Consider the following 144,179-nt stretch of genomic DNA (forward strand, 5'->3'; position numbering starts at 1 on the left):
TCTCTCTGTGTTCCTGAGATGACAAACTGACCCGTTCCAGCCCAGGTGTTACTGCTCCAGGGACCTGCTGGGGACAGACATTTTTAACATTCATTCTTGTAGCCCAGTAAGGGTCCCTGCTAACCACAGTCACTGCCCAGGATTTAGACACCCCATACCGAATCTTTTCTATAATCTCTACTCAAGACTGTTTCTTGAGTTCTTCTTGTCTGACTCAACCTCCCCTCTTCTACACTTCCTGCTGCAACCTCTAAGCCACCTTTCATGATTTACCAATTACCCTACTTCTCAAGCCTTCATCGAAGTTTTCTTTACCTCCTACTTTAACTGACCTCTGAGGACTTGATTTCATCTGGAGCCATTTTGAGAGGAAGTTTCCCATTCTCAGAGTTGAGAGATGGGAGTTTGTGTCCTCTTTACTCATGGCCATTACTCTGTGTCACAAAGCTCTTGTGTCTCCAAGCCTCAAGTCTAGCTGTCCTGTCCTCACTACTCTGCTGCCATTCCCCACTTCTGGTCACTCCCTTCAATCACAGCATCTTTTTTTTTTCCTTACCCTTCCCATGTTCTCCCATTTTCCTGAGAAACTTCAATGTCTATGTGGATGGTTTGTGTCCTACCTCAGCAGCAACAGAACCTTGTCTCTAGAGGCTTCATGGACACCCCCATGGACACCTTCATGGACACCCCCAGCACTTGAAGTCACCTAATAGTATCTGAAATTGTGGACTGAAACATCCCAGTCTGAGGAGGAAGCCTGTCTAAAACTATGATAGAAAACCAAGAAGCCATAGAAGAAAAAAAAAAAAAAAAGGAAAAATAACAAGCTGGGAAAATATTTGCAAATCAATTCACAGTTTTTTTTTCCAATTAGAAGCTCATATAAATCAATTAAAAAGTTCTTATAACCCAGTAAAAAATGAAGAGTTCACTGAAAAGTCAGTACAAATGTATTTTAAAGAAATGCACCCAACCTCACACATAACACGAGAAACATAAATTTAAAGCCAAAATGAGGGGCACCTGGGTGGCTCGGTTAGGCGTCTGACTTCAGCTCAGATCATGATCTCATGGTTCGTGAGTTCAAGCCCTGCGTTGGGCTCTGCGCTGACAGCTCAGAGGCTGGAGCTCCTTTGGATTCTGTGTCTCCCTCTGTCTCTGTCCCTCCCCTGCTCACGCTCTGTCTCTCTCAAAAATAAATAAACATTAAAATAATTTTTTTAAACCAAATGAGACACTTTTCTCACCTACCAAATTAGGAATGATCAAAGGATTTAAGAAAATGTGTGGTAAGGGGACATAGGAGGAAACAGTTTCAAAACTATTGAGAGTTTAAATTGCCCTCTATGCAGGGCAATATGGCAATATATATCATAATTAAATGCATGGCTCCTTTGACCCAGAAATTCCACTTCTAGAAATATAAACGTATGCAGAAGTGTGTGTGTATGTGCATGTATAACCACTATATTCTGTGCAACTATAGAAAAAAAGAATCAGGAAGCTTAGAAGTTCCATATTTAAGATAAAAAGGAAAAGAAAGTAATGTGCAGGAGAGGCAGTTAATGATACAAATTTGTGTAAAAATAATTTAAAACAATATATGCATATATATAGGTACATGTATGTATAGAAAATGCTTTTGTAATGCATGGAATATCTCTAGGAATAAACACAGAAGGTGATGGCTATATTTGTGTCTGGGGAGGGGAACTGGGTAACAAGAACAAAGTTAGGAGGGCGACTGTGTGTCTTAGAATCCCAGCAAGAGGGGCCCCTGAGTGGCTCAGTTGATTAAGCGTCTGACTTCAGCTCATGATCTCTCAGTTCCATCATCTCTCAGTTCAAGCCCCAGCACACTTCGGGATCCTCTGTCTCCCTCTCTCTCTGCCCTTGCTCTGCCTCACACACTCTCTTTCTCTCTCAAAAATAAATAAACATTAAAAAAAAGAAAAGAATCCTAGCAAACAACTGAAAGCACACTTAAAGTGGGTATTTTGAAGAGGGGCAAAAAAAGGACTATTTACAAAACTGCACCCCAGGGAAGGCAGCAGCAGAAGTCATTACCATGGCTCCTGCTGAAGGTGTGTGGACTTTCCTGAAACCCACAGAAGGTGGCAGTGTAGAGGGACCTGCGTGATAGGAGCCATGGCCCTATGGTGACTACAGGAGAAGACACTATGGCTTACTCACAGCTTCCCTACTCTCCTCCTGCCTTCCAACCTCTGTCATGGGGCAAACCGTATGAGGGACGTTTCTGTGCATACAACCAAAAGCCACAGTGCAAGGAAATCATTGATGTCCTTCATGAAGTCCAGCCTCTGGGGCGAGGAGCAGGGTGGAGAAGAGAGCACATCTGGAGGCAAGGGGAGAGTCCTGGCAGAGAGATCTACCTTTCATTGCATTCTTCTTTGTAGCTGTTGAATTTTGCACTGTTTGTGTATTTATATTAAAAATAAATTACATAATCTCTTAAAGAATGGAGAAATATTTATTTCCCCCTCCAACGATCACCTTTGCTTTCCACTTTCACGGCCAAATTCATGACGGGTGTTATCTACACTTACCTGCGTCCCTTCATTTTTCTTTTTTTTTTCTTTTTAATTTTTTTAACATTTATTCATTTTTGAGAGACAGAGGGAGAACCGAGTGTGAGTGGGGGAGGGGCACAGAGAGAGAGGGAGACACAGCATCTGAAGCAGGCTCCAGGCTCTGAGGTGTCAGCACCAAGCCCAGTGCAGGGCTCAAACCCATGAACCGTGAGATCATGACCTGAACCAAAGTTGGATGCTTAACTGACTGAGCCACCCAGGCGCCCCATCATTCCTTCATTTTTCAAACATAGCTTCTATTCCCTTGACACTTGAATGTGCTTGGCCACCAAGGTCAGTAATGTCTGTGCTGCTGGCTAAATTTATTTTACTCTACTTTTTGGGAACATGTAACACTATTGATCCCAGTTCATACTTTCTTGAGACACCTTGGTTTTTGCAGCCCCAACACCCATCTGGCTTCCTTCCTGGCCCTTTCTCCTTCTCAATGTCCTGGATGGGTCTCTCTTCCTTAGGCCATCACTAGATGTGTTGTTTTCAGGGTTCTATCCTTGGCCCTCTCTCCTCTCACACAGCATTGAACTTCACATTCTCATATCTACTCTTTTTGCCTTTAATGACCCCCAGACATTTCGATCTTGGGCCCAAATCTCTTTTCTAAACCTCACAGTTGGAGACATCTCCATTTGAGCATTCTATGGGCTGTTATGGGCTGAATTGTGTTCCCATAAAATCCATATGTTGAGGTACCTCAAAATGCGGCTGTATTTGGAGATAGATCTTCAAAGAGGTAATTAAAGTAACATGAGGTCGTTAGGGTAGACCTAATCCAATATGCCTAGTGTTTTTATAAGAAGAGGAAATTAGGACACAAACATACAGAGGAAAGACCATATAAAGACACAGGGAGAATATGGCCATCAGAAGAAATCAACCCCACCAACACCATGATCATGGACTTCTAGCCTTTAGAACTATGAGGAAATAAATTTCTGTTGTTTAAGCCACCCAGGGTATGGTACTTTGTAATGACAGACCTAGCAAACTAGTGCACTGCCCCAGCTCAAAATCTCTAAACTCTTTCCTTCTTTCTTTCCTTGTTTCCTCCTTTGTTTCTTTTCTTTTCTTTTTTCTTTTCTTTCTTTTTTTCTTCTTTCTTTCATCTTTTTTGAGAGAGAGAGAGAAAGTGCTGGAAGTGAGTAAAGGGCAGGGAGAGGGAGAGAGAGATAGAATCCCACAAGAGGCAGAGAGAGAGAGAGAGGGAGAGAGAGAGAGAGAGAGGGAAGTGGGGCTCATCTGAAGTGGGGCTTGTGTTTGCCTGAAACAGGGCTCAAGCTTAGCTGATGGGGGACTTGAACTAATGAACTGTGAGATCATGACCTGAGCCAAAGTCAGATGCTTAACCAACTGAGCCACCCAGGGGCCCTCCAAACCCTTCTTGTGACCCACCTTCTCAATTGCCCATCACTCATCTGAGCCTAGTTATTATTTGCATATCTTTTCTCAGCATCAACTCCATTTTGCAGAAAATGTTTTCTAATAGTTACATAAAGATTTAGAAGATGCTCACATCCAGCCAATCAGAAAGTAGACAGGCAAAGTCATCTTATGGTGATATACTGGCTTTCAGCTTTAATGTTGGTGAAGATTCAGGGTATCTGGGTAGGGTGGTATTAGATCTCTTCTCCACAAGTCAAGCCAAGAAAGCAGAAGCTTTACAATAAAATCTAGGGTAACATTATCAATTCAATTGTTTATTTTTTGAATAACATTTTAATTTTTAATATTTTAGAGATATTTTAATAAAGTGGCATCTTAAACTTTATTATGTAAGACCAGCAATAGTACCAACATCACATCCACTTATTACCCCAGCAGCAAGGCCTTAAATCTTTTAAACTATATTTTGAAACATAAAGTATCATACTTAAATGAAAATTTTTTCAAGTGTCAATGAAATTTATAAAAACAATGTATTCATTTGTTTGTGCTCTTTGTGTTGGCACCTGAAAAAGGTGCTCTGCTAATGCTAATCTCCTAGGATCCTGTCTTCTCCCCCTTTTCTCCCCTACCACTCCCCCTCACCCCCAACTCTCCTGCCCCGTGACTTCTTCTGTCACCTCATAGCACTTAGGCTAGGACCTCTCACAAGGAATATGTATTACTTTCTCTTCTAATTGCTCTTCTTGAGTCTTGATTCATTTTCTCTCCATGTCTGATTCTGCTGCATACACCCTTTTATATGTATGTCTGGTGTCCAAACTCATCATGAACTGTGACTTGATTGAGTTGGTTAAGAACATGGGTCATCCCAACAGGTGCCCTCCTCAATACCCATCACCCACCCTCCACTCCCTCCCACCCTCCATCAACCCTCAGTTTGTTCTCAGTTTTTAACCAATTTGACAATAAATTACATATTAAAAAAAAAAAAGAAACCCTGTCACATGCTACAACATGGATGAACCTTGACATTATGCAAAGTGAAATAAAGCCAATCACAGAAAAAAAAAAAAAAAAAGATCATGTAAAAGATATGAAATCCAAAGGAATGATATAAAATTCAATATTTTTGCTTTGGAAGTCCTATTAAACTGCTTTGGAAGTCCTATTAAACTAATATTAAAACCAAATATAAACACTTGCCAATTGAAAAAAAAAAAAAAAGAACATGGGTTGGGGTGGTCCCTTTTGGGCAGACTCTTGGATCCTCCTCATAAGCCAGTGGTCTAGACCACTGTTGTTTTTTTTTTAACATTTATTCATTTTTGAGAGTGAGAGAGACAAAGCATGAGTGGGGGAGGGGCAGAGAGAGAGAGAGGGAGACACAGAATCCGAAGCAGGCCCCAGGCTCTGAGCTGTCAGCACCAAGCCGGACACGGGACTTGAACTCACAGAGCCCAAGATCATGACCTGAGCTGAAGTCTGACGCTGAAGTCTGACGCTTAACCCACTGAGCCACCCAGGCACCCCTGGTCTAGACCACTGTTAATCAAAGTATGGTTTAGTCTTACCAGGAAGATTGTTAAAAATACAGAATTTCAGACCTCACACCAGAACTACTGAGTTAGAATTTGTATGTTAAGGGACACCTGGGTGGCTTAGTTGGTTAAGTGGCAGATGCTTGATTTCAGCTCAGGTCATGATTTCATGGTTCATAAGATTGAGACCCCGTTGGGCTCTTTGATGAAGTGTGGAGCCTGCTTGGGAGTCTCTCTCTTTATCTGCCCCTCCCCTGCTTTCTCTCTCTCTCTCTCAAAATAAATAAACATTAAAAAAATAATTTGTATGTTAAAAAGATGCCATGTATTTTGTATGCAAGCTAATGTTTGCACACTAATGTTGGAGAAGAACCGATCAATTGTTTCTTATTTGATCATAATGGCAGAGCTCCAGCTGATACATATACAAGTTCGGGAAGCACTGATTTACTTGTCCCTTGTCATACTGTCGTGGCGAAGCATAACATAGACATAGCAATATTGGCATAAGGAACTGTCTGAATCCACCTTTCTCAAAAGGTGACAGTATAACTGGTAGGTATTGAGGCTTTAGAACCATCAGATTTAGACATAGTTCAGAACAGAATGGTATAAAGAAGGATTGCCATGGACAGGGCACCAGCCCTGGCACTTGAGAAATACCCCAAGTGGTAGGAAGCTCAAAGAGCTCCTGGTGTGAGACACTGGGTTTGAACCTTGGCTGTATCATTACCTACCTGTGGGAATTGAACTTGTTAATTTATGTCTCTTTGCCTCACTTTTCTCATTTGTAAATGGAGATGGCAATACTTATCTAATACAGGTTGTTTTGAAAAGTTACTGAAAAAAATATCGACAGATGGGTGTTCAATAAATATTAGTCCCTTCCCTTTTCCTGTCTTGTAAAACCTCAATTAGAGTTAGTGAAACAAAGTCCTTGAGAAAGAAAAATAATAATACCCCTCTAGCGTGGAGCTTATATCCATGGTCATGACACCAAGGCAGTCAGAATTGATGGCGGTTGCGGAAGGGGTGGAGTGAAGATGTCCATCTGGCTCCCACGGTCTTCATACCATTTCTGTAGCTGAAGGAGTCCTAGGAGGGGAGCTGGAAGGCAGAATTATTTAGTTCCCTCTACCTTCACCCTGTAGGGCACGGTTCCTACACAGCCCCTGGGGATTCAGCCTGGGATCTGGCTCTACACAGGGGGTTCTGAGGGGCCATTCTTTGAAGAGTTCATCTCCTCAGCTCCTCTGTTAACCCAGTTCTGTTCAGTTCCCCTCTGGCTGTTAGTTACACCACCAACACTGCTCTGGGGCTGAGTCCCTGCCTCTGGGCCATAGTCTTCCTTCTCTTTGTGGCTGGATTGCACCCCTTTGTGGAGCAGCTTTTCCATGTAGGACTCAGTCTGATCTTGCACAAAGTTTGGCTAAGGCTTGCATGGCTGCTGTGCCTTCACAGCTATAGATGCTTTCCTTTTCCTCAGAGCCTTGTTCTCATGTTCTCATACCAAACTTTTGTCCACCTCTTGTATCTATTGACTCCTCAGAGATTCCTGCCTCCTTTCACCTTAGAGAATTAAAAACAAAATTTTTTAGGGGTGCCTGGGTGGCTCAGTCGTTTTAGTGTCCAACTTCGGCTCAGGTCATATCTCACAGTTCAAGTTCGAGCCCCGTGTCAAGCCCCGAGTCGGGCTCCGTGCTGACAGCTTGGAGCCTGGAGCCTGCTTCGGATTGTGTCTCCCTCTGTCTCTGCCTCTTCCCCCGTTTATGCTCTGTCTCTATCTCTCAAATATAAATAAACGTTAAAAAAATTTTTTTAACGTTTATTCATTCTTGAGAGACAAAGAGGGGCAGAGCATGAGTAGGGGAGGGTCAGAGAGAGTGGAGACACAGAATCCGAAGCAGGCTCCAGGCTCCGAGTTGTCAGCACAGAGCCCGATGCAGGGCTTAAAGCCTTGAAATCATGACCTGAGCCGAAGTCGGACGCTTAACTGACGGAGCCACCCAGGAGCCCCTTAAAATTTTTTTAAAGTTTATTTATTTTGAGACAGAAAGAGAGAGCATGTGCGTGTGTATGTGTGTGTGCTTGCACACACCCCCACACACAAACAGACACGCACACGTGGGGCAGGAGCAGAGAGAAGGAGAGATAGAATCCAAGGCAAGCTCTGAGTCGCCATCATGGGAGAGCCTGATTCAGGGCTCGAACTCAAGAACTGTGATATCACGACCTGAGCCAAGATCAAGAGCCCACCACTTTGTGCCACCCAGGCGCCCCTGCCTCCTTTCACTTTTATACAAGCTGAGTTTTAATAATCTTTCTTCTCTGTCACAGGTCTAAAAGCTAACTTTTAATCTGCATCAGATTAAGATTATATTCTAGTTTTTCTCACAGAATTTATTTACACATGCATCTAAAAATAGTTCACCTCATGGTGTCTCTGAAAATGTAAACCACACTTGAACCAAAGGCCACATAATGTTCAAAGAGGATCTGACAAGTCCAGGAATGTCCACAGGCCCCCAAGAGTGAGTGGGGTAGGTTGGCCTACCAGAAGAGCTGTGACAGTAAAATGCAGTAAGTGGCTCTTGGGATGAGACCATTCAACTTCGTCTGGTTTCTAACTTGTTTCCCAGACACAGATTTTGCCAGTATTGATTCTCTCTTTTGCCTTCCATGAAGGCTTCACTGAAGGTAATTTATGCTCATCCCCGTGACTGAACCTAGACACTCAGTCACAGAGCTCAGTACCGAAAAACAAACGGTTACTTTTTAAATATTGGCTCAACATTTAATGAGAGCAAAGGCTGAGTGCTCTGTTGAAGGTCACAGAAGAAGAATGAAGAATGGCTGGTGTCAGCTCCTTGTCTCATCTGGGCACAGAGCATTTCTGCTCTGATCCTGAACCTGCCCACTCTGCTTCTTGTGAACGAGGCCCTGAAGCCTTCTGGTCCTTCTCCCTGGAGGAATCTGGTGACCACCCGTGTCACTCCAGCAGGCCCTTGGGTTTCACTCCCACAACCTGCTCAAAGGAGTTCCACTTCTGAGTACACACACTCCTTCTTCCGGAGAGGTCAGGGGTACCTACACACTGCTGCATGGGACCCCTCCCCAATCCTGGTTAGTACCTCCCATATCTCCTTCAGGCTGGCAAAAAGTCCATATTTTAGGAATATGACAGCATTCCCTGCTCTTCTAAAGGGCTGATGTGGCAGCGGAAGTAGAAGGGAAGGGGGAGCTTTCCTTCACTCCAGTGTCCGCCCTCTCAGGAAAAAGCTTGGAGGGTTCCCACATCCATCCTTTCACCTTGGGAGTGATAGATAAATCGCCGACTTGAATTTCTTTTTCAGTGCCTCCAAACAATTTTAAGCTATCCATGCTCTTGCTAAAATTCATGTGTATATCATAAAACCATGAAACATGACCCTATTGTTTGGGCTTATGATCTTTTTAACTTTATTTATTTATTTTGAGAGAGAGAGAGAGAGAGAGAGAGAGACAGAGGAAGGGCACAGAGACAGGGAGAGAGAGAATCTCAAGCAGGCTCCACGCTGTCAACTCAGAGCCTGATGCAGGGCTCAAACCCGCAAACTGTGAGATCTTGACCTGAGCCCAACAGTCCCACGCTGCATTGACTGAGCCACCCAGGTGCCCCTAGACTTACGAACTTTAAAAAATGAAATTAACCATGAAGTTAATGGAATAAAATTGAAAATACACACACACACACACACACACACACACACACACACACACACACACACACACAGAGTTTGTGAGATTTTCTGAACCGAAAAGAAAAGGAAAACAAACCAAAACACCTCACATCTGCGGGTTCTCCCCATAATGACTTCAAAGGGGGAAAGACTTGAGCTGGGTCTGCCAGAGGGGAAATCTCTCTAGGGTGCATTGTTGCTGTTACTTGTCAAACCAGACAAGCTCTCCTCTCCGTGAGCACATGGCCAAAGCCTAGGTAACTGTGCCCTGTAATAAGAGTGTTTTTTATAAATTATGCAAATACACAGCGCCTTCCTGATGGCCAGAACAATCTTAATTCCCGACCTTAATCCGGGAGCTCGTTCCCAGCCCCCACCTGGTGGCGTCTCCTGCCTGCCACTCGGCGCGGCCTCAGGTGAGTCCCGCGCGCTCCCCGCTCTCCGGCCTGCGGGAGGGGCTGGAGCGACGGCGGAGGGCGGGCCGGGGCTTGGGGGGGACCGAGATCCGGGCCCTGACTGCAGCTTCCTCCCGGCGGAGCCGCATTTCCAGGCACCTCCGCAGCCTTAGCCCTCGCGCGCCGAGCCGTTCCCGGCCGTGCCGCCTGGAGGCGCGGAGCCCGCCGGGCGCGCCCAGCCCTGCAGCTCCGGCCGGGGCGGAGGCCGCCGGACCGCGGAGATGCGGGGCGGGGGCAGGGCGCGGGGTAGGTGACTTTATCCCGCCTCTGTTTCCCTGCCCCGGGGAGCAATGACATCACGCGGCCTTCTCCAGGCGCCGACACAAAGAGTGGCGCGGAGAGGCCGCTGCGGGGGGAGCCGGCGGCCGCCGCTGCCGCCCAGGGCCCCGGGGCCCCGCCGGCCAGGCCCGCCGCCCGCGGCCCTCGTCCTTCCTGCTACTTCGCCGCCGCCGCCACCGCCGCCGCCGCCTCGGTCGCCGCCGCCCGCGCCGCCCGCGCCCCCAGCGCGCCGCTGAGCCCGCGCCGGGCCGCACCGGCCTCTTCCCATGCGGGCGGCGCGGGCCCTGGGAGGGGCGCCCGCAGCCAGCCGCGCAGCATGCACTGGGGGGTTGGCTTTGCCTCGTCCAGGCCGTGCGTGGTGGATCTGAGCTGGAACCAGAGCGTCTCCTTCTTCGGCTGGTGGGCCGGGTCCGAGGAGCCCTTCTCCTTTTATGGGGACATCATCGCTTTCCCTTTGCAGGATTACGGTGGGATCATGGCAGGGCTGGGCTCCGATCCCTGGTGGAAGAAAACACTTTACTTGACCGGGGGAGCTTTGCTGGCCGCAGCTGCGTATCTGCTCCACGAACTCCTGGTCATTAGGTGAGCCGGAGAGAGGGCCCCGCGCAGGGGCGCCGAGAGGGGCACTTGGCCAGGGCAGGGCTGACGCGAGGGGGGACCGTGCCAGCCTCTCGGTCACGCCACCCAAAATGCCCAAGAATCCTGCCCTTACCTTTCCCTAGAGGCAGTCCGTGGTCACCTGCCCTGAGGGGCAGTTCGGAGTTAACGGGAGAATTAACCCGGTACTGGGAGGGAAAAACATTGGTCTCCCAATCCTTTGGCGCTAAAAGCAAAAATTCTCTGGGTTGTTGTGGAGCAAAATAGTCTGTTATGAAATGCCCTTAGTAAGATCCTAAGTGCAATGTTTGCAACAATAGAACTAGGCCTTGTAGAAATATTAATTTACACTTTTATGAAATGCCTTATTTGTTTATAGGTAATAATGCTGGAATGTTAACCACTAACCTTATCTTTTACTAGTTCTCCACTATCCTTCCCCATATGTCAACATCATCAAAAGGCTGAAATTGCAAAAGCTTCCAGAGACCTCCAGGTCCCTGTTAAAGAGGCATGGTCAGTTGTAGTGGTGTGCAGGTTTGATGCAGCCTTAACCGGGTTATCTGCTGATCAGGTATTTAACGCTAAGCACCATATTCCAGTTTCAGTGCCATTGTTGTGTGAACAGTAGAAGATCCGAGGACAGCACTAGCACATGGGCGTGTTTGACAGGAACACGGGAGTCACCCAGTGCCGTAAACAGTTTCATCCCCTGCCGCAGAATGTTTACAGGACTGACTCGGAAATACCAGGAAATGGAGGCCCCTACTGTTGGTACATCCAGAACGACATGAGATCTTTGAGTAGGGTAATACCATAGGCTCCTGGGATGGTCCTTTGGCTTGTGGATACATCGATTTATGGTTAAAATTTCCATGCATTTGAGCCCTCTGTCCCTGGGAGAAGGCCAGAAGCAAGCGGTTCTCAGTAGCTGAGAAAATCCTTCGGCCAGTATTTTTTAAATAGCGAGAAATGTGTTCACACTGCCCTTTTCCAGCGGGGGAATCCTACACAATAGGCTATAAACAAAGACAGTGACAGGTGACCTTTAACAGGCCTGCGGGGATTCCTGGTCATGGTGACAGGCTAACGTAGGTATTTTGAATATTTCTAGTCTTTGAGAGGGTGGGAAATCATTTAGGTCTGAGGGAAGTACTGGCTTTCACTATTATTTAGCTATAATTGAGAAGTTTTATCTTGAACGTATTATATACATTGAATTCTCTCAGCACAGTGCCTTGAATCATCTAGTTGAACCAAGGAAAAAAAATTGTAAGTGGATTATTTCTCTAGATCATTTCCTACTTTTGCTAGTTTTAGAACTCTATTCCAAGTTAGGAGGCAAGCTGTATGAACAACTAAAACATTTGTGCAGTGCTTTAAACAGTAACCCAGTTGTTTCTCAGTTATCTTCCAGCCCAAAGCCTTTTCAGGATCCAGAACTGTGTGACTTCTCACCGGTTTAACACTTTGTGGAGGGGGTGAAGGCACAGCTTCATAGGACCAGCTCTAAACCTTGCTTTAATGACCTTGCAGAAATAGGGAGTAGCCCAGAGCTCATCCTGGGAGCAGGCCACGCCCTGGCAGGTGTGGTTGCTGGACAAGGAAGACTTTCTGCCCACAGAAGTGTCCTTCCCCACTTAGTGGACTACTTGGATACTTACTTCGATCGAGGCGTTTTTAATCCTTGGTTGATTCACTTTTGTTTCTTGACAAATGTTTAAACCCTGGGTAGGAAATGTGTTATAATGGGGGAGACAACCCTGTTATTATGCACATAATAAAAATGGCTGCCTGTTTTTGATCCCTTAGTAGGGACTCTTCATAGAAGTGCTTTCCTTGCACTTATTTATCCCTCACAGCTCTCGTTGGATGTGTGATTCCCATTTCATAGATAAGGAGAGTACAGCTGAGGGAGGTTAAAACACTTGCCCAAGATCACACGGTAAGAGTAGTAGAATCCAGACCTGGGAATGTGTGTCTGTACTTTTTTACCACTGGCTCCTAGAAAGTACTGATGTGAAATAAACTTGGATGGGGGAAGAGGAGGAGAAATGTAGAGAACTGGGGCATTGCTCGGGCAAGCGAGGCCTGTGGCGGGGACCAGAGTTTTTGACAGCCTCTCGTGGCACAAAAAGATAGGGGGGAAAGACGGAGCAAGGTCTGGAACTGACCATCGGAGGTCACAAGACAGAAACTTCCATTTAGGATGAACTTTAAGTTTCAGTTGTCTCAGTTTAAGCAAAACCAAACAATCCGGAATATGCAGGATGGAAAATACACCTGGAAAAGATCACAATGTCTGAGGTCATGGGCAACGGTAAAGTCGTGACCACTTGAATTGTCTGCTGCATGGACTTAACCCCAGTGTATGGCCAGGTCTCCAGTGTCTGAAGGAAAGCTGACCAGTGAGAATTATTTAGGGAGTTAAATTCATGAGTATAAAACCAAAGGAGTAGTTTGGATTTTGTGCATGCTTTTCCCGCTGCAGTATTTTTAAACAAATATTGCCTCAACCCTCTACTTCATTTCCTTGAGTGGAGATAGCTTAGCAGTTATCTTAAATTCAATCCATTTGGAAATGTGTTGTGTGTAAAGTGAATGACTAAGTGATGATTTCGTTGTTGGTAGCTCATTTGCACGTTGGGCACTTGGGCTCAGCCTGCCCTAGAGGACTTAGGGAAAGACAGCAGCCCACAGGTCCACCAACACCTGACCTCCATACACAAACCGCTCATCAGCTGTACACAGAGGCATTGTCATCTGTGACAGCCTTCATGTTGGGAGGAGGGGCTAGTTTTGCTGCTCTGTGGGTATTCTTTCTTTTTTAAGATATTGTATTTTATTTATTTTTTAAAGCTTGTTTGTTTGTTTATTAATTTGTGAGCGCAAGCAGTGGAGAGGAGCGGAGAGAGAGAGAGAGAGAAACTCCCCACACAGGGCTCTAACTCATGAAACTGTGAGATCATGACCTGAGCCGCAGTCAAGAGTCGGATGCTTAACCGACTGAGCCACCCGGCTCCTGTAGATGACCTCTTATACAGCTCTCATTATAAGGCCACTTTAGAAAATACAGCTATGTAGGTGTTTTATGAAATACCTGCTCCTCTGATCCTAAGTTAGAGAGTAGTTCCTGCTGTGTGGAAGAAGGGCTCTGGAGCCAGAGTGGGTTCAAACTAACTTTGCTTTTAACCATGTAACCTTGAATATGAGAGTAAGCTTCTGGGCTACATGGTTTTCTCATCTGTAAAATGGGGATAATAACAGTAGCCTTCCTTATAGAGTTAATTGAGTTGAATGTGAAATGCTTAGAACAGAGTTTGACATGTAAGAAAGCATTCTGTAAAAGTTGGCCATCATTAGCTATTATAACTTTTATTAGAAAGTTCCAGGCTTGAGCGACCTGAGTCAAACTGGCTGTTTTGGTCAAATTAACTAAGAAATTGCCCATTTCAGTGTACTGCTTAAGACCTTGGGATCTGGAGGGGTGCCTGGGTGGCTCAGTCGGTTCGGCTTCCGCTTTCAGCCCAGGTCATGATCTTGTGGTTTGTGAGTTCGAACCCCATGTTGGGCTCTGTGCTGACAGCTCAGAGCCTGGAGCCTGCTTGAGATTCTGTGTCCCCCTTTCTCTGTCCTTCCCTTGCTCATGCTCTATGTCTCTCTCTCAAAAATAAACATTAAAAAAAAAAAATTAAGACCTTGGGATCTGGAGCTATTAATGACCTGATCTTAAAATGATATTCCTTGGACAAGTTATTTAACCTCTGTTAAGCTTCAGTTTCTTTATCTACTGTATGATACACTAAATTTAAACCCTAACAATATCCACTCGGTGGTGTTACTGTCAACATGAAATAAAATAATATGCATGATATATACAAAGTCATCGCCATATGCTTGTCACATCCATCCTTATTATGAGATGGCCCAAGTTAACCATTAGAATTAGATGTTTCTGGCCAGTGGAGCAGAAGATTTTATATTTATCTCCCCTCTTAACAATTCTTAAATTTTGCCTGGCTAATTTACATGAAAATACCACTCTGTGACTTGAATTATTCGCCTGGACAAAATCAGCTAATTGTCAAATCTAGTTCACGCTCTCTAGGAATAGTCTAAGTGGCTCCTTGATTTTAGTATCTGACCTCCCCTGCCTTTCATCTAGACGAAAATCTTTGTTTTATACAGCAAATATTGCCAGAAAACAGCAAATATTTTTATTCTTTTGACCTGACCAGTATTTTCAAAATGAGTCATTCTCAACTCTTTAAGTGGAATGGACGCTTTGCCAGTAAACTTCTCCAAAAGAGTTTGTTTCGCTGAACGCAGATACTATAGTACGTGAGCATCCATGGATGATGATACAAAGAGCTTGTCTCTTGCTTGGGTGCAAGTGGGTGTGGGATTAGACTGGGAGTGATGTGAGGGAAGCAGAGGCCCAGGGAAGGCCAAGGGGAAGGAACAGGCTTATCTGACTGGGAAGTGCTTGGGTGGAGGGAAAGAAGGGAGGGAATTGCAAAAGGTTCCTGAGGGTGGTGTAAGAGGGAAGCTGTGTGGAAGATGTTGTAGTTTAAGGAGATATTGTAGTTTAAGGGGATTAAAACTCTGTGAATGAGAATAGATTCTATGACTCCTCTACAGTGTTTGAGAGCTTGACCAATGTTTACAGATTTTTAAAATTTAATCCTCATGATAATTGGTGCAGAACTGATACTGTGTGCACTTTCCATGTGTGAGAGGGAGAGAGGCCTAGGGTAACATGGCCAATAGGAAGCAGGGCTTGGATTTGTACCCAGGTGTTCACCCTTGGAATCTAACGTTTTCTCTAATATACTGTGTCTGTTGAAAAGCTGTACCAGGGAAATCCTCCCACTGAAAAAAGTAGCCAAGGAAAAGATAGACATGTGGCTGAGGCTGGAGGAAGGGAAGAGGCAGGGGTATTAAGATCTATGCCTGTGGTGAGAGTGGGGACCCTGGGAAACTGGAGAAGGTGAAAGAGAGCTCAGAGGCCGGGTTCCTTGGTATCACACAGGTGAGAGGCCAGGTGAGGGCACACAGAGTTTGGAAGAGGGACCAGAATATTCAAGGTCTCAGATTCCCTACAGACTGGTTCATAGCAGAGTAAATCTGCGCTGTTATTCTTGGGTTCTATGGACAGTTTCATGATATAGTCTAGGGGTCAAGAACATAGACTCTGATTGCCTGGTTCAGTCCAGGTTCTGGCATCTAGCAATGTGACCTTGGGCAAGTTAATCCTTTGTGCCTCAGTTTCCTCATCTATAAAACACGGATAATAGTAGTACCTCCCTCATAAAGTTATTGTGAAAATTAAGTGAAATAATACCTGTGAACCCCTTAGAACAATGTTTGACACCTAGTAAGCACACAGAATCATTTTTATCCATCCAACTTGTTTGTCCCTGGCAGGTAAACATAGCCAGCTGGAGAAGAGGTGGGCCTGTTATAGAAAGCACTCTTCCCGCTCATAGGGTATAGTTATCATCAGAAGGAGGTTGATATATAGTTACTAACTAAGTCCTTGGGATCATGGTGATAGTGTGTAAGGTTCTCCCGTGTTTTGGCTAAGCTTCTACTCTAAATGCTTCTGGGTGAGGTAAGCCCCTATGACAAACAGATCTGCTTGTTCATTGAGGAGCTACAACCCACCAGGGACCTCTGAGGAACTAAGGGAATTGTATGTATAACATGTGGATTGTTTTTTATTTCTGTTTTGGTTTTGGCAGGAAACAGCAAGAGATTGACTCCAAAGATGCTATTATTTTGCATCAGTTTGCAAGACCTAACAATGGTGTCCCCAGTTTGTCTCCTTTCTGTTTGAAAATGGAAACTTACTTAAGGATGGCTGACTTACCCTATCAGGTACTTGTGAACAAATGTATCTTTTTTTTTTTTTTAATTTTTTAAGTTTAATTTAATTTTTTTTTTTTTTTTTTTGAGAGAGAGAGAGAGAGAGCGAGCAAGAATGAGCGGGGGGAGGGGCAGAGAGAGAGAGGGAGACGCAGAATCCAAAGCAGGCTCCAGGCTCCGAGCTGTCAACACAGAGCCCAAGGCAGGGCTCGAACCCACGAACCGTGAGATCATGACCTGAGCAGAAGTCGGGCACTCCGCCGACTGAGCCACCCAGCAGCCCCTAAACATGTTTTATTTTCATGACAATCATGTCAGAGGGGGAGTTCCTAGTCTCACACCGTGGGAAGGACTTGCTCTTGGTGCTGAAGGGGTGGGTGTGAAATTAGCAGGGCCCAGTCCTTACTAGATACTTAGGAGAGACTTGATTCTAGCGTCTGTTGATTTTTACATTCAATTTAATGAGGGATCCAAAGAGTATGGACTTTTGTAGGGTTCAGGGTCATGGTATCGCTTTTCTGACATAGAGTAGGCTTTGGTTAAGCTTGGATAGGCCTCCCGGGCAGCTACTAATAAAGGTGGGTGTACCATTGCCCCACGTGGTTTTTTCCTTTAGATTTCTGTTTGACGGCATTATATTTTGTCTCTCATGAATTCTGGGGGGCAGAGCACCCAGCAGGCCACCAGGGAGATAGGTGTGGATTTTGTGAGAGCTCTTCCATGGGGCTCCATGTTGTGTTCAGATGACTTTCAGCGAAACATTTGCTCATTTCAGCGTTAAAGAATGAACAGAGGAACGCAGTTAAAGGTATACATTTTTCTGTGAGTTGTGTCTCACAAATTTGACAGGTTGTATTTTTGTTGTCATTCAATTCTATGTATTTTAAGAAAAATTTTCCCTTTTTCTTTTTCAGCTAAGATCTAGCCACATACAATATTTTAATGCTTTGGTTTTTGTTATTGTTTTTTAACTTTATGATCAGAGCAGATAGTCTCTGTGATAGTGATTCTTTGGAATTTGCTGAGGCTTTAGCCTAATGTGTGGCTGGTTTTTATAAATGTTGAAAATAATTACATATTCTCTGTTTGGGTGAAGAGCTCCCTAGATTTACTTGCTTGAGTGTGTTGAGTGTATTTTTTAGATCTTGTATATCTCTGCTTAATTTTTTAGCCTGTTCTAGCAGTTTCCAAAAGGAGTGGGTTAAAATATCCAACAGTATTTGTTGATTTATCTTTTCTTCCTGCCATTCTCTTGCTTCTTGCTTTATGCAAGAGGTTATATGTTTAGGTACACATCATATGAAAGAACACATTTGTACTCTCTTGTTTCTTTTCCCAGTATATAGCACTCAGCTGAGTCCCCCCTTTAAAAAAATTTTTTTTAATGTTTTTATTTATTTTTGAGACAGAGAGAGACAGAGCATGAGCAGGGGAGGGGCAGAGAGAGAGTGAGACACAGAATCTGAAGCAGGCTCTAGGCTCTGAGCTGTCAGCACAGAGCCTGACGTGGGGCTCAAACTCACGAACCGTGAGATCATAACCTGAGCTGAAGTCGGTCACTTAACCGACTGAGCCACCCAGGCACCCCTCCCCTCTTTTTGTAATCTTGAATTTTATATTATCAGATATTGAGATTGATTCTCTAGCTTTCTTTTTGTTCATAATTGCTTGGGATATCCTTGTCCATCCTCTTTATTTTTTGTGTAATGTCTTTCATGGGCAATGTATTACTTATAGCCAATCTAAGACTCCTTAACCGGTGAGTTTTTCCATTTATGCTTGTAATTATTCTCTTACTATGACTTATTTCTAACATCTTACTTAAAGTTTATTTATTTATTTTGAGAGAGAGAGGGAGAGAGAGAAAGAGAGGCAGAGAGAGAGGGAGAGAGAGAGAATCCTAAGCAGGTTCTGTGCTGTTAGAGCAGAGCCCAACGCAGGGTTCAAACTCATGAGCCATAGGGTCGTGACTTGAGCCAAAATCAGGAGTTGGACATGTAACCAATTGAGCCACCCAGGTACCCCTCTAACATATTATTTAGTATTTTTCTCCTTATCATACTTTTTTTTTTTTTTCTCATTTCCTGCTTTGTAATGGATAGATAAAAGAAAAACTTTGTCATTTAAAGCAAATTCTATTTATGTCGTTCTGGTGGTTTCTCTGAAGATCCAAATTTGAGTTTACTTATCTCTCCCCATTTCTCAAATGCTGTGTTGTTGGTCCTCTGATGATACGAGTGTGTTACAGGTTCACATGACTCTTGGGTCTCTCTTTTCCCAGCCCTGATCCCAAGTGTGTTGTTGTCTAATGTTTTAATTCTGGGATTTTGGAAATCCTGGTCCTTTTTTACTAAGTTTACTGGCTTACTTAGTTTCTGGCCAGCCTTATTTCCCATATATCTTCTCTGCCAGGATTATTTCTTTTTATTAGAGCAAGTCCTTGATATTTTCCGATTGAGCCTCCAGTGAGGCTTATTATGCGGTGAACTTCTAGTGGCTCTGTGTGCCTGACGACGTCTTCATTATGCCCTCACATTTGACACAGATACGTTCAAAGTTCTTTTCCTTCAGGGCTGTAGAAGTATTCTTCCTTTGTCTTTCTGCATTGATATTGCTATTGAAAAATATGATGTCAGTCTGATTCTTTTTCTCTTTCTCTCTGGAAGCTTTCAGAATTTGCATTTAATCTTGACATACTTAAATTTCACTATGATGTGCCTTGGTATGGGTCTTTATGCATCTTGTTTGGTCCTTTCTAAACTCTTTTAGTCTGAAGTCCTTAATCTTTTTTTTTAATTCTGGGGAATTACTAATTTTCTTCAAATTCTTCTTCCTTTTTTTATTTGTTTTACCCTTCTTTTTTGTAAGTTTTTTTCTTTTAAGTTTATTTGAGAGAGAGAAAGTGAGAGTGTGAGAGAGAGCAAGGGAGGGGCAGAGAGAGAAGGAGAGAGAATCCCAAGCAGGTTCCATGCTGTCTGCACAGAGCGTAACACGAGGCTCGATCTCACGAATGGTGAGATCATGACCTGAGCCGATCAGGAGTCAGATGCTTCACCGAATGAGCCACCCAGGCACCTCTTCCCTTCTTTCTTGTGCCTTATTATCCAGATACTGAAATCTCTGCCTTTATTTTCTGTATTTTTGAACATACTCCTTCATTCTTCTTCCTTCTGGGTGAATTCACCTTTCTGAGCCATTGTACCACTCTGTTCTCTTCTTGTATCTGTCATACTATTTATCTATTGAGGTCCACTTTTATTTTTCTTCGTAATACTTCTCCTGTGTTTGTATTACAACTTCTTCTCTTATACCTTAGATGACATTTATTATGCTAATTAAAACTCTTTGGTCTGTCCCCATAATCCTGCATCATGTTGTATTTATTCAGTCTGTTGTTCTTCTGTTATAGTGGTTGTATGCAGGTGTCTATTTTTGTTTGCGATTTCCTTTTACCAGAGATGTCAGCTTTCCTGCCTGGGAATTTGTAGGGGGCAAGGGCGAAAGCTTAGCCTCTGAGGGGATGTAGGAAAAGTAAGGAGGTGAGCCCCAGGCATCCCCAAACCACTCCTCCAAATGCCTCCTACTGGTCTTACAAAGTAGCAGCATTGGGAGGAGGTGGTCTCCTTAGCCGGTAACAGCGGGAGCCAAGCTTTTGGCTTCCCTGATAGTGACTTACCCCTCAAACTGCTGACGCCTCCAGGCCTCTGCTTTCTGAGCCAGTTTCTCTACAGAAGAGAAGGGGTGGGGTGGTAGTCATTCTCCTAAGGCGGGGCTGGGATGAGAGGCGTGGCATCCTGTCGGCCCCACTGGGGGTGTGTCGGAGTGGCACCTGACCTGGGCTTCGGGTGAGGGGCCCTGGGAGGGCATGTGTTATTTGGGGGACAGAAGGAGGTTCTTTATGACTGGGAACTGGAATGCAAGGGCTGAGTCTGGAGAGAGGAACAGAGAGATCATTCAGGACTTTCAAAGCAGGAATAGAGGATAAAATAGCACTGAAGACAGACAAATCTTGAACCATCTAAAGGCGGTGGATCAGAGTTCAAAGATCACTGTTCAGCTTGGTGTTGGCAGTCGGCACTGGAAAGCATATGTCACTGAGGGGCTCACACTGAAGGAAGGAACTGCTACCCAGCAGCTGCCTGTCTCTGTCCCATCATCACTCTTGACTAAATCATATCCATCAGCCTTGGCAGCTTTGGGGCAGTCAGGGTGCCAATACCAAACGCTGTGTTCGGTAGCCTTTCGTGGCTCCTGGGTCTCTTGCGCCCCCCCCCCCCCCCCCCCCCCCCCCCCGCCGTTGATGAAGCGGTTCTGCTGTTTGCGGGGCTGTGGCAGCTGCCAGGGCGTGCTCCCCTTTCCCTTCCTGTCTTCACGCCTGCAGGTACTGACTGCTGTGGCCCTGTCCTTACTAGTAGCCTAACTACCTTTGTTCATGTTGCAGCTGCTTTTAGTTAGTGTGTCTGGAGCAGCAGGCACACATCTCACCATGAAGCCTGAAGCTGTTACAGAGGCCTTCGAGGAGGTGACCGCTTACCCCCTTGCAAAATTATTATTTCCTGTATGTGTGTGTGTGTGTGTAGAATTTTTTTTTTCTTTTAAAGAAAGGTGTAGGTGTGCTTTTTCTTCTGTGAGGTCTCTATGGAAAATAAATGGAGGGGATGGTCAGTTCGGGCGGAGATTTAGGTAACAGAAAAATGGTTCTGTGGTTTAGAAAGGGATGCTATGTGCCTGTCCCAGGCGCCTGGGGACCTGTGTGCCATCAGTGAGGGTTTGTGCTCATGTAAGTGGTGCCTGGGAGGTGCTGGAGGGCTCAGCGCCTGGACTCGTCTGTGCAGAGGCATTTTGTCAGAGATCCAGAGAACTCTACTCTCTGCCCCTTCTTTGCGCTGTGCCTTAAAAAAAAAGAAAAAAAAGGTTAAGATGCCATATTCCTAAGAGCACGTCTTTATAGTTGAAGCTTCTTTATTTTGTAACCTAAGAAGGACTGGAATAAATATTTGATGACCATTAGTAGGAACTCACAAGGCCCTTTTTTTTTTTTTTTAAGCCTGATCTATTGGCCACAGTTATCATCTTTTAAAAATCAGGCTATAAATATTGGTAGGTCAATTTCAAAAACTTTTCATTTTGTAATAATTACAGATTCATATCGGGGTCCTGCAGATACGGTTAGTTTTTTTTTTCCAAAATGAAAATAGCTTTACCGGTGTTGTTCTGATTACACGTAGATGCCATAGAGTCCTGATAAGAATTTCAAACAATACTTACGCAAAAGTGTAAGTGGAAAATGAAAGTCACCTGCCATCCTATTAGCTGGAGGTTACCATCACTGATACTTTGGTCTCCCTTCCATACATTTCTCTGGACATGGATAAGGACACCTACATCATTTGCCATAACTGGTTGTAGAGGAAGCATGTATTTCGCACAATGATTCTTTTTAAATAGGAGAAAGAAAAAGAAAGAAAATGGCTCCTTAGGAACTCTCTGCTTTGGCTTTCAGCCCTAACTTTTGATGGTTCTGTTTACTTGCTGATCCTGTCTGTTTTCCCCCACCATCTTTTTGTTTTGAAATTTTCTAAAGACAAGCTAAAAGAATAGTGCTATAATACCCATATGACCTTCACCTAGATTCACCAGTTATTGCCTATTTTTGCTTTATTTCTCTTTATGTATACCTTTGTGAACAATTTTTCATGAACCATTTGAAAGTAAGCTGCAGGCGTCGTGACACTTCACTCTTCAGTGCTTCAGTAGGCATCTCCAAAAAATAAGGACATTGGGGCACCTGGGTGGCTCAGTTGGTTAAGCATCTGACCTCAATTTCAGCTCAGGTCATGCCCGCATCAGGCTCTGTGCAACAGCGTCGAGCCTGCTTGGGATTCTCTTCCTCCCTCTCTCTCTGCCCCTCCCCTGCTTGCATGCTCTCTCAAAATAAATAAATAAAAACATAAAAAAATGGATATTTTGTTTACAAAGCTACAATACATAGTTGTAAGGAGAAGTACTCAAGTTTTTTCCTTCTTACACAGGGGAAAACCCAGTTTTTCCCTATTGTGTGTTTCTTGTGAGTCTCCTTTACTACTAACATAAAACCCTTCATTTCTGACACTTCTGACAGATGTGAGGAGGTTCTTCCCCCACACCAGGCAACTCTCTGTGACACCCTCTGGGTGTCCCACAATCTAATTCAATTCTGATACTCTACCTGGATGCACTGTCAGATCCCACACTTTAAAGGCTCAGTCTCACAGACTGTATCCCTCCCCCTCTACAGAACTCAGGGAAACACTTCTGTTTATCAGTTTATTAAAGACTACAGTAAAAGATACAAATGAATTGAGGTGCTTGAGTGGCTGAGTCTGTTTAGTGTCTGACTCTTGATTTCGTCTTGGATCATGATCCCGGGTTTTGTGAGATCAAGCCCCACGTTGGGCTCTGTGCCAGCAGCATGGGATTCTCTGTCTCCCTCTCTCAGAAATAAATAAATAAACAAATATTAAAAACAACAGCAACAACAACAAATGAACAGCCAGATGAAGTCATACTTAGGGTGAGGTCTGGGAGGGCCCCAGTGTAGAAGCTTCTGTCCTTGTGGAGTTGGGGTGGGTCACCCTCCCTCTATGGGTGTTTTTGCCCACTGGAAGCTCTCTGAACCCCATGCTTTTGGGATTTTATGGCTTCCTCACATAGACGTGATCAATTATTAACTCTATTTCCAGTCCCAGAGAGGATGGAGGAGGGGGTGGGGCTGAAAATTCCTGGCTTCTAATCAAAAGGTTTGGTCTTTGTGGTGACCTGCCACCATCTAAAAGCCATCCAAGGAGCCCACCCAGAGTCACCTCATTAACACGAAAGATGCTTCTAGGAGCTCTTGTCCTAGTGCTTTTATCATTTATGAATTTTTATAAGGCTTTTAGGAGCTCAGTTCTGAGAACTGGGAGCAGAGACCAACGTATATATTTCTTATTATTTCGTAACAGTGGATGCATGGACTTTTTTTTCCAATGTGGTATAATCCACAGAATTTCTCAAATATCTGAAATTTAGCCAGTGGGAGACCTTTCAAGATGGCTCCAGGGGTGCAGTGAATGTAATGGATATATATTTAGCTGAAAAGTTGGGGTACCATGGCTAATGTAGCAAGTCAGTGTCCCAAGACTTTGGGATTTCTTTTAAGGTTTCACATTCTGCATTTCCAAATGGTGATGGTGATGTTAATACTTCTGATGAAGGCACTTGTCAAACACTTCATTGTGCATTTTCTCATTTACTCCTATGATTCTTGATATCCCCATTGTGTGGTTGAGGAAGTTGAGGCCCAGGGAAGATTAAGGGAGACTCAGAGAGGGACCAGGGTCACACTGAATAAATGATGGAACCAGACTTTTAAACCCAAAGCCTATGGTTTTCACTGCTTTGCTAATAATGTAGTGTAAGTATAGATTAATCTCACCCAGGGCAGACTTACAGGGGGAAACTTCAGCTCAGAAATAATACAGAGGTTTTACCTCTTCATTTTTCTTCTCAAAATTACTTTCAGAAACTCCCCTCAATGGGCCAGTCAGACTCCAATTGCTTAAATAAAACAGACCAGGAGTTCTTTAATATATTTAAGGAAGTTAAAGAAAATTAAGTATTCTTTTTAAAATAAACACTTTTATTTTAAAAGTAACAAAACCACATTCTGAAGAATTGAAATTCATGGAAAGATCATCTGCATCTCATAGTCTTGCCAGTTACTTTAGACATTTTTGTGTTTCTCTTTTAAATGTTTTTTGAAAAAATAGAATTCATCTAATTTTTAATTAGATATGATCATAGTGTCTCTAAAGTATTATTTTCTGCTTTTCTATCTAGTAAGCAAAATACATTCCTTCTTAGTTGATATTTTGTTATTTTTATTTTTATTGGAGTATAGTTGACATACAACATTACGTTAGTTTCAGGTGTACAGCCTAGTGATTGACAATTCTACACATCATAAAATCCCACGGTAGGTGTAGTTACCATCTGTTACCATACAAAGTTACTACGATACTATTGACTATATTCCCCATGCTGTACTTTTCATCACTATGATTTATTTATTTTATAACTGGAAGTTTGTACTTCTTAATCCCCTTTACCTACTTTGCCTGACCCTTACATCCCTTCCCCCTGGCAATCACCAGTTTGTTTTCTGTTTTTATGAGTCTGTTTCTGGTTTGTTTGTTTGGGTTAGTTTTTTAGATTCCACTGATAAGTGAAATGATACGGTATTTGTCTTTTCTGTCTGATTTATTTCACTTGGCATAATACCCTGTAGGTCCATCAATATTGTTCAGATGGCAAATTTCATTCTTATTTATGGCTGAGTAATATTCCACTGTCTCTCAGTCTGTCTATCTATGTATCTATCTATATATCTATGTATCTATCTATCTATCGGTGTATCTATCCCACATCTTCTTTATCCATTTACCTATTGATGGACCCTTAGGTTGCTTCCATACCTTGGCTATTGTAAATAATGCTGCAGTAAACCTAGAGGAGCATATGTCTTTTCAAATTAGTGTTTTTGTTTTCTACGGGTAAATACCTAGTAGTGGAATCACTGGAGTGTATGTTCTGTCTTTAATTTGGAGGAACCTCCAAACTGTTTGGCATAGTGGTTGCACAAATTGACATTCCTGCCAACAGTGCATGAGGGTTTCCTTTTTCCTATGTTCTCGCTGACATCTGTTGTTTCTTGACTTTTTGATACTAGCCATTCTGACTGGTAATATCTCATTGTGGTTTTGATTCGTATTTTCCTGATGATTAGTGATGTTGTGCATCTTTTCATGCATCTGTTGGCCATGTAAGCGTCTTCTTTGGGAAAATGCCTGTACAGGTCCTCTGACCTTTTTAAAATCAGTTTTTTAAAAATTTTTTAGCGTCGAATTGTAGGAGTTCTTTATATATTTATATATGACTCCTTATTGGATATATCATTTGCAAATATTTTTTCCCGTTCGGTAGGTTGCCCTTTTGTTTTGTTGATGGTTTCCTTTGCTGTGCAAAAGCTTCTTAGTTTGATGTACTCTCAGTTGCTTATTTTTGCCTTTGTTTCCCTTGCCTGAGGAAACAGATCCAGAAAAATATTGCTAAGGCTGACGTCCAAGAGATTACTGTCTGTGTTTTCTTTTAGAAGTCTTATGGTCTCAGGTCTTACATTTAGATATTTAATCTATTTTGAGTTTGTTTTTGTGTATCATGTAAGAAAGCTGTCCAGTTTCATTCTTTTGCATGTAGGTCTCTAGGTTTCCAGTGCCATTTATTGAAGAGACTGTCTTTTTTCCTTCATATATTCTTGCCTCCTTTCTCATGTAATTAACGGTATAAGCATGGGTTTTATTTCCGGGCTCTCTATTCTGTTCTGTTGATCTTGATCTATGTGTCTGTTTTTGTGCCAGTACCCATAGTGTTTTGATTACTGTAGCTTTGTAGTATAGTTTGAAATCAGGGAGTGTGATGCCTTTGTTCTTCTTTCTCAAGATTGCTTTGGTATTCAGGGTCTTCTGTGGTTCTACACAAATTTTAGGATTATTCATTCTAGTTCTTTGATAAATATTAATGGTATTTTGATAGGAATTGCATTGAATCTGTAGATTGCTATGGGTAGAGTGGACATTTTAACAGTATTAATTCTTCTAATCAATGAGCAAGATGATATCTTTCTATTCATTTGTGTTGCCTTTCAGTTTCTTTCCTCAGTGTCTTCTAGTTTTCAGAGTATTGGTCTTTTACCTCCTTGGTTAAATTTATTCCTAGGTATTTTTTTCTTTTTGATGCAATTGTAAATGGGATTGTTTTCTTAATTTCTCTTTCTGCTAGTTCATTGTTAATGTATAGAGATGCAACAGATTTCTGTATATTAATTTTGTATTCTGCAACTTTACTGAATTTATTTGAATAGATTTTTGGTGGAGTCTTTAGGGTTTTCTATATTTAGTATCATGTCATCCACAAATAGTGACAGTTTATTTCTTAACAATTTGGATGCCTTTGATTTATTTTCCTTGGTTGATTGCTACAGCTGGGATTTCCAGTACTATGTTGGATAAAAGTGACAAGAGTGGGCATCCTTGCCTTGTTCCTGATCTAAGAGGAAAAGCTTTCAGCTTTTCACCATTGACTATGATGTTAGCTGTGTGTTTTTCATATACGGTCTTTATTCTGTTGAGGTGTGTTCCCTCTATACCCACTTTGTTGAGACTTTTTACCATGAATCGATGTTAAATTTTGTCAAATGCTTTTTCTGTTTCTAAAAATAAAATTTTTGATGATAATGACCTACTGGAACTTTCATTTCCGTAAGAGTCAGCCACTAATTTTTGCTAATCCAGTTTTTAAAAGCGATCTAGATAAAAATGTACCAAATACTCAGGGAGGGGCTGGTTCAGAAGGAAAGGCAGAGGTACAAACAGTAATATTATAAGAAGAGGGGAACGTACGCTGCATGACAGAAGCATGGAGGAAAGGAGATGATGGTTGCACCTGGGAGAAATAGTTCACCAACAAGGTGAAATTTGAACTAAGTATTTTAGGATAGATACGACTTGGCAGAGGTTGGGGAAAAGGATTCCTGTAAAAGGTAAAGAATGTGCAAAGTCAGAGGGGTGGCAAAGACCTTGACACGGGTGTGGGCAGTTTGAAATTCAGGAAATCGGAGGGGTTGATAGCAAGGGGGCTGGGCAGGTGGGCAGCAGCTAGAGGGCATAGGCCTAGACTGCTATGTGGAAAGGGTTAGAATAGCCCCATGTAAAACCACTGGATAATTTTGAGCAGCACAGAAATTTCTCTCTCTGCTGTTTGCATTGCAGTTTCCTCTGGTGTCAGTGTGCAGGATAGAATCCATCTGCAAATGACAAGAATCCTGAAGGGGCTGTGTTAGGAGGATATGGGTGCTATCAAGGGTGATCTGAAAGAGATGCTATGTTATATGGTAAATCTAGATCTTTAGTGTACACATGAGAATGTCTGATGTAATAGCAACTTTTAGAGGTATGTGACATTTCTCCTGGTCAACATCAAGGGAAATGTCTAGGGTTGCCATGTATTGTTGTGCAGGTTGTTCGCTGCACAACAGAGCCTGGCTAGGGAGTAGGGGCGACATCTGGACCCACTTCTGCTTGCCAAGCTGTGAACCCTGGCATAGACTCTGTTTACCCAGAGGATGTTCTGTTTTCCAAATCGCAACAAAAACATATGGCTAACAGCAGCCCCAATAACTCCCTTTTCTAGGCTAGGCACAGAATGAATTTCTTTAGAATAAGCAATGAGATACAGCATACCAAGAGACAGGGACCAGTTAAAGTCCCCACTGTTCTCTACCAAAGACAGGAGTGGCAACATTTAACTAGTACCTGCTCAACTCTGCAGAAAAGTGATATTACCTCAAAGGTTTGAGAAGCCCAGGACCTTCAAGCATAGTCTAAGCTCAGTTCTGTGGGCTTAAATAGATAATTGCCTTTAAGGGCCATGATATCCAGCTATAACCCTGTTATCTTGCTGGAGGCCAACATAGTCTTCAGGTATGCTTAGTATATACCACGTGCAATTGGCAAGCAAAATTTCTAGACACAGAGAGACTTGACTTAGAAAACTGGCAACATTCTATGTTTTTATCCCTTGTGGTGAGATATATGGTTTGGTTTTGGGGGAAATTCATGCGCAAACCTTGCTGTGATTTGGGTGAGGACTAGAATGATAGTTACCATTGTTAAACCCAATGGTTTCCCACAAAAAAACAGTTTTTTCATTTCTCCATAAATTTTGGTTTTGAGCCCAAAAGGAGGATTTGACCAGGTGTCTTCTTGAGTGGGGCCCTGGCAGAGTTTTCTGTCATCTTTGCAAGGAGGTATCTACTTGTCCAGGGCTTGATGCAAATGGTAATTTAAGATTATTTTGTTTCTCGAGGATGCGATGAGGGTTACTGGATACCCCTTGAGCAGAGGTCAGCAGGCTATAGGTTTGTGGATCAAATCGGGCCTGTGAGCTAGGAAGGACTTTTATATTTTTAAGTAGTTGAGAAAAGTCAAAAGGGAAATGAAAACTTCATTGCCCCCAAACAACCCTTTACTGCCACACTCGTTCGTTTCTATATTGTTTGTGGCTGCTTTTATGCTACAACTGTGAAGTTGAGTTGTGACAGAGGCCCCCATGGTCTGCCTGAAATGTACTGGCTGGTCTTTCACAGAAAACGTTTGCTGACCTCTATTTCAGAGAAAAGTTTAAAGATGTAGAGGGTTGATACATTTAAAATTTATCTCATGCTATCTTTTTAAAGAAAAAAAGTAGCTTTATTGAGATATAATGGACATATAATAAGTTGCCCATATTTAAAATGTATAACTTGGTAAATCTTGACATGTAAATACTCAAGTGAACATCCCTATAGTCAGGATAGCAAGTATCCCTTACCCACCAGATTTCTGTGCTCCTTTGTAATCCTGTCCCTGCCTGTCTCCCATCATCCCTAGCAAATATGGGTTGGCTTTCTGTCACTATAGATGAGTTTGTTTTATTTGGGGTTTGTTTTATATGAGTGGAATCCTACAGCAAGTACTCTTTCTTTGTCTGGCTTATCTCACGTAGCAACATTGTTTTGAGATTCATCCGTGGTTATGGAGTGTATCAATAGTTCATTCCTCTTCATTGCTGAGTGATGTTCCATTGTAAGAATATACCAGAATTTGTTTATTTTTGTACTTCTCAAGGGCATTTCTGGTTTTTGTTTTTGTTTTGAAGTACAAATCAACCTTCTATGAACATTTACGTACACCCATTTGCATGGGTATATGCTTTCTTTTCTTTTGGGTAACTACCTAGGAGTGACATGGCTAGATCATATGGCCGGTGTATATTTAACTTCTAAAGAAATTGTCAAATGGTTTCAAAGTGGTTATAGCACTTTACTTTCCCACGCACAGTGTTTTGAGAGTTCTGTTCCTCTGCAGGAGCTGACATTGCTATTAGCCAATAGTATCTGAACTATCGACTTGCATGAAGTATGAGGAAGAGTTTGTAATAATCTGATTAATTTAGGCTGTGTAGACAACCAAAAAATTGATTCAGATTTAAAAATTAACTTTGAGGTCTTAAATGACCCAGATTTACTGACAAAACTGATAGAATAAATGCAATCATTACCACAGAATCCTCTCCACCAGCATGGTTAAGATCTTGACTTTTTATATGGTGGGCAGCAAATGTCACTGTAATTCCCAGTGTTCATATAGGGTATGACTACCCCCCCCCCCCCACCCACTCCGCCCCTATCTGGGACTACATCCTGCCAGATGCTGTAAGATTCTAGCATGGGTGTGAATCAAAGGGGAGCTTATCACACAGATTTCTGGGCCCCATTCCCAGGATTCTGCTGCAGAGGTCTGGGCTGGGACCCAGGAATCTACATTTTAACCCGCACAGGAGTTGAGGAGTAAATTGGATACACATTGTTATACCCAAGTGTTATAATTTCTGGGACCACTTGTTTGCAGTGTAGTGGTATTAAGCATTACTCAGGCCTGAGCTGCTGGGTTTCAGATGAGGTCTTTGGTTACCAGCCTGGTCAGTGCCAGCCTCATTATGGTTTATTTACTTGTTTTGGCATTTGTGGATTGTTCATGCATTGTAACTGGACAACTGTTACCAGGATCATTTCAACACTACCTCTGCTCTCTGGTCTTTTTTGTAACAATATACCAGAGCCCTGGATAAAATCTGTGGGAGTAAAGTAGTATCTTCATGTGAGGTAAATCCTTTTTTTTTTTTTTTTCCTCCAAGAGTAACTATTTATTGCCTTAAAGATTTTATGTGCTGAGTTCATTTACTTAAACGGTCTAATCACTAGACCAATATATATTCCAACCAATATAGGGTTGGAATGTTTGTTTCTGTTAATCATACAGTGAAATTTAAACAAAACATTGCTTTTCTCTTTTTCAAATTTACTCTGCCCAGAATTATTTTGGTGGAAAACTCTCTGCTCAAGGGAAAATGCCTTGGATTGAATATAATCATGAGAAAGTTTCTGGCACAGAATTCATAATTGACTTTCTGGAAGAGAAACTGGGAGTGAATTTAAACAAAAACCTTGGCCCTCATGAAAGAGCCATCTCCAGAGCAGTGACCAAGATGGTGGAGGAACACTTCTACTGGTGAGTCCCCCAGGCGTGCTGGGTGAGAGCCCAGGGCCTGTCCCCAGCCTTTGGAGGAAGCCCAGGTTCTGTCGCACTTCTCAGATACTCCCCAGCCTTTTCAAAGTTCTCTACATTCTGACTGACTTGGGGTCAAAGCTGTGACCATTAAGTGTCTAGGTCTCTAGACCAGGGGTAGACATTTTCTGTAGAGGCCCAGCTAGCACCTCTTTTAGGCTGAGCAGGCCGTGGCTCTATTGCAGCTGCTTAAACTCTGTCACTGTGATGCAAGTCATGGACGACGTGGAGATGACGAACGTGACTCTGTTTCGCTAAAGCAGTGAAAACACTGACATTTGAAATTTCATTTAATACAAAATGTTATTCTTTTGGAACCCCCCCCCACCCCCCACTATTTAAAAACGTAATATCTTCCTAGCTGTGGTTTGCTGACCCCTGATCTCATTGAGGTGAGGAAGGGATTTCAATGGATTCTGCCCTTTACTACCACAAACTGCCGAATTAAAACAAAGTTACATCAGATACCCAGAGGAGGGAACAGAAGACTAAGTCAGGATAGAAGTCTCAGGTGAAGTAAATTATTCAAGCTTTGTAAAATTATTGCCAGTTTTCCTGAGACGACAAGAGCTTCTCTCGTGTTCCAGAAATAAACTGCAGTACTGCTTTCTGGGTGTCTTTGCCCCGACTGGCTGGCTCCTAGGTTGTCTTCCTTGTCTGTGTTGATGAGTTGTCTGTGTTCTGCATGTGGCATTGTGCTGGCTATGACACGTGAGTTAAATAGATGCGGTTCCTCTTGGTTTACAAAGTCATGGTCATGCGGGTTTTTTTTTCTTTTCCCTTCATCCGTTTTCTGGAGTTTTTGTACCTTTCTGTACACTCCAGTGGATAAGAGAAGTTTTCTCTCTGATTTCTGTGAACTTACCTTGTTCCAAAGGTTTAATTAAGAATCATGAAGCCCACTTTTTTTTTTGGCATTAATTGTTACTCCTGGGTCACTTGCTCACGCAGTTTTTACGTCCTCCACTGAGAGATACACTCAGCGTGAAGATGATTAGAGAAGTTCTTCCCCATTACCTTCCTATTTCATCAATTCAGCTCTCCTTCTAAATGGAAACTTGCTGTCCCCTGTCTTGGATTTGAAGTGACTCTCGACTTCTCTTTTCCTCTTTCTGCTTGCAGTTCCTGCCCGGTTGATTCCAGGGCAGACCCAAAACAACCACTTCTCTTCCCCCTCTCCTGCGGAGGTGAAAGGGGTGGGAGCAAGGGGGAACCAGGCAGAGAGTGGAGGCAGGGGTGCCGATTAGCATGGAAGTCATCATAGACTCCTCTCCCAGAATGAACCCAGGTGTTTTCCTTTTGAAACCTGTGAAGAACCGTTGGACTTCCCCTCTTAAAGAGTGCAGGGGTTGCAGGATGGGCCAAATGGATGACTGCATGCGATGTGCTTAGCCTCAGGGAAAAGCCTGTGGCACAGAGCCCGTGTCACTTGCTTGCCAGGTTCTGGTCCCCACTTTGCAGCAGTTGAGGGAAATGAAGAAATAGCACAGGGCCACCCTGACCCTCTGTGCCCTCTTTTGATGCAGCCCCCAGAGCATCTCATTTGATTGACGTCCCATTAATGCGGAGAGCTGTCGCTTTGTGAGCTGCCTGAAAAGAGGCTGAAAGTCACCTTACATTTTTATTGGTACTTTTGCTACAACCGTTTGATTTTTGTAGTGGTTCATAAAGTGTATATTCCAGTTAGAAAGGCTTTGATCCAGCGAGATTCCCAAGTACCACCTGTCACTGCTTTTTGCTCTGAGTGTGCAGATGTTTTATATGTTTGCTCCCCGGTAGAAGTTCACCTTCTGCTCTTCCCTCCCCTTCTCTCCCTGCACAGGCGCCAGCTAATACTTGACGGGAGGCAGCTCTCGGTAGGGGAGGGTTGGGTGTGGGCTGGGAGGTGGTACCCTGGTGGGAACGAATCTGAATTTTATGGACCATAAACACCCAAGTGCTTGGGGAGTTGCTTAGGTCATACGTAGACTCTTCTAAGGATACTTTTGCTTTTCTAATCCACTCTTTAATTATAGTGTATGTTTTTTTTTTGGGTGGGGGGAGGAGGTTAGCTACTATTTCTCATGTGTGCCTCCTCAAAGGTTAATTTGAGGAAGAAATAGTGAAGGTGGAAGGTCAGGTCTTGACTGAGATACAAATATCCAGTGAACTTGCAAAGACAAATGCCTAATTCCTTCAATCCCCTTTGGTCCCTACCAGCAGAAGGAAAAACAAGCCTTCCTCTGTTTCATAAGGTCTCTTAACCTTTAGCCATGTTCTCGCCTTGAGGAGACCTCAAACGGGCTTTCCTGTGAGCTCTAAATCCCAATGGAGAAGAGACCCCTGTCGCTCCGGTAAGAACATGCCTGAGGCAGAGAGTCTGTGGACAGTCTTCCTCAGGCTCCTCTCCTTCCCCTGTCTTGTCTGAGGGCCACACACAAGATGTGCACCCGTAGAAACCAGGGCCGGCCTAAGGAATGGCCCATAGTATGTAGGACAATACTACAAGTATGAGCTTTTCATGAGAACTTGATAAATCCTGACACTCAGCAAGCTCCAAGGCTGTGTCTGTATTTACAGCGGTGGAGGGGAGGAAATCAAATGACCCAATTTGATTCAAACTATCTGAAGTTTTCAGATGCGTTTATTTTGGTCTGAAACTATAAAAGTACTCCAGGTATGATGTTCTGAAAAGCAAAGACAATGGCAAGCTGGCATTGTTATGTAAATACCATCACATAATTCTGAGGCTCTGCTTCAGCGTTGCTCAAGTAAGCACACTCTGCTATAAAAGTGGGCTTTCTTGCACTTGAAATCCATACAAGCATGTCCAACTTGCATTATAAAACTATTACTGGACATGAAGAAGACAGGTTTTTATCCTCTTCGTTCCACTGGATGCTTACGTTAGATCCAACGCAAGGAAGTTGGTATAAAGGGAAGTATGAGAGACACGTGGTCAAGTCAGTGGAATGGCACTGAGTTTTGGTAACAGACACTGCAGCTGCTTTTGTATGAGACACTAGTGTGTTAAGAGTCTTCCAGACCCACAGGGAAGTGTGCAGGGCACTGTGGTCAAGCCATCTAGTCATCCCACTTTGACCCATTAAAATAGAGGCATTAGAACAGGGATTTCAGTTTTTCTTCTAGGTTGGCCATGATTTTTAAATTCTGAGTTTGGCTTTTGGTATAGTTTCACTGATTGGGGGAGGTAGGATCCTTACGAAAATGACTTACCCAAGATCTTGTCTAAAAGCCAGGAGTCTCTCTCTCTGATTACAACTGGGTTGATGTGTCCCCCTCTTTCCTGTTCCCCTTACCCCCATTTTAGATGTAGCGAGAGGTCCTGTTTGGAGGGGCTTAGAGTCTAGTGCCTATGCAACTCGGTGAAGCCACAGAAGCTGGTCGTATGCTCCTGCACCCTCATGCATGCAGAAGACAAGCAAAAGATGACAGGGATGTAGCAGGACATGGAGAAAGGCATCCTCTTGGTCAGGAAGGGCACATGTAAAGACTCACTCATCAAACGGTAGTTTGCTATGGTGTGTAGTTTCCCACAGGTTAATATCGTTTCTGCTATGGGCAAGGCCTCATGTTAGGTTATAACGAGAGATATCTTCATGGAAACAGCAGGGTCAGTTCTTCTTTCCTGGCCTCTTGAGCTCCTTTAAAAGTGTTGAACAGTGTTTATTCTTCTGTTCCGACTAAGCTAATCAATCTTCAAAAGAAACCTTGACCCCATTTTGCAGAAGAGATCAGATACATCAGTTGCGATAAAGAAAATGAGTATCAACTTCCTGAAAGAGGTTCTCAGAATGATGAATTATTTTAATTGTTCAGCCTAGTCTAGTTTCCACATTGGCCCTCCCTACCCTCTCCAGTTAATGATTCATGAATCCTTGTGCAGTGGGCTTCTTCCCAGTGGAGAGTGACGCAGACCTCAGAAGGGAACATGTCAGCCCCTTCTTCATTCTTGAAAGGCATTTCTCTTTTTCCATCTTTCTGTTTAAATATTGTCACCCCATAGAAACACTACTTGGCAGTAGCTGGCTCAGAAGTGAAGCTTTTTTACATTTCAATCAATAGTTCATTCTTTCAGTAAACTTAATGAATGACTACTTGTGCCCAGGCTCCATGCTGGAGGGGGTGGTGGGGAAGCAAGGTGATCAGATGCTATCTCTGTCCTCAGGTGACTCTTAGGCTGGGGGAGACATTGAGCCATCCTAATGGTTGGTGCTGGGGTAGAATTTGAAGAACTGAGGAAAGGCAGCCAGCACCTGCTGGAGTGATGAGGGGAAGGCTTCCCAGAGGACATGGTGTCACAACAGAAGCTAGGGACAGTCAGAGTGGTGGGTGAAGGGGCTGGGTGGCAGGGGAAGATTAGGATATCCAGGCAGAGTAGCAGCATACACAACAGGATGAGGCCAGAGAGTGGCCAGACCAGGCCTGGGTCAGACTGTGGGAGCAGGGCTGGTGTGCAAGCTCAGGAATGGGGAGTTCATGAAGAACTCTGAAAAGCAGTCTGATATGACTAGATTTGTCTTTTAGGAGCTCATTGTGGCTGCCTTGGGGCAATTGGGTTTCTGAAGGGCCTTGAAGGGATGTCAGGAGACCTGTGGTGGATGATGTGCTAATTGAGTTGGAGAAAAGGGCAAATTCACAGGGGGGACTGGCTGTCAGGAGTGAGGGACAGAGAGCAGTGAGGAACAACACCTGGGATTCTTTCAGGTTTGGGCGAGGAGAAGCAGATTTGAAGGGAAGGAAGCTGATGAGTCTGATTTTGGAAATGTGGGTTTGCAGCTCCTGAGGACGCCTCACATGGATCCCTGGGTGTCAGGACAAAGGTCTGGGCTGGGTATGGGTTTGGGAGTCATCAGTTTGAAATCGGGGTGTGAATTAGATCACCCCACAAGTGTGGAGTAAGAGGTAGGAGGAATAGCGATGAAAATCTCAGGAATATGCACGAGGGGGCAGGAAAAGCAGTAGAAACCGACGTAAGCTGAAGGAGGGCTCTTCTATGAAAGACACCGATAGTGCCAGATGTTGCAGAAAGCTCAAGAAAGATAAATATAGAAAGAGTCTTTATTTGGATTTTGCAAGAAGGAGGTATCGTTGATTTGGAGGAGAGTGGTTTCCGTCAAGTGTCAATAGTTTGCCAGAAGCTTGGTTATGGGAGGAGGTGGATTCTTGGTTGTAATGACATGGAAGCATGTGTAAATGAGGTCTGTTGCCTGCAATGATTGATTCAGGAATCCGTGAGTTACCCATTTTCTTCGGTATTCAAAGTTTGTACCCACTTCACAGGGGTTGACCCTTATAGAGCCTGCCTGGCCCTCTGCTTCTCTTCCCTGACACTGGCCTACAGTATTGGGCACAGGGAGTGAATGAGGAAAGAAACCAAGAGCAGGGTGGGAAAGAGAACAGAGGAAGACCAGACAGTTTCTCGGGTTACCTCTAGCTATAGACTTCCAGATCAACCCATTGTTCCTTTTACTGTGCCCTGCATTCAACACGCTAAGGCAGGAAGAGAACCTTACACCATTGCATTGGTAGGGTTTCCTACCAGCTTAGCTGTGTGACCTAGAACAGCTGCCTCTTCCAACCCCATCTGCTACTCGAACCCAGTAGTCATCCAAAGCTCTCTCTCCATCGCTGCATCCTCATCCTGTGCCCATGCCCCCATTTCCTGCTCTATGGAGGAAAGTGAAGTCACTAGGCAGGAACTCTGAACCTCTCTGCAGCCCCTCACGTCTTGCGACACTTCCCTTCTCTCCATCTCCAAGAAAGCAGTGTCTCTACTTCTCACCAAGCTGGCATTTTTCCAGTCTGGCGTTTTCACCTTCTATCTTGGTCCTTGAACTGTGGATGCCCTATTACCACTCCTTACCCTAGAAACTTCCTTAGGTGACCCCTTTTCCTCTGACGGCTTTAGAACTCTCATTGATATGCCCTCACCCACAAATTCTCTATCTTGAATCCAAACCTGTCTCCTGAGTTCTCAACCTCTGGATATTCTCACTTGGGGGTTCCATGGGACCTTCAAATGCAACAGCTTAATGCATCTTTCATCACCTAAATCTGTACCTGATGTGTGCCCGCCTATAAAGGTTAATGGCATTATCATCCTCTCAAACCATCAGCCTGAAAGAAAATACCTAATCTCTCCTTTTACCTAATCCATTGGTCAACAGTCTCTTTTTCTCATATCTCGGGGTTTCTCCTCTGCATTCCCTGTACACCCCCCACACCCGCCCACCACCCCTGCCATTGGTCTAGTTCTTGGGTCTTGCCATAGTCTTCTAAGCAGCCTTCCTACCGGTGGTTTCTCCACTTCCATCGACACATCGATTACGTTTCTTATCTGCTTAAAATTTTCGGTGGATAAACTTTGCTTCCAAAATAAAGTTCAGCACCCTTTGTCTCAGGCCTGTCCGTATCTGGTCCTGGCCCACCCTTCCAGCCTCTACTCTTACAGGCTTCCCCAGGCCTCCTGTATCCCCTGGCCAGTGCTCTTCACACACACTCCTTCTCTCCCTCTCCCTCTGCTCTGCCTGGTGAGCTTCTGTTCATCCTTCAGGACCAATTATGCTTATCATAAAACCTGTGTAATTTGTCTACAAAGAAGGTACTTTTTTTTTTTTTTCCAGATCAACCTGTCAGTGTAGAGCCACCATATTCCTCATTTTTACTCTTTAGATGCTTCCTGGATGCTATTACCTGGTCACACTTATTGGGATAATTTAGTTTTATTCTCAGATCACGGACTTGCAAAATAATCAAGGATGCCATAGCCCTTTTATTGCATTTCAATCTAGTACAATTAGAATCAAAGTGCTGAGTTATTCTAATGGAATGTGAGAATGTATACCTTAATAACTGCAGGTGTAAAAAGAAAAACAAATAGGAAAGCATTTAGTTTTCATGTTTTATAAAGAGTTTACTAGAGTAAATGTGAGATTCTTTTATGTCAAAGGATCCATTGACTGCTCTGACTGTACATATTCGTTACTTACCATTGCAATGTACTTTTTCCTGTTTTCAGCAAAATCCATTCCCTGACTCAATACTTTATTTTGAGAAATTTACAAAAAGAAGTACCCAAAGCTTTCTAACAAGATTTCTAAGCACTTTTAAAAAGGTACTAAAGAAGAGTTATGGTTACAGTACAAAGGGTATGTTGAAATTGGCTGTAGGACTTTTCCAGTAAAAATCAGGAATGCTTAAAATTTTTTTACAGAAATCTTCTGTTTCTTCCTTTTGTAGAGAAAAGAAGATGGGAAAGAATAGAATTATATAAAATGATCAACATTTAAGGGACTCTGTTTTTCTTTTAAAAAGGCGAGGTAGAAAAGTAGCTATAATTTATTACGATTCCTTGTGTTCTCTCTGCAAACATATTTTTCCAAAGTGGCCATCATTGCTCTGTCAACTAACACTAGGAGTAGAGATGACTACCAGTATATCTTTTATTGCTCATTATGGGGAAAAACTAAAGTATCTTATGTCTCTACTCTCACAGCTATACTTTTCTCAGCCTTCAGCAGGAAACCGTTTTAATTTCTATCTACCAGCTTTATTAGCCGTAGAAACAGTCCTGCAATTGCACAAGTTCCAAGAACAAAATCAGTGTCGGCCCGAGTATTGCAGCCAGCACACCGCACCGACAGCGGGTAGCTGCTTAGCTGTCTGTGCACAGAACATGGGAACTCCTGGACGGGAGCGTTTGGCCACGAGCATCACCCAGATGGGAAAAACAACTCAACTAAGTTCCTTTGGTGTTTGTGTTCGCTTTAAGAGCCCTGGAGAAACAAACTGAAGCAGAGTTGACTTTCTGGAGAGCAAATCCTATACGTAATATTTATAATTTATATAGTTTATAATAAACATGGACAGGTCTACCTACTCCCTAATCCTCTGTCAAAAAGGCAAAAGTTTTCCTTTTTAAAAAACTCTTGGACTCTGTAGAATATAAAATGCACTCCCAAATTGCACCAAATTACAAAAGTGCAGCTTAATTAATTACCACAGAGCATATACCTGCATATCCATTACTTAGATCAAGAAAGAGAGTGAAGCCAGCACCGCAGTCACTGTGCCTCCTTCCTGGGGTCCCCGTAGGTACGCACCTAAAAGCCTGTTGTAGTGGGTTTCTAGTATTTTCTGAGGGGTTGCCTCAGAGGAAGCAGAAGCGTGCCTTGGGAGGTGTTGGGGGGGGGGGGGGGGTGAGGGGCGTGGATCTGAGGGCGGGTGCCAAGAGAGGTTTGGTGGCATTGTAGCATGGCATCGTTACCTGGATTTGTTTTAGTTTCTCTTCCAGACCCGAGGTCTAGGCCCTGACCAGAAACTGTGGTAATATCTGCCATGCACGCTGCTCTTTGTAAAAGCTGCGCTGACTCATTTCCTCCGGAGCGTGCGAACTTCTGACGCACTCCCTGGAAATGGACTCTGTGGAGCTGACATGTATCTAATGCCCGGTAGTAACCTGTTTCCACACAATTCCAGGACGTTAGCTTATTGCCAGTGGGTGGACAATCTCAATGAGACCCGGAAGATGCTCTCTCTTAGTGGTGGCGGTCCCTTCAGTAACCTGCTGAGGTGGGTCGTGTGCCACATAACGAAAGGAATTGTGAAGCGCGAGATGCACGGCCACGGCATTGGCCGCTTCTCGGAGGAGGAGATTTACATGCTGATGGAGAAGGACATGCGGTCCTTGGCAGGGCTCTTGGGTAACGTACCACACCTTCTATATTCTATGTTTTCTATCCTTGCTTTTTGCATGATTAGTAACGCACTGTTAGCGTACTGATTTAAAGTTTTATTTTGGTTGGTTGGTTTCTTTGCTTCCACCTGGAGGCTGCAGTCCCCCCCACCCCCCACCCCCCTCGCCATTTAACCAGATCGCCTCATTTCCAGGAGCGAGCGTCTCTCTTCCCAGTCGCTAGGGCGAGACAGTCTCGTGCGGGGGGACCTGCGAGCAGAGAACGTAGCACGTGGCGCGGCACGGCTGCCTGGCCGGAAACGCCCCTGGCGTCTCGGCGCGTGTTGTGAGCGGAGGGCGGTTCTGGGCAAGGAAGCTCGTTCACGTGTACACAGGCTAGGGTGAAAGGGCTGCTTGTAAGCACGCGTGCTTGAAGCGTCAACTGTGCATTCGGGGGACCTCAAGCTACTAGAAAGGCCGGCGGCGCAGGTTCGTGCACGTGCCCCGAGTCCTTTTTCACGTTTCGCGTTTGTAATCTTAGGCCTCCTCTTACCAGCACGTCGTAACTCTCCTGAGTTTGCGTTCACTGCGCACAGTGGGTCGAACTGTGCTGGGGAAGCCCCTCAGAGAGAAGCCTGGAGCGGCGTAGGTCTGGGCAGCTGAGGCTACCGAGAGTGGAGTTATGTGTCCTTTGTCACCTCGCTGGACACTGGAGGTGGCTGGGCCGATGCGATTCTGTACTGGGCAGAGCTTGAGTCTTAACTATGTCAGCTAGTAAACACGTCATTTGAATTCAGACGCTCCTGTGTGTGAAATGATGGTTTCTCCTGGAGACAACTAGTGCATATAGGGAGCCAAGCCCTCTGTGTGAGTAGTCATGGGACCTAGTCTTATGCGACTGCTTATTTTGCCTGGGGGACATGGGTTTTTATTAACTGTCTTTTGGCCCCCTCCATTCTACAGCACATTGGGTTCCTCATCTTCTCTAGGAAGTGGGGTTTGGGGCTTGTTTTGTTGAAACCCATCTGGTGCTCCAGGAACTGGGGCCTTTGCTGGGTATAACCTGCCCCCTACAGGGTGTCTTCACTCTGGCTCCTTTCCTGCTCTGCACTCCAGATGCTCATAAGACCGGGAGTCCTCCTTTGAACCCTGGCCTGCAGGGGGAGGATCCCAACAGCATGGCCAGCTCTCTGCCACCTTTGTCTTGTGGGGGGGGGTTGCTGTTGGCTCCTGCTCTACACAGACGTTCAAAAGCACTGCCTGGGTTGAAGACTGACGCTGCCTGTATCTTCTGGTTCTTTGCTTTTCTGGGCCCAGAGGGGCTTGCCTGCTGTAGGTATGAAGCGATTAGCCTCAAGTTTGCCTTGTTCCCGTGGAAACAGTACTGGACTCTCAGCCTCACAGAGCAGACATGCAGTGGGCCATTTTCTCCTTAGTATGGCTCTCCCTGTTCTCAGCTTCCTTTCTAGCTCATGCTGTGGGAGCCCCAGCAAGCCAGGCATTGAGTTCTCAAAGTTAAGACAGAGATTATGCCAATAAAGTGCTGCTCTTCAAGAAAAACTTAACAGTGTTGGTTTCTTAACCAGGGAGGTGGTGATCATCAGTTTCTGGAGAACTTTGTCTGGTTGGGAGAACCAGGGGAGCAGGGTGATAGCAATAAGAATAATGATAACCAGGGGCACCTGGGTGACTCAGTCGGTTAAGTGTCCGACTTTGGCTTAGGTCATGATCTCACAGTTCATGGGTTCGAGCCCCGCGTTGGACTCTGTGCTGACAGCTCAGAGCCTGGAGCCTGCTTTGGATTCTGTGTCTCCCCCTGTCTCTGCCCCTCCCCCGCTCAGGCTCTGTCTCTTTCTCTCTCTTTCAAAAATAAAATAAAATAAAAAGAGTAATGGTAACTAACCATGTTTCTCTGGCACTTAATGAGTTAGCAAAATCCTTCTTCCCCAATTATGGTGAGATGGGAGGTAGATCTATTGTTGATGGCTAGGGTGGGTACCTGGCAAGTACTCCAGACAGCATCAAGTCTAGATGATTTCCTGAAATGAGAAATTGATTCAGTTACTTGACAAGAAGGAGTTTGCTGGAGTTCTATTCTGTGTGGGGGCCCCGGGAGCAGCCTAGTCTCTATAGGAGAAGCACTTTTGCTGCCTTTGGGGAGGGAGAGGCTCTTTGGCTGAACATCAGAGTTTTTCTTACTAAACAAGGCAAAAAGCATTACCTCCCCCCTCCCCTGGGGATATAGCTGACTTTTAAGATGCCTAAGAGACTGAAAATGCATAATGACTTTTGTTAAGGTAGTTCAAGATTTGGGGAAATTGTCCAGGGATGTATTTGACTCATCAGGAGAAATTAATTATTGATGTTTCAGTTCAATTGACTTCAAGGATTGAACGCCTTCTATGTGGCAGGAGCTGGGGAATACAAAAATGAGTAAGAGATTGTCCCCTCTCTCAGATAGCTGATACCTGTTCAGTGGGAGAGATGAACTTATAACTAGGAGAGATGAACTTATAACTAGAAATAAGCAAATTATGGCCCATAGCTGGTGGCCTGTCTATTTATTTATTTAATCATCTCTGAGCTAAGACTCGTTTTTACTATTAAAATGTGAGGGGGGGAAAAATGCAACAGAGATCAAATATGGCCCAGAAGGCCTAAAATATTTACCATCTGATGCTCCATGAAAATTTGCTGACCTCTGCTCTAAATAAGTACCCATGTTCAAGTTGGGCTGTGACAAGTCCCATGACAGAGGTCTATGTGTGGTGCTCTGAAGACATGGCAAGAGCAGGGATGAAATGACAGGGAAGCTTGGGAAGCCAGAGTAGAGGTGGCAGTCATGTTGGCCCCAGAAAGTAAATGGTTGTCCCAAGGAAGAAAATAAGGAAGGACCATTTGGGGAAATCATGAGAAAAGGGATCATGAATGAGGGGGATTTTGGAATCATGGTCTAAATGAAGATTAAAAAGTAGTTTGGGGTCACCTTATAAAAAGTAATAATGATGCTGAGAGACTTTATCATACAGAAAACATGGAGGTGGTACAGACTTCCGAGTATAAGAGAGAAAGAGCCATATTTGTGATTTAGAAAAGTGGCTCTGTTGGTGTCATAGTGAATGGCTTGGGCCTGAGGGGGTAGGTGGTAGAGAGAGACTAAAATATAGGCAGTACATATCTACGGATGTAGTTTGAAAAATTGATTAAATTCAAATAAAAATAAAAAATTAAATTTAAACAATAAAAATTAGTTGAGAAAAGATAATGTCTTCATGTTGGGAAGGAGGAGACAGAATTTTTATTTCTAGAAATGAAGAGATTATATAGCTAAAATAATGGAGAATCAATTAAAATTACAGTTAATGGAAAGAGTTCGACAAGTTTACAAAGTTACAGGTATACAGATGGCTAACAGACACATGAAAAGATGCTCCACATCACTCATCCTCAGGGAAATACAAATGAAAACTACAATGAGATGTCACCTCACACCTGTCAGAATGGCTAAAATTAGCAACACAGGAAACAATAAGCATTGGTGAGGATGTGGAGAAAGGGGAACTCTTGCACTGTAGGTGGGAATGCAAATTGGTGTAGCCATAGTGGAAATCGGTATGGAGGTTCCTCAAAAAAATTAAAAATAGAACTAGCCTGTGATCTAGGAACTGCACTGCTGCGTATTTATCCAAAATATGCAAAAGCACTAACTCAAAGGGATACATGCACCCCTATGTTTATTGCAGCATTATTTATAAAAACTAAACTATGGAAGCAGCCCAAGTGTCCATCAGTGGATGAATGGATAAAAAGGTTCCATAATATAATGGAACATTATTCAGCCACAAAAAGAATGAAATCTTGCCATTTGCAACAACATAGAGCTAGAGAGTATTGTGTTAAGTGAAATAAGTCAGAAAAAGATGAATACCATATGATCTCACTCATGTGGAATTTAAGAAACAAAACAAACGAGCAAAAGAAATAGAAAGAGAGAGAGACAGACCAAGAAACGTACTCTTAATTACAGAGAACAAACTGATGGTTACCAGAGGGGAAGTGGGTGGGGGTATGGGGGAAATAGGGAATAGGGATTAAAGAGTACACTTACCATGATGAAATAAAATAAAATGATAAAAAGTTTACAAAGTAATAAGCATATAAACATCTTGATATCTCAAATAACCAATTCGAAAATATTTAAAATTTCCATTTACAATAATAAAAAATGAAAATACTAGAAATATGATATATGAGAAATATTCAGGACCTACAGAAATAAAATTAAGCCATCCTAATAAGAGATAGAGGGTTTTTTAGAAAATGGAGAACATTCCTTCATTCATTCATTTGAGAGCAATGCCTCTAGAGCCAGAGGTCAAACCTTACCTCCATCGCCTCTTAGCTTTGTGACCTTGGGCCAGTTTCTTAACTTCTCTAGGCCTTAGTTTCCTTATGTATAAAATGGGGGCCATAATGGTGAAAAGAAGCACATGTAAAGTGCTCAGAATTGCAGCTGGCACATAGTAAGCAGTCAAGTAACAAGCAAATGTAAAACGCAACTGTGATGAGGGCTGGAAAGAGAGGCTTGTGGTGCTGTGAGAGCCAGTAATGGGGGGAGGATTGCCTAGTGGTCAGTGCTAATCTCCATTCGGTTCTGCTTGTTCCCATGTCCCCTTTGGGAAGGTGGGTGTGTTTGAAGCAGAGATACCATATGTAGTGGATGCCTGATTTTCATCTTATGCAAGAAGTGCATATATTGTCTATTTCTATCCCCTCCCCAAAGGGTGAGAATTAACAAAGCATGGAAGATGTACAAATCAAGAGCAGAAAGGTTAGGTTTTTGGGAAGTAGTTTATGAGAGAAGGATTTCTGGAGTCAGATCCCCGGGGTTTGCATCTTGGACTCTACACACTTAGCAGCTGTGTGACTTCCCATGAACAACTTGAACTTTTTCATCTGCAGAAGGGGGGTCAGGACAATGCCTTCATCATAGAGTACGAGGACTCAATAAGCATTTATGTAATGTAGTTTCTATAGCGTTTGGCACATAAAAATGCTAAATAAGTATTAGCTATTATCATTATCACTGCCACAGATTTTGTACGTAACACAACTCCATTAAGAGCACCGGTTTTGGAGAAAGACAGATACCATATGTTTTCACTCTTATGTGGATCCTGATAAACTTAACAGAAGCCTATGGCGGTGGGGGGGGGGGGGGGAAGGAAAAAAAAATGAGGTTAGAGTGGGAGAGAGCCAAAGCATAGGAGACTCTTAAAAACTGAGAACAAACTGAGGGTTGATGGGGGGGTGGGAGGGAGGGAAGGGTAGGTGATAGGCATTGAAGAGGGCATCTTTTGGGATGAGCACTGGATGTTGTATGGAAACCAATTTGATAATAAATTTCATATATTAAAAAAAAGAGCACTGTTTTTGGGGAAACAAGTCTAAAAAAACATTTCCTCTGAGTTTTAAATTTAGTAGTAATTATAGAAAGTTGGGAAGGTTCAGAAGAACACTGAGAAGGAAACTTTGTCACTGTAATCTTATTACTTACTGCTAACCACAGTTGTCATTTTGGTGCATGTCTTTCCAGTATATATGTGTGTAATTTTGAGTCACGTATATGTATTTTTGAAAACACACACATACATGCACATAATTTTCCAACCTGTCTTTTCCTCACCTAATATATTGCAAGTACTTTTTTCTCTACCGTACGATTCTATGTGCCTGGTATTGCACTTGATGTTATAAAAATGACATAAAACTCATCAAAACCCCGCCTTCTGCCTCTTTTATATTTCTTTTTTTTTTTTTTTTGTAAGTTTTAAAAAATTTATTTTGAGAGGGAGAGCGAGAGCATGAGCAGAGGAGGAACAGAGAGAGAGAATCCCAAACAGGCTCTGCACTGTCAGCACAGGACCTGATGTGGGACTCGAACCCACAAACCCCAAGATAATGACCTGAGCCAAAGCTGGATGCTTAACTGAGCCACCAGGGTGCCCCTCCTCAAGGATTCTTTGAGGAGGTGATACTTCAGCTGGACTCTGAAAGATAAGCCAGAGTTAGGCATGTGTGTGAGGAGCAGGAACGGGGTGGGATGGGAGGCTAGCATGGAATACAGAAGGGACTTCACATGTGAAGGCTCTGACACGAAGAGCAGCTGGGAGCCTTCAAGGAGTGAAAAGATGGCTGGTGTGTTAGAATCTGTGTGAGAACCAAAGCGTGGCATGAGGTAGAGGTAGGAAGGAGCTAGATCACATGGTCTTCATATCACTTACATAATCTTGGGTTGTGTTCTAACACAAGTTGAAAGTAGGGAGGTGGCTTGACCTTATTTATATTTAATGTGCCAGAGGAACCAAGAGTGGATTTATTTGGGGGCCCAGTGAGGAGGCGTTTGAGGTCCAGGAAAAATAAGATGGCATTGTGGATTACAGCTATGGTGTAGAGTTGGACATAAAATGATGGATTAGAGCTATATTCGAGAGACAGGGTTGATTACAATTTGGGGACTTGATATGTGTGTGGGCGGGGAGAGAGATGGTGATGGAGAGGGCAGGGGTAAGGAGTAACCATGTTCTTGACGTGAAAACTTCGTGAACAAATAACCATTCAGAGTTGGAGAACGCTGGAGAAAAGGGGAAGGTCATGAATTTCAGGTGTGGGTATGCTGAGTCTCAGATGCGTGTGAGGTGGACACAAGTGGAGACAAAGCATATGATAAAGACGCCCTTTTGAATCGGTAAAAAAACACAAATTAATTCAGTAAATGGTGTTGGGACAGCTGGCTAACCATGTGGAACAAAATAAGCACGATACCCCTGCCTTTCTTTCATGCACCTGAATAAATTCCAAAGAGATTAAGCATTTAAATGCAAAAAATGAAACCATCAAGGCGTCAGGATAAAATATGGGAAACTTTAATATAATCTTGAACTTGGGAAAGTGTTTCTAAATATGGTACCAAAGGGAAAAGTAACAAAAGAAAAGTTGAATCGCTAGGTTTCTTGAGCAAAATAAAACCTCTTGGATGTCAATAAACAAAGTTAAAATTGAAATGAAAACCTGGAAAAATGTTTGCAACATGTGACAAGGAATTAATGTTACTATTTGAAGAACTTGTACAAATCAGTAAGAAAAGTGAATATTTGAAGGAGAAAACTGGGTAGATAGAAGACATAAGAGAATTTGTAAAAACAATACTAATGAATACATGAGGAGCATTCAACCTCTGGTAATCAGAAAAATGTAAGTTAACAAATGAGGCACCGCCCTGTCAATCAAATTGGCAAAGTTTTTATTTTTTCTGTTAGTTTTTTTTAATGTTTGTTTATTTTCGAGAGACAGAGTATGAGCAGGGGAGGGGCAGAGAGAGAGGGAGACCAAGAATCCGAAGCAGGCTCCAGGCTTCAAGCTGTTAGCACAGAGCCTGACGTGGGGCTCAAACTCAGGAACTGTGAGATCATGAAGTGAGCTGAAGTCAGACGCTTAACCGACTGAGCCACCCAGGCGCCCCTGTTTTGTTTTGTTTTTTAATGTGGCATGTTGGCGGGGGTGGGAAGGAGGTGCGACATATTCTGATAGAAATAAAAACTAGTACCTACTTTCTGGAGTTGAGTCCCACAGTTTCAAAAGTCATACCATTTCACACATTTATTTATTAAATAATAATAAAAAAAAACCCCAGGAATCAAAGCTTTGAACCTTAACGGGAAGTCTAATAGGGATAAATGTCAAATTCTGTACTTAGGTCACCAAATTGAATTCCACAAGTATAGGGTGGAGAGAAACGTGTGAAAAAGAGACTTCAGGATTTTTGTGGATTTCATTCTCAGTATGCCGCAGGTATGATGCACTGTCAAAGAAGCCAATAAAAACCTAGCCTTTTAAATGCCACCCAGTGTTTCAGCTTAAAAGTTGTTTCCTTAAGGAAACCTTTCTGGGTCTTTCTCTCAGTGTGTCGGGCACATCTGTTCCTTGCTTCCAGGCACTTGGTGCTTTCTTCCTCAGAGCACTCCCTGCACCTTCTTTTAATGTTTTAATGATTTGGTTTGACTGTCTCCTCAGCTCCACTGGTGTTTTTATTTCTGTTTCTAGGGCCTGAGTGCCTGGCACCCACTAGGCATTCAACAAGTGTTCGTTGAACAGAGAGTTTCAATGTTAAGTTCTGGGATCCATCTTTTTTTTTTTTTTTTTTTTTTTTTTCCGAATCCCAAGCAGGTCTTGTCTGCAGGGTGCCCGGGCAGGGCTCCAGCTCACACGAACTGTGAGATCATGACCTGAGCCGAAATCAAGAGTCTGACGCTTCACCGACTGAACCACCCAGGTGCCCCTGGGATCCATCTTTTAAAGGAACTTGGTCAAACTAGGGTGTATCCAGAGAAGGGTGGTTAGGAAGGTGGTTAGTCTCAAAATAATTTCATGCAAGGAATTTGAGGATCCTGGTGAAGGATGGTCTGCAGAAGCCAAGATGTATGGGTCATATAGCAGCTTTTTTCAAATATTGGAAATGGGTAGTGACTTAGGTGTTGCAGCAGATGATGGACATGTTTGGGGAGAGGGGAGGAGTACAGAGGAGAAGGTGGAGTGTGTACATGGGGGAACGACCACAGATTACAAGTCAGGGTGAGGCGGCTCTTTAAAACGACCTGTCCTGAATTGGAAGGGCTTGTCTTGTGATGTGGTAAGAGTGGCTGTTCTTTGGAATTATTCCAAGGTGAGCTTGCTGACCACCGTCAGGATAGCTGAGGAGTCTTTTTATAGGCGGTGAGATCTCTAACTAGAGATGGTCTCTGGGGGGGGGGGGAGGGGGCTCCTTCTGGTTCTGATGGTTTCATGATTTTATATTGGTTCTCTAGAGAGGAGAACAGAGGTGACTTTCCAAGCTACAAAACAAGGCAGAGGCCAAAATAGAGATCACTCAAGTTTTGGTTGATCTCTTGGACTGTGTGTGATTTTTGGTTGGCTGTCTCTCCTGCCTTCTGAAGGTCTGGTCCCTTAAATGATCTGTGTTTATATGTCTTGCTATTAAATCTACTTTATAAACAGTGGTTGGTTTTCAATAAACCTCCACTTCTTTGGAAGTTATTTTTACTCAAAGGTTTATGAACAGGGAAATTTTGTTTTTAAGTGAGCTTGGGAATAGGCTATTTTAATAGCTGCTCTTCCTACCCTGTTTAATTATATTATGCAAACAACACTCCATTCACATTAGGCATTTAGGCCTAGGCTGAGAGCCACCTGGGACACAGCAGCCACACATGATACCTCCCAGTGAAGGTGATGGGTTGGAGAAGCCTTCTGGACCAGGTATGAGAAAAAGATGAGAAGCATTAGGTTATGTATCACACACGAACACATGTAGCATATGTTGAGGCCAGAGGAATAAAGACATAGAAGTAATTATGCCTGGGGTGCCTGGGTGGCTCAATTGGTTAGTCCGACTCTTGTTTTTTGGCTCAGGTCATGATCTCACTGTTTGTAGGTTTGAGGCCCACACTGGGCTCCATGCTAAGAGGGATTCTCTCCCTCTCCCTCTACCCCTCCCTTGCGTGCTCTGTCTCCTGAAATAAATAAAGTTAAATAAAAGCTTTAAAAAGAAAAAGAAGTAATTATGTCTGTCAATCTAGCTAGAAAAATGAAACACGCAGATAAAAGAAGAAAATAATAGACACTAAAGGGAATGTTTTGGAACCTCAAAGCATTAGTGTTTCCTAATGCAGTTTCCAAACCCTTTCCAAATTACTGTCGCCTACTCAGCATAATAGTGGTTCTCAGCACTGATTATGCATTAGAATCACGTCAGGACCTTATAAAACACAGCTGCACAGGCCAAATAATTCAGATCTCTGGGAGGGGGTCTGGGGAAAGGTGTTTTTTAAACTCAGCAAGTGACTAAAATGTGTCTGTAATCTAATCTTGGGCAGCCAGGGAGGTTAGAAAGGCCGACCTGGGTGCTGGGAGGAGGGACTGGGTAGGTAGAGTCCCCAAGAGGGGCCTGGGCCTTGCTTTGGGCAGCTATCAAAAGGGAGGAAATTCAGAACAAACCGAGCCTTCTTCATTCAGTAGGGTGTGCGTATGGTGCTTCGCACAGTCTTTCCTTCTTTCCATGTCGAAAATCTAGTAGGCTGATTTTTTTTGTGTGGATAAATTTTAGACAGATACATTAAAAATATTTTTAAATGTTTATTTATTTTTGAGAGTGTGTGCACGTGCACTTGTGTGAGAGTGGGGTAGGGGCAGAGAGAGAGAATCCCAAGCAGGCTCTGCTCTGTCAGCGCAGATCCTGGAGGTGGGCTCGAACCTACAAACTGAGATCATGACCTGAGCCAAAGTCGAGAGTTGGATGCTTAACTGACTCAGCCTCCCAGGTGCCCCATAGATACATTTAAAATTTTTAACAGCATCTTCAAGATGTTGTATCTTACCACACCCCTGGGAGCTAGTTATTTTACAGATGAGAAAGCCCAGTGAGGGTCAGAGAGGCAAAGGAGTAGGTCTCAGGCTGCTCAGATAACAGTAACGCTTTTCTTTGGCTCTAGTACAACTTCCGTATGTTTGCATTGGTGGTTTGTTAAAATCACATGCAGGGATAGTAATATTTTGAGTTGGAAATCATAAATTCTGTTTTTACCTCTATTGATTGGGTTTCAGGGAGTGCCTAAGCTTTTTTGCAAGTTCCTGCCGGAGTCCTGTACTCACCTCCTGAAGTGGAAGTGATTTACTCTGACAGGTCTATACATATTCTTCAGTAACTCTAAATTGCTTGCAGGCCACTAATGGGCATCAACGCTTGTTTTCAGGAAGTTTGGACTTCCAGAGGGAGGAGGGAGGAATGCATGGCCAGGGGGCTGGGGTATCCTTAAATAGCCAGGGGCTGGCGGGGCCAGGCCCTGCTCAAGGTGTTTGCGCCCTCATGGGAACTAGGCAGTTGGGGCCCAGACTGTGGCTTGTTTCTTTTGCATTTTCATTGTTGCTAACTCAGTGGGTCCAAATATATTGGCTATTCATGAAAACAACAACAACAAAAAATGACTTTTAGCAGAATAAAATCAAATGCTAATGGGTACAGAGTTTTTAGAAATCTTTGCGGCTTATTTAGCAACACAGATTGGTTGGTATAATTCTGACAGAAGTGATCTGGTCTCTACTTTACCCTGGGGGCGTTCTAGCTATTTCTTCCTCTGAGAAAAGTGTGTCTTTGACTTTATGTTTAAAATTTCAGGATTCCAATTCCTGAATGATTAGAATAAAAGAATGAAAAATTCACAAGATAGCACCGTGTAGATAATACACTTTTAAAGTCTTTGCCAGTACACATCCTTTCCTGTTGCCAGATATGGAAGCCCCTCTGCATTTGTGTTCTGGTGGGGTGAGTTGCCTGGATAAAATTCACTGGGTAGACTGCCTAACCCGGGGAGGAATTATAGATAAATGATGACCTGATATATGGTAATACATCATTTTTATTTAAAATTTTCAGTTTGCATTAAAAAGACTAATCAGTAGGGTTGCCTGGGTGGCTCAGTGGGCTGAGCATTTGACTCTTGATTTTGGCTCAGGTCATGACTGATCGATCCTGAGATCAGTCCCTGAGATCAGTCCCTGCATCAGGTTCTGTGCTGACAGAGTGGGGTCTGCTTGGGATTCTCTCTCTCTCTCTCTCTCTCTCTCTCTCTCTCTCTCTCTCTCTCTCCCCCCCTCCCCTGCTCATACATATTATCTCTCTCTCTCTCTCTCTCTCAAAAATAAATAAACTTAAAAAAAAAGACTAAACAACATTTAAAACAATGGAAAAAATTTTAGATACCATCATTCTGTTACGTAACTCAGTAACAATTTTCTATCTTCCTCTATCTTCCACATGCAAATTCTTAGGAAATCTATGTGATGTACACATATCTTTGTATTCTGTTCATTTTTTAAAGCAAATGCTAAAATTAAATATACTTTACTTTGGAGTAGTAGACTCAGAGGAGTGAAATTACTGGGTGAAAGGTTATGAACATCATTAGGTCTGTTCCTAGGCATTGCCATGGTGTTTTCCAAAAGACAAGCACAGATTTGCAAAGTAACCAATAAAAGATAGAGGTTTCTCTTCAGTTTCACTGAAGGCTTATGGGTAACAGGTCTGATGACTAAAAAAAAAAAAAAAAAAAAAAAGCTGACCACTTTATTCATTATAGACTGTTAGCTTAAGGTTACTTTGTGCTCTGATTCTTTAATCACCTCCAAGAACCTTTTTTTCCTTTTTAATTTTCTTGTTTCTTACGTGAATTCGCTGTTCCAATCCTTTGTCCATTTTTCTATCGAACTTGAGGTTTCCTTTAAAATGTAACTGATCTATTTATATCTCACAGATCTATGCTCAGTGATGTTTGAGGCAAGTATTTTCTCAATCTCACTTGGAATCTTAAAGATTTATGCAGATGGACAGCCAGACCCAAGGTTATCCTGACCAAGGTTTCAGTCCTGACCCCACCGTAGGCATCCACAGCGCTTGTGTGGGCCTTTGTCCAACACCTCCCAGCCTCCACCCCGAACCCTGCAGCGACCTCTGCTTCTTCCACAGAGCTGCCTGCCTTCTCCCCTGGGCCAGCTCCGGACTCAGAGGGCACCTGGTGCTGTTGACTTCTGACCAGGGCCTCAGAGCCTGCCGGTGCACCCTGAGTAGCCACCTCACTTCCACACTTGATCGCTGACTGTCTCTCAACCTCAGGCTCCTTTCTCCTTCACCTTCTCCCCCCCACCCCTGTCATTTTGTTAGCCCCCCCTTCCCCTATTCACTTCACTGTCACTCAGCCTAGCCCGAGATCCATGACGGACGCTGTTCTCATCCCCTCGCCCAGCTCTCCTCCGCCTTTCCCATCCTGCAGTGCCCCAGTCAGCCTGGTCAGCTTCAGCCTCGTCATTCTGAGGAGTCCCGCCCCCTCCCATCCTTCCCTCTTTAGGAGTCTGAGTTCAAATTCTCTCTTTCCTCTCTTCACCCTGTATTTCTTTACAGGCTGCTCCTACTTACATAGAAGTCTCTCCCTTCTGTCCGATCCCTTGACTTCCCTTCACAAAGCTTATCTGAAAAGCAGCGATTGTCATACTCACCTCCCATTCACTCTTTGCACCACTGTATCCAGACTCCTAGCCCCCCGCCCTACCCTGCCCTCAGGTGCTCTTGGAAGGATAAATGGCAACCTGCCTGTTCACCAGATCTGCATAAAAGCCTTATTTCAGGCTTCATTTGGAAGTAGGAAATGTCTACCTGAAGGAGAGACTCTGAGGAGTGTCTCCTGCTGTAAGGCTAATGGAAATGAGGTTTCTTGGAAGTGTTGAAGAACAAAGGATTCAGGCTTTCTCTTTCTCTGGAGGCTTCATCCTCCATTTTCAAGTCACAGATTTCTGGGCATCCCCTGAGGAGGCATTAGTATCTTGCTGTTTTAGGCCGTGTCCTAATTGGCTATAACCTACCAACCCAATGCGGGCACTTACTTTGCATGAACTCATTAGTGCTCACAGTGATCCTTCCCATGAAGAAATTTAGGCACAAAGAAGTCCCCTGCCCAGGGACACTCAGTTAGTAAATGGCGGAGCTTAGATTTGAACCCAAGTGGTCTGGGAGAAGCCAGAAGTCTTTGCAGAACACTTTTTAGCCTTTATCTTACTTACTGGATCTGTCTGACCTTTCTTTCCTACTTTTCCTTTGCAAGTTCCTTAAATACTGATGGTGAAGGGAATGAAAAATTCTTTTCTATCTTTTAAGGTCTTCCAGCTGGACTAAAAATTAAATTTACTTGAGATAGATTAACAGGAGGAAAAAAAAAAACAGTTTTATTACACACATGCAGAGGCCCCATAATGCGATTGAGACCTAAAGAAATGACCAAGGCAGGCAGATTGTATATTTTTTGGACAAAGAGACAATGGATCTATGAGGAATTGATAGAAAAAAGAAAACTTTGGGAGCTTCAGTTAGTAAGGAATTCTAAACAGTATTTGGGCTGCAGTAATAAATTAGTAAAGGTAACACAGGTTGTTTATACGGCCTTCTCGGCTCTAAATTTCTGGTTTCTGGTGGTAAGATTGTCTCTTGTCTCCTGGTACAGGGAGGACACCTTTCACATGGGAGATTTATTTCCTGCTTTCAGGGGGTGGAGGATGGTCTGAGTGTCCTTGCACAGGCTTCTCTTAAGTAACTTTTATGTAAAATAATATGCCAAAGTGGCACATTTTGGGGACAGCCTGCCATTGGCCCCTACAGTGGTTCCTCAGATTCCCTTCCCCACATTCTGGTCATCTCCTGAGTCCAGCTGTTATCTTCACGTAGGTGTCCCACAGCCACCTCAAGTTCAGCACATCCCCAAAGAACTCCTTACCCTCCCACCAAACCTGTGACTTCTCTGCGAATGGGATCAGCATACATTCAGTTATTCAGGTCAGATGCTAAAAAGTCATTCTAGATTTCTCCTTTTCCGTTATCTTCTACCTGGCTTTCAAATCCCTATATTGCCAGAGCCCTGCCTGCTTTCCAGTCTCACTTCCTTTTTTTTTTTTTTTTTAATTTTTTTTTTAACATTTTATTTTTATTTTTGAGACAGGGAGAGACAGAGCATGAACAGGGGAGGGTCAGAGAGAGGGAGACACAGAATCTGAAACAGGCTCCAGGCTCTGAGCGGTCAGCACAGAGCCCGACGCGGGGCTCGAACACACAGACTGCGAGATCATGACCTGAGCCGAAGTCGGCCGCTTAACTGACTGAGCCACCCAGGCGCCCCTCCAGTCTCACTTCTTAATCCTACTTGTCCATTATATGCCAGCTGCACTGGTCTTCTCTCTGCTTCGTAAACCCACCAAGCTTGTTTTCCATCTAGGGCATTTGTCTTAGCTGTTCCTTGTGCCTAAAATTCTCGCCCTCAAGATCTTTGCATTGCTAGATCCTCCTGGACATTCATCTCTCTGGGTAAATATCACCTCCACAGAGAGGCCTTCCCTGACTCCCAGAACTGTTTAGTGTAGCTGTCAGCCACCCGCTGTCATGTCACCTTACTTTTATTCTCTGCGTGGCACTTATCACTTATTGATTGGCTTGTTTATCGTCACTCCATGTGATGTAAACTCCACAAGACCAGTGACCTTGTCTGTTCTGTTAATCCCTGTATCCCAAGCCTCCAGAGCTGTCTTGCATATAACCAAAATAATATTGACAAGAGCTGATATTTGTGGAGCATTGCCAGTGTGCGTAAGCAAATAGTAATACAATATATAATACCCTCATATGGTAATCCCTACTTTCATAGTAACATACATAATGCATATTATACTCTGATTATATAATAATCTTTAACATTATACTTATCATATGTGATATGAAATATCTACTATAAATATATGACACGTACATATAGGTGTATGTATACGTGTGTGTGTGTGTATCCTCACAGTGATATAATAACAATACCTATTCTCATACGATTTTGGTGAGAATTAAATGAGACAGGAACTATTCTCATTCATCCTCACCAAAGGTATATGAGGGTAGGTACATTGTTATTATTACCAGTAGTATTATGCCTGGTTTGTAAGTGAGGAAACTGAGGTACAGAGTGGTTTACTAACTGACCTAAGAGCACATAGCTAATAAGCGGTGGGGTGGGGTCAGGCTTGGACCCAGGAGTTGGTCTCTAGAGCTGAGGGCTCTATCAGTGCTTGCTCACTGAAGGAATGGATACACCTACCTCATCACCAGGGTGCTCACCAAATGCCTTCATCTCCTACCTCCTTTCTGCCCCATCGCTATAGGAGGGGCACCCAATGTCTCTTGCTTAGATTTTGCCACAGCTTCTTAGCTGATGTCCCAATCTCCAGGTCTGCTTTTTAATTCTGCTAGCGTGGTTAATCTAAGATGTAGGCTTTTAGTGTGTTTAAGATGTAGGCTCTTAGCGTGTTTAAGATGTAGGCTCTTAGCGTGTTTAATCTAGCTGTTTAATCTAAGATGTAAACCTGAACTGTAGGCTCTCAGTCTTTTAGACTAACATCCAAACTCCTTTTCTTTACAACTTGAATTCTGCTCACATCTCAATCCTCATTTCCTACTTCTCCCTCTCATGCACATTGCTTTCTACCACAGCAAATTACCCTTGGATTCCTGAAGCACACTGTGCTGTTGGACAGTTTCATGTCTTCACATAGGCGGTCTCCCTTGCCTTAATTCCACAGGTGTGTAAGTTTTATTTCTATTTGGAAACTTTCTTGATGTTCTCAACCTCCTCCAGCCCCATGGGGCTGCCTACATTGTATGTTGCTCTTCTCTCCTGTTTCATTTTGTAATGGCTTCCATCATGGAGTACTATATTGTACTTGTCTGGCCTCTTTCTGTGCCTCCCATCCCCCCACCCCAACTTTCCCCAAACCTTGCCTGAGAACATTATTTATTATTTTGAAGGAATTGACTGACTGGCTTCCCTCTAACCCTCGTACCTAACAGAAGGTCTGGAAAATAGTAGGCACTCAGTAACTGTGTGCTGAATGAATACTAACTTCCAAAAGGAATTTGAGGCAATCCACATGTAAGGGAGGGGAATATAACATATGGAACCATAATACAAAACTTTCAGAAACTGAGTGAAAAAATCATGTTCTTGGAATGAGTGTATTCCTGGAATTGGGCACAATTTAAGTTTTTTTGGCCACCAAGGTAAGAAGGGAAACTTGAGGGGTACCTGGGTGGCTCAGTTGGTTAAGCTTCTGACTCTTGGTTTTGGCTCAGGTTACGATCTCACAGTTTGTGAGTTCACAGTGCTGACAGTGTAGAGCCTGCTTGGGATTCTTTCTGTCTCCTTCTCTCTCTTCCTCTCCCCTGCTCTCTTTCTCTCAAAATAAATAAGATCTGAGATCCAGAGTCACATGCTCTATGGACTGAACCAGTCAGGTGGACCTTATAGACAGTGTTTTGTTTTGTTTTTTTAATTTTTTTTTTTAATGTTTACTTATTTTTGGGAGACAGAGAGACAGAGTGGGGGAGGGGCAGAGAGAGAAGGAAACACAGAATCGAAGCAGGCTCCAGTCTCCAAGCTGTCAGCACAGAGCCCGACACGGGACTTGAACCCACAAAGCGTGGGGTCATGACCTGGGCCGAAGTTGGATGCTCAACCGACTGAGCCACCCAGGCACCCCTAGATAGTGTTTTTGAATGTAAACATTTATAAAAGTTTTCCTTAGTGAAAGCTCAAGGTCTAGCATTGAATTGCTGTTCCAAAGGCATATTTCTGGAGACCTATTTTAATGTAGTTCCTATATATTTTTTTTCTGATATAAGTTATTATAGACTTGGAGGTTAGAGAGCCTAAAGGTTTTGATAACTTACCCTATAGCCATAGCACAGGCACCTCATAGACCCACCGTTTAATATAAGATAGTTTTGGGGGCAGAAGTTGAGGGAAAGTTTTAACTAGCCCTGAGTCAGCTCTTTTATGTTTAATTCTTTTGGTGACTACCAGAGGTAGAGCTCTTCCATGTTATTGGTTTAAGACAGTTCTCCTTACATTAGAAACCAGGTGGTCCAGGCTTTGATGTTCTCTCATGAGAACTTAAGGTCCTGACTCATTGTGTTACCTGGTTAGAAGGCCATCTTGCCTCCATGGAACAGTGAGCTGTAGCTGTCTAGGACAGGGCCAAATAGTTCTTCATGAACTATTAGCTCAAGCACCTATACAAGCCTTTGGTTGTGCCCCAGAGTTCTAGATCCAAGAGTTCTATGCCATCACGTATGGGAGGGATAACTTTGGTCTAAAAGATTTGATATGTTTACTGAGTACCTACTAGGTGTGGGGCATGGGGCTGGGTACTGGGGGTACTGTGTTAACACTCAAGTAGTGCTTATCATCTAGTGTGATTTCTTTCTTCATTGATTTCACAATCTAGACAGAGTCACAAGGAACCATTCTGATGAGACTGTCAGAGCATCTGGGTACCAAATAAACCCCAAGTAGTTCAGTTCAGTAACCTGTTAGATGAGGGTGGTTTAGTATAGTCTATTTAAACATTGAGGTTTTCTGCCAAATGTTATAATGTTATAAGATTTAGTCTAGTTGATACAATTTTCCTCCTTGATCCATTATTACTGAACAAGATCAGGTGGTTTTGGTTTTTTTAATTAGGAAACTTTCCAGACACAGAAAAGTAGAATAGTAGTCCAATGAATAGCTTTATAATCATCATCTTGATTTAATGATTGTTAACATTTTGCTATATTTGCTTTCGCTATTTGTGTGTGTGTGTGTGTGTGTGTGCGCGCGCGCTAGTATTTTAGAGTAAACTACAGGTATCATGACATTAAACTTCCAAATGCTTTTGAATGCAGCCCTGATAGATTCCTCCTGTAGTAGGCAGCCTCCAAGATGGCCCCCAGTGATTCCTGCCTCCTGGTGTTCATCCTTTTGTATAATCCCCTCCCCTTGAGTGTAAGCTAGATTTATTGATTTGCTTCCAACAAATAGAATATGGCAGAAGCGATGGGATATCCTTTCCAAGGTGAGGTTATAAAAAGACTGTGGCTTCCATTTTGGGCATCTCCTCTCTCTTGCTCTTGCTGTCACTTGCTTGCTTTGACGGAAGTCAGCACTGTTGTGAGCTGCTCTATGGAGACGTCCATGTGGCAGGGAAGGCATGTCTCTGGCCAAGAGCCAGCAAGTACCCGAGGCCTGTGAATGAGTTTGGAAACAGCCTCCCTGAGTCAAGTCTTGAGTTAACTGCAACCCTGGCCAACTTCTTCATTATAGCCTGTGAGAAACCCTGAGCCTGAGGTACCCGGCTAAGGCTGCCTGGATTCTGGACCCACAGAAACTGAGGCAATAAATGTTTATTGTTTTAAGCTGCTGAGTTTTGGGTGCTTTGTTATTCAGCAATAAGAAATACACCTGCATGGCTCCTGTCCTGTTAATCCTGGCAGGAGACTTAGTGACTGCTGAGTTGTGAAGAGTGATGCCAGGCTGTCAGCAGACCGAAGAGTGCTTATCCTGCTGTGGTGGGTGGCAGGCATCAGATCTCATTTGCCTCAAGTTTTTCAGTGAAAGGTTTTACATCTTTCAGAAGTAGAATCTTATCTTCCCGTCTCTCAAGATACTATTATGATTACCCATTCTGATTCTTAAAGGGTTATTTTTGTCTTGGCTCTGAAGAAATCTGTATCTTTTCCAAAGCAATAGAGCTTGGCACGTGGGAGGTTTCTGTCTCAGGATTCAGCGATCTTGGAGAAAGCAGTCTGCACTGGGGAGAGGGTAATGTGGCACGTTTTAAACCGTGTAATGGTCAGGATACATGGACAAAAGCATTCAGTACAGGAGTAATAGGGTCTCCTATAAAGTAGGATAAGAATTCCGTCCTGCACTTAAGAAGAAGCTTCACACAGAACTCTGATGTGATATTTAGCATGGTCATGGGCATAGCATTTGAGAACATATAGGATTTCCATGTTTAAAGATAAAATCGATAGCTTTGATTTTACCCCAAGGGACCTGTGCCCATTGAGTGAATCTGAGTAAGATCCATCACTCTGGGCAGGCCCTAAACAGTTCTGCTGGTGAAAGATCTTTACCAGTTTTTGGTGCTTGCTTCAATGTTTGAAAATGGTTGAGGATCCTGGGTTCTGACTAAGGTGAAACCTGAGATCTATAAAATGAATAAAAGTCCTTGAGGGCTGTGGAGACTGCTTGCATGGCCTTGATGGCCAAACACAAAACCTCCCATGGGAATCCACTACTAGTCAGTCTTCTTAAAAGGGTAAGTTCCTTATAAAAGGATGTGAACTTAAATTCAGTGTGACATTGAGTTCTGTCTGATGTGTTGTTTCACTAACCAAACCAGAATGTGGGGGCTACCAGATAGTCCTTATTGAATACAGAGATGGAACAGCTGGTTCCTTTGCCCGAATACAGGGCAGCCGAGACAGAAATGAAATTAAGGGGAAAGCCTCTCCTGGGATGTAGTTTGAGTTGAGTGATATGTCTTCTTTGCCCTCAGAAGGTGTACTTGGTGGGGGAGCCTGGGTGTCTCTGTTGGTTAAGTGTCTCACTCTTAGTTTTGGCTCAGGTCATGATCTTATGGTTTATGAGTTCAAGCCCTGCATTGGGCTCTGTGGTGACAGTGCGGAGCCTGCTTGGGATTCTCTCTCTATCTTTCTCTGCCCCTTCTCTGATTGTGTTCTCTCTCTCTCTTTCTCTCAAAATAAATAAACAAACTTAAAAAAGAAAAAAAAAAGAAGGTGTACTTGGGAAGGTGAGGTGAGATTGGGGAGACCCATGTGATTTTTAAACCCTTCAGATTTCAGTCCAATGTGTAGTCAGACTCAGAAGCAACAGTATTGTAGCAACTTTAAGAAGAGAGATGAATAGGGGTACGTGGGTGGCTTAGTTGGTTGAGTATCCAATTTTTGATTTCAGCTAAGGTCATAATCCCAGGGTCGTGGGATTGAGCCCCACCTTGGGCTCCGTGCTGAGCATGGAGCCTACTTAGCATTCTCTCTCTCTCTCTCTCTCTCTCTCTCTCTCTCTTTCTCTCTCTTTCTCTCTCTCCCTCCCTCCCTCCCTCTGCCTGTCTCTCCCTCTCGCTCTCTGTCTCCGCATCTCTAAAATTAAAAAAAAAAAAAAAAAAAAAAGAAGAACTAGAGAGATGAATAAGGCCAATCATCAGTGAGTCAGTAACATTACGTCATCATTTGAGAGGTTAGTTGTAGTTCCTTGTGATTTCCAGGAGCTACTGTTTAATGATATTAAATTATAATAATATGTGAGTTTTAGCAGGCATTTGCCTCATTCTGAGGAGTACTTTCCTAATCTAGATTTCCCATGTGTGAAGTTTTTCCACTTGGTGCAAATCCTTTCTCCAAGTTTTCTAAAGTTACAGTTATATGCCCATGGAGGCTTTGGGTGTGTGACGTTCATAAGGTCAGACACATTATGAACACATTATGAGGACACATTATGAGGACTGAAGTATAGAAGAACAAATGCAACTCGTTCCTTATAGTGGGGATGGAATATACTTCCTGGTCTCATCCATAGAGAATCTGAAGAGCCGGGACATCATCAAAGAGGTGATGGGGAGGGAGAGGCGAGATGATTGGTTTTGGTCAGTGGGGACTCGGTCAAGATGATTCATACAAGCTAAGAAAAATTCTTTTTGGGTGTTCTTTCAGAGAATCTTACAGAAAATTGCAGGGCTAGCTAGTTGCTTTCTAGAATTAAATCTGAGGAGGCATTAAATTTAGGTGCTTCCTCTGGTGTTCTCCTCGATTAATAACTTCACATATAAGATAGCAACTCCTTTCTCCCCTGCAATGGAAAGCGTCTCATACACAGCGATTTTAGAGTTGCTGGGAATATGGACAAGAGCTCTTTAAAGGAAGTAGCCCAACAAAGAGGGTCTGGTCAGGAGTGTAAGAGAGAACAGAAAGTAGATTTTATTTTTCCTTGTAGCTTTGTTCTGTTGGCGATTCATATGTGGAAAAAGAGCTTAATGTGTCTTCTGGAAAGTTGGCTGGCAAGATTCTGTGACATGTGCTATCCTTGGGGAAAGTATTCAGTAATTTTTATTTCTCAATTTTCCTCAAATTCCTAATTAAAGGTGAGAGAAGGACAAATAGAAATATTGGTGGTGTCCACATTGACTTCACTGGAATTATCTGCTTATAAGTCATATCAGTGCTCAAGTAGAAGGAAATTCACAATTTCTCTTTATTTCTTAGACTAATAGAAAAATGCATGCTTGAAATTTTTTTGACTTTAACTTCTCTCTTGAACTTATATTTTCTAGCAAAGCCCTTTCTCTCTTTAACTTTTTAATGTTTATTTTTAAGAGAGAGAAAGACAGAGTGCAAGCAGGGGAGGGGCAGAGAGAGAGGGAGACACAGAATCTGAAACAGGCTCCAGGCTGTCAGCACAGAGCCTGACATGGGGCTCGAACTCGGGAATGGCAAGATCATGACCTGAGTCAAAGTCAGCCGCTTAACTGACTGAGCCACGCAGGTGCCCCGCAGAGCTCTTTGTCTTAAGCTAAATGGCAGAAACAGAGTTGGTCATGACCAGTGGAAAACGGGAGCAAAATTAGTAAGGGAGGGAACAGGCATGAGTCAGAGGTTCATTTCTGTAGCTATTTCCAATGCCCTGAAGTAAACTTACTACCCACTATTCCATAGTGATATATGTGCAGGTGGTCAGCTTTTACTTGGAAATATGTTAGTGGAGATTTATTTTCCTAGGAATGGGTAGAGTAAATATGGCCATAATTTCTGTTGTGATTCCAAAGGAAAGAGCTGGGATGAATGATGGAAGTTGTAAGGAGTCATATTTTTGTCCAGTGTTTGGAACTGTCTAACCATAGAATAGTCTGTCCTGCCCGAGAAGTGATGGAGAAGTCCCCAGCAGGATTGGGTTGGGAAATAGGTGGTGGGAAAGTGGGAGAAGGGATTTCTACACTGGGATAGATGTTGGACTGGTTCTGTCCACAGGCAGGACTTGTTGTGACTACTGGGGTTAAAATAGCAGTTCTAGGGGCGCCTAGGTGGCTCAGTCAGTTAAGTGTCTGGCTTCACCTCAGGTTATGATCTTGCGGTCTGTGAATTCAAGCCCTGTGTCGGTCTCTGTGCTGACAGCTCAGAGCCTGGAGCCTGCTTCTCCGTCTCTCTCTGCCCCTCCTCCCACTCATGCTCTGTTTCCCTCTGTCTCTCAAAAATGAATAAACATTAACAAAAATTTAAATTAAAAAAATAGCACTTCCAGGGGCCCTTGGGTGGCTCAGTCAGTTGGGTGTCCGACTCCAGCTCAGGTCATGATCTCACGGTTTGTGAGTTCGAGCCCCGCGTTGGGCCCTGTGCTGACAGCTCAGAGCCTGGAGCCTACTTCGGATTCTGTGTCTCCCTCTGTCTCTGCCCCTCCCCCACTCACACTCTGTCTCTCAAAAATGAATAAACATTAAAAAAAATAGCACTTCTAGTTTGCAAAGTACTTTCACATTATTTTATCTTTTAATCCTTACAATAGCTCTCCATTCTAAGAAAGGGCAGCGATCAAACATAATTACAGCTATTATCATCTAATTGACAGTTTCTATTGTGATAGGTACCTGTTGGACAGAAAAGTAAACCAGAGGGTTATATGTCCTCAAACAGCTTAAAAACTACGTGAGGAGACAGGACATGCACGTAAATAAGACTATGAGATGGCATGTGTGAATTACCTGATGAGAGAGCTAGATCAGTGGTTCTCAAAGTGTGGTCCCCGGACCAGCAACATCAGCATTACCTGAGATCTGTTAGAAATGCAGATTCTTGAGTCCCACTCCATACCTACTGAATCAGAAACTCCTGGTGTGGGGGTAAGGGCATCAATCAGTGTTTTTTAAAAGGCCTCCAGGTGATTATGATGTGTCCTTGAATTGAAGATCACTGATCTCGTCCAAACCAATACTTCTCAAACTCTAGCATAAGAATCACCTAGAACAGTGTCATTCAAAGTGTGGCCCAAGCTCTGCAGGCCCTCCAGGTGATTTTGACTGACCTGAAAGCTTATTGAAACACAGATTTTTCTAGTTTCACTCCCAGACATTCTAATTCAGTAGATGGGATGTGAGAATTTGTGATGCTCATGGTCTCAGATTATTCTTTGAGTAGCCTTGCTCTAAGCCATTATACCTCTGGGATTTAGCAAAAGAGTGGGAAATGAGAGGTACTCTGTGGGACCACGACAGTGAGGGTGGTCTTCACCGAGTAGAAGAGGGAGGACCTGATCTGAGTCTGATGGGAAGACTTAGGTCAGATAAGAAGTTGTTTGAGGCTGGGGGAATAGGATGAACACTTAGCATGTTTGACTGAAGTAGAGCATGCATACTAGCTAGACCTTGGTGTGCCCAGCCGGGACTCAGGAAAGTTAGCAGCTGTCAGCTCTCACCTGTTCTCCCCAAGGTGGAGGCTGAGAGCCAGGCAGCAGCCTAGGACCCGGAGTTCTTTCTTAGTTGCGCCATTATGTGGTCCTACCTCTAAGTGAGACTTTTAAGACCCACTTAGAAAGTTCTCTGCTTTTCTCCTCTTCCCTTGATTCCCCTGCTCACCAAACCTTGCTTGCTTCAGCTCTACAGCTTGTTCTCTCAGTTTGGTCTGAATCTTCAGGCTTGGATTCTGACTATTCTTCTCAGACTCCATGTTGGTTTAGTTCTCCCTGGACAACTCTGTGGCTTGGTTCCCCATATTCACCCTTCCCCCTCATTTCTACCCATCATCTCAGTCCGTCCTAATGGGCGTGAGGGACCTGGCCAACATGCTCAGTCTTCTTCCATATACTCTCATCTTTGTTGTGTTCTGGTGTCTCCTGGTCAGCCCTGTGTTGCTGTCTATGACAGGAGAAGTGGAAGATACTGTGTAAAGAGCCAGAGGTCAGGCTTGGACGTCAGGATAAGCAGCCTTATATTAATGGGACCACAAGATTTTGACCAGTGATCTTGATAAAGTCCAATCACAGCTCAAGTCTGAGGTACAGAGAGCAAGTATCCTCTAGGGTCCCAGAACATTTTTGTTATTCTTAACTTAGCACCCCCACTCAACTTCTGGTCATCCTTGGGTGCCCCAATGGTTACTGCATCTGCCTCATGGCATTTGTCATGGAGAGGAGCTGCCCAAACCAGTCAAGAAAGGTAAGATCAGATTCTAGAAACACCCAGGACCAGCTAGCATTCCCTAGCCCTCAGTGGAGCCAATTCCTTTTGCCCCTGCTGTGGGCTTTTCTTCTCCATGGCTCCTCCCCTCTGGCTGTTTGGTCCCTGTACTTGCATTTCTTCACTGGTCTCTCAAGAAGACCACTGGAAGATCAGGGCATGGAGTTCTGTGAAATCACCCTGAGCACCTGAAGTCACCCTGCCGTCATTTGCTGGATATACTTCACACTCTTTTGTGACGGGGGCTCACCCTTATAGTCAGGAGCGCTCTGCAAGGGAGAGGTGTTCCAGGTGCTTGGAGACTGGCCTCTGGTGGAGTATCCCTTAGGGAGTCTGATATCCCTCACCTCCCAGGGTTTCTGATATGTTCAGCCTTCATTTGCCCTCACCAGTGGTTCTGGTCCACGCTCCCAGTCTGGAGGCTGGCAGGGAGTTGTGGGTGCTCAGATATCTCTTAGCTGCTTCTGTCCCTCCCTACAGAAGCTGGTGGGGGTAGTTTACTTATTGAAAATAAAACTCGAGTTGCCTCATCCCCCAAGCCTGTTCCTTTAGTACCCTTCAAAAATGCCCTTAGTGTTTTGTTTTTGCAATGTCTGGCTGCGAGATCTGGAACTGCTTGGTGAAAGCTGGGAGTGCTGAAGTCTTGAGACCTTAGCTTGGCCTCTTTGTCTCTAAGCAGAGTCACATCTAAATTCAATTTCCCTCTTAAAATTACTTCCTGCCAACGTCCAAAAGGCCACAACTAGAGCAATTTGAGCAATAAAATATATAATGAAAGTACTGGATTATAAGCCATAGAATAAGATAAGTATTGATGAATACATACTTACATAAATAAATAATTGAATACATTAGTAGATGGGGGATGTAGGGAATAGGAAAATACTAATCAATACAGGTTAGAAGGAGTGAGAGAAACAGAAAATCCTGATGAGGCAAACGTCATAGTAGTAATGCTGAAATCAGTGGGCCAAAGTTTGCAGAGAAACATGCTATTTATATAGTTTCAAAATAGCTCTCCCAATATTCTTAATTGCAAAAGGAAAAATAGTAGCACTACAGTGAAGAAATCTCACAGGTACCATCTTTACGACATAATCAAGGTTAATTTTACCAATGATAAGACACACAGACATTATGGACCCTCTATCATGATGCCCAGAGAAGGCATATTAGTCGGGGGCTCTTCAGAGAAACAGACCAATAAGCTGTATGTAAATAAATAAATATATTTGGTATATGTGTATTTAGTATAAAGTTTTAGTATAAGGCATTGGCTCATGCAGTTATAGAGGCTGATGTCACAAGATAAGCTGGGTGAGTCGGCAAGCTAGAGACCCGGGATTGCTGTTGGAGTGGTTCCAATCCAAACGTCAGCAGGCTCAAGACCCAGGATAAGCCAATGTTTCAATTTGAGTCCAAAGTCAGGAAAAAAGCCCACATCCCCATTTGAAGGCAGTCAGGCAGAAGGAATTCTCTCTTACTCTGGGGAGAGTCAGAAGTTTTGTTTATTCTTCCACTGATTGGATGAGGCCCACCCATATTTGAGAAGGTAATTTGCTATACTCAGTCTCCACTTAAATATTAACCTCATCCAGGGGCGCCTGGGTGGCTCGGTCGGTTAAGCTGCCGACTTCGGCTCAGGTCATGATCTCGCGGTCCGTGAGTTAGAGCCCCGCGTCGTGCTCTGTGCTGACAGCTCAGAGCCTGGAGCCTGTTTCGGATTCTGTGTCTCCCTCTCTCTGACCCTCCCCCGTTCATGCTCTGTCTCTCTCTGTCTCAAAAATAAAAAAAAAATAAAACGTTAAAAAAAATAAAAAAAAAATATTAACCTCATCCAAAACACCCCCACAAAAATGTCCAAAATAATGTTTGACCAAATAATTTAGCACTCCGTGGCCTAGTCACGTTGACACATAAAATTACCTATCACAGAAGGGTACATTATTACTTCCATGGAATTCTTGCCAAAAATGTATGACCTAATCTGGTTTTTAAAATTTGTTTATTTATTTTTAAGAGAGATGGTGAGAGAGAGAGAAAGAAAGGAAGAAAGAAAGGCAGAGAGAGAATCCCAAGCAGTCTCTGTGCTGACATGGGGCTTGCAGCCATCAACCGTGAGATCATGACCCGAACGGAAACTAAGTCAGATGCTTAACTGACTGAGCCACCCAGGCATCCCTGCATGACCCAATCTAATCATAAAAAACCTTAGACAAACTCAAATTGATGAACATGGTGCAAAATAACTGACTAGTATTGTTTAAAAATGTTGAGGTTACAAAAGACAAGGAGAGTGAGGAAGTTTCAGTTTGGAGGAGTTAAGGATACAGGACACCTAAATGTAGTGCGGGATCCTAGACTGGCTCCTGGAACACAAGGGGACGTTAGTTGGAAAACTAATAAAATTTGAATGGAGTCTATAGTGCGGTTAATAGTACTGTATTCGTGTTAATTTCTTAGTTTTGATAAATGTGCTGTGGTTATATAAGATGTTGATATAAGCAGAAGCTGATTAAGAGGTAAACAGGAACTCTATTTTTGTAACTTTTCCGTAAGTCTAAAATCATTTCAAAATAAAAAGGTGTTTAAGTATTTTTTTTAAAAGTTTATTTATGTATTTTTAGAGAAAGAGAGAGCAAGTGGGCGAGGGGCAGAGAGAAGGAGAGAGAGAATCCCAGGCAGGCTCCGTACTGTTAGTATGGAGCCCGACATGGGGCTTGAACTCACAAACCACGAGATCATGACCTGAGCCAAGGTTGGATGCTTAACCGATTGAGCCACCCAGGTGCCCCTCAAAATAAAAAGGTTTTAAAAAGCTTCCTGCCATTTGGTACTTGAGGACTTTTTAATAGCAGAGTATATTTTAATATTCTCTAAATTTATAACGTGTGTGTGTATACACTTGTAATGTTGTATCTGTCAGTCAGCATTTTCCACAAATGCTAAACTCCATCCATTTTTTTTGGAGGCACCTTTAAAAAACCCTAGACTTTTCTTTCCTTTTTTGTTTTTTCTATATTCTGTATTCCTAACTAAAGCCTTTTTTTTTTTTTGTAAATGATCACAGCTCAACCCTCCTTCTGTTCCAGAAGGAACATCCCTGAGACTATGATCTGTGTATATGAGGCATGTTGCAGGGAGCAAAGAGTATGAGGCCAGAGATCAGAGGATCTGAATGTCAGGGGCACCTGGGTGGCTCAGTCAGTTGGATGTCTGACTTCAGCTCGGGTCACGATCTCGCCGTCAGTGAGTTTGGGCCCTGTGTTGGGCTCTGTGCTGACAGCTTAGAGCCTGGAGCCTGCTTTGGATTCTGTGTCTCCCTCTCTCTCTGTTCCTCCCTCACTCATGCTCTGTCTCTCTCTGTCTCTCAAAAGTGAATAAACGTTAAGAAAAAAAAAAAAAAGATCTGATGCCAGCCTTATTAGTCTGGTTCTATTACTAACTCTGTGAACTTTTAGTTTTAATGCTCTGACACTAAATGGGAAATTTGGGCTGAATACTATATGTACTACTTGTTGTATGGATTCAAATGATTTTATATATACATATATATATTCTTTTTAATTTTTAATGTTTATTTTTGAGAGAGAGAGACAGAGAACAAACAGGAGAGGGGCAGAGAGAGACAGAGACACAGAATCAGAAGCAGGCTCCAGGCTCTGAGCTGTCAGCACAGAGCCTGATGCCGGGTTTGAACACACAAACCATGAGATCATGACCTGAGCTGAAGTCAGATGCTTAACTGAGCCACCCAGGCGCCCTCAAATGATTATATTTTTTTAAATTAATTTTTTGTTTTTATCAAGGTCCTATGTGCTCTGTTTTTAGGTTTCCCAAGGGTTTTTTTTTTTTTTTAAGTTTATTTATCTATTTTGAGAGAGAGAGAGAGAGAGAGCACAAACAGGTGAGGGGCGGAGAGAAGGAGAGAGACAATTCCAACCAGGCTCCAGGCTCCACACTGTCACCACAGAGCCTGATGCAGGGCTTGAACTCATGAACCATGAGATCATGACGAGCTGAGATCAAGACTTGGATGCCTAACTGACTGAGCCACCCAGGTGCCCCCCTAATTTTTTTTGTTTATCCATATGCATTTTTGCCTCTTGCCCCCAGAGTCTTTGGATTCTACAACAGCCATCACAGTTTACTGACTTCATTCTGGCATTTCCCTTAGACTCTTTCTCTCTCTTTTTTAATCAAACTAAGGGGATCCACAGTTTCTTTTCTTTCTTTTGATCAGGAAGCTACTGTAGCTGTCCTCTATCTTGTTTTTCTTCTTTCTGGAGGGAAGAAAAGTATTCTTATGTCAGGGCCTTGAATGGGCTGAGCCCTGGCACAATCCTGGAGGGACCATTGGCTGGCACACCTCTCTTGCCCCTGTACAATGGCATGAGAGCTCTGGGGCCAGGGTGCTTTGGCCAACCTGCGTCTCTCATGCCAGCACTAATGCCAAGGCATGGAGCCAGCAGGGAGCGCCGTTTAAGAAATAACTGACACTCTTGAGAACAAATGATTTACCCAGGTTTGCTTTGTTATTTTTGCCCAGACAGTATTTTTTCCGTGTGTTCCCAGCATACAGGTAGTGGGCTTTTAGATCCCAGGGTAAGACCCAAATAAGGGAGATGTTGGTTGGCAGTGGGAAACCCCTGAGGGCTCTGGCCTGAACAGCTTGCTCGTAGTCACCAGAAAAGACAATTTGGGCATGTTCAGCAAATTGTAGGGCTTTCCTTGGTCTTTGTGTTGTTGTTTTTAACTTCCTTTTAAAATTGAGATGTAATTGACATGAAACATTGTGTCAGGTGTACAGAGTGTTGATTGGATTCATTTACATATCGGTAGCGCCTTGCATTAGCCTCTAGCTTTACTTGTGCCATGTTGGCCTGTTAAGTCACATTCCCACCTCCAGCCATTTCTCTTCCCAATTTGTTTACTGTCATTGGATGCTTAGTGTTGTCAGCTTGCTGCTCAAGAACAGTGAAGTGGGTGGATATTTTTAGAGTACAGCATCTAGAACCATGCTGGCATGTAGTAAACATTGTATTTGAGTTTGTTTCATAAAAATAAGAAGTTTTTCCTACTTTCAAAGAACTTACCATATAGTTGGAAAGATAAAAACCCACCAGCACAGAGCACAGTATGGAAAAAAAAATGCTACTCAAGAGGCAGGGTGAGAAGAGGCAAGACCCTATCTTCTTCTTTTTTTTAATGTTTTTTATTTTTTTATTTTTAGAGAGCAAGCATGTGAGTGGGGGAGAGGGGCAGAAGGAGAGAGAGAGAGAGAATCTTTAAAAAAAATTTTTTTTTACATTCATTTATTTTTGAGAGACAGAGCACTAGTGGGGGAGGGGCAGAGAGAGAGAGAGAGAGAGAGAGAGAGAGAGAGAGAATCCAAAGCAGGCTCCAGGCTCTGAGTTGTCAGCACAGAGCCTGACATGGGGCTCGAACTCACAAACCATGGGATTGTGACCTGAGCTGAAGTCGGACGCTCAACCGACTGAGCCACCCAGGCACCCCAGAAGCAGAATCTTAAGCAGGCTGCACACTCAGCACAGAACCCAATGTGGGGCTCCATCTCATGACTTCGGATCATGACTTGAACCAAAATCAAGAGTAGGATGCTAGGGGTGCCTGGGTGTCTCAGTTGATTAAACATCCAACTTGATTTGGCTCGGGTCATGATCTCACGGTTCATGAAATTGAGCCCTGCTTCAGGCTTTGCGCTGACAGCACAAGCCAGCTTGGGACTCTCTCTCTCCCTCTTTGTCTGCCCCTCTCCTGCTGGCACATGTGTGCTCTCTCTCAAAATAAACATTCAAAAAAAAAAAAAAAAAGACGCTTAACTGACTGAGCCACCCAAGCGCCTGAAGAACTATCTTCTGTGTGCTCTCCTCAGGTCACCTCATTTATTCGTCTAAACAACCAGCAATTCCTCCCATTTTGTGGTTCATAAATTGAAGTCAATAGGCGCAAAAGGCCTTAAAGTCCTATAAGGTCATGTGTGTAATAGCGAGATTTGAACACAGAGCTGTGTGAACTGAAAACTCCCATTACCACCAGAAAGAATAGAGAAAGCTTTGAAAGGAGGCTGGTGCTGGACCTTGAAGGATGGGTAGAATTTACCAAATGGAGAGAAGTGGAGGGCACATACAGGTTGTAGGGGGCAGGGAAAGGGGTGGGCACAGCATGGGCAAAAGTGTAGCCTTGGGAAGCACGAAGCTTGCTTGGGAATGGCAGGTGTTCCCCAGGTGTGCTAGAATAAGGGAGGAGTGACAGACAAAGCTGGAACATGGGTTGGAGGCAGAGCATCCTGAGCCTGGAATTCTGAGTTCAGGCTTTATTTCATAATCCATTTTACAGCCTATTGAAGGTATTTGTGAAAGGGAGTGACATGGTGAAAAGTCTTGTCATGGTGACTTAAGTTCAGGTGGGATATGGAACGGGCTGGAGAAACAGAGGGGCTGCTGTCGTGGAAGCTAATGTGTGAGGTACATAGATACAGTGCATTATGCCGTTCAGCCTCACAATACCCCTAAGGGATGGGCACTGGTAATATCCCCATTTTCCAGGTGGGCAAACTGAGGCATTGAGAGGTTAAGTACTGATCAGCCTACCACACTGAATAATGATGTTGCCAGCATATAAACCACCTGTGCTGCCTCTCTATGCCACAGCACCTGAGGAGACGTCCGGGGGCCATTTTAACAGGTCATGTGTGATAGTCCAGGTGGCGAGGACTGAGCTAGTTCAGTAGTGATGGAAAAGGAGAGATGGGAGCAGCAGTGCGAAACACCATCGTATGTGAGCCTGATCCCAGGGTTGGACCTGTAACTTCATGGCTTCTGTTTATGTAGTGTTTCCTGTGGAGGCTGGTGCTCAGTGGCGAGAGCGTTGCCGAGACCGTGGGGCAGCATGGACAGCCTCGCCTCCAAACTTCCTAAGTAACTTATTTTAGGCTTCTTGTTTTTCCTGAGGAAATGTATTAATCTAAAAAAGCAAGTGCTGAGGTTGGTGTTCTTGGTTTGAGTTACTTTTGAGACCATGTAAGCAAACTTCCAGGTGTTCTCAAGCATCTCAGGCTTTCAGTACTAGCGTTTGAGACAAGGAGGTGGCTCCAGAGGGCTGGGGGTGATCAGATCTCCCTTTTGCCCATGAACCTCCTCCCTCATCTGCTTCTCTTGATATGTTCCCAGTTACTTCCCTGTTTTGCTATTGTATGGGTTGACATATCATAAAATTATTTAATTTGTTTTACTTTTGTTTCTAATTTTTTTAAGAGAAAGGGGGTGCATGCATTTTGACTCTGCAAAGCTTTTGACACGCAGTTAAATGAACCTATAATTCATGTGTGCTGAATGCCATGGTGACTGTGTAGGGCAGTGTGGGCCAGCCCAGTGACCTCTGTGCTCTGTCTGTTGCAGGTGATAAGAAGTACATCATGGGGCCCAAGCTTTCTACTCTCGATGCCACTGTCTTTGGACACTTGGCACAGGCAATGTGGACCTTACCTGGGACAAGACCTGAGCGGCTGATCAAAGGCAAGCCCTACAAACCTCTTCAGGTTTTGGGAGTCGCTGTGGGGTGAAGGCAGGGGTAACACAACAGAGAATTCTAGGCCATTGCCTGTAAGCTTGACTGTGCTTTATGGAGACATCAGGCTGTCGTGTCCAGGGCCAGGGTCAGTTTATTGTGCTTAGGATATGTAGGTGTTGAGGAGACGCTGGGCTTCTTACCTGCCATCAACAAGGTTGACACAAATTGTACCGTGTTTTACACCAGGGCTTTTCTTTCAGCTCCTTACATAGTGGACTTAACACTTGTTGAAACCGGGCTTGCATTCCACCTCATGCACTTGTCTTGGTCTTCCTCAATTTCCTTTGGACAGTGGTGGCTCACCACTTTCTGGTATATCCAATGCTGCAGTAACCATGGTGGGGTGGGGCTGATGGGGCTCACTGCCCATCTCGAGGCTCCTTTTGAGTCTGAACTGGTCTTACATATTTCGCATGTAGGTATAGGAACATATGTTTCTGTGTCATTTGACTTCAAAACATTCTTTTCTCCCCTTCCAGTGGGTGTCTGTAGATGATCCATTGAGAGCAGTAGAGCTAGTAAGTTCAAGCAATAAAAATGGAGGCAATGTTAACCAATGTTTTGTAAGCTTGGTTCTATGCAAAATATTGTTATTATTATTATTAGTAGTAGTTAGTAGTAGCCGCAGCCCTAGTAGTAGTACATTTTAGCCAGAGAAACACAGCCTTGTGTCTCTGTTGTGTGATCTTGGCTGTAAGGCCTACCAGAGTTAACTTATAGTTGGAGGGGTGGAAGTGAGGATGAATGGGACCAGCCTAGAGGATGAATGTATGTGTGGAGGTGAAGGTAGGGGTGTTAAGCCAGGAGTAAAATTCACGTTAGCAAGGGAGCAGGGAAAGTGAGCTCAACGTGGTTTGATGTCAAGGGACCAGATCTTGATGTGTCCCTTGGGAGGGGACAGTGCCCTTGGGAGGGCGGTGTCCCTCCTTGGGAGGGCGGTGCAGACTGAAGTGGGGGGGATGCACATGGCAGCTGGGCCATCTGGGAGAGTCTTCCCCTGTGTTGGTAGATGGGAGCTGTTTGGAGTCATCTCCGCTTAAGTGCCTCGGGCCCGGGGATGTGGGGATCAAAGTCTGATATTTGGGTTTGGGAAAGGGTGTGACAGAGTTGACCAAGGTATTTATACCCCAACTGAGTAGGTTGGGGGTATAGATGAGATCACCAGTGAATCGTATATAGAATGCTTTTAATGTTGGGTGGATGGATGGTTGGAACCAAGCAAGGCAGAATCATATAAGAAACTAAGGCAGGTAAACACTCATGTGTGGTGGTCATAGGTGAGTGGATAGGAAGGTTGGTGAAGGCTGAAGTTCTCTGTGTGTGTGTGTGTGTGTGTGTGTGTGTGTGTATTCATGTGAGGCCCAGAAGCCCAGACCAGGGCATGGACAGCAGGAGTCATTCTCCAGATCCTCATATTGGTGGTGGTGAGGCTTTAGATACATTACCAAACATGGTTGAAATGGAGGAAGCATTGACTGAAGGTTTTCCAGAACTTCAGCTGAGTGAGGGTAGGAATAGTATGGACTGATACTTAATTTCCTAAATGATCAGCATGGAGATATTCCTTGTCTTGTGATGTGTTGGAACTTACGATACTTATAGTATTTAAAATAGTTTCCCTTTATTTTAATCAGATTTTCCAGGGTCATCTAAAATATATTGGTTCCCTTTAGTTAATTTAGAGGTTTGTTTTATATCTACTTTCTGTTCCTATTACTTCCTGCTCCCTCTCTCCATTTCCCTAGCACACCACTCTTACACACCTATGTACACACATCACCACCTCTGCTCACATACTTTTATACACACATATCCCATACACTTGTACACATAGACTTACATTTGTACCCAGGCGCATGCGTGCGGCTGAGGTCATCTGGTATTTAGTCAGAGCATTTAGGTATTCACTATCAGTAGAACTCTCAAATTCTATAGAATCCCTTCTTGTAGGAATGAAGCATCTTTATGTTAAATTATTTATGACTTGGCCCTTTTCTCTTTTACTTCCTGGAAGGACTTGAAACATTTAATGTTATTTTTAAAGAAATGGCCAGCCTTTTTGGAGGATTGGAAGATTAGAGGATTGATTTTGAGTCCCACCCAAGACCCACACATTTGGGGGAATCTGACACCATCGTCTGTGAGGGACTTTGGCACACGGTTTCATGTACTTTGATTCTTAAACAAGGTAGCAGCTTCCAATTCTCCCTGGGGACTGGTATAGCGTGAGTCATTGAAGCCCACAGAGGGTCTCTAGGGGCACCTGGGAGTCTGGTTAAGCATTCAACTTCAGCTCAGGTCATGATCTCATAGTTCGTGGGTTCGAGCCCTGCATCCGGCTCTGTGCTGCCAGCTCAGAGCCTAGAGCCTGCTTCAAATTCTGTGTCTCCCTCTCTCTCTGCCCCTACTCTGCTCATGCTCGGTGTCTGTCTCTCTCAAAAATGAATAAACATTAAAAAAAAGTCCACAGAGGGTCTTTAAATCTCATTTTGGTCATTGATTTCATGCCCTTCTAAATCTTCTGATTGGAGCTGCTAATAGACTAATATTTTGGTCTCAACTTCTTTCTCTGCCTTTGTTCTTTCTGTGGTGGAGACTTTCCCAAGAAGTAACAAGAGGAAGGAGAAGCAGAAACAACTAAGAACCTGTATGATTTAGAACTGGCTCAAATCCAGGAACGTGAATGGCTTAGATCAGGCAGTTTTCTGCCTAGCTTTGGAACAGCCAGGGCACTTTTGGCCTTGCTACATGTGTGAATGTGTGAGTGTACATATGCATAAATATTAGCTTTTGGTCCTAGATATTAATTACAGTAGGGAGCCACAGAGGCTGCTTCTGGAGCCATCTAAAGTAGGGAGAAACTTGCCTTAATTTAGGTGAGTAGGAGGACAGACTTTGAATATTCAACAGTTCTCAAAATATACATAAGTATGTGTTTGCATATATATAGATGTAGATATATGAAATATTATTTCCTTGCTGGAGAGAATCTAGAAAAAATAGAAAAGTTAAAAAAAAAAAAACTTGTGTCCCTGTCACCCACAGACAACTGTTAATATTGTGGTATGTATCCTCATCTTTCATCAAGTACATGTATGTATACATTTTTAAAAATCAGGATCACGGTATTGATACAGTTATAAACTTATAAATTTTAATTAACTGTGTCTTCATTTCTCTTGTCATTCAATATACCTTAAAACAATATGTTTAGTAGTTGCATAATATCCTGTATCCTATGGCTACACTGTAATTTATGTGATTAATCTTTTTCTGGTCTCATGGGTTATTTCACATACTTTTTTACCAATATTCCGAAGTGAATATTGTATAAATATATATTCTTGCTTATCTCTGGTTATTTCCTTAAGCTAAACTTGTAGTTGGGGAACTTCTGTCTTAAAAGGTATAAGCCCTTGGTCTGTATGGCTAAACTGTTTTCTAGAAAGACTGTAGCAGTTTATATTCTTATGAGTACCGTCTGAAAGTACCTCGAATTTTGTTCCCCAATTAAGATTGTATATAATTTATTTTGAAATTTTTGCCATTTTTCCAGTAAAGAATCTCAGTTTTACTCTCAGCAAATTCCTCATGTAGAGTCCCATTTGACATTTTGTTCAGAGTGTCCTTATTAGGGAATTGCATGTGGATCTGGGCACTCTTTGAAACAGACATGGAGCACTACAGAGTCTGGAAAAGTGCCAGAAGGGAAGGAGTTCTGCGACCTGTCTGCCCGCCTTGTAGCATGTAGCAGGCCCATAGCACGATGCTATTTTTCTGGATGTGTGAGAACCACAACCTTCTTGTGCTGAGAAGCACTTTATTCATTAGCTTTTTTACCAGCAGTCATTTGTTACTGTTGGGTGACTTTTTGCTTCTTATTTGATTAATTGAAAGGTGGAAGAAATGGTGGATATCCTTGAGAAATATCTGAGTCTATCCCCACCCCCCCACACTTACTGTTCTCCATCTGGACGTGTTCAGCAAGAGGTCTGGTCTCAGGAAGGGGATGGCTCAGATGACTTTTGTGGGTATTTGTATTTTGAGATCTACAAATTTGTATCCTTTAGCTTCAAGGAGATGAGGGGAAGGTGGTGTCCTCATCACAGCATTCAAGTTTGTTTTGAACTTAAAAAAATTTTTTTATTAAATATTTTTAAATGTTTATCTTAGAGAGACAGAGCATGAGTGGAGGAGGGGCAGAAAGAGGGAGACACAGGATCCAAAGCAGCCTCCAAGCTCTGAGCTGTCAGCACAGAGCCTAATGAGGGGCTTGAACCCACCAACCTCGAGATCATGACCTGAGCTGAAGTCAGACACTTAACTGACCGAGCCACCCAGACACCTCTGTTTTTAGTACTTTTAAACCAAACAATAGAATTGCATTATACACATTACTTTGTAACTTGCTTTTTTAAAAAAAAAAAAAAAAAAAACTTTTTTCATGTTTATTTATTTTTGAGAGAGAGAGGGAGAGAGAGAGAGAATGCAAGCACGGGAAGGATAGAGAGAGAGGGACACACAGAATCTGAAGCAGGCTCCAGGCTCTGAGCTGTCAGTGTAGAGCCCGATGCAGGGCTCAAACCCGTGAACTGCGAGATCATGACCTGAGCCAAAGTCAGGTATTTAACCGACTGAGCCACCCAGGTGCCCTGCTTTTTTCACTTAATAGAATATCATGTCTTTTTAACATCTGCAAAATATTATATAGAATTGATACACCATAATTTATTCAATCAGTCCCTATTGATGGACATTCAGGCTGTTTCCATATTTCTTTTCTTTCTTTTTTACTGACATAATGCTGTCGAGGTTGGTATACATATATGTTTATATACTAGTGCTTTTATTTTAGTAGAATAGAGAACTAAAAGTGGAGTTTTGGGCCAACAGGTACATTTAAAATTTCAATAGATGACATCAGATTACTTTCCAAAAAAGGTTATAGCAATCTTATAATTCCACCAGACATGTGCTTACAATGCCTGACCCTCCACATTGGATGTTATCAAATCTTAATTTTTACCAGTTTGGTGGATGAATTGTTACCTGATTATTGAGTACACTTTCAAAAATGCAGTTTTTCCATTATTTCACAAAGTTTACATCCTCAGCGTAGACATTTGTGTTGACAAAGGAATATCTCGCACACACACACAAAGCCATTTTCTACTGCCAACTTTTTTCTTTTCTTTTGGCTGGGACATGTTGAGTCCGCTGATGGAGAATCTAGGCACAGAAGGAATTGGCAAAGCCAGACAGAATTGGCAAAGTCAAACATAAAATTTCATTCTTCGTTCTACTCTTTTTTTAATCAGTGGCAGGAAATGAGGATGGGTATGTGAGCTCCTAGTTTTTGCTTATCAAAGCAAACTCTTTCTGGACTGCATGATAGAATGATCACTTCTTGACAACTCATTATCTTTGAGGGGCAGCACCTATCCCCTCATAATTCTTAGTACCCCAGAGAGAATTTGAGAAAAATAATCTGTGACAGGGAGTGTGCATCTATGAATTCTCAAGTCAGGCTGTGAGATCACCAGTAGAGGTGGGGGGAGGGGGGGGAGAGAGAGAGAGAGAGAGAGAGAGAGAGAGAGAGAGAGAGAGAGAGGGAGGGAGGGAGGGAGGTGGTTCGTGGTGAAGGGCATGGAGTCTGGAGACTGCTAGTGTTTAAATCTTGGCTCTGCCACTTTCTTACTGTGTGACCTTAGGCAAGTTAATTAACCTCTCTGTTGCTTCAGTGTTCTCATGACAGATGGGGATAATAATAGTTCCTGCCTCATAGGATTGTTGCGAGGACTAATTCAACAGATGCATAAAAGCACTTCAAACAGTGCCCGGTACACAGTAAGGGCTATTTGTATGTTTGCTATTATTACTTTTTATTATTGCACACTGAAGTGGTATTAATGTCACATAGTACAAAGGCAGGGCGGCTCTCCTGGAAGAAAAGTGAAGAAACAGGTGGTAGAAAAAACAGCCACAAAAGAAGTGGATAGAATCGTATATGGTGTAGATCCTGTGGCTATTGGGAATAGATTCTGACTTTCTAGCTGCTCCCTAAACAGCTCCTAGGGAATGGACGTGATTGAGGCAAACACGGCTGTCCCCAGACCCTGCTATGAAGTGACCATAATCCATCTCTGATTACCACCTCCCACCAAACCTTGGTGCCCGCCTCCAGATCTTTATCCGATTCTTGGTTACCAGTGACTGGGAGCCATACCTGCTGAGGTGTTTCATGACTGCTTTCCCGAGGGAGGATCTAAGTGAAGGTTTGGCATGCATCTTTTTAAGGAGCAATCCTGTGGCTCCTTGGCTTCTGGCTCCGGGGCGTGTGTGTAAAGTCTTCGAGGAAGGGGCAATCAGAATGGGCGCATATATGGTACGAGTTGAACTGTTATGATCTGAGACAACTGAAAATGGTGACCTGCAACCAGTGCTGGCTCACTGCTTGATAGGATCTGTGAAGTAGGGGGATTTGCTTCGTTACATTTTACAGGAGATGTGCTTATGTAAGCAGAACAGCGATCAAGTTTTGAAAAATTTTCATGGGAAAATGTATATAACCACATCATACGAAGTAACAGGAAACATTAATAATGACAATAAATAGAAAACGTACTGAAAGAAATTACATCAAAACGCTACTGTGATTACCTTGGATTGACGAGATTATAGGGGGCTTTTGTTTTCTTCTTTATGGCGTTTCTATATACAGACTTCTAATCTTCCAAAATGAGAATGTATTACCTTCTTTGATAGAAAATAAAATAGAGTAGTTAAAGACTATAGTCAGTAGACCTGTTAATGTAGAAACAACCTAAATGGCCTTGAAGGGGGTGTGGTAAAAACAAAATGAAACTATGGTACATCTGAATAATGAACTGCTGTGCAGTTATCAAGGTGATAGTGTGAAATTGACAGTTTTTCATTATATGTTGTTAAGTGGAAAAAAGTAGCATAAGGGACAATATATAGTAAATGCTAAATAGCAAATGTAAATATATGTAAATGTATATCCAAGAATATAAACGGAAATGTTAATATGGTAAATGTGATTATTGGTAATTCTTTTGTTTTCTGTGTTTTGGTATTTTCTAATATTCTTCAATAAAACCTGGGTTACCTCTATAATAAGTAGATGTTTATATAACTTAAAAAAAAAAAAAAAATCCAAGGAATATTCTTAGGGCAATGAAGTCCGGTAAGGGAGTGCCAGATCATGTATTCGTAAGCAATAGTGCCATCTGGTGGATCAAAGGCAAAAACTCACCCTCTTTATTTTTCATTTGGAATTTGGAAATGAAAGTCAGTTCTGTGTCACGTTTCAGACAAATGCCGGGACAATTTTAGCAACTTAACAGAAGTGTTCCTTTGATTCACAGGAAAAAGAAGTAGCCCAGTAACTGAGTTGGGAACCTAATTATAAGTATAGCCGTTCAATTTTATTTAAAAAAAAAAAATCTGTTTTACTAAATGTGCCTGGGGGGGCACACTCATCCGTAGACAATTCTGAATTATCCATTTTATTTAGGATCATTTAGGGCAAAATTTGCATCTTAACATAACTTTCTTCAACGACGTGGCATAGAACCCAGCCCTTAATAGCACCACCAATATTTGTGGAATGAGGACTTACTTCTGGCTGGCTGACCTCGCTGACAGTTGGTGGATTTACATGGGGCATAACTTAATTTAAATATGAACGAGCGGAAGTTCCAGTTCTCTTGATAAGCAAACACAAAATACTAAAATGCTCGACAACGCCCAATGATGGTAGTTGAGCTGCCATTCTGGATAAATTACCACCGCCACCCCCACCCCCACCATCACCCTGCGACTCCCAGGCCACTCACACTTCACTTACCCAGCCCACTCACCCAGCCCACTCACACTTAACTTTTTCCACTCGCCTTTCTTTTTCTGCGTGTGAAAATCTAAATATCTGATAGTCCATCTTTGGAAAAACACTGTTAAGGTCTACCCCACCGCGTTCTTCCCAACCCTGCAGAAGGCCAAGCTGCTGGCAGATTGCTGCCTTTGAGAATTAACCCTGGCTTTCCTTACCACCCCGCAGGTGAGCTCATCAACCTTGCCATGTACTGTGAGAGGATAAGGAGGAAATTCTGGCCTGAGTGGCACCATGATGATGACAACACCATCTATGAGTCTGAGGAGAGCAGCGAAGGGAGCAAAACCCACACGCCCCTGCTGGATTTCAGCTTTTACTCAAGGACAGAGACCTTTGAAGATGAGGGAGCAGAGAACAGTTTTTCCAGAACCCCAGACACGGATTTCACCGGACACTCGCTCTTTGATTCTGACGTGGACATGGAGGACTACACAGACCACGAACAGTGCAAGTGACGTTCGGCCACGCTGACCCTCTTCTGCCGGAGTGGCCACTCCCTGGGGTTGGTCCGATTTCCCAGGTGGAAATCCATCTGAGCTGGGAGGAGATCTTCGTGCTCGACACAGTTCTCACGAGCTAACTGGACGATAGCAGCCTTATTTCTTTTTGTACAAACGAGACACAGAACCATTCGGATGGCTCCATTTAAAACAAACAGGCAAAAAGGAAAAAAAAAAAAAGTCAGCATGGTTCCTGAAATCCATTTTTGTTTTCATTAGAAAACTAACACTGTGTGGCAGAGCAGGGGCAAGAGCAGATTGTCTGCGGATTGTGTCTATGTAGATCGTCTTCAACCCGAGGGCTTATTTGTGAGACGGATTCTCGAACGTCCTTCACCCACCGGGGTTCCAAGTAATGAGAGAAATCATCGGGGGAAATGTCCAGGAGACAAATATCCTATGGTGGCTGCTTGTATTTTATGTGTGTATATTGTATGTTGAGATAATTGAAATAAAAATCCATAGATATTCAGCGAACACCTACTATGTGCAAAGCACTGTGCTAGGTGCTAATCAGTATAAGATTTATTCTCAGTCCTGCCAGTGACTAGCTGTGTGATTTCGGGCGAGTCCCTTACTTCTTGTGTGCCTCATTTCCCCCACCTGTAAGGTGGGGATAACGATACTCTCCACCTACCTACCTCACAGGGGTGTTGTGAGGATTCATGTGGTAGCACCTCTTGGAAGAGGTGTGACATAAACACAACATTTTATTCTTTATTGTGCTTCCTGCGTATGAACATTTGAGGGCAGAGGAATTCCATATCCAGCCAACAGCAGCCACAGTCACTCGCCAAAGCCGAGCAGACGAAACACACGCAAAGGCGCAGTTAGGATTCTGTCACCATTCTTCTTTGTGATCTTGCCTGAATGGAAATCTTTTACTGAAAGACCGTTGAAAATGCTTTCACAGAGCATCGACAGCTACACACAGTCTTCAGTTCTGTGTATTTGCAGACGTCTTTCTTCCGTTGCCTGACCGCACGCTGGAATGTTGTCCTTTGTAGACTCCCGAGTGTTAAGTTGCCTGTGTTTGATTTATTTGAAGGGAATAAAGCTCAGGAATATGATGGGTTTCGTAGAGGTGAAGGGGAAAGGATTTGACTGATTTTTCTAAGCAGATGCTTGCCAACCTGTAATGTCTTTTTGAAAACAAATCTTACAAGACGTATCGAAAAGATGAAGTCTGAAGAGGATCACGTGACAGGTATCAAAGCACTTTGTGCAGTGTAGACTCTATGCAGTTTTACTAATGCAACTTTTCTGGTGTTCTCAGCCATTGCCCCATGAGAGGAAGGCAATGCTGGGGACAAATCTTAATGTTTCTTAAGGATCTCCCGTAGCTGCCCTGTGCTCCCTCTCTGTCCCTGTAGAGCACATGGACCCTTGGGGTTACTGTATTTACTAAAGCGCTCTATCTCTGAAGACATCCTTTTTGTTGACTTAGAACATTTTCCAGTGAAATATGCGGTGAAGATGCTGGGGTGACGGCCATGGATTTGGGCTAGGAGAGTCGGTGTTACGATTTACAACCGCAAGCAGAGCTGCTTTGCTTCTGATCTCAACGGACTCACTGGGTAATGGTTATTCATGGTGGGGCCAAAGAGACATTTTTCAAAAGAGACAGCAATTTCTGCTGAGAAGTTTGTGTATTTGCTTGAAAAAGACTCTCTTTGAATATGGCTTTTGCAAAACAATCCTAAAATGCTGCGGATTCACAAAGAGGTAAAGGGGGAGAATTGCTGAGGCTGTTTACCATTGGAGCCACAGTGTAGGACCTGTGTAGCTGGGGACAGATGCTGAGATACCCTCAGTTAGAGATTCTCATTGCACAGGAAACTCAGTTGTTAGTTTCTTATTAAAAGCATTCATCTTTGAGAGGACCGTTTGGTGCCTAATGAAAATGTGGGGAAGATATGAATGGATGAGCGTGTTGTATCTCCAGCGACACTTGGGAGGACTCTTCACCTCGCCTGTCTCTAACACGTGTGTTCCAAGGTCAGCTGGTGGTAGTTCTGTGTGACTAGGGAAACTTCTGGCTTGCAAATGTGAATGTCATAACCAGCTAGGCTGTGGACCCGGCCGCACAAAGACCGAGTTGACCTATCCCCATCCATAGCTGGAAAAAGTTGTGTTTGCAATCTTGCCTGCAATTTATTCTCACTGTATAGCACAAAGCGTGTTGTGTCTTCGCGTCAAGAATGATTTAAGTTATGGCTGTGCAGAGTCACATATCGTTTTACTGTGCATTGCTTGCAGGGCAAGTACATAGAGAGCCAGTGTTCATCGTGAAGTTGTAAAATAAGTCATTCTTTCCAGGTGCCTCTCTCAGAGGCTTGAATGGACATTACCACTTGGAGTCTTGGGTACTAGCCTGCCAGCTCATGACTGGGCACTCAACATTCCGAAGGTGTAACTTGATTTGGAACCCTGGAATATACCCAGGTTTTACCTTCCCAATGTGGGTTATGGAAACAAAATGACGAAGACAAAATCACTGTCGGGTGGATGACCTAGGTAGTCTTTGTTGGAAGGGCTTTCATTTTACCTGGTTTGTTCCTAAGTTCCCTAGATTTGAAGTGTTCTCCAATATGGTGAACAGGTGCTACTTAAAAGAAAATATAACAAGAAATTAGGGGACATTTTGGTCATCTGGCTTACTTATTCAAGTTGTGTTTCTTTTTTTCCTGGAAAGTGACTTAAGGAGGTGTGATCTTTAATGTTAACAGATGTTTTTTGGTTGGACAGAAGCCCCACTAGCTGCCCGGTTTTTTTGTTTGTGTGTTTGTTTTATTTTTTACCTCTCAGTGTAAAAATAAGTTCTGCCCCTCTATCCACTTCCCTTTGCCCCTCGTCCCCACTCATCAGGATTAAGGAGCAGCAGCAGTGTGATTTAATCTGCCTATGTCAGCTAGGCAGAGGTAAGCTATATTGTCAGAGTTGACCATTTTGTTGTTGTGACATAATGAATTGTGAACAGTGATGCTATTGTTGAGGCCATGAGCTAGCTACCCTGGTGACTGACCACAGACACAAGAACTTGAATCATAGCTGTAGTCTGTCTCTCCAGTGAGCCCGGCCTGTGCATCCTGTGGCATTAGGTATTAGGATACGTTTGCTTGAAATCGTTAGAGTTCAAGGAAGGGAAGAGCTAGGAATTTTAGCTTCATGGGTCTTGCCTAGGTTATTTAAGAGAAAACATAAAATCATAAGAATGTATATAGCTGGGTAATGGATTAGTTGTAGAAAGCCCCTTACAAGAGAGCCTCTGAGGTTCTTATTGGCTCCATATCACATGCATATTCATTTATAGGCAAGACCTGAACTGAAGTCTTTCACCTTGCCTTAGATGGTTCTTGCTGTTACGTTACTTTGACTTTGTTTCTTTTTTAAACCCACATTCCCTGAGAAATCAGTCCATGCTCATGGAACCAGCACATCCCCAGCCTCTCTCAAAGAGTGCTTGGAATCTTCCACTCTTGCTCTCCATGTCTGTTCAGCCCAGTACAGACCAATTCAAGAATTTACTCTGTGCAAGGCACTGCTAGACTCTGAATGATACCAAGTCACCAAGACTCCATATTCTTTGTTTTTTATCTTTTAAAGAATCTATGCCATATTATCACTCCTTGCGTATTTACTGAGCACCTATCCTGTTCCTGGCCCTGAGATCCACAGGAGATCTAGAGGGTGAACAGAACAGACATGACACCCTGATTTTAGGACATCCGCTTTTGCCCAGACTAATGCAATGGCCTCTTCTAAATGCTTGGTCACTTCCCTGATCCATTCCACCCTACACCATTAATTTTTAAAAGAATTTCTGGCCCTGATGGGGTGCCATATTGCCTCAGGATGAGGGCACTCTCTGGGCCCTGGTATTCTCAGCTCTTCCTTCATCTTGTTTCCTGGGATGTCTCCCAGGGCTTTTCCATATGAGCCATCCAGTGCATCCTGGTTGGTCTCCTTGCCATTGCCTAAACATGCCTCATGTCCCCACTCTGCTTCTGCTTATGCTAGCCTCCCTCCTGAAAGCCCTGCCCTTCCTGTCCACTGGCCCAACTCATGCCCACCTCCCAAGGCCCAACTTCATCAGTTCTGCAAGAAGACTTCCCAGCTCATTATAATCTCCCCTTCCTCTAGAAACACAGCACACATCGTTGGCTTCCCTGCTGGCTGCATGGGAAAGGTATGCCTAGAAAGCAGGCCATACACTAGAAAGTAGTGCTTTTAAACTGTTTGCGTCAGGGATTCCTTTGATAATCTAATGAAAGTCCTATACCTTATTACCAGAAAAATACATATATGCAAATATACAAAATTTTACATGTAACTTCGGATTTAGAGACCTGAAATCATCCATGGATTCTTTAGGGGGCTCATGGACCCCAGTGGAAGAAGCCTTCTAAAGAGTCTTTAAAAGCTACTGTTGTTAGTGTTCATTCTTTCTTGCCTTTGACATATGCAGAGAGTAGAAAATTGGTATGGGATGTGCATGCAAAAGCAATCTCTGTTATTATCTGTGTTGGGTGTATGTTGAGTGACAGGGAAGGAAGGAAGAGGAGCTGTCTTACGTTAATTGAGAGAATATCTTTGTTTTGACAGGCTTGGCATTTTGAAACTGACAAGGTTTTATTGTTATTGTTCTTGGTTATCTGTTAACCATCCAAAAAGTTGGTTTATCAAAATTAATTCAGGGCCAGGTAAGCTTCATTTCAGGCCTCAAACCCACCACTTCTGCGTGAGTAGGCTTTGGCCTAGGGTTATTAAGGTAGGAGAGATAGGTTATTAAGGTAGGCTGGATTTTTCCTTATAGGAAAAAGATCGGCACAGTCAAGTTTTCCTGTATTCATCATTCATTAATTCATTCGTAGGATAACTGTTGAGTGTGTTTTCAATAAAAGGATGGTGCCTTTGTTGATAGGTAACTACTCAGGTTCTTCTTTGTCGTCGTCGTCTTCTTCTTCTTCTTCTTCTTCTTCTTTTTGTTTTTTTACAGGGTGAAGTTATTTTTATTGCTCCTGACTATGATCCAGGATCCTTTGTTCTCCTTTATGTGCAGTGCTGTTTAAGTTGAACGAGAACCAGTGAAAATACATTCGATGACAAATACTTCCAAGTCTGAATGCTGAACTCTGGCAACACATCTTTAATAGGTCCAGCCATCAATTAATGTGTGATTGTGGAGTGCTTGACCTTTTTTCAATTGCTTCCAGTGGTGAAACTGGGTGAAGTTTGAAACGATCCCCTTGGTAGGTGGGGCAGGAGGTCCCTCTTTCCCAGAGCTCTTTTGCTAGTACCAGGAGTAAATGTCAACAGATGATGAATATTTTCTTCATTTGAATTCCTTACCAGAAACTTGAGTTTTTAGTCCCTGAATTTAAAGGATATCCTAAAGACATTTAAAGTTCCAGGGGCGCCTGGGTGGCTCAGTCGATTAAGCGTCCAATGTCAGCTCAGGTCATGATTTCGCTGTTCCTGAGTTCAAGCCCTGGGTTAGGCTCTGTACTGACTGCTCAGAGCCTGGAGCCTGCTTTGGATTCTGTGTCTCCCTCACTCTGTGCCCTTCCCCTGCTCATTCTCTGTCTCTCAAAAATAAACATTAAAAAAAAAAGATATTTACAGTTCCTTAATGTTTAGGATAAGATAACTGGAATGGATAACTTACTGGCCTTGCTCCTTAGAGATGGTTACAGAGGAAACTAAAAAACCGCTTAAAGGAAAGTGACTCAGCTCTTTTGGGGCTGACAATGGGACCTCCTTAACCATGCTGGCTCCTGCCAAGGCAGGGAACCTGTCCCCACAGCAAGGCTCTCTGAAGTTTCTGTTGTTGGCTAGATTATGACAAAGTGGTGATGCTCAAATTTCAAGAAGATTATTGCCCCAAATTGTAAAACGTGTAGATAGATAAAGGGTCCCATCGCAGTAATAAAGTAACTTATGAATGTGGTCTAGCTAGCACCCACACTCCTGATCATTTTAGTGGAAGAAACAAGTTAGAGTAAAAGATTGATACAGTACTTTGGTGTTCTGTACACATTTAAATAATGTCATCAATGAACGTGATGGCCTTCATGAAGTTTAAAAAATTCTGGTTGTCCCTAATTACAACTTCATATTTTGAAACAATCCACTAATTGTAGAGCAATATATATTTATGATACTGGTTAATTTTATAAAAAGTAGTATTGCTACATATGACCATTCACCTCCCTCCCTCCCCATAGCAAGCAATTTTTTTTTTTTTTTTTTTTTTTACTTTATGGCTCTGGAATAGAATAACCTTCATTTATCAATAATATTTAAACCTTTGGTCTTTCTTTAGTATTTTATACACCTACCTATGTCTTTAAAACCAATAGGAGTCAGCTGCTGAATTGCCATGTTAATTAGCTGTGGCTGAACAGGTAGCAGAGGGAGTACAGTGGAGGGCTAGGAAAGAGAACTGCTTTGGATATTTACCATCCCCCTCCTCTTAAAAAACAAAACAAACCCCAAACAACAATCTGTGGACTTTTCCCTTTAACAGTTGTTCAGAATTGAAAGTGTTCTGTCATATTTGCTTCTGGCTCTCCACAAGAGATCGCATTTGGCTTATTCAAACACAAACCATGTCCAGATGATTGTATTTTTACCTTAAACAAATTGTATCTGAATTCTTTTGCAGCAATAAGATTAAAAACAGTATCAAATTTTCAAGGAATCTCTGCTTCAGTAGGGGCGACACGTTTGTGTTACTCCTGTCAAAATGATTACCTCATGTGATCAGTCTCATGGGATCATGCTTATTGTAAACATGTGTTTTCCCCAGGAATGTGCATCATGCAGCGTGTCTCACGACTCAAACGGTAACGATGGCTGGGAAGAGGAGGGTCTGAATCCTTCATTTGGCGATACTAAGATTTCACTGAGTGGGAGGGGAGAAGGAAAGGGTGACAAAGGTGGCCTCTTCAGGCAGCACGTGGTACGGCTGTGTTGGAGACGTGGCAGCCACCTCGCAAGTTGTCTAAGAGGTGGCGTCAGTAACATAATACAAAATCCAGGTTTACAAATCAAAAACAAATGCAATTTGTAGGGAAGGATTGTTTGTGGATGTATGAAAGACTGGTGCAGGAAGCACTGAAATAATGTTGATCTTTGTCTTAATTTATATGCTCAAGTGCTGGGATTGTGCCATCTGAAGCCAAGCCTGGGAAATGGGAGAGCAGCTGACAGCGATGGCCTCTGCTCAGTTCCTTTGATTCTGGAACTTCCTTCTATTCTCTCAAAAGGGTTCGTGGCATATGGTTTCCATTTCATGAGTATAAAATGTACAAAGTAACGTATATTTGTTTTATAGATGCCCTTTAAGTGGAGACACCCCAAATCATTCGTATTTAGGTAGTGGTCTCCAAACCTTTGTGCTCATTCGCCTCATCAGTAAAACTTTCTGAGCATGCCCTTTAGCATATTTATTTATAAACACACACACACACACACACACACACATACACACACACAGTGTGCTCATATGCAGTACTGATGTGTACATTAAAAACCATGGCAAACATAGAAATTTTCAAAGGCTGTTGTTCTGGACTCAGTAGAGTTTAGGGAATGGGGCAAGGAGTACTTACAGGCAGCACCTAGAAAGCTGCAACTGATTAAAGAATGTGTATGTAACATTTGTGGCAAAGTGGATGTAAAATAGGCATGGGCGCATGATTTTAGGTCAACGAATGTATGTATGTATGTATGTATGTATGTAAGTAAGTATTTTTACTTAAAATGGGCATTTGGGGTTGGGGAAGAGAATGGTGAATAAATAGATGTCCCCTTTACAAGAGCTATTTTAATTCTGTTTTTGGGACCACATGATCTAGAATGTTTTGAAAATTTCTGAAAGATTTCACAGTACATGGACTTAAGCAAAATAAGAAAAGATAGGAGGGGAAAAAGCAAATAATGCAAATATGGGATGCATTGCTTCAGAATTTCAATACCAATCTGAAAAGCATGTTTTGATAATTCCTGGTAACCAACATCTCACTGATTATAAATCTCTCTTCTGTTTGTTTATAATCCAATGTCACCAAATGTGTGGAAGGTGCACAGATTTATTTTCAGAGATCCGAGATGGGAAGGACCAATGTTGGTATAATTTGAGCCCACATTTCAGCTGCTTGGGGGCTGATGGATGGACACTGCCCGGAAGCATTTACCTGCACCACCTGTTTTGCAAACACAATGAATAGCATCTTGCTGAACAAGGGCCTCAATGTCGAGGTGGCATTCCAGTGTTTATTTCTGGACCTATGAGTTACTTTAGCACAGTTATTGTTAGTAGTTTATAAAGCCATATTTAAACTTGTATACTTGATTGTAAGATAGATTTGAATTGTGCACTATGTTGATTACTGTATATAAATGTGGAAATTCTGTACATTTGGTCTTCATGCTGTATGTATTTGATGTGTAAATGATAACTAATGGTTATGAAATAGCTTGCTGTGAATGTCTTTATTCCAATTTGCTTCTCTCTTTGCAGATTTGAATGTTTTAACTTTACACTCATGAGGAAAATCTGAAATCTTTGCATAGAACATACTGTTAAGTGGTAGTCTCTTAGATGATCGGGAAGATATTTTTCTTGTAAGGTTCTTGTATAATTAAAGCAGAGGTAATTAATTTTTTAGGCATATAATTTTCGATAGAAATTCAACAGAATGTTTTTTAAGTAGAAAACAGGTCTTTGAATATGCTCTCCTACCCTCTCCTGCCTTTTAGTTCTTGCCCAGTGTGCCCCTCGGAGCTTTTGGGGAGTGATACCCACTAGTAGAGAGAAGAAAAGGGGGAGGGGAGCAGGACACACGCTAAGACCTTTGCTGTGGGTATGAGGCCTGATGATAGAGCAACTTCCCCTTCTGTTAATAGTGTCTAAATTAGTTTTTGTACCTCTCCAGTGAAGTAATTGTGATGTCCGTTTTGTAGATGAGGAAAGAGGCTTGGGGGTAAATTAGGGTACAGTGGCTAAGACATGCTCAAGTCATTGATTTGCAGTGGTTTTAGAAATACAAATCTTACTTCCTAGTGTTCTGTCCATATGTGCCTGGCGATGAACCATGAAAGACAGCTGGATCTAAAAAGGCATGTCAGGATTGATGGAGACATTTAGGGTGTTTGAAATCCTATCTAGAAATTTGAGCAACTATTATCCAAATATTAGCTTCTTAGCATTTAGGGCAGATTGCAATAAGGTAACATCTAAAATCCCAAACTTCCCAAACCGTGGGACTATCTATTAAGTGGAAGATGAGAGAACCCCCTAATCCCACATTCTAGAGGTAACAGTTTGGCTTTCAGACCCCCATTCTCTCTTGACTAATAAATCCCAACCATTCAGCACTGCTTATTAACATAGACCCTTATTACATAGGCCCATAATTGAAAATGCTTTGAGACAATGTGTATCCACTTCAACTTAAATGAGCTCCGGACCCTTCTAGAACTTGTATGGGGGTTTTGGACTCAAGCCTGGTGTCTGTCCCACTAGGGAAGCTTGCTCTCCTTGCTTTCAGAGGCATCAGAAGGAAGGGGGGTGTTTGCCTTTCCAACATGCTGTGCTCTCAGAAGTGTTAAGAGAAGTATCTTGTTGCCAGTTGTCCTGAATATTCCATGACTTGATTTTTCATATTTTTGTCCTCCTTTCCTTTTAGAGGAGAGGCAGAGCAGTTGGTGTCCTGGCTCTCTCAGGGGCCGCCTGTTTTGTTTGCACAGGATGCCACTGTCAGCACCCATTAAACACTTCCCAGCTGGGCTCATTCCCATTAGCAACAGACTTTTCTTTTGAAACCTACCAAGGTTAAAGTCGCTTCTGCTGTGGATGAAAGCAAACTCTGGAAAACGAAGGGAAGAGAACCAGCGTCCTCCTTCACAGTGTGGCTGCCTTGTGTGTCCAAGAGGTACCTGGTCTGTTTTCATGGTGGTGCACTCATTGTGAAGGCTTAGGGGTCCTCTCCAGTTGAGGGCCTGTTAGAATTGAAGGTTCACCTTACCCAGGATGGGCAGACACCCTAAGTGACTCATGCTCAACATGTATCCAGGTAAACCCTGATTGAAACAGCGGCACAGGGAGCCTCGAAAGGGAGAAGGAGAGTTGAGGGAAGGGCTGTGGGTGGCAGGGAGCAGCCCCGGACCCCTTCCCCAGCCCTACTGTATCCACACGTTTATTTTGTGCTGCTGCTTCCTTCTCCACCCTCACAGGTCTCCCTCCAACTAGCTGGTGCATTTAAAGGCAAATAGTGGAAATCTTAGGGCTGCTCAGGGATGTCAAATAGTCCAGATTCACCAGTGGTACAAGTGTAAGATGAGAGGTAAGTGGGGAGGCAGCCTGGGCCACACTGTGTGGAAGTCATCCCTATAAGGGTGAGGAGGTTTTCTGAGCAGGGGACTCACACGAGGAGAGGATATTTAATTCAGGTTTATCTGATGACAACCTGGACACAGGACACCTCAGAGAGGAGGCCGCAACAGAGCAGCTGGGCAATCTCAGTGGTTCCCAGAGAAGTCAGAAGTGGGGCAGGGGGCGCAGGGGGAGTGGGCAGGGGGAGATGCCAGCCACAGAGCACAAGGACATGCCGAGTCTTGGATGCAGGGAAGGAGAGGGCCAAGGTAATGAGGTCTTGCTGGGAGCTGGGGGCTGCCAGGTGTAGGAAATGTGGAAAAGGGACACCGGTCTGGAGAAAGCTGTGTTTGATTTTAGCCGCGCTGAATGTGAGGAACCAGTAGGGGGTGCAGGGCTGGGACTTGTGAAGGGGGTAAAAGTGGAAGCAAATGGGCTGGAGAGAGAGAGAGTAAAAATCTTTAGCACCTGGGGCGCCTGGGCGGCTCAGTCAGTTAAGTGTTGGACTCTAGATTTGGGCTTAGGTCATGATCTCGCGGTTTGTGAATTTGAGCCCCGCCTTGGGCTTTGAGCTGACAGCATGAAGCCTGCTTGGGATTCTCTCTCCTCCTCTCCCTCTGCCCCTCTCCTGCTGTGTGCTCTGTTTCTCTCTCAAAATAAGTAAGTAACTTGAAACAAAAGTCTTTAGCACCCTGCATTTGTATGTTCCACTGTCTTTAGGGTTAGTCTCTCAGTAACTCCTTGACCATGTCCCCTGGTGTCCTCGTATATAAGATGAGGGGTCTTGCAGTTTGATCTTCAAGCCCCTCCTCGCTCAAACCTCCTTTTCATTGTTCCCGATGGCTGAATACCACTTAATACCAATAAACACCGATTCCACCTCCTGCTTTGTTGATTCTCATAGTGTTGGAAAGAGGAATTTAGTGACCAAATCAGCCAGCAATAGCTGACATTTACAGATCACTTACTATGTGCCAAGCACTGTGTTCTTGGCAACCTATGTGCAGCAACTCATTTAACCTTCACAGCAGCCCGGTGAGATAGGTACTGTCACTGTCACCACTGCCGCCATCATAAGGACCGCCACCACCTTCCTCCTCAGCGTCACCATCATCACCATCTGTAGTTTATAGATGAGGAACTGAAGCAAAGAGGGGTTTAAGCAACTTAACCCCGGATCTCTGCCAAGTGAACAGCGGAGCTGGGGTTCAAGTGCACGGTCTGTGTTTAAGAGCCTGGCTGTGAAACCGCTGTGCCCCGCTAGCTCTACACCATTCTAGCATTTGCACCCCCAGACCACACAACCTCTCGAGTACAAGGCTGTGAAGATGCAGGGTGCTTGTGTTGAACCAGAAATGGCTTGACTTAACTCACTTCTCCCAAATCATTCCCAGCCAGCCCTGTGGGGTTTGCCTTCTTACAGAACACACACAGACCCTGTCATCAGGTCCCTGATCCATGTTCAGACAGACTTTGGTTCTCTGTGGGGAGCTGTCTGGTTTCCCTGGTCAATTCGCTTTGCTTCTGGTGGTCATGGCCATTGGCCCCACACACCTCGTTCACCTTGACTCCTCACGGAGGGAATTCCTGGGCGAATGACTGAAAAAGGCAGGATTCTTAGGGTGTCTACTGCCTGCTGCCCAGAGGAGCTCACCGCACACATGGTTCTCCACTGCCTATAAGCAGATGCTGCACACGTCTCCACCTCTCACCCCAGACCTTGCTCCTCATTCTCCAGACCCACGTACGCATATGCCCGTGGGACGCTGCCTGTGGGTGTCTCCACGTGTCCAGATGTGAGCTGTCAATTCTCTTTCTCCCAGTCTACCATTTCTCAGTGTTTCCAAGCCACCGAATGTCTAAGCAAGACCCCTGTAGTCACCCAGTCCTGTGGCTTCTGCTTCCTGAAAACAGTTTAAATGCATCTCCTTCCTCAGCTCGGCCTGAACTTCCGGGGCTGCGGCCTCCCACTAGGTTCCTTCCTTCTGGTCTGCTTCCCCCGTACCCATTCTCCACCTTGCTGCCAGGCGAGTCGAGAATTTGGGCGTCATCCTTGTGCAGGGGCCGTGCTAGTCTTCTCTGTATCCTTCCAGTTTTAGTACGTGTGCCGCCGAAGCCAACGCCGTCAAGCTACTCAAAAAGGGAAACTGTCCGTGTTGCTTCTGTAGCGTTCAGGACCAAGTACGGGCACAAATGGCTCTCCGTGACCTGGAACCCGCCTCCCTCACCCGCCGTATTTCCCACCGCTGCCCTTCCCATCTTCACACACCAAACTCCAGATCTACCAAGATATGAAATTGCCACTTTGTTTTACCTGTCATTCCACCACTGAAGGAATGATGCTGTGTCAAAAAATTTTTTTACTGGCATCTTGTGTCTCTTTACGCTGATAATAAATGGTTGACTGTAGTTGATTTTTTTCTGTTTTCTCTGCTGAGTGCTTCCTTTTGCCAGACTTTCCCCAAGGAGAGACAGCCAAGGAGAAAGGTGTTCTCTTTCATCTCCTGACGTGGTGGGGGACAGAATGATAAATCAGACACTGACGCTACCCTCAGCGGTAGGTGAGACATGAACACATAAAAACTCTGGTAAAAGATAAATGCTGATAAATACCCCAAGAGAGGGACAAATAAGTTGGCTTGGACCCTGTGGTGGGGAGAGTCCTTCCGGCCCAGGAATGCAAGAAATGGAGCCCACTGTGCCTCTCTCCACTGTTCCCCTGCTCTCGCAGTCCTGAAGGTAACTCACTTTTCCAAGTCATGACACTTCCCGAGGGGCCCTCTTCCCAGCACAGAAAGGAGGAAACAGTGTCTTTCTTTGGCTAACAAGGCTTTCAGGAATCTGGAGGTTTAAAAATGGTGGTCCACAGACCATGTGATCTGAGTTGTAATAGGCGTAAGGAGCACCAGTACGGCTGGATCCTCATCTTTCTGAGACAACCCCCACTGTCAAGGACCCTCTCTCCACCATTAGCATCTCAGACAGGTAGATGACATTAGTGCCGAAGGGATAAAGGAGGCAAAGAGGTGTCTTTAAAGAGTTAAAATGGACGTGGAACACATCTGTGTTAAAAGGGAAGTTAAAAGGGAAGGACAGGGCATTACACCAGCTGCTCGGAGGCAGGTGGTGTGGGCTGACTGGGTGGATGTGCCCTATGTCTTAGCATCAGCTAGATCAACCCCTTCTCCTTAAAAGCAGCTTTTGCAAGTCACTGTCCCGAAGCTTTTCCTATGAGTGCATATTAGCTTTGGGACACTGTTAGGATGGAGCACCGCCCACAAACGCTTGCGGTTGCATCCTTAGCAACCATTCGCTTTACTTGCTGTTGCTGGGTATTTATTCCCCAGGCAGGGCTCTCCAGTGGTTGTAGAGTGTCCAATTTCGGGTGTTGGATAACTTTAAGATTCGTGTGCAGTAGGTGGAGGCCCAAAGGGAACCGCACGTTCCACCTCTTCCACAGCATGATACACATAGTAAATGCTCAATGAAGACTGGTTACAGGAATGGACACATCCTCGGGTAAAAGACAAATCAAATTGCTAAGAAATATCCAAAGTTTGAAGTTTGACATGACATACTGTGCAGAGGCAGCCAGTAAATTACTCATAGAACAAACCACAAGTGACTGAAATATGGGGTAGTAATTTTTGTAAGCTCAAGTGGTTTATGCAGTCCTCAGGATCTCTCGATGGAATTATAGCCCCGCAATTCAAATAGCTCCCATTTCCTTGACACACAGACCATGGATCTGAATCCCAAATCCTGCCCATGGTTGGTATACTGCGTTTTTCTCCACCCTTGCAGTCTTACGCTGCCCAACAAAATCTTTTGTATGTACCTCTCGAGTGTGAGGTACATTCACCTCCTCTTTGTCTTATATTGTTTTTCTGTATTATAATGTATTTAACTTATTAATGAGACTACATCCAATAAAACTGGCTTTCTTATGGGGTCGTGGAAGTTTATTCCTTTTACCTACCAGCTTTTAATCCTATAGGAAGCAGAGTGATGTTAGTGGTGCATTCTTTGCTCAAGTATTAGCATGTATGGACTTAACCTGATCTCTGCACACAAAAATAGAGGGAGAAATCCCTGGTAGGTAGGTGATAAGCCTTCTTCTTTACTTTTTTCCTCTCCTGCTTCAAGCCTTCCCTGATATGAGGAATTTGAATTCATTGTAATTGAATAGCTATTGTTGTTAGCTCTCTTTCCTATAGATGGTCTTATACATATGCAGCTAGTACTTTAAAAGCAGACATGTCACTGGGGCACCTGGGTGGCTCGTCGGTTAAGTGTCCAACTTCGGCTCAGGTCATGATCTCACGGTCCGTGAGTTCGAGCCCCGCATCAGGCTCTGTGCTGACAGCTCAGAACCTGGAGCCTGTTTCAGATTCTGTGTCTCCCTCTCTCTCTGCTCCTCTCCTGTTCATGCTCTGTCTCTCTCTGTTTCAAAAATAAATAAACGTTAAAAAAATTTTTTTAAATAAAAGCAGACATGTCAGGTACAGTTATAAAGCAACTTATTATTATTATTTTTTAACTGACCTTGCAAAGTTAGCCACAGTAGGACTAGTTGCCCCCCTAACACTGGGTGAAATTTTAGGCAAGTGTCATTGTTTATCTGCTTACTCTTGCATGGTGAATAGTTGGGAGTCTCTTTAGTCTCTCAAAACAGGTGCAGTTCTGTTATGGATATGTGTAGTTGTGTAATAATCAAAACTCTGAATTGCATTCAACACTGAAGCTGCTCCCTTGCTTTGCTCGAATCTCCACCAGAAGAGTGCATGGTACTTTTATTTTGTGTCTTCTGTCGACCTGTACCTCCTGACCTCTTTCCCACCCCATACGTGCATTGGCTAGCCATAACTTCTGACCATTCTAGGGTTAGAGCAGAGGAACGCAGAGGAAAACATGTCTAACTTGACTGCCACCAAAATGGTTGCAGATATTTGTAGATGTGTAAAGATGCCTCTGTGGTGGGCACTTCCACAGAAATTTTGGAGACCTCCCTGGCACTGGGAATCTTTCATCTGGCAGTTCCCATGACAGGCAAATTCATCTCCCCTTGGTTGGAACTCTACCGCTTTTCCAAAAGTGTGTTGAGCAAAGCGCCTTGTAGATGGTGCCATTATCTCTGTCTCTCTTCATACTAAAATGTAGACCTCTCCACTAAAATGTTGAGCTCTCTACCAAACCCCAAGGGTGATTGGAAACTACTCCCACCCTTCCCCCACCTCTGCTAGACCTGCTTACGTGGTTTGAGACTCCACTGCAGAGTGGGATTCGTTGGAGCCTACTGTCCTGGGGCCTCAGTAGAAAGTGAGGGTATGCTCCCAATTTTACGTCCTGTAACACATGGCATATACATGTGAAAGAGAATCAAATAGTTTTTATGTGGGCTTGCTAGTCATAAGCCACCGATATCCTCACCTAAATGGGCAGGACTTGGGTGTCTCTCCTCAGGCTGGATGTGGGAGGCTTTTATCACAATGGCTGTGCTCCAAGCAGCTGCACCTTTTCTGTTCCTTCTCATGGGCTCCTGCAAAATAAGAGAATGAAATATTCTCTGTTAGTCCAGTGAACTGGTTGATCTTGCTCTCAGATCCTGAGGAACTCTGAAGCTATCTATCCCCTTGGTATACAGGAATATTTCCAAGTGTCCTTTTCTTTCAGTAACTTAGAATAAAGTTAACATCCATATATAAAAATTAATCATATAATCAATCTATGGGTATCTATTGCTCACCTTGTGCTTTGTTCTGTGCTAGTGATTTGGAGGGGCTAAATATATATATGAGAATATAAACTATGTATATGTGAAAAGTATCTGGCAAGTGGGCAAGGGGGGCTGTCAGGGGGCCTGGGTTGGTGACTAGTAGGAGCCCTTGGCCTTATGGAAAGCTGGTGGAATTTGATGGGAAAGATTAGTTATTAAAATTTCTCATCTAAAGCCAAGAATGAAGGATAAATTTTTCATAGAGGTTTATTCCCAAATTGTGATTCGGGTAAATTGAAATGATTTGTGTTTTAATTATGCCTATGTATTAGATGAAGGTTAATCTAAGACTTATAAAAATAGTAGAAATCGATGCTTTTAAAGTCTGGGTGTTATGTGCTGGGTGCCATAGTGGTGCCCCTGACTAGTTGAATACGGTGGAGGGGTCCTGGTGAGAGTAAGTGGCAAATGGGTTTGTAACCAGGTCTGTGAAAGACACTAGAGCATGGTGGATGCCAAAAGGAGGAGTTTGGACTTGGTGTGGGATGCAACGGGGACCTTCAAGTGGAAGGAAGATCAGCAAAACGATAAAGGAAGATTAATCCAGCAGCATTGGGTTTTAGAAGGGAAGAAAAGAGTGTCTTATAGAACAGAGTGTTCCTTCCTTTTTATTCACATTGTTGCTCTCAACATCTCAACTTGGGTCCTTATTGCTTCTTGTCAGAATTTCTTGCTCTGATGATTCCTTACCCCCCTACAGAGTAATCTCAACTCAGTAGCTTGATTGTCAAAGGCTTCCGATATCTGGTTCCTAAATTATTATTTTTGTGCTCCTCTATGTGAAGCTTTTTGATATGAACTGTATTCTCCACCTAAAAAGCTGCATTATTCAAAATTGTGTCATATCCTTGGCTGCCTTCATGTCTTGGTTTATAGAGTTTTCATCCTTAATGGCTTGTGTGTTTCCATTCCATGCCTTATGGCCATATCAAATTCATCCTTCTCCAGGAAGTCTTCCTGCTTTGAGAAATGGTTCCTTCTTTTTAATTTCTGAAGTAATCACTGTTTGTCGGTCCATTGAGCACACCTAGCATGTGCCTATATGCTTTTCTTTTTATCTCGTGTTGGATACCACATCCTACGTTCTAGATTATAAACTTCCAGAGATGACACCTGAGTTTCCATATTTAAAAAATTTTCCTCTAGGCCTCAGTAAATGTATGTTGTCCAAGGTAAAGACAGTGGAAGTAGAGGGGAAGATACAGATGCATGAATGATTTTGAAGGAAGAATTCACAGAACTTTGTGATTACTGAGTTATTGAGATCCTTCTTGGGGGCCTATTTTTATTTGTATGCTGTTTAAACTCTTGAGATAATGGGTTCCATATACATCCATACTCCTGTGCAAAGAAATTCTTCCTTTTATTTGTCCTAAATTGTCCTTTATACTGATGATCCTATTTAAAGCATAAGGTCTATATGCCTTTTAAAGGTTAGGGCACTGTTTAGCCAGACGCCCAAATATTTATATACTGAGACCTACACGAGTGTTGTCTGATTAATACCTGTCTTCTTGGGAAAGCTGTGAATAATGTCAACATGAACTACATTATTCCTGCTAAAAATTCATCCATTTAGTTTAACTTGCATGTAATGACACCTGAAAGTCAGGAGCTGTTTGCTGAGCGCTGTTGCAATACTGTTGTAGCTCATTCATAACGAATGGCGATGAAGTACCCTCAGCATACCAAATGGGAGCATCAGCATAAATGGGAAATTTAGGGGCTCCTGGAAACCTTCAATATGTGATGAATATAAAAGGAAAATGCAGTGGGTCTCAGAGAAATCCTTGTTTGGAAAAAAAGACGCTTTCAGTAATAAAATTGAATTGGAAGTTAAAACTATGATATTAACCACATGCTTTATGTTAACGCCAGCTGAAATTTATCAAAATAGCTGAACAATGACGAAGGTGGAGCTGGAGCTATTAAATAGACTGAGGAGGGGCTGGGGAAAGTCAGAAACTCTCCATTTTCTTTTCATCCTTCTCCTTCCAATTTTTGATTCCTTCTTTTCTCTCCTGTTGTAAACATCAGCCTGTCCTCTCTCCTCTCTCTCATCTTTCCTACCCTGCGAGCCTACCTTCCCTCCTCAGCCATCCTATTCCCTCTCTGTTGTAAGTTACAGGGTTTTGCAATTTGAGGAACCTTGAGACCATCTGATTTAGTCTCCTCCTTCTCATAGATGAGGCTAAAAAGCCCAAGAGGAATTAACTTCCTTGCTCAAGCCAGCCAGTGAGTGATAGGATCTGCCTGGGAAGCATCACATTTTAGTATCGAAAGGGCCTGGGATGTCATCCATGCCACTCATCCAACCAATGCAGGAGCACGTTCTAAAATATCTAGAGTTAGCCTGGGGGAGAATATTTCCAGGGAAGGTAGCCTACTTCTTGGTTAGACATGTTATTCTGTTGTTGGAACATTCTGATAGAAAGCTATGTTTTAGATTAAATTCTGATTCCCTTCCATTTTCTTCCACCGTTCCTACTTCTGTCTACTGAGTTTCAATGAAGGTTTCCTTTCCTGTGTTTGGTCTTTAAATTTGTGATGAAGGAACTGCACTTTTTAAACCTTATCTTCTGTAAACCAAACACCCCTGATTGTGTTAATGGTTCCTCCTGTCACATGGGTTACGCTTTATCTCTTACCTCTTTAGAGCCCTCCCCTTGGTGATCTCTAGTCAACGTCACCCTTAGAGAATGGCAACAGATTTAGACACAATACTTCAAACAATATTTAATCCACACAGACTGCAGTGTCATCATTACCTATCAAGATCTGGAAATTTGATCAGTTTATTAGTGCTCATCATGTTAGCTTATTGGGAGATTAGACTCAGCTGAAACCCTCATGTCTTCTCCATTTACACTGCCAACAAGCCAGATCTTTCCAGCTTCTCATATCTGATTATGTAGATGATTATAACATTAAGTCTTATTCGCTATTCCCATCAAATTTGATCATTTTGGTTTTGTACAATTTTCCCCAGCAACCTCGGTTCTTTCTGGATTGGTAGCCTTCATCCACGTTCCCACGTTTTACAGTGTGCCGGCAGCTTCCTGCTGAACAGCCAACTTCAATCAAGGTGTAAGTTTATTTGTAACTACAATTAATTTATTTCTAACTACAGTGATATCTGCCAGATAGGATGTTGGTGACAGAGTCACTTGATATAGAGTGGAATGGAGTACTTCTTGCCTGTATCAGTTAAGGTTCATTTGATTATAAGCAATGGAAATCAACTAGAAAAAACCATTATATCTCACAGAGTTAAAGGAAGAATGGGACAACCAAATCTCAGAATGGGCAATTCTACAGGTAAGTGTTCGTGATGTCTTCTAGAGATTGGTGACTCCTAGTCTCTGGGTTTTTTCATTCTATCTTTCAAAAGTCTTCATGAAAAACACCTAATTGATCCCACTTGGGTGCCACTGAGGTCCCTGGAGCTGTCTTGGTCCCTGGACCCCCCACTCTTGGTTGACTCACTATGCTCTGAGTCATGGAGTCAGAGGTACAAAATTTTGTTCCATATGCACAGAGCCATCAGGACCCAGCTCCTGTGCCCTTGACTTCCAAGCAAAGAGGGAACAGTATAGGCTGGTAAGCCCCACTGAGGCCTACTAAGGGGACAGCGAAGTATGAAGAGAGTGCCAAAGGAAGAGAGTGTGCTCACTGGAATATATGAGAATGGAGCTTCATTAGCGTATAACACAGCAAGGTCAGGACAGTAAAAAGATTTTTGCAAACAGCTCTGCAGTGCTAGAGGGCAAACGTGGGAATAGTGGCAGGTTTAAAGACGCTACCAAATGGAGTTTTACTGTAGGGGTGATTCTGCCATAATTTTGCTGACCTCATTCGCTCAGCAAACAGTCATCAAATGCTTATTATGTGTTTACCATGTGTGAGTCATTACTACAGTGTTAGGAAAACCATGGTGAATAAGGCAGATATAGTCTTGCTCTGGTGGGGCTTATCATTTAGTGTGTGTATGGGCATATAATAGACAAGGAAACAGGATAACAGTAAATGTTATAAAGAACACAAAACGGGGTAGTGTTAAGAAGGACAACTGGCCTGGCGCATAGTCTGGGAAAGCCGTTCTAAGAAGATGACGGTTGAGCCGAGGTCTGAACATCTCAGGAGACTGCCATGTACTGATTTGGGGGGACTAGTGGTATCTGGCTTGTTTAGTGTTGAGTCCTCCCCAGTAATTCTAGTGTCTGAAAGTGAATCACAAACACAGCACGTCTGAGGGCCCAGCTGTAGGTACGTCGCTATCAGGTGATGACTCTTGACGTGGCTCTGAGAACATGGCGGCTTTGGTGGCGTGAACGAGGCAGTAGTCCTTGGAGTTACCCAGCTTGGTATGGATGTATGAAGAATAGGCAGAAATTTAGATTTAGCTTCCCAAAGCTTCATAATGAAGAGTGGGAAGTTCTGATCCCACCCCGCACCCCCTCAATTGCACTGCTCGGCATTGTCCTCCATTTTCCCATTGGCTCCCTCCTTAGACAGAGGTCCTGGAAGGACTCAGAGAATTCTCAGAGATCAGCAGGCCAAAATCTGCATTTGATAAATGAGAAAACTGAGAGGTTAGTTGCCTTGTCTAAGATCACACAGGTAGTTAGGGCTTCCTCTGCGGATTTGATTCAGGTTTTCTGTTCCCTGGTTCAATCCGCATTCTTTCAGATCACCCTGGCGCTGAAGCTACAGGGGTGTTTTTTGAGAACTACATTTCAAACTAGGGTGGGATCCAGGTTCACATTTAGTGTTAAAAATAATTATTTCATAAAACTTCTAAAGATGAAATTAGTATTAGATAAGAAACTGTTTTATAATCAAATATTGTATAGGTCAGTAAAATACATTATTGAGAACAATTAATAAGTGACGAATATGTTATAAAACTATTAAACGGTTACGGAATTACTCAAAGGGCCAATTGACTTTATAGTGGTGGGGAGTGGGAAAGTGGATCATGGGAAACTGCAGGGAGGAGCTCATGATTAACCTGTGTCTTAAAGGAAAAGTAGTAATTCACTGATGTAGTGGAGGTGGGAAGTACAGGAGAGCCATCCCGGAGAGACTAGTGTAAGCAATGGGTTAGGGGGCTATGTAGTAGGGAAGTTTGGAGAAAGAGGCCAGACAGGAGAGTAGGAAGGCAGATAGGACTAGGGTGTTAAGAGCCTTGTTTGTTTTGCCAAAGGCTTTTAGCCATCCTATAGAAAAATGCTGTTCAAAACCACTGATCACTGTCTGTGATCTTGGACACGTTTGATATTTGTGCTGTCCAATATGGCAGCCACATGTAGCTCCTGAGCCCTCGAGTTTGTTTTTTTTTTTCTTTTTAGCTACTGAGCACTTGAAATGTGACCAGTGCAATGGAGGGATTTTGATTTTAGTGAATTATAATGTAAATTTTAATAGACACACACAGTTAGTGGCCATCATATTGGACAGTGCAACTTTAGAACGTGTGGGGCCATAAGCAGTTCTAGGTAGGTGAGTGATACAATTAGATATGTGTTTAATGATTCCTCCAGTGGAGGAATTGTTACTATGAAGCTATATTTATGCAATTCTATGGCAATCAAATAAGGAAAAAATAAATTCATTGATTTTTGTATCAACTAGCCTTAAAATGAAAACAATGATGATTTTGGTTTGGAGGAAGCTCAAAAAATAGGCTCTTCTTTTTTTTTTTTTAACGTTTATTTATTTTTGGGACAGAGAGAGACAGAGCATGAATGGGGGAGGGGCAGAGAGAGAGGAAGACACAGAATCAGAAGCAGGCTCCAGGCTCTGAGCCATTAGCTCAGAGCCTGACGCAGGGCTCGAACTCACGGACCGCGAGATCGTGACCTGAGCTGAAGTCGGACGCTTAACAGACTGAGCCACCCAGGCGCCCCAAAAATAGGCTCTTCTAATGTGTATACTCCTGGTATCAGAAGGAATGCTCCAGTAATAGTGTTAGTAGCCATTGTATTGTGACATATCAATAAAAAGATAATGGCACATAAAATACTGTTAAAACTTAAGTTATTATTTTTTTTCTAAAGTAAGCTGCATGTCCAACATGGGGCTTGAACTCATGACCCTGAGATCAAGAATTGCAAGCTCTACTGACTGAGGCAGCCAGCTACCCCATAAACACTGTTTTATTAAGGTCCCCCTTCTTTCCTTAGATTGTTAGAATGCTGCATTTCTGTAAGGTTTCTGAAATTTCATGTATATATTAAGAATGTAATAATTAAAAAAAATCCATCCTAGTTCATTTATCTGTCACTAGTTAAGTTGCAAATTATGTGGTGGCTAACAGGGAAATCTTAAATCTTTCATTAGCACAGGATAGTCTCCAGAGAGACTGTGCTTTAACACACATTTTGGATATATTCCAAGCTAGGGAAGATATCTTTCAACATTCCTAAAAACAAAACAAAGAAATCCTTTTAGCTCCTGAAGGGCTAAGGTCTTGTTTGGCCCACTTGGGGTGGGACTTGGGCTGCGGCGGGGGCATGGTGTCTACTTCCCACCCAGACTACAGTGTGAATTCACCTCCCCTCCTGTTCCCTGGAGCCTGTTTTGGTTGATCTAGTTCAGGATTTCATGACAGGCCTAAGCCCCTGATCTCAGCTACTCTAGAGAAATGTAACCCTCAGAAATTGGTCGTGGAATACCTCATCCTGCTATCTGTCCCAACCCCCAGCCGCCTTGACTGGCCTAGGGTTAGGCCAAGAGTCCAGATCCAGATCGGTACCATAGGAAAATTATACACCATGACAAATCAGAGCTTTTCTGTTTGTTTGTTTTGTTTTGTTTTTGTTTCTCTTCCTTCCCCTTTTCCTCCAAAGCTAAGGATATACCCAGACTTCCTATGGGTACCCAAGGCCCCATCCAGAACTAGGCCTATTTCTGGGCATGCAGGATGGTTGGGGACCAGGCAGACGTGCAGTTTTTCCAGTCCTTTGAAGAGGTGAGCAGGGCTTTTGGACATCATATTTATCCCCCCACCCCCTGCTTTTACAGGTCTCTAATCTCAGAAACCAGGCGGAAAGGATACCAAGTCACCCACAAGAGGGCAGCAAATGATTTCCATTCCAGTTTTGTTTCTCTGCCACAGAGCTTCTATTTAGTCAAGAAATAAAAATTTGATGCTGACGGGAGGAATGGGGCCCGGGGTTCATTTCCCTGTGCAGCTTTTGCACAATTCTCATGTACCCTTGTTAGTACAGCTTATTGCTGGAGTGTGGCAAGTCCCGGCTGGTGGTCTCCTGGCCCGAGCAGGCAGGATGGGGAGGCCTGTGGGACCTGGCCTTCCTCTCTGCTCAGCATTCAAGGTCAGGATTTGTTCCTGAGGAAAGGAACAACACAGACCTGCATTTGGTATTTTTCTTGTTTCAAACTCCTTGTTGTGAAAGATTCCTCAGTTTGTGCTTCGGCCCAAATTATCAGATGCTGGTCAGTTGCCAATATGCCCAAACAGGAGACTGAACAGGTAGAGATGTCTCCAGGCCAGAGGACTTTCCCTCATTGGTCATCATGAGGAATACTGCCCTGTTGGTGAATGGAGTGTGATTATTCCCGCGTGCCCGCAGGGTGAGACTCAGACAGGCCTCGGTTCAGTTGTGAGATGGCCTAACCCGGCATCCTTTGATCACCTCCTTCTCTCTGCCCTTCTTTCTCATGAGAGGGGCTTTCTGTGGTCTCCGGGTCCAAACCAACAAATATTTATTAAGCACCTCCACTGGGTAGGTGCTCAAATGACGCTAATAACAACAACTTATTTATTTATACACATTTGTGTATGCCCAGCTGATACCACGATGTTTAATGAATCCCCTAAACAACCCTATGAGGTAGGTATTATTCCAAGTTTATAGATGAAGGAATCGAGGCTGTGAGAAGTTAAGCAGTTTGTCACTTAGCTAGCCCAGGGGAGGAGCAGGAATTCGAACCTACGTGTGGCTGACTCCAGTACCCTAACTGGGGTGCCCACTGGTTTTCTTCCTAGAAAGGCCTTTAGTCTCAAAGACCTTGTAATTTAATGTGGTGGTTTTCCACTTGAGTGCACATCAGAATCATCTGGAGGGCTTTTAAAAGTTTTTTTTTTAATGTTTATTTATTTTTGAGAGAGAGAGAGAGAGAGAGAAAGACAGCGTGTGAGCGAGGGAGGGGCAGAGTGAGAGGGAGACACAGAATCCGAAGCAGGCTCCAGGCTCTGAGCCATCAGCACAGAGTCCGATGTGGGGCTCGAATCCATGAACTGCGAGATGGTGACCTGAGCCGAAATCGGACGCTCAACCGACTGAGCCACCCAGGTGCCCCTGGAGAGCTTTTAAAAATCCCAATGGCCAGGGTCCTATCCCAGGCCGGTTAAATGTGTGTGTGTGTGTGTGTGTGTGTGTGTGTGTGTGTGTGTGTGTGTGTCTAGGTGTGTGGACGGGGGTGATGTCATAGGCACTGACATTTAAAAAAGCTCCCCAGGTGAGTCCTGTGTGCAGCCAGAGTTGAGAAGCCCAGCCCTTGTGGACAGGAAGGGATAGGTGATGTGAAGTCCAGGCAGCCAAAAGAAGAGAAGGGTACACTTGTTTAGGTAGGGATCAGGGGTGTTACACACCCCTCTCCAGCAGACAGTTGACTGTTCCTGTGGAGGTGGGTACTTACATGTGAAAAAAGCTCCCCTTTGGTAACAGTGACAATAACATTTTTTTTCAAGCACTGGCCCCTCGTAAGGCAGTTTTACATTTGACCATTATTAATGCTTTTAATCCTCGCAACAAGCTAACGCAGTAGGGCCCTACCTCTTCATCGAGTCTAAGATGCTGTGGGTTCTAAGATGCACCATCATTTTATGTACACTAAGAAAGAAAGAAAAAAAAAAACACTACCAACTAGTTTTACGTCCCTGTAAATGATGATTTTTTTTTTCAGAGATGTTAAAATGTGAGAAAACATGCATCTCGAAATTAATGAAGCATGGTGTTGTTATTTCCCTTAATAGATGAGGAAATGGAGGCGAGGGAAGGTGAGTGTCCAAGATCATCCAGGCAGGCAGGCGCATGAGCGTTTACCGTACCGTCAATATTCTGCCTCAATGTAATTTGTAATGGCAAGATTAAGTTTCATATAAATATGCCCTAATTACTTTAATTACTCCCCTAATTTTAGTTGATTATATCTTGATGCAGGTTTTTATATGTGTCTTTTCCCAGGGCACTGCCAAGCATACATTAGGTGCTGACTATTTTACAGCCAGTGATTCCGTTAAACCACCCCCACTGGTTCTCATGTGTCCGGTGTGAGATTGAGGCTGGGACCTCGCAGGCCTCTTGTAGAGCTTTCGCATTTCACCACTTCACGATGAACTCTGTGGACGGTGGGATGCCGATCGGCTGCACATGGCTGCTTTCTTTGTCTAGCCTCTCAGGTCTCAGGTCGGCCGGCCTCGGATGGTCCTCCGCTCTGCACTCACTCTGCCGCTCTCTGGGACTAATGACTACTGGTTGCATAGTGATTCAGGTCTCGGGTGCATTGCTTCCCATTGAGCATCGGAAAGTGAGTGGATGGTTGTGACCTGAAGACTGGGCGCACTTGATGATCAGGAAACAGTTGCTGGGGCTTTTTGATTCTGACAGAGCCAAGTGTTTTCACTGCAAACATCTGTAGACGTTCCTCATGCATGATCCCTGATCAGATCTTGGCACTTCTACAAGAAGCCTGACCAGTTTCTGGTAGAGCCTTTCCTTCTCTTCTGAAGGCTGGGAGTTCAGACGTTAATGAAAGTGGCAAAGTTTATAGTTTAGGGGGGAAGGTGGCATGTTATCTCAGCTGCTTGAGGGTCTGGTTGGTCATACCTGAAAACAGTCAGTACCTGACTCTGAAGTAAGTATAGCTGGACCCCGACCTCCCTGTCCTTTATCAATCCTCATCTGTTGGTCTGGGTATTACAGGATTTTCCCACATGCACTGGGACCACAACTGAGACATCATTCAACCGTTGGTGGGTCACGTGGACGTGTTGCTTATTTTCTTTCACAGGAAGTAGATTACTAATAGGCAGGGCTAGCATCTTGAGATTCCAAGACCATTCCTGATTTACCAGAAATACATTGTTTTGGTTATTTATTGTTGTATAACAACCTCCCCTCCCCCCAAATTTAGGAGCTTAAGACAAAGGCCGATTTATTAGCTCTCATTTGGTTCTGTAGGTTGACTGGACTCAGCTGAGCAGTTCTGCATGTGTCACTTGGAGTCTCTCATGTGACTGTTGCCAGATGGTAAATGGTACTGGAGTCATCTGAAGCTAGACTTGGAAGCTGGTAGGACTGAGCCTCCCTCTCTCTCCATAGTCTCAGAGCCTCACCTGTTCATGGAGATTCTCCACCAGGGTAGACAGATTACCTACATGGTGACTCAGGGATCCCAAAAGAACAAAGATGGAAGTTCCTGGCTTTCTCAAGGCTTAGGCCTGGAACTGGCCTAGTGTCATATCTAATCATTAGAAATGTTAGTTAAAGGGCCAGTATAGATTAATAAATGACACTTTTATGGAGGGAGTTACAAAGCACTTTCTGCTGTTTTTAGTCTACCACATATGTTCACACTTTGTGTAGTGATATGGGTGAATGTAGGCCAAGAGACAGATCTGACCCCAAGGATTTTAGGGTGTGAATGGCTTCTCTATTCTTGCTTTGATAAAGATGCCAAATGGGTCTGTGTCCACTGGCAAATGTTTTATTAAGAAGAAATGGGAAAGTGTAGTGGGTGAAAAGGATATTTGGTGTCTCTTTGCTTTGGGCATTGACCATCTAATCTAAGTGCAGAAAGGAAACTTAGGTACTTTTCCTAATTGACAATGAGATCTTACCTCTAATAGCTATCATTTTTTTTTTTTTTTGGTCATTTTTGCTGTGTTTTGGCTGCTGAAGCCCTTTTCTCAAGTGTTGGTGCCCTTGGAGAGCTCACAGCAGAGCCTCCACTGGGATGAATGAGAAGAGAGAGTCTAGCTGTCCTCATTTAGACTGCATCTCCTAGAGGACAGGGCCTCTCACCCACCCTTGTAACTATAGCACCGGACACAGGCTCTTCCTGAGTAGACAAGCGGCTAATTGGTTTTCACCGAGCCACCAGTATAAGGAATGAGACAGGGCAAACCTGGGCAAGCATGGATAATGACAAGCACAAGAGACAAAAGAAAACATAATGTCTTCCTACACACAGCTTCATATTCTATGAGAGGACAAAATAGCCCCAAGGGAAATACTTGAGACTGAAATCAGAACAGGATCACTAAGAAAATCTTCAGGGATGCTCGTAAAAAGGGAGAGAACTCAGGAGGGCCAAGTGAGTGTAGGAATAGGGAGAATGTAGCGTGGCTCAGCCTTCTCCAAGTTGTGTGTGCAGGGAAATGGGGAGGAAGCCCTGATAAAAAGCAAATTCTTATTTAGTCGTGTGGGGTGGGGTCCGAAAGTCTTCATTTCGAACAAGTTCCTAGCTCTTGCTGATGCTGCCAAGAAGGATCGATGCAGAGACGAAAAATCAGAAAAGTTTTCAGGATGGAGAAAAGGAGGTGAAGTTTGGAGGTGTTGCTAGAGGATCCTGCTAATGGAATCACTTTTCTGTGGACAGCTCTTAACTTAGGAACACTTCTGTAGCAGGACTGTGAGACATCATGAGGCAACGCCCTTCTGGAAGAAAGCTGTGTGGGAGTGAATGGGAGAGCACTGTCTCGGGTTTTGTCTTTTTATTTCGTATAATGCCAGCAAGTTGAATTCAGATATTTTCTTAAATATTCCTTGCTCCGCACTCCCCAGTATATTGGGATTCGATTTTTCTCGTATTACCCGTCAAATGGTCTCAGGGATTCATTCCTGGGGGGCAATAGGGAATTTGCTAATTTTGATACTGCTGAGAGATTATGGACAGATGCTATGATAGCCCCAAATCCATTTGAAGATGAAAATGATGTATCAAGACCTCAGATGGTCAAAAAGATGTGAAATGCTTGAAAAATCTATTGAAAGACCATTTCCTATTTAAGGTTATTATTTGTTTTCATTTTTCCTGCATGGCAAGACTTTAACATTTTTCAGTTCAGTATGGTAACCATTTGAAGTTACCATACTTCTACTTCTAAGAATAGCTTTTAGGCTCCCGATAAAACGCTGTTGATCATAGGGGCACTCAATACTGATGGACTACAGGGGATATTATATCCGAGAAACCACTGGCCTCCACTGTAGCTACATGGAGTTCCGTGTCTCTATTCTATCTGAGATGGATGGGTGCATGGCCACCATTATCACTTCCATGGTGCGGGCTGTTATAGACTGTAATGGGAGGTTAATACCTGTGCCGATTTATGACCTCCAACCACCCCAAGTTACTGTTCAGGTAGACAATATCTCTTCTTATCACATCTCTTCTGTTATAACGTGGGAGATAGTGACCAGGGTCCAGATAAATAATACCACTTGAGTTCAATTAGTGATTTTTCTATCATAGTAGTTATTTCACGTGTACTCTCCCAAGCTCTGTGAAATGTGGTCTCATGTCTTTCCTGTATAGGAACTGTTGATTTGTGACACTCATTTTCCAGATAATTGTTTTCCTTGGTCTTGTATTGCCACAAACCACTCCCTAGAAAGCTGATCCTGTATCTTCTTCTTTTAAAGTGGTCCAGTTTAGATAAGGAAACATGATTTCAGATTCTTATCCAAAGCCTATGCAAACCACTTTGGTTGAGAAAATTGGTCTGTAAATCTTGCAGGGTTCGGGAGCTTCTTAGGCACTTACATGGGTTCAGGTGGATCAGAAATATTGATACAGCCTGTCCTTCAAATTACAGCATGGCTCCTTGAAGCCAGCCTGTAATTGCAAATACTGAGCAGCGTTATAAGATGGAAAGGACAGATATCTGGATGTTTTGAACTCTAAAAGGAACTTTAATTTCCATTTCAGCTTCAAGTTAGTCCTCTCCAAAGGCAAAGCTTAGTTTGTCCTCTGGGGCTCACCCGGCCGTGATAAGAAACAGGGCCACAGCTCCAGGGGCCACAGCTGAAGGCAGTCAGGTTGAAGTAATGCTACATCTGCCTCATCTGGCTGAGTTGAACTGCGTGGGGTGGTTGTGGTAGCCAGTTACGGAGAACGGCCTACAGAGCGCCGATGTGCGTGCCCTGTCGGGGAGAAAATCAATGGTAACTGCTACTATTTATTGTACGCTTACTGAGTGCTGGGCTCCGTGTACTCATCATCTCATTTCATTCCCTCAGTAGCCCTGCAAGATAGGCATGATCATCCCCATTTCCCAACAGAGAAAGCTACAGCCTGGAGAAGAGAGATCTTCAACTTTCTGCCAGGACGACAATGGAAGGTCTTGTCAATATGGCTAGCTTTAATAGTGGCAAAATAGCAATTGGATCGGTCTCCACCTCCAGCCTCATCTATCCTTTCAGCTTCTTTGTCCTGCCTTCGAGCCTTCCCCGCCACCCACCCGACCCTGCTTTTTCCCTGGGGGAATGCAAGGAGGGCAAGATTTGAAGAGGGGGAAGGAGCAGAGAAAGAGAATGATGTTAGTGGTTTAAGCTAAGAAAAGACCGCACAGACTGAGAGTGGAGATGAATGGAATAGAGTTGCCTCATCTGGATCCTCTAGGCCCATTTTTTCACAGGAAGGAGACACGAATGGCCCAGCAAAGAAGACCCAGCCTTCTTTGCCTGGTGAATGGCAGGAGGGCAGGAATGGCGGAGAGGCTCCCTGGGGCCAGCTGTCTTTGGCATCATTGCCAGCACCAAGGATGCTATGGGGTGGAAGATACAAGAATCTTGCATAAGTGTAGGGGGCACTCTCCTATTCTTGAATTCTGGGTCAGTGGCTTCTATCTCATTAGCATTCAGAATTCAGATAGTTTTTTCACTTTGTTTTCAATACAGGGATCCAGACTTTGGGGGAGCCCCTCCTTTCCTTTGTCACATCTACAGTGTGCCCCGGGGGGGAACTGTGCTGCTGCACGGTGCCTCACGGAGCCGCGAGGTGAGGCACCACAGACCCTGGTTCTGAAAAGTCGAGTCTTCCTTCTGGAATTCTCCATAGAGGCTCTGGGTTTGCAAGGCAGCTTGTCTCCCTCCTTTGAAACTGGGATTATTTGCTAAGCAAAGGCAGCACCATCACATCTTGCTGATGCTCCGAGCAAACATCAGTAGCAAATGATCCTCTTAAGCAAGTGCAAGTGGCTGGAGGCAATGCTGAGGGCTAAAAATATGGAATGGACTAAAACCAAAACAACCGCTCAGCCTCAATGCCACTGCTCGGGAGGACCCCTTTAGAATACTGATGTGGGGAAGGTGTCTTGAAACCGCAGGCTGGAGGAGTAGGAGAAGGCGCTCCTTTCCCTCTGAGCAAATTGCTCACATCCTGGGGCACCGACTCAGACTTTCAGCTTTTCTGCTCTGTCTTTGTGGCTGGAGAGAGGCCCAGGCTCTGAGACCAACTTGGATGAGGGTATAAGAGGACTATTGAGTGGAAAGGCAAATGCCTTCTGTACATTCTGGCTTCTTGATTTCAGCAAGCCGAATTCCTGTGAGCCCAATGGACCATTTCCCATTGCTTTCAATGGATGGCAGAAATCCCTGCTACTTGAGCGAATGGCCTATGTCTCGAGTTTGGAAAAGAGAAATCCTTGGATATCTTTCACATGATCCTTGCTCAGTCTTAGCATTCCTGTCAGCAGTTTATTCTAAATCACAGGAATTCTCTTTTCTGACAGAGGCCTGGGACAGGGCCTCTTTGCACGGAAGAGAGTCAGGGAATGTTGATGGCTGGTGGCACTTGTGTTATTAGGTTACTAATATCACTAGGTTACTGACGTAATTGGAGCACATAGAAGTGGGACCACATGAGGGTTCAAGCTTCTCAACTATAGAGCTATCTGTCAGGTGGATATGTTTTCAGATGCTTGTGGTGCTTGTTGGAATTGCCCATGAGATGTTGGTGTTTGCATTTTTCTGGAACCTGATCTCAGTTCTCCTTTCTTCTTACTGGAGTCATTAGGGTCCTGTTTGCTTCCCAGGTTGTTGAATTTCCAGCCTCTGTTGGCTCCTCTCCCCCAGGCTGGATCTTCCTGAACACATCTGTAGTCTCAGCTCTGCCCTGGGCCCTAGGACGAATCCCATTTCCAGGTAGGAGAGATTTAATGAGTTTCATGTTTCAGCATGAGTGGCCTTTGGTGCGAGTACAGCCATGACCAATTCTGATAACCTGAAGTTGTATGCTGGTCCAGAGACGACGTCTCACTCTGTGCCCTAGGTCTGAGAATTGATCTTCTGTCTGGTAGTTGTTGCTTTTTCATTGGAGAGTTTAGTTTTTGTGTTATTTGCCTCTTACAAATTATTGTGTTGACAATCTGCCATTTGTTTTGGTTTCTCCAGGATGTGAGCTCTTCTCTTATTAGATGCCTCCCTGTTCTTTCTCCCTAAATACCTTCTACCTGCTGATGGATAGCTCTGGTGCTGCCTGCCTGTTGGAGCTGCTGAGTTTCTTTTGTGTTTCTCATGTCCCCTAACTGGGTGCCTTTATTGGTAGCATACTATCTCTTTACGGACTCTGACTAAATGCCCATCCATCCATCCTTCCACCCACCCATCCAACCACCCATGCACTCACTCACTCATCCATCCATCCATCCATCCATCCACTCATTCCTTCCTCCATCCATCTAGGAGTTACTGAGTGTCTACTGTGTGCCAGGCATCATTTTCTGTGACCATGCAAGAGAAAGAGAGAGAGAGAGAGAATGAGAGAGAGAGAGAGAGAGAGGAGAAGGGCAGAGGGAGAGGAGGACAGAGGATCTGAAGTGGGCTCTGAGTTAACAGCAGAGAGCCCGATGTGGGGCTTGAACTTATGAACCGTGAGATCATGACCTGAGCTGAAGTCAGATGCTTAACTGACTGAACCACCCATGTGCCCCCTCATCTTCTGTAACTATACTCTTTAAAGAACACATTGCACCCAGTGGGCCGTATTTCCTTCCAGTGCTTATAACTAGGTCTATCCTTCAATTCCATTATAGGGATTCAGTCATGGGACATTCTTCCCTGATGTCAGGCCCCTCCAGCTGCTCTGTCTAGTTATACTTTATTGAGATTTCTTAAAAATTTTTTTTTTAAGTTTATTTATTATTGAGAGACAGAGACAGAGCATGAGCAGGGGAGGGGCTGAGAGACGGGGAGACACAGAATGTGAAGCAGGCTCCATCCAGGCTCCGAGCTGTCAGCACAGAGCCTGGCGTGGGGCTTGAACTCATAAACTGTGAGATCATGACCTGAGTCGAAGCTGGACGCTCAACTGACCGAACCACCCAGGTGCCCCACTTTAGTGAGATTTCTTATTTGACCATTCATGACAGGGTCTTCAATTCAGCTTTTTCATTCTTTCCTTATGATTCTGATCACCATATAAACATATTTAGTTTAACATTTTAAATTCAATTATTACTAACTCTGTGGTATTCCTTGAAGTTTATTAAGAGTCAGACTCTGGCCAATGTAAACATGATTCTCTTATTTCAGGTATGTTCAAACTCCTTCTAAGTTGTACAATTAGTTCATATTAATTCCATTCCTACTTTCACCTTGATAAATTTTAATGTGTCCTTCTGAGAAATTTTATACCGTTTTGTCAAAATCTCTCATATTTTAAAGACACTTATGGAAAAAGTTGTGGAAAACACAGAAAAAAACAAGGTGAAAAGGAGTGTCTTGCCCAACTCAGGCAACCTCAGAGAGCAAGATCAGAGAGAAAGCCATTCACTGCTCTCTCTTCAGACTCCTCAAAGGTAATTATTGTTCAGCTTTGCAAATCAATCGTTTAACATTATTTTCTTTGAAGTGGTAAATTTGTTCTGCAAAACAGTCAAATGGCAGAAAAGAGTTAAGAAATTAAGGAGACATAACAAAATTAGTTGGTTTGAAGGAGCAGGAAAAGACACTTAACAATCTGAAAACGTGGTGAAGGAATTTTTTTTTTCAAGTTACAAAAATTAGTGGCAGGTATAACAAATTAGTCCAATAGCAAGTGCTAACATGCAAATTAAGTGCTAAACTCAGTGAACTGGTAGAATACATAAAGATCTCAGGTGAGGAGATCGGTCCTTTCTGAGGAAGATTGTTGGACGATGGGTGACATTTTCTGGCAGGTCAGAGGTCCCGGGGATTAGGGTGGAGACATTTAAAGCAAGCGGACCCCGCTGGAATCCTGGGCACTTTCATTTAAGCTTCCAGACCGTGTGTTCTGAACAAGTACTTGAATAGTTCCTCTGGGCAAAGTCCTTAGATGTGGTGGCTGAAAGCCAGTTCTATTATCTCCACAGTCCTCCTTCTCTCTGTTAACTTGATAACAATTCACTTGATTCCCAAATGAAATGTTTCTCACCCGTCAGAGTCTTTGATCTGGCATGTCAGCGTCACATCAGATTGCGTCACCTGCTCTCTTCTCTCCTTGCTATATCATCTTACTCTGTTTCCTCTGAACTGCGTGTCCCTTCACATTTGGATGATTATGTTTGAAAACGTGGCCTCGACATTTTCCCTATTGTATCATGTGTCTTATGCTCCCGCTCTCTGTTGCAAAGGAGAATGCACAGTGAAAAGAAACCCAAACATTTTAGTTACTAAGACAGGACAGAAACCTCCCTATTTGTGCCACGCACTGGAATTCATCTGATGAGGCACCCTTAAAAAATCCCTCTTCTTTAGAGCATTGCATATAATTCATTTAAAGTAGTTTAATTTCAAGTCTAGAAAACTCTGAAGTCCGCATAGACTCTGAATGGTTTACCCTCTTCTGCTCTTTTGGCAAATTGTTTAGCTAAGACCTACCTGCTAAGTTATATGGCTCTCTCTGCTCTTTATTACACCATGATATACATTATTTGTTATAGAAAAGTGTTATAGTACATGTTACCTAAATGTGACCACCATCATCTGGATCCTCAGCAGATTTACAATTACCATTGGTCATACTTACAATTACAAATACTTACAAGTGTCAAATTTACAATTACCATTGGTCATAGAGTGGTTTTCAAACTTGGGTGCTCCTCAGAATTACCAAGGGAGCTTTTACAAATCCCAATGCCCAGGCCACACCCTAGACCAATTAAGTGAGAATCTCTGGGAGTGGGACCCAGTCATTAGTATTTTTAAAAGTGTCTTGGCAAGGTTCCAGGGTCAGCTTTGGGAGCCCGTGGTGTACAATCTACTCGGGTCTTGGTCTGCATCCCAGCAGTATTGGTATCACCTGGGAGCCAGGCAGAACGCTTGGGCCCCATTCCAGACTTAATCTGCATTTTATCAAGATTCCCAAAATACTTCACCGTGAACTTTAAAATTTGGGAAGCACTGAACGGCACGGAAAGGCACTTGACGAAGCATTGTAAGGTGATTCATTCACAATTGATTACTTCCATAGTGTGCCAGGCACTGCACAGGGCTCAAATTCATCACCACCCAGCAAAGGGGTATTTGAGCATTATATTGTGAGGAAGCTGAGGTGTGGTCAGGCTAAATATCTCAAAAGAGGCTCAGCCAGGATTTGAACTCTGGTTTCTGTTACTCTAAAACACAAGCTTTTCCCACTGCACCGAACTACTTCTAAGTATAATTCTTGGAGAGTTTCTACAGTAAACCAAGTAAACAATACTTCCTAAATCTTTACCTTACTAATGACATCTTTAATCTACTTCTCAAGAGCAGAATTAAAGGTAAGATTGCCTGGTGAAACATGGAGTTCTTGCCAGAGAAACATAGTAAGGTGATGAGTTGTATGTCAGTCACTGATGCAGAAGGCAGGAAGCAGGACAGAAATATTCCCCGTTGGTTATGAGTGTATCTCAAGGGACACACTGAATATTCATTTTAAAGAGGAAATATCCTCAGTTAGTTATGTGGGAGCTCCTGTGTGCCTGACTTCGGGTAACTGGTCTGGAAGAACCAAAATCGCCTGTGGGGTCGCTTCACGTAATTCGACATACACTCTTGTCATCTCGCTCAGTTGTTTGCCTCAAGGGCATCATTCTGGGGCTACTTGTTCGAAGATTTTGTGTAAACAATTCACGGGGACTCTAGTAGCTAGGATGTGAGGGATATTTGATATGACTGAAAATGTGTTCAATGATGTATATTGCATGTACTGATATTATTTCAACTAAATAATAATAATTTGCCACTGTAGTTCTCTTCCACAAATCCAACTCTTGGCTATCTTGTGTCAGTTTCCTTCCCAAATTAGAGATAGTTTTAGTGAAACATTTCTGAACTATGTTAGATGTAGTAAAATGGAAGAGGTAAAATAAACATTACCTTTTCACTCAATCTTGGTATTTTTCCTGTCATTAAAAACCATAAACATGCAACAGATTTTTAAAATTACTGTTTAATATTTTTCATGAATAATAATCTAGGGTGAAAGACGTGAAATCTTCTTCCCTCCATATCCACACCAATTCCTGAAGATGATTCTAATTGATTGTGTTTATGTCATATTTCCACCCATGAGTCAAACTCTATGTCCTGGGTGATGTATATTCTGATTGGCCAGCCAGAACCATATGCCCATTTCTGGGTTTGAAAATTCCATCAGACAGAAGGGAAGCTACCCAAAGAAAAAGCTGGACAGACAAAAAAGTAAATGTGGAAGACAGAAATCATTCCTTGACTCTCTGGGCTCCAGTTTCTTCAATAGTAAGACAAAGAAATTGGATGAAAGAAATCTCTAAATAAAAAAAATAAAACTGGGGACACACCTGGGTGGCTCAGTCTGTTAAGAGTCTGACTTCAGCTCAGGTCATGATCTCATGGTTTGTGAGTTCAAGCCCCACGTTGGGCTTTCTACTGTTAGCACAGAACTTGCTTTGGGTCCTCTGTTCCCTCTCTCTGTCCCTCCCCCACTTGTGCACTCTCTCTCTCTTTCAAGAAAAAATAAATATTAAAAAAAAGAAAACAAACAAACAAACAAACAAACAAACAAACAAAACAAAACTGTATTGACTTACCTGATTCCCAAAGTAATATATGTTGGTGTAAAAATTAAAACAATACACAAATTTATGATGTAAAAGAGGGAAGGTTTTACCTAATCTCCAATTTAGTAGATATCTTCTAGGCTTTCTTCCCCAATATTTGTTTTGTAAAATTCTATCTACTGTTGAGCTGTTATAATGAAATAATATAAAGAACAGAAATTTACTGCTTATAGTTCTGGGGGGCTGGAAGTCCAAGATCAGGTGTCAGCATGGTCTGGGGAAGGCCCTCTTCTGGGTTGCAGATTTTTCATTGTATCCTCATATGGTGGAAGGGATCAAGGGATCTTTCTGGAGCCTCCTTTATGTAAAAAGCACTAATCCCATTCATAAGGGCTCCATCCTTATGACCTAATCACCTACTGTAATCACCTCAAAGCCCCTCCTCCTAATACAGTCACATTAGAGGTTAGGATTTCAAAATAGGACTTTTGGGAGAACACAAGCATTTAGTCCATAACAAAGGGTATATTCATTTCAAATATAAATATATGATGTCAAGTGACTCATCAAAAAGTTGTATGAGTTTATATTCCCTCTGACAGTGATTGAGAGGGCTTGCTTCCCTACAACTTCATCAACAAAAGGCGTGTCTATTTTCTTAATTTCTGCCAATCCAAGAGATAAAATATATTTTCATGTTATAATCATAATCACTATTGACCAAGTTCTTCAGTTTTTCTTCAAATCTTGCCACAAGGTGATCCTGGCTTATAGGGCCAATGATCACTTCTATAATTTCACGCAAATTTGGGTTAATATGGTAACATTTTAAGGATTTTGAAGGTTTGCACATGAGTCACAACAGAATAGTACATGACTGTAGCAGACATTTCTGCATTTATTAATTCATTCAGCAACAATTTATTGAGAACCCACAATGTGTAAGCCACTATGTTCAGTAGTAAAGATGTAGAAGTGATTAAGGTAGATATGATTCCTGTCCTTTTCTTTCAGGAAGGACAATGGATATTGAACAATTGATTACCAAAAGGAAAATAGGATGCATTGGTATTTAAAATAGGGGGACCAGGGCTTGTCTGGAGAATTAATTAAGCTTGTTTGAGAAAGTGACATTCCTATTGAAACCCAAAGGATAAGTTGGCTATAGGAGCAAGGACAGAGAATATTCCAGGCAGGAGAAGTAGCTTATGGGAAACATGGGGAGGACTTGAACTGAGAAGGACCCATTTAAAGAAACCCAGTTTGGGGGCGCCTGGGTGGCTCAGTGGGTTAAGCATCTGACTTCAGCTCAGGTCACGATCTCAGGGTCCGTGAGTTTGAGCCCCGCGTCGGGCTCTGGGCTGATGGCTCAGAGCCCGGAGCCTGTTTCCGATTCTGTGTCTCCCTCTCTCTCTGCCCCTCCCCCGTTCATGCTCTGTCTCTCTCTGTCTCAAAAATAAAATAAACGTTAAAAAATTAAAAAAAAAAAAAAAAAAAAGAAACCCAGTTTGGCTGGCACAGACAAAACAAGAGTGGTACAGGTTGTGGTCAGACAGTTAGGCAGGGGCCAGATCCTGTAGGCCTTGTGGGCCATGCTAGACAGTTTGAGTCTTTTTCTAAAGGCATGAGGAAAGGTTTTAAGCAGCAAAGTGACACGGTTATAATGCATTTTATTTATTTATTTTTATGTATTATTATTTTTTAAGTTTATTTATTTATTTTGAGAGAGACAGAGACAGCATGAGGTGAGGGGAGGCGGTGGGAAGAGAAAGAGGGAGAGAAAGAATCCTAAGCAGGCTCCGCATTGTCAGTGCAAGCCCGAAGCGGGGCTCTAACTCACGAACCCATGAGGTCGTGACTTGAGCCGAAACCGAGAGTTGGATGCTTACCCCGCTGAGCCACCCAGGTGCCCCTATATTTGCATTTTAAAAGACCCCTTCAGCTGAAGTGTAGATAATGGGTAGGAAATGAGCAAGACTAGAGTGTGCAATTTAGCAGGAGGCTGTTGCCATGGTCTAGCAAGGCAGGGTAGTGTCTGGACCAGGTGAGCACAGTGGAGGTAGAGAAATGGGGAGAGACACGGGAGACGGGCAGGAGAGAACCAGCAGGACTTGGATGCGGGGGTGCAAGAAGAGTAACGGGTGCGTTTGAAACAAGGTTGGCCTAGATGACATTCAGAGTCCATTGCTCCTCTGAAGCGATAACATTCCATAAGCCTTGGGCATATACAAGGTCACACAAACTTGAAAACTTTTTGTTAGAAATGCCCTTGGCTGTAGGGAGAAAATGACACTCCTCCAGCCCTGGAGGAATTCTCAAAGCCAGCAGAAAAGTAAGCATGACGATGATAATAACATTCGTATATTACTTTTTCAGTATTTAGTGCTTATTTATTTTGACATAGCTTTATTAATATATAAATGACATTCAGTAAACTGCATATATTTAAAGACTATACATTTCATAAGCTTTGACCTGTATATACAACCACGACACCACAACAATCAAGATACTGAACATATCCATCACCCCCAAATGTCCTCTTATGCTTCTTGGGAGTCCCTCTCTGGCACCTCCTCCCTGGGCAACCTCTCATCTGCTTTTTGTTCCTATGGACCAGTTTGTATTTTTTAGTTTTATGTCTATGGAATCATACAATATTGTATTCTTTTGTGGAGGAAATTTTTCTTCCTTCATTCACGAACCTCTTTTATATACATTATCTTATCTAATTATTATGTGGATAGCTCTATTACCGTGAAACTGATATCCAGAGAAGCTAAGTCTCAAGGTCACCCAGCTGAACAGTGGCAGTGGAGCCCAGGCTTTCCCCATTGCCGTGCACAGCCTGGCTGGGACACCCTCACAGCACGCACAGTCTCTGAAGTGCTACGTCGCCATAGCATGAGTCTAAGAGCAGGGGCTGAGCCCATGTCTCATGGGTTTGTGAGCCTGGAATCATGACCTAAAGATCTGAAGACGAGCCTCTTACCTCCCACCACCGTGGACACGTGAAGGATTCTAGTGCCGGGGCAAACAGACACTAGTGGCCCGAAATTTTGCAAGATCTTTGTTTGTGAAGGCCCCTGGAAACCCGGGCTGGTGGAAACAGAGGGTCAGAGAGGGGAGGGGGGAAGATGACAGACTCTCTTGGTTTTGAAACAGAAGCCAGTGCAGATCTGAGTTCAGGGACAGGTGGGAGGAGGGCTCTGGCTGCCCACCTCCACACCAACCACGGCAGCTCTGTTCTTACCTATTTCTCTTATTGTGCATCTGGGGAAGGGTTCTTTTGACAGAAGAACTTTGTCCTTAAAGAAGCTTGAAAATCAGTGATCTGGCTTAATATTCCATTTAGATGGGGAAACTGAGGCCTTGATAGGGTTGCCAGATAAAATGTAGGATACCCAGTCAAATTTGAATTTCAAATGAACAAAGAATAATTTTTTTTAGTGTATCTCAAATATTGCACGGCACATATTTATGTTAAAAATTATTTACTTTTGGGGTGCCTGGGTGGCTCAGTCGGTTGGGTGTCTGACTTCGGCTCAGGTCATGATCTCACAGTTTGTGAGTTCGATCCCCGCATCAGGCCCTGTGCTGACAGCTCAGAGCCTGGAGCCTGCTTCGGATTCTGTGTCTCCCTGTCTCTCTGCCCCTTCCCCGCTCGCGCTCTTTCTCCATCTCTCTTAGAAATAAACATTACAATAAATTTAAAAAATGTTATTCACCTATACTGAATCTGACAACCTTAGGCCTAGGGAGCATAGCTGCCCTACTCAAGAGGAGGTCAGGGCTGCTGTGGTGTAGGAGGAGGTATGGGGCTGATTCGAATGAATTGCCTCCCGCCCAGAAATGGACCTTGGCCGCCTACATTGTATAACAGTACAAAGCCTCCCTTTGCTGGAGGCCTACATGCTTATATCAGAGCCACACCTGTTTAGGTGCTCGCACGAGAGGGGCTAGACGGGGCAGGCCTTGGTTAGGCCAGTGGCCCTGTGCCATCCACTGTGCCTGCCTCTTCCCTGCGTGTCATCCTGTCCTCTTCCCCTCCCAGCTGTGACCTGGGGTTTGGGGTTCCGGCAGCCCAGGACACTTGGGGCGATGAGTTTTGTTATGGCCGAGCATTGGTGCCTGGTGAAGGGGGACACTGAGCACTGAGTCCTCATCCTGAAAGCTTTCAGCATTCTCTCTGGAGCACGGGAGAGAGGACAGGCCTGAAAGTTAACAAGCAAAATCACTCAAATGATCTCCCTTCTTACTCTTCCCTGACTCAGCCTCATTAACACAAGGAGGCTAATATTTGGCTCTAGAGCGAAGGCAGGACTGAAGCTCTCTCCAGGGGCTCTGTTAAATGTCAGAAATTGCGAGAGCACAGCTTGAGGAGTTTGTGAATGGCATCTGAGCCCGAGGCCATCTAGTAATATTTATACTGTGGAAGTTCAGCCTTTTTCCCCTTTAGAAAAAGTTTCTGATTTGTTTCAGAGGATGTCCATCTTAATCACTGTTTCTGGTGCTCTAATGGGCAAGATTCTCAGTTCCTGGATGCCAGGGGAAGGCCATGGAAGAAACAAGCTTCGTTCTTGAGGAGGTGCTTACTGGAGCCCAGATTGTGGACCTTTTATTCCACCCGATGCCTTCTTTCTGTTTGGGATACAGTTAGGAAACGGGTCTCTAGCTGTTGGGGGAAATGAGAATCATTCTTATTTTTAGTCTATAAAATCCAAAGAATGAATTAAATATGACTGTTTAGCCATATCCAAAGGACATGAAACTCTTCAACAGGGATGCTGAAATATTACCCCCCCCTCCAAAAAAAATAAAATAATACCGGACACATACCTAGAATTTAGTATTTGCCAGGTTCCCTGTTCTAATGAATATATATAGTATATATATGTATACATATTCATACATATGTGAGAGAGAGCTTTATAGCTAAACAAACATACATATCCATTTTAGTTTTGGAACGATACTATGAAGTAGGTACTGTTATTATCCCCATTTCGGAGGCTAAGAAACTGAGGCTGAGGTCTTAACCACTAATCTCTGTTATAGACCCAAGCAGAGGATCATACTAGCTGTTCACACCTAGATTGGCTTCTGAACCCCAAAGTCTAGCATTCAGAATGAACATTCTTCTATTACTCACTGTTTACCTGTCATGTAACTTCTTTTTTTCCTTCTCAAAATTTAATGAACAGAGACCAGTCTTAGGACCTAGAACAAGGGTAGAGACACAGTGAATTCAAGACTGTGCTAAGGTAGAGCTGTCCCCGCCTGTCTATGTGCATGTTTCTACTAGAATCTTGCTGATCTTTCAACGTGTTATTCAAATGTCACTTTCTCTTAAAAAAAATTCTGTGATTGGAATTACCTTGTGTCCCTCCCTGATTCTATGGTAGAGTCCCTTTTACTTCTGTAGTAGAACTCTGTAAAATCTATCTTATTTTATAGCTTTTTAAAAAGTGTTTATTTATTTTTGAGAGAGAGGGAGAGAGACAGAGTGTGAGTGGGGGAGAGGTAGAGAGAGAGGCAGAGAGAGAGGGAGACACAGAATCTGAAGCAGGCTGCAGGCTCTGAGCTGTCAGCACAGAGCCTGACGCGGGGCTCGAACCCACAAGTGGTGAGATCATGACCTGAGCTGAAGTCGGACGCTCAACCGACTAAGCCGCCCAGGCGCCCCTTATTTTGTGGCTTTTTGATAATAAAAATAATAACAACCTTCCCATAGTGCTTTGTGATTTATAAAGCATTTTTCACATATCTTATCTCACGACAACCTGCTAGTGTAAACAGTACTGCAAATTTATAGATGAAGAAACTTAAGCTCAAATAGCTTAAAACAGACTTTTAAACTCAAATGCCTGTAAATACAAATACAAATTAATCTTTTCGGGTATGTATCAGTCAGCACACACTAAAGTATTTGCAGTAATAAAGCGATCCCCAAATCTTGGTGGCTTGTATCAGCAAAGGTTTATTTCTCTATCACGTTCCATGTTCATTGCATGTTGACTATGGTCCTGCTCCATATATTTTCCCTCTGGGATCCAGACTCACCGCAGGGACATTGCTAGGAGTGAGAAAAAGATAATATGGTGCAGTCATGTGATGCGTTTTAAAGATCCTGCTTGGAAGTGCTACACATCTCTTCTCACAAATCAAAACATGTCCTTTATCTCAGGCTTCTCTAGAAGATCCGTATGAACCAGATATTCATCCCGCCTTAGGGGTTGGCAGACTAATGCTCATGGGCCACTGCTTATTTTTGCATGCCTTGTAAGCTAAGAATGGTGTTTAGATTTGCAAAAGGTTGAAAAAACTTGAAAGAAAAATATCTGTGATACGTGAAAATTACATGAAAGTCAGATTGTCATGTTTTTGTAAATAAAGTTTCACTTGGACAAAACCACTCATTTGTTTATTGTCTACGGCTGCTTTCATGCTCCAGTGGCAGAAAAGAATGGTGGTGACAGAGACTGTATGTCCTGCAAAGCCTAAAATATTTACTGTCTGGCCTTTTACAGAAAAAGTTTGCTGCACCGTGTCCTGTATCGTTGGTCAGAAATCAACTCAGGTAGGATCTCAGTCTAAATCTCAGCTCCTTTTCATTTGTTTGTTTGCAATCTCTACGGACAACCCAGGATGACTGCATGCCCCTGTGCATACTGGGAGTGTTGTTCAGATAGCTTTCAGCGTGGATACGCTTGGGTGACATGGTGGAGTTGTTCCCACCAGTGGATGTTAGGGTTCTTACCTCCTTCTTGGAACACTTTCCAAATTAAATTGGAACTGATAAATAAATTGTAACTAATACAAAAAATGCCCTAAGTGATATTAAGAAGTAAATGATAGATAGCCTCTGGGAAATACTGGTGACAATATGCTAGACCAAAGATGGATATTTTTAGTGCATAAAGAGCTCTTCAAAATAAATAAAAAGAAATACTACAATATAAAAAAATAGATAAAAGTTATACATACTTAAGTGAATGTCCAAAAAGCATACGATAAAATATTCAATCTCACTAGTAAACAAAGAAATGCCAATTAGAACAGCGTGCTCTTTGGGGAGCCTGGGTGGCTCAGTGGGTTAAGCAACCAACTTTGGCTCGGGTCATGAGCTCATGGCTCATGAGTTCGAGCCCTGTGGCAGGCTTTCTGCTGTCAGGGCAGAGGTGGCTTCAGATCCTCTGTCTTCCTTTCTCTGTCCCTCCCCCATGAGCGGGCTCTCTCCCTCTCAAAAATAAACAAACATTAAAACAAAACAGAGTGCTCTCAATTTCATATATTAAATTGGCCAAAAAAAGGGAAATGTCCACAATTGACAAAGATATATGGGACAGGGCATATTAAAAAAAAAAAAGGAATAGGGTGTATTCTACAAATGTGTACAACTTTTGTTTGGCAACTTGTGAATATAAATCGAAAGCTTAAAAACATTCATATTTCCTGACTTTGTCTACTTTAAGGAATTTATCTTAAGAAACTAATAAGTAGAGATGCACAAGGAGAATTACCCAGAAGAACTTTTACTACTGATGTTATTCGTAACAGAGAAAATTAGAAACAACTTAAATATGTGACAGTAAATACTATGTAACCCTTATAATTATTTTATAGAAGAAAAATTAATGTCTTAGGAAAATATTTCAGATAGATCATTAAGAGAAATAAACAGGATACAAATAGCATATATAATATGTTTCCATTTTTGTAAAAACACAAAAACAGAAGAGAGAAATGTGTATGTGTATAATATAAAAGACTGGAATATATTCACTAAAATGCTAATAACAGTTATCTTTGAATTACTGGATAATGATTGATTTCAGGTTTTTGTGCTTTTCTGTACTTTTTAAATTCTTTACTATAAATATATATTATTAGCAATAAGAAAAGAAAATTAAGCACATTAGGATTGAGGAAACATTGTACTTAGAGGGTGCTCACGGCTATAGTAGGGACCATATTATCGTCCTCATTATCTTCTTCTACTTGGAGAAAATCATTCTGAACCACTTTTTGTGTGAATCATGGGCTTTGCTGTCCTTGATACACGAGAAAATGTGTGATTTCTGATCATGCTCGAAAAGGAACATCCTGCTTTGGTCTTCCTTATCTGGGTCTTAAAGACAAGACTGTGGGATGCTCTGAGGTATTTAGAGAATTGCCTCAGTTCAACAGATCGCTTTATTCTATAGCCACGGCTTGAGACAATCCGAGGCCAGAGTGCTTCTGAGACGGAATGAGTCAGCTTTGAACAGAAGCATCTTCTAAATTGGGGTAGGACCTGCAGCATGTGGTTTCCATTGAGAGTCGGTGCGCTTCCCCACCCCCTGAGATGAGGGGGTGCCTCCTCACCCATGCCTGAGTGTCAGCGGGGAGCAGCCTGGTGTGGGGCCTCAATTGCAAAGCCTGCTGGCTGCTACTCAAGAAAATTGCTTTCGTTCTCTAGTTCTCCTCACTGCCAGTCTGGCCCTGGCTGTCTGTGGTCAGTGAAATTCTAAGCAAAGTTGGAACAAAGTTGAATACTTTTCTTGAGTCTGAGGCTAGAAATCCAGAAAGCTCTGGGCAAAAGCCCGTTCACTTTTTTGGAAGTTGGCTTTTGCTTAGCCTTTTGACATGGTGCTATCACGGAGGCTGTTAACCTGACATCTCTGGTGCCCTGGTGTTTCCTGTCCTTTTTTTTTTTTTTTTAATTTTTTAAAGTCTTTATTTATTTGAGGGGGGGAGGTGCAGAGCAAGAGGGAGACACGGAATCTGAAGCAGGCCCCAGGCTCCGAGCTGTCAGCACAAAACGTGATACAGGGCTCGAACTCGCAAACCGTGAGATCATGACCTGAGCTGAAGTCGGACGCTTAACCCACTGAGCCACCCAGGCGCCCCTCCTGTCCTTGTTTGAGACTCACACCGCCCAGGTCACACGCTCACATGCAGATGGGGCAGACTGAGGCGAACTGGATAGAGGCTGGGAATAGCTCCCCGTCAGCGGCAGAGGCCACGAGAGGACTGGTCGGGCCAGAGCAGCACAGAGTCCAAGGAACAGGGACATGGCCTGGCCCAGCCCAGCCATGCAGTCAGCAATGGGGATCCAAGACAAAGGTAGCTGGGGGCCCCAACGGAGAGGCAGATCCCAGCAGAAAGAGTTATTCAGTGTTCTGAATTTCCAGTGAGTAGCCAGTCAGTGGGTAGCAGGGTGTCAGAGGATGAGGGTTTAGAGATGCTGGATGCTTAGAACATGCAGCACAAGAGCATGGAGGGGGTCTAGCACTGGCCATGTGGTACAGCTGGAGGGGCATAGGCTTTGGAGCCAGACAGACCTCAGTTCGATCCTGGCCTCACTGCTGACTGGCTTGTGCTGTTGGTAAAAGCCTCCAGGTCTGTTCTACCTTCAAGTAGAGCTAACACCACCTAGCTCGGCGGGGGAGTGGGGGAGGTGCAACAATTAAATACATTGAGATAAATCGTATAATGCATTCAGAACAGAGTAGACGTGCAAAGGGACTTTCTTAGATCTCTTTTGCCCCATCTGGGAATTAGAACCAGGAATGGGGCTGGGCTTACAAATGGAGAACAAGTAGCCCAACTGGGGTGACCTGTTGTGCTGAGGCCCAGAGCCAGCCTGGGTCTCACACTGTTGAAGGGGTTTGAGGAAAGCGTTCCTGCTGGGTTTCCTAAATTCTTTTCTAATGACTTCCCTGTGCGAGGTCAAGGACTTTGATATGACTGATTATGTCTGAGATGATTAGAAAAGATGAGGATTGTCCAACAGAAGTTGGACTTGTGGAAAGAATTCCAAGATGTGGCAGGAATTCTTGCAAATAAATAAAATTATAAATGTCTATGGAGAGAGACAATAAAAATGTAAAGATTATTGTTCATCTGACACATTGCCTTCTAATTTCAGTTAAGGAAAATGAGTAGGGGCCTATTCTTATGGTTTTAGACACTTTGCAAATAATCTAAAAAGATTTATTGAGGTCAATATTTTTTTCATTAGTTTGTAGAATTACCATCATTGTAACTCTTTCAGCACTGCATTAAAAAATTCCAGCTTTTTGGGGCATCTGGGTGGCTCAGTCGGTTAAACACTGGACTTCAGCTTAGGTCATGATCTCATGGTTTGTGGGGTTCGAGCTCTGCATGGGGCTCCGTGCTGACAGCTCGGAGCCTGGAGTCTGCTTCAGATTCTGTTTCCCTCTCTCTCTACCCCTCTCCTGCTCACACTCTCTCTCTCTCTCAAAAATAAATAAACATTAAAAACATTTTTTTAAAGGGGCGCCTGGGTGGCTCAGTCGGTTGAGCGTCCGACTTTGGCTCAGGTCATGATCTCGCGGTTTGTGGGTTCGAGCCCCGCGTCGGGCTCTGTGCTGACAGCTCAGAGCCTGGAACCTGCTTCAGATTCTATGTCTCCCTCTCTCTCTGCCCAACCCCCACCCCCCCACTCTCTCTCTCTCCTTCAAAAATAAATAAACATTAAAAAAATTAAAAAAAATTTTTTTAGTTAAAAAAAATATCTAGCTTTTCTATAGTCCTGAGATAATGCCCACTGTGACATTCAGTGAAAACAAAAGAATGATGCCAACTACTGATGGCAGCCTACAGGAAGTGAACCATATTCCCCTCTGCCTCTCTGTCTCAGCCTAGGGCTTCCCTCCTCCCAGCAGGCCTTCAGTAAAGAGTTGTGGAGCTGAGCCAAGGGACAAACGACATTCTTTTATTTTATTCTATTTTAATTAACTAAATTTCACTTATTTATATTTATTTTATTTTACAGCTTTATTGAGGTATAATTGATATACAAAAAACTGCACGTATCTAATGTATACAACTTGTTGCCCTCAGCACAAATCAAGGTAATAAACACACCCATCACCTTCAAAAGTTTCCTGAAAAACAACAGTTGTAATTGAATGTGCTGCAAATTAAGAGAGCCCAAGACCATCGAGGTTTAGGAAGCAGATATATAAGATGGTGGGGCTGGTTTGGATGTGAGGGAAGTTAAAATTCAGACTACGAATGGTTTCTTACTTACATAGTAAAAATGTGTTTAAAGAGGAAGTTCCCATGTTGAATTAAAAATAAGATTTAACTTTGGGAAATTCATCTTCACATTTCTTTTAAGGACATGTTAGTTTCATGAACTAAGGAGCTCAGATACTTCTGTTTCTAGTAAAGCCATTAAAAAAAAAAAGTTTGATTTTCCTTAAGGTGTCAGAAAATGTGTGGTGCTCTGACCCCGAAGGAGAAGAACTTCCCTAATTTTGCTATGGACCTAAAACCTAAATTCCTAAGACCAGAATTCGAAGCATTTCTCCGACTCACCCACTTGTCTCTGTGTCTTGGGTCATGCAGCGGAACAGCAGTCGTGGGGACAGGCAGTCCCGGGACAGCAGGTGGTGCTGTATCTGAGTCCTTGGCTTTCAGGCCCTGGTGATTCTCAGTGCGAGCGTTCTCCTCTACAGAGAGCTGAATGTCCCTGTGTGTGCTTGGGCTGTTGGGAGATCATCTGCTTCCAGAGCAGTCAAGAGGCAGACGCAAGTCTTCAGTAGAAAGGTGATACACCTAGGGAAGAGAATTTCTAAAATATAAGAGATGAGGCAGGTTATTTACTGTTCGGCTATAAAATTCAACCTCTTTTCATTGCTTTGAAGTACTTATTTACCAATGCTGAGAGCCATGCCACTGACGTAGTTGAAGCATCTTTTGTGGATCATAAAGATAACTGTAGCTGAGGAGCAGGAGCATTTCACAACCAATATTGGAGGCCACCCATAGACACAAAGACCAAGTAGATTCCATTTGAGCTGGTCTCTTGGTCAGGTCAAGTAGTTTGTCACTGAGATAGAAGAAGGTTCTTCAAGCAGGGATTGAATCTTTAAAATGTCATCCGTATTTACAAAATTATTTCAAACCATCCATCCCGCATATTGATCTTATAGCATCTCCACAAGCCAAATCCTATCTTTCTTTTAAGACCCTGCTATGGGCTGAATATTTGTGTCATCCCCAACTGCATATGTGGAAACATAATGCCCAACATGACAGTAGTGTGAGGTGGGATCTTTGGGAGATGAATAGGTCAAGGGGGAGCCCTCATGAATGGAATTAGTGCCCTCCTAAGAGAGGTCTGATGGAGCTCCCTTGTCCTTCCCATGTGAGGACACAGCAAAGAGATGGCTGCCAATGAGCCAGGAAGTGGGCTCTCACCAGACATCAAATCTACAGACAACCTTGATCTTGGACTTCTCAGCCTGCAGAATTGTGAGAAATAAATGTTTGTTGTTTATAAGGCACTCAGTTTGTGGTATAACTGTTATAGCAGCCCAAATGGACTAAAGACAGACCTGCTCAAGTACTGACTCTCCATGAAGACTTGCATAGCATATGCTGGGTACCCCACCCACATTCTCTTACCCCACCTGGAGGATCCACAGGCAGGTACTGTAAACACTGGGACTCCCTGCCCCCACCCCCACCCCCCAACTCTGGAGAGTACTCTCTGGCCACAGACTTGGGTTTAGAGTGCCAGGCAAAAGAAGTTAACGTCCAGGAGTGAGCCCCAATGTACAGATGCAAGTTGGGGGATGAGCACTCCTCATCCCTCACCACGATGATTCTGAGGCATGTTCAGTGTTCTCCCAGGGCTTCCCCATGGGGAGCTCATAGCTGTAGCCTACTCAGTCAAGTACCTCTTTTTGGTTTTCCTCCCTTCGCTGACTTGTGCCTCCCGAAATCCTCTTTCTCCCAAATAAGCTACTTGCACTCAGATCCTTGTCTCAGGATCTGCCTTTGGGGAAACGAACTCCAGACAACTTCCCTGATACTCCAAATGCCAGTAATTTCTTTCTATTCCTGAGACACATGCCCACTCCACTTGTCCTTTTTACGTTGCATCTGTTGTATTTTACCTCATCTTAAAGAGTTGTATCTGTGATTTATCTCCTCTGTTAAAGTATAACCTTTTCGAGGGCAGGATACCTGGCAAGTGCTTCTTTCATTTTCCACATTCCCTAACAGTATTTTTCAGAGTATCTATCTACTGAATAAGTGAATAAGTAAATGATGAACGAATGAATGTACAAATGGCACATTATGCTTTATCAGCGCAGGTGTGGGCAGAACACATTCCAGATGCTCTGTATCCCCAGACTTTGTGCATGGGAGGAGCTCAAAAGATGTTACTGGAATGAGAGAAAAGCGTGTTTGGCTGAAACAAAGCAATCGGCAGTAGGGGCCAGTGTCTTTTACCAGATTCATGTCCATTTCATGGTAACCTGATCCAGTGGTGTTCGAGAAACCTGCATGTTCTGCTGTTGGCAGCCAAACCCAGTTTGCTGGGGCCTCACTGAAACAGCCAAAGCGGTCTGTCAGTCTGGGCTCTGTCCCTGTCTCAGTGAATGAGCCTCAGGACTGGCCGGCGGCAAGAGGGAGACCTGCCTCCCTGACAGCTGTCAGCTGCCCATGGATGGTAGGAAACCAACTCAAGTTGCAGCCTATAAAATTCAGACCACTCTGAACCACTGAGGGGAAGACTTAAAACCCCTCAGATAGTGCCCTAGGGCCTGATCTCAGCCTGGAGAAACCCCTGGGGGCCTGGGGCTTGGCTGGACTCCACTGGGATGGATGGGAGGGGGGAGCCCAGAAAATTCTTTGGGTTGTGGGAGTGTTGAGGAGACAATGAGGCCCCGATTCAGGCTCTCTGCTGCTTGAAGTGTTTTCATGCTGGTGGACTGTGTTGATACCCAGGGTCTGGTGGCAGAAGAAGTGACACCCATGTGCCATGTCAAGGGAATTGCTTGGTGTGCTAGGATGAGACCTCACCCAAAAGGAGGGGTGAGGGCAAGGGCCCTCATATGCATTAAGTGACCTCCCAGTGTAACCGCTTGCAAGGAGTGGACTTGGGAGCTGGAATCATAGAGGGATGGCAGGAAAAGACAGACCTTCTCTGATGCTTATTAGTCCTGGACCACATGCAAGTTGATAAACATTCCCAGCCGCAGTCCCCTTTCCCTGCTATCAGGGACAATAATGATGGCTGCGGACTATTAGGATTGTAAGAGACAAGGTATGGAAGGCCCCTGGTTCACCGGAGATGCTCAAAACATGTCCACTCTATTCCTGCCCTCCTCTCCTTTCTCTTCCTTTTCCATTTCTTTCTCATTTCCATTACACCCTGAAAGGCTAGTAAGCTAGACAGTATTCTTAAAGTCTCTAGTATTTTACCCTCATCGCTAATAAACTATGACTTGATGGGCCTGTGTTTTGAACACTGCAGAGACACAGTGGGAGCACACAGGTTCCAGTCACTTGTCACAGGTGGCTCCAGGCCGGGAGCCCTTACTGAGATTCTTCTCCCGGCCTGTCGAGGTGCCAGGCTTTGGGTGCAGCGCCCCACCCTGCCACCCCCCCTGCCTTGACTGGGGCTCTCTGAGAAAGCCGATGCTCCAAGTCCATCTCTGTCACCTGAGGCGGTCCCTCTGATTGGACCTGGGAGTGTCCCAAAGTGGAAAAACTCAGAAGTAATCTATTGGACAGAGAAGGTCTTGTACATTCCTCCCTGCTGAAAGGAAGCAGAGAGAAATACCTAGTTTAAAAAAAAAAAAAAAAAGGAGGGGCGCCTGCGTGGCTCCGTCAGTTACGTGTCCAACTCTTGGTTTTGGCTCAGGTCATGACCTCATGGTTTGTGAGATGGAGCCCTGCATCAGTCTCCGTGCTGACAGCACAGAGCCTGCTTGGGATTCTCTCTCTCTGCCCCTCCCCATACACTCGTGCACGCTCTCTCTTTCAAAATAAACAAATAAACTTTAAAAAGAGAGAGAGAGAGAGAGAGAAAGAGAGAGAAAGTCTCTGGGGAGTATCCCACACAACTCAGAAAAGGCATTAAAGACTTTGCAATTTTCAGTGTTAAAAAGCCTGTAATTTAAATGTAGTATGCTTGATAACAGACAAAAAGGAATTCTGCATACACAGGGACCTTTAACACTTTTATTTTCGTTGGGAGGTTGGGAACCATGAGGGGAAGGCAAACATTTGAAAGCCAAATATGCTTTGTTCAGGAGAGAAAATAATTTTTTACAATTTTTATTACACATAAGTGAGAACTCTCTTCCATCACAGCTGTGTTTATAACGTTGACAGCTACACTTTCTATTACTTTATTAATTAATTTGTCTACATATCCTTTTTAAAAGACTCCTATTTCAGCAGAGCAACAAAGGGCTATGTGTGTTTCTATAACCTGCCTATTATGCTGAGGGAAATGCATTTTGATGTAAAGATAGTGTTACAGTTCTCTCTTGGTATACATGTCCATTAATCAAATATTATGGGTTACATTTGTATATTTTACTACCACAAAGTGCCAATGAAAATGACGATGTTGACATTCTAAATACTCTTTCTTATTTTGGACAGTGGAATGACCTTAAAAGGCTTATATATACATAAAAAAATGAGGCAACCAGAAAAAAACATTCCATCTCTTCCAGGCTCATGCATGTAAACTTAGTTGTTGCTTAATGCTATTGACCACCTTGAGTTGGAGGTGGATGTATGTACCTGTGGTTGCCGTGGGGCTTCGGTTGGTGTTGGCACAAGAAGTTGAGGTGGCCATGCAGATGGGCAGGGGCACAGGAGCCATTTCCACTGGAAGGTCGTTAGACAGTCAAGCTGAGGGAAGCTTATGTCTCCACTGATGTATAGAACCAAAGGTCAGTGCAGCCTTATGTAGGAGGAGGTATGGGGAGACTGGGTGGGTCCAATCAACATACATGGATTCTTAAGAGTGAAGAAGCTTTCCAGACTGTGGTCAGAGGGTGATGTGACTACAGAAAAATGGTCAGAAAGATGCAACATTGCTGCCTGGAAGACGGAGAAAGGGGGCGTCGAGCTAAGGAACGCAGGTGGCCTCTAGAAGCTGGAAAAGGCAGGGAGATGGATTCTCCCCTAGAGCTCCAGGAAGCAATGCAGCCTTACAGACATCTTGGTTTTTTTTTTTTTTTTTTAATATATATTTTTTATTTTTATTTTTTAAAATTTTTTTTCAACGTTTTTTATTTATTTTTGGGACAGAGAGAGACAGAGCATGAACGGGGGAGGGGCAGAGAGAGAGGGAGACACAGAATCAGAAACAGGCTCCAGGCTCTGAGCCATCAGCCCAGAGCCTGACGCGGGGCTCGAACTCACGCACCGCGAGATCGTGACCTGGCTGAAGTCGGACGCTTAACCGACTGCGCCACCCAGGCGCCCCTTAATATATATTTTTTAATGCTTGTTAACTTTTGACAGAGAGACAGAGAGCACAAGTGGGGGAGGGGCAGAGAGAGGGAGACACAGAATCTGAAGCAGGTTGTAGGCTCTGAGCTGTCAGTACAGAGCCTGACGCGGGGCTCGAACTCATGAACCATGAGGTCATGACCTGAGCCGAAGTCAGACGCTCAACCAACTGAGCCACCCAGGCGCCCCTCAGGCACTTTGGTTTTAACCCACAGAGACCCGCCTCTGACTTCTGACCTACAGAGTTGTAAGGTAATATACTTGTGTTGTTTTAAGTCACCCAATTTGCAACAGTTTGTTACAGCAGCAGCAGGAGACTAGAGCATCTGTGGGGATTGTGTTAATACCTATAGGCCTCTTAGCCGGTGTCCAGTTCTAGGATTCCTTAGTCCAAACTGGCTTGTTCGGCACCTCCTCCCGTATGAGTACTTTCCCCAGCAGCCTCACATATTCCCAGACAATGTTAACAGTAAGTCAAGACTTGAGTTGGTTTATCTTGACTTTTATAAACATTTTCTCGTTGATTAAAGACATTTTTAAAAAAAATTCTATTCACTCCCAACAGTCCATTTCAAACACACTTTTTAAAAAACTTCTTAGTGTTTATTTTTGAGAGAGAGAGAGAGACAGAGAGAGAGAGAATAAGTGGAGGAGGAGCAGGAGAGAGGGAGACAGAATCTGAAGCAGGCTCCAGGTTCTGACCTGTCAGCATAGAGACGGACGTGGGGGCTCAAACTCACAAACCGTGAGATCACAACCTGAGCCGAAATCAGACGCTTAACCCACTGAGCCACCCAGGCACCCCTCGGACATGCTTCTTTTGAAATGAGTTCACATGTGTATCTCCTGCACGTTGTCAGGGTTTTGTGCCCTAGGACCTTAGGAAATTAACTTTTACGTGTTACCTTTTAGCTGCCAAGGGTCACTGACACCTTAACAGACAAGATTTAATTAAAGCTCACATGAAAATGTACCAAGATGCTACCAGAGCAAGCCAGTCCTGGCAGAAGAGGGCTCAGGACAACACTGATTCTGAGAATTAGTTACTGGGAGGTAAGAACTCAGGGATCACAGAGCAGGGAGTCATATTGACCCAGGTCTCTCCGTACTGCAAACTGCACAGGGCTGCTCTATGAAGGAGCTGCCCCTTAAAAGCAGTCATTAGGCAAACATCCTAAAATGATTGCTTTTGAGGATTAAAATGAATGTTTATACTCAAAAGACTAAAAGACTGTTGAAAAGGTCATTGGATCTATCTTATTCTTTCTGGGAGTACCCTTGCTCGCCCTGTTTTGCAGCTCAGAAAGAAACAGAAGGTGCAGAGATGGAGAAGCATCCACTTTTCAAGGACAGAAATGAATTAAATTTCCACTTTTCAACAGGTAAGAGGGTCACAGCCACTGAATCACATTTTTTTTCTTTTTTTCTTTTTAAATGTTTGTTTATTTTTGAGGGGGAGAGAGAGCACAAGTGGTGAAGGGGCAGACGACGAAGGAGACAGAGGATCTGAAGCAAGCTCCAGGTGACAGCGGAAAGCTGGACATGGGACTCGAACTCACAAACCACGAGATCATGGCCTGAGCCAAAGTCAGACACTTAACCGACCACCCAGGCGCCCCTGCAAAAATTTTTTTTCAAACCACTATTCCCTAGAGCCCTTTTAACCTAAAGGATTCTGGAATGTATGGAAAAGATGATAAATCTAAGACACACCATTCCACTCTCTTCCCCCCCACCCCATTCCACTAATTAAATCATGTTTATAAAGCACCTATTATCAGTCAGGCAATGTATCAAGAGCTGAGAGAACAAATCAAGAAGACATAATTTTTACCTTCCAAGGACTCACTGTTGAATAGGGAAAACATGCAAATAATTATCAGTTGAGGGGTTAATAATAGTACAATAGGGGTAAATACATAGTGTAGAGGGAGTAGAGAAGGAAGGGATTAATCAAGGAGGCAGGACATTCAGGAAGGCTTCCTGGAGGAGGTGATGTCTTTATTGGTGTCTCAAGCAGCTCTCCAGGTGCATTCTCTCCCACTGTTGAATCAGAGCCCTTCAGGGCAGACTGGGGGCTAAGGGGCTGTAAGTATATTGACTCTGGACTTTGTCTCCAGAAGACCTGCATGTGAGTCTTGCCACCAACTTCCTGTGTGACCTCTAAACAGTTACTTAATCCTCTAAAGACTTAGATTCCTTTCCTATAAAATGGAGATATGAATAGTGCCTATCTTATAAAGCTGTTCTGAGGATTAAATGAGCTAATGCTTTGTATGTCTCTAGACATCTGGTAGAAAATAGTACTTATTATTTTTGTCGCTGGCTAAATATGGTCCTCCAAGAACCCAAGGACAGCTCTTTCCATTACTACAATTCTGTCTAGGTCATTAATGTGTCATGAATATTGACCTCATTTCCTCTCTTTAGCCAAAGACACTGGAGTCCGAGTCGATCAGGCATGAGCGGTAGTACAACCAGATGGCATTTGTGGGGTGAAGCAGAGGAGGTGACAAGCAGGGCTGGCTTCATGGGCATGGGACCTGTATAGTTGCACAGGGCCCTACATTTGGTTTCTGCTGTCACTGTCTTGAAATTCCTAATAATTTTTGAATTTTTGAACAAGTGCATTTTCATTTTGCACTAGACTCTGAGAGTTACGTACCTGCTCTTAGTGATGGGGTTGTCTCACAGGAGGCCTGTCCCTTATAGGCCATACACTTCTCTTGCTCAGAGACCATGGCTTATACCCCTTCTTGAGGTTCTTCCTCAGGGAAGGGTGTGGAATCTCTTTCTGTAGACCCCTCAAGGTTCCTGCGACAGTGTCAAGACTGGGCAGAACCCCTCCAGCCACTAGCTGGTCCTCTTCTGAGGGCATTTACAAAGGTGAATTCCACAAAGCCTATGCCTCAGAGAAGTTCACATTCTAGAAGGTGGAGATAAGTCGCTTGTACATACACAAGTGACTACAGATTGATATGGCCAGAGCTACAAGTAGGAAGGCAGATGTTCTGGAGTCTTGAGGAAGGATGTGTCAGGGATTACACTGGACATTTATGACCTTTGTGTGTGGTCTCTTTCTCTAGCTACTCTGGGCAGGAAGAGTCATTTTTCTCATGATTTCATTTCCCTGGATGAGGGTTCAGGGAAGGGAAGGTTCAATAGGACAATTCTTGAAACTCAAAAAGTCACTCAAAAAACTTGGACACGTTTGTGCAGAGACGTTCTTTTTTTTTTTCTTTTTAATGTTTATTTATTTTTGAGAGAGAGAGAGAGAGAGAGAGAGCCAGCAGGGAAGGGGCAGAGAGAGAGAGAGGGAGACACAGAATCCGAAGCAGGCTCCAGGCTCCGAGCTGTCAGCACAGAGCCTGATACGGGGCTCGAACCCACAAACTGTGAGATCACGACCTGAGCCAAAGTCAGACACTCAACCAACTGAGCCACCCAGGCACCCCTGTACAGAAACCTTCTGCTGCTGAGATCTTACAGTGGGTCCCGGAAGCTCCACCTCACCAAATGTTACAAATGGTTGCAGCTAACTCTATAGTCTGGCAAACAGGCACCTGAAGCCAATCAGGCCTTCGTCATAAGATCTTTTAACATATTTTCGAATAACTTTCCCTTGGTTAATCTTATCCTTTTCTTTTTTTTTTAATTAAAAAAATTTTTTTTTACATTTATTTATTTTTGAGAGACAGAGACAGAGAACAAGCAGGGGAGGGGCAGAGAAAGAGGGAGATACAGAATCAGCTCTGAGCTGTCAGCACAAAGCCCAACGTGGGGCTCGAACTCACGAACCACAAGATCATGATCCGAGCCAAAGTCGGACGCTTAACCGAATGAAACACCGAGGTGCCCCAATCTTATGCTTTTCATGATAAATTTATCTCCCTCCTCACTTGCAAATGCCTTGAGTGTTGCCTTTGCTAGAGGGGAGTGGACTTTAAAAAAGAAACCTTCACTTTATGCTCTCAGCTATAAAATATGATTTGGGGGAGATTTAGGGCTTTTTTTTTGTCTCCCTCTCTGAACAAAAGAATCATAAACAGATGTCTAGACTGGAAGGTGGCCCCCAAGAGTAAAACTGCGGTCTCTTCGTGCTGAGCTCCATGGAGGAGGACTCCTGTCCTGGTGATCTTCATTGCTGCTGTGCCTAGTGCAGTACCCGGCACCTGTGAGGGCTCATACCTGAGTTGTTGAAATCGAACAGGATAACATTAGAGCCGTAGTGAATGCCCTTTGGAACATGAGGACCAAAAAACAGTTTTGAAAGCTCTAACAGAGCTTCTCTAGCCTCACATACTGCTGAAAAATAGCAAACAATAGCAAACTCCTGGTCAACCCAGGGCCCTGGAGTGTATCTACCTTCCAACACCCCGGTTACGTCTCCCCGATGCCGAACAATTGAGTCAGCTGATTTCGGCTTTCCCCGAATTGGCCAGGTGTGTGCTGTTCATGAGGAGTGGATTGCAGAACGCTCCAGGTTCTCTTCAATTCCATAAACTGAGGCCTGAGCAGGTCCCCAGAATATTTCCCAGCTGAGTTGATTCCGTGTGCTGCATTATTCTGTATCACCAAATATACCCTTTCCAAGTGAAAACAACAGGCTGGGATTCACTTCCAGCCAAGGCACGAATATGTGCATCTTTAACAGAACACATTGCTCTTTCACAGCCAAATCCCACCTTAGGAGGTTGACATTGTCCTTTTGGAAATCGCCGGGAGCCGAGAGCCCATCTCCACAGACGTCAATCGGGCCTTTTGATTCCAGTCATGTTCTCCAGCAGGGGAGGAAAGCATTTAAGGTGAGCAGGAACTCTCGGGAGCTGAACTTCTGCTCCTTATTTCCTTATGAGAAGATTTAAGGCTTCTCATAAAATAACACCTAGCATTTGTTTTACTTGATGGGGAGAGAGAAAGAAAGAAAAACCAAGTAAAACAGAATATCTTAAAATGCAATGTCTTTGTAGTTGAAGATCTGAGATCGGCCCCCTGCCCTGGATGTCTTTCTCTTCATTTGTGTAAGGAATAGCAACTTGCTGTTGATCAGATGACCACCGTCACCATCATTATCAAATATCAGTCGCAGAGCACTGGCTATGTGCGACGTGACTTACAATCAGGCTTTATGATTTATTAAAGAGAAAATAATTCTTTGAAGCGAATTGACTTTTCATCTGGGGAGTATTTGTCTTCTGATCTCCGGTTCACTTAACTTAGGCAGCAAAAGTAAATGGTTCGTTTTCACTCCTGAGTCTGAGCACATTTGTACACAACCTCCAAGGTTTAGAATTCAACACTTTGGTGAAAAAGAAAAGCCCGTTTTTAGATTTTCCTGAGAACACCCTTTCTGCCATACTTGTAATATTGGGAGATATGACGAATTCAAATGAGAAAAAGAAAAAATAGGTTAGAGGGGAAAAGAGAATGATTCAGGTTTGAAGCAAATCTTGTCCCCTCCACTACCACTGTCCTAATCCTGGCTCTCCTCGTTTCTTAGCACAGACGATTAGGATGGCTTGTCCCGTGTCCCCTTCCACAGTCACCATCCACAGTAATGGGTTGATGGAGAGGATCATGTCACCTCTTGCTTGAACTTTTTTGTATTAAATTGTTATTTTATTTTTTAATATAATTGTCAAATTGGCTAACATACAGTGTGTAAAGTGTGCTCTTGGTTTTTGGGGTAGATTCCCATGGTTCATCGCTTACATACAACACTGAGTGCTCACCCCAAAAGGGCCCTCCTCAGTGTCCATCACCCATTTTCCCCTCTCCCCGCCGCCCCCCCAATCTCTTTCTTGAACTTATAGATGGCTTTCCATTGCCGCTCAGCATCTGACATAGTAGATGCAAAGCAAATTTCAGTAGGATTTGTTTGTTGAAATTCTTACTTGTGATGGCCTTGGACTGTAAGGACAGAATCAAGGAGAAAGGCTTTTGATTGATTACTAATGAGGTGGAATTTTTTTTCCTTATGTTTACTGAACTTGTTTGTGTGTGTGTGTGTGTGTGTGCATGAATTTCCTGTTTCTATCCCTCATCTATTTTTCTGATATGGTAGATATACTTTTCTTTCTTGGTCTTAACATATACTATTTAAACACTTTCTTATAAAATGTGATGGGCCAGTTCTTAGCTCTCTTGGCCATGAATGTGTATGCGTGCACACACACACACACACACACACACACACACACACACACACAGCTACTCTGTGGCCTTGGCTTTGTGTCATCATTTGGTAAATTGTGTGTAAATCACTTCAATAAAGAAGTCCTAGTTTCATATTCTTTCCTTTAAAACCTTGCTTCTCTCTTCATCTCAGATATAAAATGCACATTGGTGGTGTTGACATTGTCTAGGCATTTAAGTCCTACCAATGTAGTCTCAAATACGGGCTAAATGAATTCCTTCAAATGTGGTGCTCTAGAGTGAACACTCCCGCCTGTGTTTGGAATCCTTTCCTAGGTCCTCACACTGCCCATTGCCCCTCTCTGCAGTCTGCTCTGTTTTCCCCTCTGCTGCACAAAGCTGGTAATGAAGGAGTAGAAATTGATGTTCGACAAATGCATTAAAGAGCACTTTGCTCTCATCACTGGGCAGCTTGTGGTGAAGACCTGCTCTAGCCCCCCCCACCCCCCCCAGGAGCTTGGCCTAGTTGGGTGGTTGAGCCATAGAGACACAATGTGCTTCAGTTACGAAATAATGAGGCCATGAGTAGTCAGGAGTTTGAAGGGATGGTGTATATAATAAGTGCTATAGGAATCGAAGAAAGGACAGATCTATGGCAACGAAAAGGATGGGGAAGTACTGCTAGAGGAAATAGGACTTGACATGGGATTTGAAGAGGGGCTAGTTTGGATCATAAAAATGAATCAGGCAAGAAAATAGAACCTGAAGTGGGATTTCCGTTGCAGAGAATGGGAAGGTACGGGGGATTCGTTGGGCAGGTCTGCTTATCATGTGGTGTCGGGGCCACGGGAAGCCTGGATTCTGGGCTGAGGATCTGCTGGAGGCTTCCAAGCAGGGCTGGTGGGATGACCGTTCCAAGAGGATGACTCCACTGGCATCATGGGGGACAAAATGATGAGGAAAGAGCCTGGATGGAGGGAGATCCTTCGCCCGTGCTCAGGGGTCCAGTCATGGTGCTGGAGGAGGGATTTGTCTGAGGAGGGCAGTCACAGTGGACAGGCTTGGCTGGACACGGGTTTTGATAACTAATTGCATGTAGGTCAGAAGTTTAAAACACGACTCTCTGGTGGAGTCATTGACCATGGCGTGCAAAATGGGAGGGAACTCTGTTTCTGGTCTTTGGTGAAGGAATGAAAGGGCTGGTGCAAGGCTAGAGCTTTGAGGGAGGGTGTGCACTGGTCCTCTGAGGCTGGGGCCTCTCAGCCACTTCCCTCCCTTCATGATCACCTAGGGATTGTTTGGCTGTTTCGGTGCCACCCGTGCTGTCAGAGATTTCACAAGGCCATCAGGGGGCCTGCCTCTTCTGTGCTACTCCTGAATGTTAATTTGCTGATTCGTTCTGAGGCTCCCACACTTTCCCAGGAACTGGCTGTGTGTGTGTGTTGAAGGACCTATCAGCCTAGACCCGGCTCGTGGCCATTTCTTCTCTGGGCACAGGGGACTCTGCATCAGTCTGCTCTTATCCCAGGGCTCTGGTCAGGAAGGGGCTAGGTTCTCTTTGCTTTCAGTTTTTCCAGCCTAGCATCATATTTCACTCCTTCCCCCAGCATACACACACACACACACACACACACACACACACACAAAATGAACAGGCTCTTTACTTCGTGACATCTCCTCCAACCCTTCCTCTATCCAGGCAAGGGGATCTTTATCCAATCTTGGGATAGGATGTGTGGGGGAGGCTCTGGTCTTCTTCACATTACATCTTTCCAACTACTTTGTGTAAATGCTGAGGCATTTGAGTCAACAACTGACTCCCGTGTTTTCTACTTTATACTGTGTCATCTCTTCTCTCAGGTAATTAATGCCACATCAAGAAGAGAAGGAGTAATAAGGAATATTAGGGCGACATTCTGGCAAATAATTCAATGTATAAAGCAAATTTGGGGATGATAGTGTCTCCTGCTGTTTTATTTAAAATTGTATTTCCACCATTTTCTGTCTCTAAATATTTTGCCAAAACATGATTTTTAATGAGTGCATCATTTATACAACTACCTTTCTTTTTGAAATTTTATGTTTATTTATTTTTGAGAGAGAGACTGGGAGAGAGCGAGAGACAGAGCATGAGTGGGGAGGAGCAGGGAGAGAGGGAGACATAGAATCCCAAGCAGTCTCCGGCTCCATGCTGTCAGCACAGAGCCTGGCATGGGGCTCAAACTCATGAACTGTGAGATCATGACTGAGCTGAAGTTGGATGCTTAAATGACTGAGGCACCCAGGCGCCCCTATACAACTACCTTTCTATCGTTAGGATTCATTGTGTCTTAGGCTGTTAGCGCTGCTCTAACAAAATGCTACAGAATGGGCGGCCTATAAGCAGCAGAGTTTTATTGCCACAGTCCTGGAGGATGGACTCTGAGATCAGGATGCCTGCTGGGCAGGGGAGGGTCCTCTTCTGGGCTTCAGACTTCTTGCTGTAGCTTCCCCTGGTAGAAGGTGGTTAGGGATCTGTCTGGAGCCTCTTATAAGGGCACCAATCCCATTAGCTCAGGCCCCACCTAATACTGTCACTTTTAGGGGTTAGGATTTCAACATACGAATTTTGGGAAGACACGAACACTCAGGTTGTAGCACGTTGCTTCCAAGATCTTTTTTCAATTTCAAGTAACTTAGTGATAAAAACATTGTACATAAGTTTTTCCATGTCCTTAATATGGGTTCCCAAAGAGGAATTACTGAGTCAAAGCACATGAACAGTTAAAGGACTCATCACAATTGTGTCCAAGTTGCCCTCCAGCTAAGTTGTTCCAAATACTCCAAACAGCGCTGCCTGCTTACTCACGCTGTCAGCAACCTGATTACACTGAGCGCCATCAGCTGTAGAATCTTTTTCATTTTGAGAGTCCATCTTTCTGTGCAGTTTTAAGTTGAATGTCTTTATTTGTAGTGAGGTTGAATACTCTGAAAGCATTCTGGGGGCTTTCTGGAGACATGGGACTGGGTCTATAAGGGAAGAGGGGGAAGGGCAGTGGTAGACGTGGCAAGGGATTACTGTCCATGTGCCCAGGAAGGCAGGTGGGAATATGAGGCAAGGAGGGGAAATGAGGCTCGGGCAGGATGGTGGGGGATCTTCCTGGGAGGAGGGGATGGAGTCAGGACATCCGGGAGCCACCTAAACCTTCAACTCCTTATGAAGCTTGGGGTGGTCACGCTCACTCTTATTTTGCAGGGGAAGCATATTCATAAAGAAAATCTTCCTCCTTTTTCCTAAGTAAAGTCGAAGACAGGGAAATTGTGAGGCTGACATACAGCACATTCCAAGTGGGACCCATTTGCTGGCTAAGCAGTAGATCAGCACAAATTATGAGCATTTAGACATGTGTTAACCTACTAATTGAGGGTAGGGGGACACTAGATGATGCGTTCTCCCTAGATGCCCTTGATCTTCCCCCTCCTGATTCCTGAAACACCAATTAACACTCTCAGTCAATAGTAGAAAACATATGGTGAAGATAAACACTACCCTATAAAAAATCTCACCCCTGCTCATCTCAGGGCATTAAGCGACCCGTGCAGACACCCCTAAGGGGGTGGCAGCAGCAAATTATAATGGAAAAGTTACTCTTTTCCTATGTGACTTTCAAATTGAGAAAAAGATCCTTCAGATGTCTAAGAACAATATAAGAAAGTTGTGTGTGTGTGTGTGTGTGTGTGTGTGTGTATGCACGTGTGTGTGAGCACACATGGATGTTGGGTCTTGTGGTTTGTCTCATTCTCGTCCTTATGTGGGATAATCGGTTGTTGCCGTGGTATAAGGTCAGCCTAATTGCAAAGGTGGCTAGAGGAGTGAGTACATGATGCATTTTGAGAAATCATCCAAATGGCTTCCCAAATGAAGTCTGAAGCTTTAGCCTGTGTCAAGTGTTGCCCTTTCTCAGGGAGCTCCTATGTCATGGGAAGACATAGGAAGTCCTTTAGCCTAGATTAGTCCATCACTTCCCACTCTTTCCTGAAAGGAGAAATGAGGCCACATTTGAGGCAGGGTGCTCTAGTGGGCTTCCGGGGATGGAGCGTGGTGCTGGCCCTTTGACAGGGCTCTATAGGGAATGTTCTCTAGCATGTGGTCCTTTCCTGCTCCATTCTGGGCCAGCGTCTCTCAGAACTTTGGGGCTTTGCTTTTCCTGCTATGCAAGCCTGTGGTGGGCAAGATAATGGCCCAAAAAGCTGTCCAAGTCCCAATCCCTGGAACATATGAGTATGTTAGGTTACATGGCCAAGGGAATTAAGGTTGAAGGTGGAGTTAAGGTTGATGATGAGCTGACTTTGAGATTGGGAAGAGTATACTGACTTATCCAGGTGGACTCAGTATAGGCATAAGAAGCCCTTATACATGGAAGAGGGAGGCAGAAGGGAGAGAACCAGAGAGAAGAATGTGAGGAGTCAGCCTGATGTTGTTGGCTTTGAAGATGAAGAAATGGGACCATGAGTCAAGGATTGCAGGTGACCTCTAGAAGCTGGGAAAAACAAAGAAGCGAATTCTCCCTTGGGGTCTCCCGAAGGAATGTATCCCTGCTGACACCTTGACTTTAGCCCAACGAGACCCTTTTGAAAGCCCTGAAATCCAGAACCGTAAGATAATAAATGTGTGTCATCTTAAGCCTCTAAAATTTGTGGTAATTTGTTACAACAGCAACAGGAAACTAATACAATGCCCAAGATGTCTGTCCCTCAACCTGGAAGCCAGTAGGAATATTGGCTGAGCTCCCACCGAGCTCAATGTTGTGTTTTTCTCTTGGTTGGTATATGCTGATTATCTGGTGGAAACCTATCGTTGCCAGGCATGAGGCACCTGTGAAGATGCTGCAGGATATTTCTGAACTGGGCCAACTGGGATGATGAGGAGATAAGAAAGACACAGGAATGATACTTGGAGACTTGAAGCAATTTTCTACTTACATGTAGTTCTTTTGTGGTCCCTCTTTTAATCTACTGTCCACTTGGAATCTTCGTGTTCTTGTTCAGCCAAAGCAGTTGTTTCTGGAGGTTTTTGCTGTTCTGAACATGAAGAATCATAAAAAGAGGTTTTTGTCTTCATAGCACTGGGCTGATTATAAACATGTACTCATTTGTTTATCTAATGCAAATTAACTTTAGGGTTTTTTTTTTATATAAACCAGTATGAGGATACATATCTCCTCTATATAAGTGAGCATGAGGATACATATGCTCAGGAGGGTTGAGAGAAGGACATGGGATCTGCCTTGAAGTACTTACCCTTGAGCTGAGGAACTGAGACAAGTACCAGGCCCTGATTTTATTACAAGGGAGATTAGGCTGTTTCCCAAGAGAGGTATTAGCAGGGGGCAATGTGAGTTCAGAGGGTCAAAGATAAAATGAATATGTTGGGACACTGGAACGTGTCTTTAAAATCAGACAGAAGATGAGGCGCCTGGGTGGCTCAGTTGATTGAGCGTCCAACTTCAGCTCAGGTTATGATCTCGCAGT

General features: G+C 43.6%; 1 protein-coding gene, 1 long non-coding RNA gene and 1 pseudogene across 10 annotated transcripts; 2 read left to right on the forward strand and 1 right to left on the reverse strand.

Moving 5' to 3' along the window:
- The first annotated feature begins 9,273 nt into the window (after nucleotides 1-9,273).
- On the forward strand, nucleotides 9,274-88,557 carry LOC128777670 (uncharacterized). Its single transcript, XR_008422947.1, has 2 exons — nucleotides 9,274-9,307; nucleotides 87,577-88,557. It is a non-coding gene; the product is annotated as an uncharacterized LOC128777670 (long non-coding RNA).
- Nucleotides 9,477-88,557, forward strand: FAXC (failed axon connections homolog, metaxin like GST domain containing). Of its 9 annotated transcripts, none has more exons than XM_053904633.1 (7): nucleotides 9,654-9,668; nucleotides 10,447-10,568; nucleotides 16,328-16,463; nucleotides 30,441-30,637; nucleotides 39,176-39,399; nucleotides 71,489-71,605; nucleotides 79,741-88,557. In XM_053904633.1, exons 2-7 carry the CDS (start codon nucleotides 10,462-10,464, stop codon nucleotides 80,028-80,030), a joined length of 1,071 nt encoding a protein of 356 aa, XP_053760608.1. In that variant the 5' UTR covers nucleotides 9,654-9,668; nucleotides 10,447-10,461; the 3' UTR covers nucleotides 80,031-88,557. The 9 variants fall into 9 exon arrangements, 5 of the variants coding, with proteins under 5 accessions (XP_053760609.1, XP_053760608.1, XP_053760607.1 ...); XM_053904632.1 differs by lacking the exon at nucleotides 9,654-9,668 and adding an exon at nucleotides 9,739-9,953; XR_008422943.1 differs by lacking the exon at nucleotides 9,654-9,668 and having other exon boundaries at nucleotides 10,303-10,568; nucleotides 79,741-82,996; nucleotides 85,075-88,557.
- Nucleotides 88,558-92,488: 3,931 nt separating this feature from the next.
- Nucleotides 92,489-92,577, reverse strand: LOC128777878 (U6 spliceosomal RNA; annotated as a pseudogene).
- Between the last annotated feature and the right edge of the window lie 51,602 nt (nucleotides 92,578-144,179).

Source organism: Panthera pardus, unplaced genomic scaffold (genome assembly GCF_024362965.1).
Source record: "Panthera pardus isolate Hobbes unplaced genomic scaffold, ASM2436296v1 HiC_scaffold_17, whole genome shotgun sequence".
Taxonomy (NCBI): domain Eukaryota; kingdom Metazoa; phylum Chordata; class Mammalia; order Carnivora; family Felidae; genus Panthera; species Panthera pardus.

Excerpts from the sequence above, each read along its gene's own strand:
- FAXC (XM_019442925.2), top strand. The coding sequence starts at position 10,303 with ATGCACTGGGGGGTTGGCTTTGCCTCGTCCAGGCCGTGCGTGGTGGAT. Across the intron at positions 16,464-20,892 it reads TGGCTGACTTACCCTATCAG|CTGCTTTTAGTTAGTGTGTC; the intron begins GTACTTGTGAAC and ends TTCATGTTGCAG. Across the intron at positions 71,606-79,740 it reads ACCTGAGCGGCTGATCAAAG|GTGAGCTCATCAACCTTGCC; the intron begins GCAAGCCCTACA and ends ACCACCCCGCAG.